Source organism: Zosterops lateralis (genome assembly GCF_965231275.1).
Source record: "Zosterops lateralis genome assembly, chromosome: 10".
NCBI lineage: Eukaryota > Metazoa > Chordata > Aves > Passeriformes > Zosteropidae > Zosterops > Zosterops lateralis.
This window is the reverse complement of record NC_139770.1, coordinates 1-108503: the sequence shown is the minus strand read 5'-3', so window position 1 is coordinate 108503 and position 108503 is coordinate 1. Positions and strand designations below refer to the sequence as shown.

Genomic DNA, 108503 nt, shown 5'->3' with positions numbered 1-108503 from the left:
GAGAGAGTCCTTGTGGGATGGACCCCTCAGGAGTAAAAACAGTGAGGGTGACACAAAGTGTCTGGAGCTGTCAAGTGATCCTGCAGCACTTTGACTTTTGTCCTGACTTTGTTTCAGATGCAGATGGATTACATCCATGGCAGAGCACCCCATCCTGTGTGAGGGGGCTCCCCTGAGAAGGTCAGTCACTGTTTGTGTTTGCAGGGGAGTGTAAATGGTGGCCATGTTACAGCACTGCTCTTTGTCTTTGTTTTTAGGAGGCAAAGCTGGGTCTCTGCAGTCAAGGTGAAGTGTACGAGGTGAGCAGTGATGGGTGGACAGAAGCAGTTACTATTGCTCAAGCCTCACTTGCTGGTGGAACGCTGAGCGTCCAGTGCTGTGTGTTTTAGGTGTTCCACTCACACGATGCCGAGCTCCCCTCACCAACCAGACAATGGGAGCATTACAGGACTCTATGGTGAAGCCTTGACCTTCTCCATTTGAAGGGGCCATCCAGGTGGGCTTTGGTAACAGCCGAGGAGTTGAGGTGTGTCAGGGAGGAGGAGGGAGGCTCTGCTCAAGTTTCAGCAGTGCCACATCACCTTGTCTGCTCTTAACCCAGGCACACCCCGCAGTGTTGGTGTCTGAGCAGAGCTGGAGCACAGGGCCTGAGGACCTGGGTGTGCTTAGGAGGTGGTGAGTAGCAGAATTGCTGGTTTTTGGCCAATGTGCTGCTGAGATCACACGGTCACGTTTCCTTTCCTTTATTGTAGCTGAGTGTGAGATAACAGCCCAGTGACAGCAGGAATTTCCCTGAGGGAGAGGTGGCCTTTTTTTGTACCTGACGTGGATTTGCATCTCCAGATGTCTGAGAGATAAGTGGAGGGCTGGGAGCCACAGAGGGGATGAAAGTGGGGTGTGGGTTCAGGGGTCACCAGGAGGGGTTTTTAAATCAGGTTTGGAGATGGGGATGTCCAAGATGTGACCCCTTAGGCTGTGTAAAGGGAAAAGTCTCATTTTTGATCCCAGTGCTGAGGTGTGCAGGGCAGAGCAGTCCCAGGGCAAGGTCGTGTCACTTGTCTGTTGTGCGCTCTGTGTCTGTTGTGTTATCCCTTTGAGGGATCTGTTAGAAACCCCAGGCATCGTTCTTAACATCTCCCTGTTCCTGGTGCTGATACCAGGCCAGGCATCAAACCCTTGACTCGGGTGCTCAGACACATCAGGATCCATCTCTCTTCACAACCATCCAGGCTGGTGCCTTATCCATCTCTCTTCACAACCATCCACTCTGATGCCTTTCCAGGTCTTGTTCTGAGCTGTATCCACAGCTGTGCACTGCTGTGATCCATTCTGGCAGATTAGGTCTTCTAAAAGTGCACAGCTGAGTGGAAGATTCTGACCATAGGATTCTCAGGCATCCATCCCTGCGTTTCTTGGGATTAGTGATCCCGTTGGCATCTTCTTCCTGCAGGGTTCTCTGAGCCTGGTCAGCTCCCCATCGGTCTGACCTCGGTCATCTCATTGCGAGTTTTCTCGGTTCTCAGGGTCGTTCTTCTTGCCCAGATATTTCTGTCCCTGTTGTGTCCCCCCTTTTGTCCTGTCCTGTGTCACGGGTGTTGGTGTGTTTGGCCTGGAGCTGCTCTGCCTTGTTGCTCAGTCTGGGTGTGGGGGGAATGGGACAAGTCCTGGGGGCTTGAAATTTGTCATGTGGGGTGTAGTTGGGCTGTAGAGGGTATTCCTGGATTGACACAAATTGTCTGCAGCTGTCAAGTTATCTTGCAGCACTTTGACTTTTGTCCTGACTTCCTTTCAGATGCAGATGGATTAAATCCATGGCAGAGTGCCCCATCCTGGGTGAGGGGGCTCCCCAGGGAAGGTCAGTCACTGTTGATGATGAGAGTCCCATATTTCACATTTATTGGTACTCCAGTGCAGGGCACCTGCATTTACAGCTCCAAACAAGTGAGTCCCTTGGTAACCCCCCCTGGGGAGCAGCTGGAGCCTGCTCTGGGCTGGGCTGGGGGACCAAACACTTGGGGCTGACACAGCTCCACACTGAGGGGGCTTGGGAAAATGCCTGGTTTTGTCCAGGATTTTGTTTTTAATCTTTCTACAAGGCTTTAGTTGTCAACTTGGTAAAAATAAATGCTAAGGACTTCAAACCATGAGGGGCTGGCAAGTTATGCACACCAGTGACAGCTTTTTTGTTTTGTTTTGTTTTTAAATAGCTGTGAGGCTTATGTCTTGATTTTCAGACTCTCTTTTTTTGGCTGACTTTTTGTTAAAAATCTTATTTTGAAGTGCCTCAACCAAGGACATCCTGTTTGAAACTTTATCCTTGTTGTTTTTCATCTTGCAGGTAGTTGGTAAAAAAGGATGGAGCCAGTAGGAAGCAAAGCCCCTGGAAGGCCTCATCCCAGTCCAGCTGTTGTTTTGTGTTCTTTAAAAGATTTTATATTTATTTTTAATTTTTAACTTTTTTTAACATTACTTTTAGATTTTTTTTTAGATTTTTATTTTATTTCCATGTTTTTATTTTTTGTATTTTAAATTTTTAAAAACTTTTTATTCAGTTTTTTTTAATTTTTATTTTTTCATGTTTTCTTTGTTCCTTTTTTAAATACTATTTCTTACCCAGAGTATGTGGAAGTTTGACCCTAAAGGAGAGAAAAACCAGGAAAAGACTGACATCAAAGAACACTAAATTCATTTGTGCCATGCTTTAATATGAAAGAGATAAAGGATAGCATGAAAAAAGACCAAGCATTCTCTGTTTTCCAGGAGACTCCCATTCTCTGAGCACTGACCACCCTTCCGGTGGACTTCTACACAGAAACCATTAACTTATGTTTTCTTTGGGGTTGTTTTTTGTTGTTTTTTTTTTTTTTTTCTCCATTCTCTTTCTTACCCTGAGTAGAAAAATGACCTCCATGTCCATTGGATGTCTGGATATAATTGAGAGTGCAGTTAGTAAAAAACCTCTGTATTTTCTGCAAAATTAAAAAACCTGAATGGAGAAAGCTGTGAACACTGTGGTGCCTTTTTTTCTTTTAGGTCTCATTCTCCCCATGCACAGTATTACCAGCAGTAACTTGACGTTGAGGTGTATTTCATTGTTCTTTGTCTTTATTTTTAGGAGATAACATATGATATTGGCACTCCAGGTGAAGCAGACAGGGTGAGTGTTGACTGGTGGATGGAAGCAGTTGTTGCTCAGGTCTCAATTTCTGGTGCAACTCTAAGCATACACTGTTGAGTTTTTTTGGGGTTTTTTTTTTTAGGTGGTCCACTTGCAAGGTGTTCCAGTCCTGGATCCCAGCAGCTTGGTGGGTACAAGTTTAAGATATACATGTTTCAGAGTTCTGTCAGACTGGAGCAATTGTGTTTTCACAGTAACTCAGCCTGCTTTTTGCCTTGTTTCTTTGTGGGAGCTGCTGCGGCCCTACGCATACCAGGGAAGAGGGGCAAGCAGGTGAGTTGACATTTTGACAGGATGACTCAGGTGAGCGGTGTGTAACAGCACGCTAAATGTGTGCCTTTTCCTTTTGCAGGTACCCTCCGGGCAGCCTCAGGAGTCAAATGGCGATCTGAGGTGAGCCGGGGTAGCGGTGCAGGGGAGGCCTGGGGATTACTTTTTCTGTCAGGCAATTGTCACATTTTCTGTTTTGTTGTCTTAGGTACCATGAGGTGCAGAGCCCAAGACTGGATATGGCAGCACTGAAGTGGATGTGTTCTTTTCCATTGAAGATGGATTTTTGTCCACTCATCTTGTGAAAGATAAGGGGAAAAAGCTTTGCAAAAGGAGGCAATTCAAAGTCAGCTTAGAGGAGAGGGCCCTAGTGGGACGGGCCCCTCGGAAGTAACGGGAGAGGGTTTCACCTCGGCCTCACCGGAGGCTTTGCCGGGCAGGGCAGTTCCGCGTCCTCACGTGTTTTGCGCCGTCATCTGTCTTTGAGTCTCAACATCCTCGTGGACGTTTTCACCCGAGGAGGTCGCCTTCGGGTCCAGAGCTATCGCCACGGTCCCCCGGCAGTCATCGCTTCCTTCTCTCGGCCTACCCAGCTTCTCGAGCATCGTATTAACAACTTAGGCGCTAGTTCTTGTAAGGAGTTCCGTTTCATCATCACGTGCTATTGCCTTAAAGCTTTCTTTCCTTTGGTGTCATCAGCCTGTGGCTCATCTTGTGCTAGGAGTCTTGGGTCCATAAGGTGAAGCTGCCTGGCAGTTTCAAGTTGTGTCTGCTGTGTTGTCTGCGTCTGCATTGTGTTGTTTGTGTCCCTTGTCTTCTGTGTGATAGGCCTTTGTTACATCCAGACGCTTTATCTGCATCATTCCGGCCCACATCGGCCGTATTCTCCTCGCGTACTTTCCCAGATCATCCTTATTCCGGCCTCGTTACATTTTGACTTTTTGAGGCCGGCACACGGACACTTGAGCGTTTTCATCCGTTTTCATTCTCAGCTTCGGTAGCGCCGCCTTTTCAGATGCCATTCTCTTGGACTTTTATAGGGAGGGTATTAGATTCCCCTCACGTGCCTGCAGTATCTTTCAGAGTTATCTGAAGTCAGCACTTGTATTCTACCTGTCTCTGCTCACGTTGTATGTGCCAATGTTGAATGCGCCAATATTGCGTCTCTCAGTGTCGGCTTATATTGTGTGTGCCTACATTGTATCTGAGTCTATTGCATCTCACTATGTTGGTTTATATTGTATGTGCCTACATTGTATCTGAATATGTTGTATGTGACTATGCTGGCTTATGCTGTATCCTATTGTATGTGTCTATGTTGTATCAGGCTATCTTATGCCACTTATGTGTGAGCTGCCCTGCCCTGGCACATAGTCTTAGTGAGGTAGAACAGTTGTAAAACTTCAGAGTTCACCTCTTTTCTGTGGAGTTTTGGGCATAGGAGATATGGGCCTGGAGTGGGGATAACTTGCTGTCAGATAAGCCCTTTTTGACCACCTCTTGTTGTCTTCCAGGTCCCTGAGGAGGATTAGCATCTCTGTGCTTGCTGATGCTACAAGTTTCCTGGAATCTACCATGTACGCTGAAGAGTGACTGTGTGTGTATGAGAGTTGTCCGTGTTTGCTTGTGTTTGCCTGTGTGTGTGTGTGCGCTGACTGGTTTGACTGGTTGTAACCTTGTGTGCGTGACTTTTGCCTTTCAGGTTTTTCAACACATTTTAAATTTAGAATAAAAAATCCCCAGCTGGGGGGGTTTTTTTAATTTTCCCCCCCCGGCTGGGTTTTTTTTCCTCGGTCCCGGCCGGTCTGCGAGGCGATGTTCATCGCCAAAGTTTGGGTGCTGACGGCCTAGGGACCGGGGTTTTCGTCAGGCAGGCCGGTTTGTGTTGAGGCTCCCGGGAACCACGTTCCCGAGGAGTGCTGCGAGTGTGTGTTGATGATTGGGGGTTGTTGGGAGGTGCTTTGAGGTGAGAGTGAGGGTGGGTTTGTGTGCAAGCTGAAGGAGGTGCGTGTGGTGGATGACTGTTCTATTTTACATGTGCTGCTTTTGTTTTGCATTTCCTGTACCAATAAAATGAGATATAATGGATGTTTCAGAAGCAGAAAAACTGTTCTATTGTCTCAATGTGTATTTGGCTTGCGGTTCCCTGTATTGTTCCGTATTTGCATTTGCTGCCGTGTTTCCATGTATTGCTGTGTACGAAGCTGTACTTTTATCAGCGTGTCTATGGGTTGTATCTGTACTTGCATTTGTATATGTTGTTTCCATGTGTTTTGCTGAAGTGTAAATAAAAATGGTCATTCAATAGTAGTTGAATCCACCTTAATTAAGATTCCCTCCCGCCCCCTCTGCCCCCCTTTGGCTCCTGTCTTTATTTGGTGTCATTGAGTCATTTTCTCTCGCTCTATTTCTTGCTTTCCTTCACTCTATTTCCCTACTTCCAGGTAAGTCTATTTATTTTCCTCTCTATATCTTCATGCTATTTCCTTTTCTCTCTCACTCTGCTTCTGTCTCTCTTAACTCTTTATTTTCCTCTGTTGTTCTATTTCTAGCTGTTTCTCTTTTGCTTTCATTCTGTGTTTCTCTCTAGCTCTGTTTCTCTTTCCCTGTGTTTCGCTGTAACTCTATTTCAGTGTAACTCTGTTTCTCTTTCAGTCTCTGTCTGTTTCTCTGTTTCTCTCACGCTCACTCTGTCTCAGTTTCGCTCTAATGCTGTTTCTCTTTTACTTCCACTCTAACAACTCTGTTTCTCTCCAAGTCTCTCTTTCGCTCTAACTCACTGTGTTTCTCTGTTGCTCTGACTCTTTTTTGCTTTGTTTCTCTGTCTGTTTCGCTCTCTCTCTCTGTTTTTTCTCTGTTTCTCTCTTTCTCTTTCTTTGTAATTTAAAGTTAGAAATAAAGTTTAACTTTATTTCTAACTCTGGTGCAGTGGTAGGAATTTTCATGCGGCCAAGGAACAAATATTAAAAAAAACTTTAAATAAATAAAAATATTTGGTCCCTGGCCGCATGAAAATTCCTACCACTGCACCAGACTTATTATTTTTATTCTTTTTAATTTATATATATACACCCTATAGCCCCCCCTATACACAGGGTATACATACTGTATGCCCCCCTAATTAGTCCTCCAGCTGGGAGCAGCTGATTATAGATGACTGCTTAATCACCACACCCCCCACTCCCACCTGGACCACTAATGACCCAATTAGCCAGTTGAATAATTAATCACCCTATGCAAATAACCTAATTAATTACCTACACATATGCAAATCGCTCAATTAATTATGCTGGTGATCTAATTAAATATTCAAACCACCCAATTAATTATGCAGGGTTACATTTACATATAGGGTTACATGTGGGGTTGATTTTAGGGTTCAGAATGCATTACGGTCAAAGGTCAGGGGGTCAGGGTCAAAGGCCGGGGGTCAGGGGGTCATAGGTTAAAGGTTGTAATTCAGGGGTTATAGTTCAAAGGTCATATGTCAGGGGTCGAAGGTCATAGGTCAAAGGTCAGGAGATATAGGTCATAGGTCAAAGGTCAGGGGGTCAAAGGTCAAAGGTCATGGGTCATAGGTCAAAGGTCAAGGGTCAGGGGTCATAGGTCAAAGGTCAAAGGTCAGGGGGGTCAAAGGTCATAGGTCATGGGTCAAAGGTCAGAGGTCAAAGGTCATAGGTCAAAGGTCATAGGTCAGGGGTCATAGGTCAAAGGTCAGAGGTCAAAGGTCATAGGTCAAAGGTCATAGGTCAAAGGTCAAAGGTCAGGGGTCATAGGTCAAAGGTCAGGGGTCAAAGGTCAAAGGTCATGGGTCATAGGTCAAAGGTCAAGGGTCAGGGGTCATAGGTCAAAGGTCAAGGGTCAAAGGTCAAAGGTCAGAGGTCATGGGTCAAAGGTCAGAGGTCAAAGGTCATAGGTCAAAGGTCATAGGTCAGGGGTCATAGGTCAAAGGTCAGAGGTCAAAGGTCATAGGTCAAAGGTCATAGGTCAAAGGTCAAAGGTCAGGGGTCATAGGTCAAAGGTCAGGGGTCAAAGGTCAAAGGTCAAGGGTCATAGGTCAAAGGTCAAGGGTCATAGGTCAAAGGTCATAGGTCAAGGGTCAAAGGTCATAGGTCAAAGGTCATAGGTCAAAGGTCAAAGGTCATAGGTCAAAGGTCATAGGTCATAGGTCAAAGGTCAAGGGTCATAGGTCATAGGTCAAAGGTCAAAGGTCAAAGGTCAAGGGTCATAGGTCATAGGTCAAAGGTCATAGGTCAGAGGTCAAAGGTCATAGGTCAAAGGTCATAGGTCAAAGGTCAAGGGTCATAGGTCAAAGGTCAAGGGTCATAGGTCAAAGGTCAAAGGTCAAGGGTCATAGGTCATAGGTCAAGGGTCAAAGGTCATAGGTCAAGGGTCAAAGGTCATAGGTCATAGGTCATAGGTCAAAGGTCAAAAGTCAAAGGTCATAGGTCAAAGGTCAAGAGGCCATAGGTCAGGGGTCAAGGTTCGGGGGTCAAAGGTCAGGGGCCAGGGGTCAGGAGTCAGGGGGTCAGGGGGTCAGGGGGTCAAGGGTCAGGGTAGCAGGTTAGGTGTTAGGGTTAGGGGTTAGGGGATAGCAATTAAACTAAGTAGACATTTTATTTAATAACTCTCTGAACCTCCTTGTTTATTACCCAAGAAATCTAAAACTAAGCAAACAAAAAAACCCCCAAAACAAAGCCCCCACAAACAATCCCCCCAAAAGCACGCAGAAAGAGAAAATTATTTCATTTTATATTATTATTTTTAAATTATTTTTATATTATTTATTAGAATGTATTTTTTTTTTAATAAAGATTAAGTGTTTACCCCTTAGAAAACCAGTCTTTCAATTCTAATTAACTCTGGTTTTGATCTGTTAGGTTAATGAAGTCATATAGTTTAAAATATCAAGAAATAAATGCTACCAAAAAAAATAAAAATACAAAAAAATAAATATATACATAACAAAAAGACAACTATAACATCTAAGAAAAATATCTTTAGTTACACTATTATTACATGTTCCATATATTATAGTAACAAATTTTAATAATATAAATAGGTAGATTATATAAATAGATAAATTATACTAGATAAATACATGAGATAATAGAAATATCTTAATAAGAAATAGAAGAAATATGGAAATATAGCATAAAATTAAGGCTATTTTTGTTTTGGCTTGGTTGATGGCAGGGTTCTCGTAGTTGTTGTGGTTGGGGGTCTTTTGGGGCCTTTATTTTCGGGGATGTTTGGAAGGGGAATTTTGGCCACGTTCTTTTCTGCCTCCTCTCCCTGCGGCAGCGCTGCCACCGTGTGGATACAGAGCGGTACTGCAGCCCCCCCTCCCTGGCACCGGGCTCTGAACTGTGAGGCAATGCTGCCATCGTGTGGACACAGAGCGGTACTGCAGCTCTCCCCCGTGCCCGTAGCAGCCCTGGGCTGTGAACTGTAAGGCAATGCTGCCATCTCGTGGATAAAAAGCGGTACTGCAGTTCTCCGCCGTAGCAGCCCCGGGCTGTGAGCTCACGGGCAGTTTTGCCGCCCGAGGACCGAAAGATCATGGCCAAAAAGGCGAGAAAAAATGCGAGGACCCCCGGACACGTGGCAGCCGGCTCCCTGCGCGCGACCTAGGCCACGGAGCCGCCCGGGAGCGATTTTTTCCGCGGCGTACGCAGGTGCGCGGGCACGGGATGGGGGCTGAGCGGCGCCACGGCAGTGTTCGGGCAGGCGATGTGGTCAGGCGCCTGTGCGAGCAGCCGAGGGGGACATTTGGGGGGGATGCCACAACCAAGATGGCGGCGCGACTCGCGGCGCTTGACCTTCTAAAGATGGCGGCCAAAAGGGCGGGAAACAGAGAGGACCTGTGGTGTGTCTATCTTAGTGCCTGCATAAAAATCCCCACCACGGCGCCGCCCGGGGACAATTTTCTGCGGCGTTTCCAGGTGTAGGGACATGCACTGTGGGTTCAGCCGCGCCGCGGGCGGGTTCAGGGTAGACATTTTAGTCAGGCGCCTGTTGTATACACTGATGGGGTCCTTAAGTTTGCCACAACCAAGATGGCGGCGCGGTTCGCTGCGCCTGACCTTTTCAAGATGGCGGCGGGGAGGGGTGAAAGTGACGTAAGTCGCGGCGTCACCGAACAGAGCCGGGGAGGGACGAAAATGACCGAGTGTTGCCGAACAGCCGAGAAGAGCCGACGGCTGACGGAAATCGCCGAACAGCCGAACCCAGCCGAGTTTCCCCGAACGTCGCCCCCCTCAGCCGAACCGAACGAGCCGGGGCCAGTTCCGGGGCGCTCCCGGCCGGTGTCCGCCGTCACTGCCGCTTCCTCGGCGGGCCATTCAAGGCGGTGTCGGGGCCGCTGCCGATCCCCCGGCCGGCGGGCGGGCGGGACACGCTGGCGCTGTGCCCGGAGCTGGAGCACTCGCTGTCGCCGCTGGAGCCGTGCCGGGCGCTCCCGGGGAAGGCAGCGAAGAGAAACCGGTAAATTAGAATTAATGTAGAGGGGACAGAGCAGGCACAGGTGCAGCTGGGATGGATAACGAGGGGCCGGTTCCAGCCGGGGGCGGTTTAAAAGGGGAGCATCAGCTCAATTCGATATCGAGCTGTGAAGAATGAGGAATTTATCCTGAGTTCTGGCCGTGGTTCATGACGAGGCTGCAGGAGCATTTGGGTTTGGAGCATTTCCTCGGGGGACGACAAGGGACAAACTTCTATGCTAAACAGATAAGCCACTTTGGGTTTATTGGGGGAATGTTTTTTTTCTTTTCAGCTTCGTCTCACCAATCCCTCCCCGGTGCTCCCAGAAGAAAAAGGAGTTATGGAGACAAAAGGAGTTCAAATTGATTGGAGAAACTCCTCTTCTGTTGTTGTCAGTGTCTGAAGTGGAGGAATTTTCTTTTCAGCTGGAATTTTAATAAATAATGATGTTTCTATGTGGCTTTTATTCAATATTATGTACTTAGGGGATATGTAGTATTTTGCGTGACTTTTTGGAGTATTATTTATTATACATAATCAGGTTTTTGAGTGAGGATAACTTTATGGGTGGGTTTGTTTGTATTTGAGGTAGAATTAATCTAAGTAGCTCTTCTTGAGAGACTTCTGAAATGTGTTATTGGGGTTTTGTGTGTTGTGTGGAGGGATTCAGGTTGGGTAGAGCTGGGTTTTTTCTGTTTGGTGGTTTTTAATGATTTATTGTGTGGCTTTATTCTGTTTGTAGACGGTGTGATGAGACATGTGGTGTATTTATTTCGTGTTTGGTTTCATAGTTCACATGGTCAGAGTATTTTTGAACTGAGTTTGGTTTTGAATTGTTTTTGGGGGATATTGTGTTTTTCCAGGGTTTGTTTTCTAAGGTTTACAGTGGTGTAATTGGCTGTGGTGTGAGGTATAGGGGAGGTTTTTATTTATTTAGTGGTGGCTTTTATCGTGGTGAGCATCTAGTGTTTGTTTTAGTGGGTTTGAGAGAGTGTGATGTAGTTCATTTTTTAGGGTTTCTTAATATTTATGATGACATTATTGTTTGTGGTGTTGTAGGGGTTTGTTTATTTAGCCTGCTTGATTAGAGTGTATGTTTTATAGTTTTGGATAATTTAGGAGATATTGTTTGTAGTCAAATGGATATTTTGGTTTTGTGTGTATTTATAGGTGGTCTGTTTGTTTTGATGGTTTTGAGGAATTATGGGTTTATTGAGTCAGGAATAACTGGTTTTGGTGCTGTTAATTTGAGTATATTTCTGCTGTTTTTATTTTTGTGGATTGATTTGTTTATTGTTGTGCTTCTCTGGGTTTTCCAGTCTGCAGCAGGTTTAAACAGTCAGAAGAAAAAGGGAAAAAGAAGTCTTTGCTTTAGCTGGCTAAAACTAACAAAGAGCAAAGGAGATCTGTGTGCTGCAGTCTGTCTGTGCTTGGGCTGAACACACTGGACAGGGAATGCACAGGAGTAAACACTGTTTTCTTAAAACGGGCTGTGTGCTTTTTCTTTCCTTGCTTTGCTCCCAAAATCAGTCTGGAATGTACAGAAGGCATTTCTGAAGTAGTTATTTTAAATATTTGAGGGGTTTTGGCATTTAAAATACTTATTTTGGAGGAAGTTTGTTTGAAGTTTTTGCTTACTTATAATGACATTATTTTATTTTTAATTAGGTGTTTTTATGGTTTTTTTTGTAGTTAAAAGTTGAGACTTTTTTGTTATTTTATTAATAGAAAATAGGATTTGTTTTTGTATATAGTGATGGATCGGTGTATATGGTGTTTACTAAGGATTAAAAATTCTGTGGTTTTGATGCATTAGGTTAATGAATTTATATAGTTTAAAAGATGTGGGGTTTATGCTTATTTGGTTAGAGGCAGGTCTTTAAGTTGGGGGGGTTTTGGGTGTATATTTTGGAAGTTTTTTGAGGGGAATGGAGATGGGGTTATTTTTATTATATTTGGAAAATGGACTAGCAGTAATAAGAGTTGGCTTTTTTTTGCTGCACATTTGTTTGTGTTTTCTACAATTCATATATTTGTGTCGTCAGGGCAGTGGTGTTTCTGGTGCAACTCTGAGCATCCCTTATTGTTTGTGTGTTTCAGATGGTCACTTGTCTCACACTGAGATCCTCTCACCCAACAGCCCTGCCGGCACCAGGAAATCGCCGCCGCCGTCCTCTCGTGCCCGGAGCCCCGGCAGGACGCCGCCTCAGCGCCGGCTGCGGGCGGAGCAGGAGCGGCTCCTGCCGCCCGCAGCGCTCCCGGTCCCGATCGCGACCGCAACGCCGCCGCGCCCTCAGCCCGGGCCCCGAACCCCCCGGCCCCGATCCGGCGGCCCTGGCGGGAGCGGGGACGTGAGGGGACAGCGGGGGGGGCTCGCCTGGCCGAGCTGGGATTGGCGGGGCCGGCGCTGCCTCCGCTTGTGATTGGTTGGGCTGACCTGGCCGGCGCTTCCTCAACAGGGATTGTCGGGGCCGGCGCTGCATCCGCTTGTGATTGGCTGAGCTGGCCGGCCCTGGGGCATAAATAGCAGCCTGAGGGGCCGGGGGCGTCAGTCCGGCGGCGGGACGGGGAGCGGCGTTTGGCGCTGTGCGGTCGATCGGCAGGAGCGCCGCTGCGCCGGGACGGGATGTCCGCAGCTGCCGGCCCGGGGAGCGAGGGTGAGCACGGACGCGACTCCCGCGTCCGCCTGCGCCAGTGTCTGGGGGCCGCCGGTGTCCTGGGGCAGTGGCGCCAGCCGTACCAAGGGAGGCCGGAGGCCTGGTGCGGGGCCTGGTGCGGCGCAGGAGGACCGGCTGCGGCTACCAGGGCCCGGCGAGAAGCGCTTGTGTAGTTTCTGGATTTAAAAGCAGTGTTTACAGGATCAGAAATAAAGCAGCAGTTTTTGCACTTTTTCTTATTTTATTTTGCTTTTATTAGAAGTAACTATGTTTTTCATATTTATTGCATCTTTTCATTATTTTGCTTGTTTCAATGCACTATTTTTGGCTCGTGGATTTTTTTTGGTTTTTTTTTTTTTTTTTTTTTTTTTTTTTGTTTTTTTTTTGTTTTTTTTTGTTTTTTTTTTGTTTTTTTTTTTCTTTCCTAAATATCTGATGTTAATTCAGTAAAGGTTGTAGGGCTAGGGCTGAAACAGCAGTTGTGAGCCCAGTAGAGACAGAAAGCCCCAGGATGTGGAATAAAGCCCTTGGCACTAGAGGCAGGCCCAAAACAGTGTGGAACAGTGGAAATGCTGGGGCTGGAGGGTTCTCCCCACGGGAGAAGGGGATGGAGCTGCAGCTCAGGGCCTGCAGGAGATGCCAGGGGGGGTTACCAGCCCTTGCCCCGTGGTACCCAGCAGAGGCTGAGGCTATGGGGGCTTGGAGGGCTCCAGGCCCCGAGAACCAACCCGTGGACACCTTTTGGGATGAGGGAGCAGGGGCCCAGTGGCTCTTTCCAGCCCCTGGTGCTGCCTGGGGGAGCTGGAGGGCTTTCGGACAAGTGCTGGCCTGAGACCCAGGGGAAGGGGGGAGATACATGTTGGCCTTCGGGCTTCAAGTGTCCCCAAGGTTGAGAACCCAGGAGGGTGGGTGATACAACTCCTAAAGACATTGAAGTGATGACAATGACTGACTTGTGGCCTTATCAACAGCCCCGGGCTGCAGTGAGAAGCAGTAGCAGTTTTAGCTGCAGGCAGTGGGAAGCTGAGGAGCTGGAGCTGAGACAGCAGAGCTGGAGGAGACACAAAGATGGTAGGCTTTGGGGTAAAACCCCTGGGGGGCTGCTCTGGGGAATATGGAGCCGGGACGGGAACTGCGGGCTGGAGCTGAAATCGCTGTAAGGGCTGGGGTAGGGACTGGAGAGCTGTTGCTGCAGTAAGGATTAGCAGGTTGAGGCTTGAATATGGGAACAGGAGCTGAGCTGAAACAACACAGAGCTAGAGCAAAAATAAAAAAATCATACTCTGAGAACCAGAAGCAGCATTTTGTGCCACTGCTGGGAAGATGTGGAGACAGAAGTGGAATAGAAGAGCTGGCAGTGAAATAAAGCTTGTGGGACTGAAGCTGAAATCACTGGGCACTGCAGTGCTGCAATTGCAGTCACTGTTCAAAGGGGATAGTGAATGTAGACCTGGGAAGCGACTGTGAAATGGGACATGTGCCCAGGGGTTGGTAATGGAATAAAGATTAATGGGATGGAGGTGGAATACCATTTCTAGAGCTAAAGCTGAAACCGCACAACTAGAGACAAAAAAAGGACCCTGTTGTCTCAACCTGCAGCAGCTACACCTGGCAGAGACAGGCAGAAAAACGCACGCAGAGCTGGAAGAACTGTGCTGGACTTGAAATAAAGCTTGCGGGTCGAGAGCTGAAATCACTGGGGCTGGGAAGGGGACTCTGCAGGGCTCCAGCTGAAATCGCTGCAGCGGTGGCATAGAGACTGCCAAGGCCATAGAAACTCCAGGGCTGACATAGAGCCTGTATCATTGCTGTGCTGAAATCATTGTAGGCCTGTGATATTGATGTTGGGGCTGGGTCTTGAGGCTGAAATTGGGAGGAGAGGGGTGTACAGATGAAAAGGGATTGCTCTAAGATGGCTCCTTAGAAGCTGGCGCTGCTGGGATATTGCCTGGCTCTGGGTGTGGCACTAAAGGGCTGGGGCTGAAATCACAGTGGGGCTGGGATATTGACTGCAGGGTGAGCATAGACACTGTAGGGCTCAGAGCTGAATTGTTACCGGGCTGGTGCCAAGATGAAGATCCTGCCTATTTAAAGCAGGACAAGATTCAGGCTGCGGAGGTGGAGAAACACACACGTAGGGCTGGATGAAGAAGAACCCAGCTGGCCGTGAAATAAAGCTTGTGGGTTAAGAGCTATAACCACTGGGGCTGGGAAGGGCTTTCTAGAACTCCACTTGAAATCACCAGAGGGTGGGATAGACATTGTTAATGGCATAGGAACTATAGGACGGGTGTAAAGACTGTAGGATTTGTGTGCTGAAATCTCTGTAGGCCTGTGATATTGATGTTTGCACTGCCTATTGTGACTGAAAATGGAACAGGATCACTAGACCTGAAAAGGGGAATGGAAGATTGCACCAGAAATCCCAGGCTTGCACAGATATTGTCTGGGCCTGTGATAGCCACTGTAGGGCTGCTGCTGAAATCACTGTGGGGCTGCAATTGTGAGTGGTAATGGAAAGAAACCGCAGAGCTGAGAAAGGAACTGAGAGGTGCATGGTGAAATGATGAAAGGGCTGGCATAGTGACTGTGGGGCAGGGATGGGGACTCTAGGGCTGCAGCTGAAAAGGACGGTGCGGCTGGGATATTGACTCTGGAGTGGACTTAGTGATGATATTCAAATCAGCTGAATTGTTGCAGAGCTGGAGCCGAGACAAAGATCTCTAGCAGTGTGCTTTTTGCATGGTGGAGCTGCTACCTAGAGCCCCATAAACATCTCCTGTGGAAAAGCCACTCGCGGAGGATTCGGGCTAAGCAGTCAGACTCACATCACACATGCCGTGGCTAGGCTCAGCAAAGAGAGGCAAGAAGGGACTGTTGTTATGATAAATTCCAGCAAGGTTTGTTCCAGCACACCAGAGGGTTCAGGGACAGAAAGACCTGGCCATGTGCTGTGCACGGGCCTAAATAGGGATCAGGAACCAATGGTCTAAGGGCACGGGGGTGGTCCAAAGAGCAGGGCAGGGGTCAGTGATCTAGAGAGGGGATGGGGGTTCCGGGGACTCCACGAGAGAGTAGAAGAGTTGTTGCTCTGTGGGCAAACAGGCCTCACATGATAAATTCTTGGCTCTCTCATGCACCCTCATTACCCTTCCTGCAAAGGCTATGTGTGAGCTCTGATGGCACTCAGGGGCTTAACCCCTACAGAGCTGCTGCTGCAACCCCTGCACTGACCTACATGCCCATAAATCTTACCGCAGGTGATGGGAGGGAGAGCTCACCTGTGCTTCCGCCACCAAAATACCCAAGCAGAGGCTGTGGCCACAAGAAGCAGCACCGCAATGGTGACGCTGATGGTAGGGGATGTGCTGTGCTTTGCTGGGACAGGGAGGGAAGAGGGCGACTGTGTGAGAGTGACAGCGCCCATCAGGTGCTGCCCCTCACAGGGCCAGTGGCTGTCATCTGCAGCCTGCACCCCATGTCTGAATGGAACCTACCCCACGGGATGAGAAGGCTGCGGGCGCCCAGGCTCTGGTGGCTCACACGGCTGACACAGCTGTGCCCAGCACGGGGGGCCATGGCCAGGACACTGCAGAGCTGGTGGGTGAGGTCAGCCTTGGGCAGGATGGGGCTGCTGTTAAACGCCGGGCCCGGAGGCACCTCTTGGCCGTCCCGCAGCCAGGCCACGCTGATGGGATTGGGGTGGAAGCCGCTGGCGTGGCAAACAGGCAGCAGCCGCTCTAGCCTGGGGCTGTGCGCAAAGACCGTGGCCACAGGCAGCTCTGGGGAATGAGAGCAATAGCGTGGGGCAAGTTCTGTGGGGCAGGGCTGGGCCCCAGCGTGGGGGTAGCTCTTGCAGGGTCACGGTGGGCTCACCTTGTCTCTCCAAAATTGCCATCCCATACCTCTTCAGCCTGAGGAAGTTGCTCTGCATATCCACATGGAGACAAAGTGCTCCATGAGCACTCTGACCTCTGCTTCTTGAGGCTCTTGCTGATCAGCTCTGCCACCTGTGATGGCTGCCATGACCCCCAGTGCTGTCTATCTACCTCAAAATCAGCGAGGTCTCTGCCACCCCAGCTGACATTCAGGAAGCCCTGCCTTGTATTGGGCTGCAGCACAGAACCTGCACAGAACTGCACCAGCAATGGCTCTGTCAAGGGAAAAGCCAGTGGAGAGGTCCCCTGAGTGTGTGGGACATGGATGGCATGAACTGGGGTCTGGCTGATGGCACATACAGGGATGGAGTGGAAAGCAGGGTGCAATGGCCAGCAGGGGGTCACGCCATGCTTCAGGAGACCCCAGACACCCTGCAAGCCTACAGAAGCCTCTTAAGAATAGAGTAGATACTGGTGTGCGGTGCTTCTTTAAAAAGAATTCTGTCCTCCAAAAGATTTGCCCTCAGTTTTCTCTTTCGTGATTCTGGCTGTGTCAATCCTGCAGTTCCAGGAAATTTGGTGGCAGCTTTCTGACACGCAGAGGGGTTCCTTGTGCCACATGGCAGGAGCTCTGAGGGGCATTTTTGGTCTGCTGCCCTGCCCAACCCTGCTAGTCATATGCCCCAGCAGCTGCAGGGTTTCAGGAGCTCTTACACCCGATGAGACATCAGATGCCATCCTGCTGAGGAGGAGGGCTCTGGCAGGGCTCCTTCCTCTACTCACACTGCTCTTCTGTCTGCTGAACTGTGGCGTGCACAAATTGGATGATATTGCACAAACCGATTTTGTACTGGGACGTGATCTTTTCCCCATCACCTTCAGCTGCAGCCTGGCTGGCCCGGGGCCAGTGGAAGCAGATGCTCCAGTGGGCAGGATGCACTGGTAAGATGCATATGTCCCCTACGAGTGCCACGCATGACACCTCAGCAGACCCAATGTTGGCAAAGAGGCCACTCAGGAGCTACTGGATAACCTGCAACTCTGCTAGGAGGGAGGATGGAGACAGGAAAGGGTGCAGGAAGGAGATGACTGGAGGTGCTAAAGGGGAAATGGCAAATGGAGGTGCTGGCAGGGGAACATGGGATTCAGATCAGATAGTAAGAAATTAATCTTCTGTGTGAGGGATAGATAAACACTGCCATATGTTACCCAAACGTATGGTGGAGCCCCATCCCTGGAAACGTTCAAGGCCAGGTTTTTTGGAGCTCTCAGCAGGGAAGGTGTCCCTGCCCATGGCAGAGGGCTTGGACTGAATGGCCTTTAAAGGTCCTTTTCACCCCAAAATCATTCTGTGCTTCTATGATTCTATGCTCTTCACCCTCCTCCGAGTTGCTTTCTTGTTTGACTTCACGCTCTTTTTGATTCTCTGTTTTACTTTCAACAATGGTTGTCTGCTGCAGATTTTAGCCATTTTATCCCCTCCCTCCCAGCTAGAGCTGCTGTCTGACTGCGAGAACAGCACCCTTGCTGCTTATTTGGGGTGATGGTTCCCCCCAGGAGAAGCACCTGTGCCAGGACCTGTGTCTGCCAAAGACCTGGACATGGTACGCAGGATAGAGGATGCTTGATAGGAAAGAGCATTTTTGTCCAGGCTTGGGGCTCCCTGATAGGGCCAGAACACCAGCCCAGCCCAGAGATCAATCCTGCCTTTCTGTGGCTGATGCTGCCTGCCCTGGAAGCATAAAGTCTCACGGGCTTGTGGTAAAAATCTCTGTGTGACAGCAGTGCCTGAAACACCGTTTAGCAGATGCAGCTCCCTAATAAATTAGGGGCTGCTCTAAGGGGCCCTCAGCACCCTGTGGATCTCAGATTTGCCTGGCACCCATGGGCTCCCTGCAGGGGGAGGACATCTTGCAGGCAAACTCAAGCCTCAAGGCCTCTTTTGGCACCACTCTTGTTTCTTCTACCCGTGTGCCCAAGGCTCTGTGTTGGAGCTGGTGGGACAGAAGTCCTGAGCTGGAGGCAGGAAGAGAGAGGGTGGGCAGGGACAAAGCATGCTTGGCTGGTGCATGGTGGGAGGTCACCCTCTGATGCTGGGAATTATCTGCTCCCCCATACGGCCCAGTGGCCTGGCCGTGCCTCCCCTGAGTGAACTTGTGGGGTCCTGTGACAGGGCGGGGGATGAGAACGGTTGAGGTGAGCCAGGGCTCCCACTTACCCTCTGGGTCTGCCCACATCCCAGGGAGGAGGATCGGGAGAAAGAGGAGGAGGAGGAGGAGATGGGGCTGCACGGTGCACGCGGCAAGGCTGAAGCAGCAGCAGCAGCAGCAGCAGCGACTGCGGGATCTCAAGCTTCAGGCCAGCGCAGCAGTCACTGCGGCGGCTCTCCACCAATTGGAGAATCGGTGTATGAGGGAGGGGCCCAGAGCTCCCAAGCTGAAGGCTGGAGATGTGTGGGAGGGACAAAAGCACCTCGCTCCTCACGGCCGGCCGCCGCCCGTCCCCGGTGCCCCCGGCTGAGGCGGAGAGCCCGGGCCCGCTGGAGCCCGGCCGGGCGGCGCCGCGGACACCGGCCCGTCGTGCGGCCCGCCGGAGGCGAGATGCCGCCGCCCTCCCGGGGTCGCGCCCGCCCGAGAGGCCTCCGGACGGCTCCGGCGCCCGCCGGCCCCGCCCGCCGGCCCCGCTCCGCTCCGCGCCCGCCGCTCCCGCCGCACACACCGAGCCCCTCGCCTGCGGCCGGGGCTGCGGAGCGAGCGGAGCCGAGCGCCGCTTGGCCGAGCGCGGCCGAACCGCGCCGGGTGGAGCCGAACCGAGGCGAGCCCGGCCCGAGCCCGCCGAGCCCGGCTGCAGGTAGGGAGGGGACCGTGGGCCGGGGCGCGCAGCTCCTCTCCTCTGAGGGGGAGCGGGGCAGGAAGGGCCGGGGGGGCTGCCGGGCTCGGCCGGGGCCGGGCCGCTGAGGTCTTTCCTTTTCCCGCAGCGTTCGTATCCAGGGACGGACGGAGCCTCCCTCGCCACCCACTCGGTGAGGTGAAGTCCAGTTCCTAGAAGCAGCTGCATGATGGTGCCCCTCAGCATCGGTAAAGACACGAGGCAGAGAATAATTCAGCAGCTGCGGAACCATTTTGGATTGATTTTCACTCTCTTTTTCTTTAAATGAAAAGCAGAATGAGCTTTGGGAGTCAGGAAGTAAATTGATGCATTGATTTCATGCACAAGAGGGAAATTGGTGAATACGGGGAAATGATGTTGAAGCAATCAGATAACACAGTGGAAAACAGCTTCACCAACAGCTCTGACCTTCACTGGTGATTCTGAGCCAGCTTTCTGGGGGCATCTCAGCAGGAAGGGCTGAATCCTGTTTGAGCAAATAGGAATCCTACTGCCCTCCTGCCAGATAAAGTGATCTCAAAGGCTGGAATTCAAATTTTTTTTTTTTTTAAGTGTCTTAGCAATTACAGTATCTCCAAGTCCTGGCTGCTTCTGAGGAGAATCTGCCAAGGCAGGGAAAGGTACTTGGGAATTCTGAATATTTATTTGTGCATGCTCCGAAAAATGTATTAAGTCAACTCGAGTGTAATACTTGAAAACCTGTGAATATTGCCAATGTGATAATTTAATGGTGTGGTTGTATTTTTATTTTAAAGAAAATGTTGTTTTTCTGTAATTTTTAGGGGATTATTATGAATTTTCTCTAGGCAGGTAGTACCACCTTGCTGTGCCTTGGTAAGAAACCCCTGGGTCCTTCAGCCAGTTCTGCTTTCATGGGCCTACTGTGTTAGAAAAACAATTTGTTTCTTTTCAATATTTGTCAGACCACCCACCCAAAACTTTTGCTTCCTTCTCCTGCTGTTATATATCTAGGTGTGACTTGTTTGAATCTCTTACAAACAACTTTTCTGGTTTAGCTTTCCTTTCTGCAGGATTTCTGTGGAGGAGAAAAGCCTCAGATGGGGAATGCTTGAAGATCTACCAGAAACATTTCAACACTGGGCAGAAGTTCTCAGAGAGAAGCTACTGTCGTCAAAGGCAGGCAGATGATTGCTGTAACTTCTGTCCGAGAGGTAAATTCATTCGGGTAAGGCTTTTCATTTCTTGTGTAGGTAATTTTTCAGTACGTAGCTGAAAAGACCAAGAAGTGTGCTGTTGTCTTAATCCATATCATAATCCATCAACAAAATACTAAAATATCTGCATCAGACAGGAGACAACTGCTTGGAAGAAGTTCGAAGTGAAACCGGACCTTTGCAAATATTTGTTCTTGTCCAATATACACTCCAGAAAGTGGATACATTCAAATCTTATTGTAGCGACAGGAGGGTCTTGTAATTTGCTGTATTCACAGGAGACATCAAAGCAATTACCAAATAGATTTTCTATACCTTTTCGTATTTGATAAAGGTCTGCGTTATATATGCAAGAATATAATTTTTAATGCCATTATGTATCACAATTCTTTTATTTTGAGGTGTAATTGATTAAAATTGTGATTTCTCAGGGGATTTACAGTCAGGAGCTGTAATTTAACCAAAAGTGTGGTAAATTACAGATAGACCCCAAACTGCACGTTATCGGCTTATGATTAGTTTCCTTTGAATAGCAGATTATGAGACATATTGGTTTGTTATATATTGCCATTCAAAATATCCTAAATAACATAGGAATGTGATTACGGCCCCTCCATGCTTGTGCAACTGTGGACATCATCAGACCTAAAATAAACGCAAAATTTCTGCTCCTATTCATTTATGTATTAAAAGCTGTGAAGTACTTGTGTCCCCTCTGGAATAAATCCCTGTGTCTCCTCGGAGCTGCTGCTTTGCAGTAGAGCTTGGACACATTTTGTTTCTTAATAACTAGAGATCCACCAGTGGATGATTCCCATAGATTCTCCTATTTTGTAGGAGCTGCACGGCGAGGTCAGCATTCTGAGGGAGGCAAAGCAGCTAAAGGCAAGGAACGTGGAGCATCCGGGGGCTTCTCCCACCCGAGTTTCTCCTGGAGCGTGCTGCATGTCACGCAGGATGTTTAACCCGGCTTTGGGGCGTTCTCCTGCGGTCCCGGCTCTAACTGCTGCCCCTGAGCCGAGGCCTTGCTGTGTCCCAGCACTAAACCCAGCAGGTGGGTCCTGCTTTTCCAGCCCTTTAATTCCACGGGCAATCCCAGATTCCCGGAGCTCCCCTGGGCCCAGCCTGGACTCGCTCCCTGGGAGCTGCACTTCAGTCTGCCTGAACCAAGGACCTCCTGTTTGAAACTTTATTCCTGCTGTTTTTCCTCTTGCAGGTAGTTGGCAAAAAAGGAGAGAGCCAGTAGGAAGTGAAGCCACAGGAAGGCCTTATCCCAGTGCAGGGTTCCCACTTTTCTCTCTGACTCCTGGAGAAATGCCTGAGCATGACCAGAGACTGTCCATTTGATTTCCTGCCCTTTCCAATAAATCGTTGCTTTCAGCTGGTTTGTGTTCCTGGTGTCATCCTCCTCCTCCTCCTCCTCCATGCATTTGTCAATGGAATTGCTGTCTTTTGCTGAGTTGCATTTTGTTTTTCCAGGAATTGTGGCTCTTTTGTTCCGCTGAAACTTCGCAACTCTGCTGAGAGTTTCAGCTGTCAAATCCAAGTAAGATTGGAGTTCCTTTGGATTGTTACTCCCATAAATGAGAGATCCTTTTTCGAATAGGAGTAAACAGGCATGTTTAACTCCCTCTTCCCTTGAAAATCAGAGCAGAGGAAGCAGATTTGAAATCCTCATTCCATGGGCTTCCACCGACTTCCTGACCGTTCCAAAAGTTTTCAGCGTTAGAAATTTCCGGGCTTGTTTTGCAGGCAAGCTGGGAGTTAGATATTATTCCTTCCTTTTATTTGATGTTTAGCCTCTCTCTGATTTTAGTAAGTCAGCATTTATTTTTTCCTATTTTCCATCCAAGTTGGAATTTTGCTACTTCTTAGGGGACATTTCCAAGGAAATTTACCCAATTAATGTTGGTAAATCCGGAATTGTTCAGCGCCATATCCACAGAATTCTGGGAATTCCCAGGAAAACTCGTTAAGTGTTTAATTGCCGTGATTCGTCTCTTTGTGAAGTTCAATTTGGTGCGTTTTTTATTATATAAGTTCCATTAAAACTTAAATCCCGGCCTAGTTGCTGTCCCTTGGACACAAGGGGGTGGTTCTTTCCTGCCTTGGCACATGTGGATGTTCATCCAAAGTGAACTTCCCGATAAAACAGAATTCGTTTCCAAGCAAAACTGGGATTTGTCTAGAAAACCTTATTTTCTGGGAGGCACTGGGTTTGTTTTCCCTATCCCTGCATAATCCAGGATGCTCCCAGAGCTGTGGTAGTCAGTGGCATAAAGGGGAAAGCTGTGTTTATTTAGTTTCATATTTTATTTTAATTATTATTTTCCTTTTTACTTTTTGATTTTTGTATTTTTTATGTTAAATATTGTATTGTGGTTAATGTTTTCATGGGGGTTTTTTTTGTTTTGTATTTTTAAAATGATTTGGGTTTATTTCTTTTATTTTTATATTTTTGTTCTGTTATTTACTTTTTAGTTTTTATTTTTCTTTATTACTATTTAAAATCCTAATTACTCTTAATTTTTTCATTTTTCAATTTATGGATATTTTAGATTTTACTTTCGTGATATTTTTTATTTTAAACAATTTATTATATTTTTAATTTATTTTAAATTTTATTTCTTTTTTACTCTTTTGAGGTTTTTTTTTTCAACTTTTATTTTATTTGTTTTATATTAATTTTTTTTTCATGTTTTCTTTATTCCGTTTTTTTTTTTATCCTACTCCTTTTTTCCCCTGAGCACGTGGAAAGTTGGCTGTGGGCAAGGAAGGAGTTGAGAAATGACCTCCCTCTCCGCTGGACGTCTGGATATAATCAAGAGCGCAGTTAGCAAAACTCCTCTGTATTTTCTGCTGAATTAAAAAACCTGAACGGAGAAGGCTGTGAACACCGTGGTGCCTTTCTTTTCCTTTCAAACCCTAAACAGGTCTCCTTCTCCCCGTGCACAGTATTGCCAGCAGTGACTCAATGCCGAGGTGTATTTCAGAGGCAGCGATAAAACTGTGCGGACATTTTATTTTGTAACTCTCCGAACCCCCTTGTTTATTAGCCAAGAAATCCAAAATTCAGAAAACAAACAAACAAACAAACAAACAAAAAAACAACCCCCCCCACAAACAACCCCCCCCCCCCACAAAGCACGCAGAAAGAGAAAATGTGCCCATAATATTTTAATAAAGATTAAATATTTACCCCTTAGAAAACCAGGGTCATTCAATTCTAATTAACTGTGGTTCTGATCTGTTAGGTTAATGAATATATATGTTTAAAATATCAAGAAGAAAACACACACAAAAAAATAAATACATATATATAAGCAAGAAAAGGAGAACTATAAAATATGAAAAGTAATATCAATAAATCCACTCTATATTTTTACATGTTTCCTATATTATAATATGTAAAATATACCTACTATAATGTACATATCATAGATAAATTGTAATGATTAATAGAAATATCAAAATAATAAATAGAAGAAATATTGAAGTGTAGCCTAAAATGAAGGCTTTTTTGGTTTTGGCTTGGTTGATGGCGGGGTTCTCGTAGTTGTTTTGGTTGGGGGTCTTTTGGGGCCTTTATTTTCGGGGATGTTTGGAAGGGGAATTTTGGCCACGTTCTTTTCTGTCTCCGCTCCCTACGGCGGCGCTGCCACCGTGTGGACACAGAGCGGTACTGCAGCTCTCCCCACCCGAGGCGTGTAGCAGCCCCGGGCTGTGATCTGTAAGGCAATGCTGCCATCCTGTGGATAAAAAGCGATACTGCAACGCTCCGCCGTGCCCGTCCCCGCGGGCCCGCAGCAGCCCCGAGCTGTGAGCTCACGGGCAGTGCTGCCGCCCGAGCGCCGAACGTTCACGGCCAAAAAGGTGGGAAAAAATGAGAGGACCCCGGGCGCGTGGCAGCCGGCTCCCTGCGCGCGACCTGGACCACGGAGACGCCCGGGAGCGATTTTTCCGCGGCGTACGCAGGTGCGCGGACACGGGATGGGGGCTGAGCGGCGCCACGGCAGTGTTCGGGCAGGCGATGTGGTCAGGGGCCTGTGCGAGCAGCCGAGGGGGACATTTGGGGGGGATGCCACAACCAAGATGGCGGCGCGGCTCGGGGCGCTTGACCTTCTAAAGATGGCGGCGAAAAGGGCGGGAAAATGAGAGGACCCTATGTGTGTCTAGTTGACTGCCTGCACAAAATCCCGACCACGGCGCCGCCCGGGGGAAATTTTCTGTGCTTTCTCCACATGTAGGGACACGTGCTGTGGGTTCAGCCGCGCAGCAGCCGGGTTAAGGTTAGTGGATTTAGTCAGGCGTCTATGTTAAACACCGGCGGGGGCCTTAAGCGTGCCACAACCAAGATGGCGTCTCGACCAGAATTGGCTTCAGCCACAACTAAGATGGCGGCAGGGAGGGGCGAAAGTGACGTAATGCTTCTCGCAACCGAAAAGAGCCCGAGGGGGTGACGAGAACGACCGAGTGTTGCCGAACAGCCGAGAAGAGCCGACGGCAGAGGGAAAGCGCCGAGTTTCCCCGAAGAGCCGAAGCCAGCCGAGTTGCCCCGAACGTCGCTCCCCAGGACCCTGATTTTGGAATGCTTTATGGAATTAGCCGAGCAGCTTTTACTTCTGAGGTTTCCATAGAGAGGAAATGAGCTGTTCCATAGATTTATTTTTCGCAATGCGTTTTGAAATTATACCAGAATCTCCGCTCTCCCGTCAGACCCCGTGTCCCCGAGTTTTGAGGTTTCTCGTAAAGATTTTTCTGCCTATGCTGGAAACAGATTCCCCGGCACCACGGGGAGCGGCAGGATTTGGGGGGTCCCGGGGCCGGCACGGGGGTTCCCCGCGGCCCGGCCCGGCCCTGCCGGCGCCAGGAAATCGCCGTCGCCGTCCTCTCGTGCCCGGAGCCCCGGCAGGACGCCGGCGCAGCGCCGGCTGCGGGCGGAGCAGGAGCGGCTCCTGCCGCCCGCAGCGCTCCCGGTCCCGATCGCGACCGCCCTGGCGGGAGCGGGGCCGTGAGGGGAAAGCGGGGGGGGGCTCGCGGAGCCGAGCTGGGATTGGCGGGGCCGGCGCTGCCTCCGCTTGTGATTGGTTGGGCTGACCTGGCCGGCGCTTCCTCAACAGGGATTGTCGGGGCCGGCGCTGCATCCGCTTGTGATTGGCTGAGCTGGCCGGCCCTGGGGCATAAGTAGCGCCCTGAGGGGACGGGGAGCGGCGTTTGGAGCTGCGCGGTTGGTCGATCGGTCGGAGCGCCGCTGCGCCGGGACGGGATGTCCGCAGCTGCCGGCCCGGGGAGCGAGGGTGAGCACGGACGCGACTCCCGCGTCCGCCTGCGCCAGTGTCTGGGGGCCGCCGGTGTCCTGGGGCAGTGGCGCCAGCCGTACCCAGGGCGGCCGGAGGCCTGGTGCGGCGCAGGAGGACCGGCTGTAGCTAGCAGGGGCCCGGCGAGAAGCGCTTGTGTAGTTTCTGGATTTAAAGCAGCGTTTAAAGGATCAGAAATAAAACCGCGTTTTTTGCATTTTTTGTTATTTTTTGCTTTTATTAGAAGTAACTATGTTTTTCATATTTATTGCATCTTTTCACTATTTTGCTTGTTTCAATGCACTATTTTTGGTTCAATTTTTTTTTTCCCTGTTTTTTTCCCCATGGCAGTAAAATTCTCTAAAGCACTAATCTGGCTGCATAATGGCATTTTATCGGACAAAGTAATGCTGCTTCTCCCAGCCAGCACTGCACCGTTCTTGGTGCAATTTTTCACTGTTTCCTGTAGCCCCAGAATCCGTGGCTGTCCCTCAGGGTTCTGAAGGAGTGCTGTATTTGGATTTTTCGTTTCAGGATCTAAACTGTGGCATCTGGGCTGTATTCTAGGAACCCTGGAAAAGCAAGTTCTTATTCGTGAGGACCCATTAACTCTTGACAGTCGAGCTGTCTTGCAAGAGGTGCTGCAAAGGGTGAGATATCTTTTTTTTGTAATCATCTCTGTGAAACCTTAATATGCTTAAACAGTTTCTGCGGAACAGATGATTTCACCCAGAGCATTTCAGAGCATTGTAACACGTACTGGACTGCTTCATGTAATCGGTATCTTTATTTTTCCCAATGCGTTTTGAAATGATACCAGGATCTCTCCTCTCCCCTCGGACCCGGCTCGGCTGAGCTGTGAGGGGCGGGGCCGGCCCAGGGAGAAGGGCGGGGCCGAGGGCGATGGTCCCGCCCCCATCCCGGGCAGGGCGGGCGCTGGGCGGGCTCGGGGCGGGGGCGGGGCCGGGCAGGGCCGGGGTTCTCGGTGTTTGGGTTTTGTCTGGGCTTGTCAGCCAAGTCATAAACAAGCCAACTCGGCTCCTGAACTCTCCAATGAATGTTTAAAATGCTTCCACAGAAGGACAAGTTAAGAGTGATTCCAAAGGAATGTTTGTAAATGAAGGGTAACGATTTCTGGGGAATTTCCTTGGGAATTATGAACCTCATGCATACGGACTTTCGGGGGTGGAATCCCAGTTCCAGCCTCGGGCACCTGCAGGAGAAGAGGGGTCCTTATCCACAGCAAGGGAAGCCCGGTGCCCCATCGTGTCAGGTGCAGACAATGAACCGTCCCGGGAATGAACAGCAAGTCCCCTCTGCCCTCAGCCTCGGAGTGGCAGCAGCTGCAGGTGAGAGATGCCACAGGATGGGGAGGGGAGAGAGGAGCCCCAGGTGTGAGCTGGGAACAGTGAGGGGGGACAGAGCAGGCACAGGTGGGGCTGTGATGGATAACGATGGGGCGGTTCCAGCCGGGAGCTGTTTAAAAGGGGAGCCTCAGCTCAGCTGAGTATCGAGCTGTGAGGAGTGAGGAGTTTATCCTGAGGTTCTGGGTGTGATTCATGGAGAGACTACAAGAGCATTTGGATTTGGAGCATTTCCTCGGGAAGCGCCGAGGGACAAACCTTTGTGCCAAACAGGTAAATAACCCAGTGCGGGTTTATTGGGGGGACTTTTTTCCTTTTCAGCCTCGTCTCACCAATCCCTCCCCGGTGCTCCCAGAAGAAAAAAGAGTTATGGAGACAAAAGGAGTTCAAATTGATGGAAGAAACTCCTTTTTTCTGTTGTTATCCGTGTTTAAAGTGGCGAGATTTTCTTTTCAGCTGAAATTTTAATTAATAGTGGCCCTTCTATGTGGCTTCTTTTCAATATGAGGTTCTTAGGTGGTGTGTCGTGTTTTGTCTGTCTTTTTTTGGTATTATTTATTGTGAGTAATTTGGGTTTTGAGTGAAGGTAACCTCATGTGAGTTTGTTTGTATTTGAGGTAGAACTAATTTAAGTAGCTTTTTTGAGAGACTTCTGAAATGTGTTATTGGGGTTTTGTGTGTTGTATGGAGGGATTCAGGTTGGGTAGGGCTGGTTTTTTTTCTGTTTGGTGGTTTTTAATGATTTATTGTGTAGCTTTATTCTCTTTGTAGGTGGTGTGATGACGGATATGTGGTGTATTTATTTCATGTTCGGTTTCATAGCTCACATGATCAGAGTATTTTTGAACTGAGTTTTGTTACTGAGTTGTTTTTGGGGGATATTGTGTTTTTCAAGAGTTTGTTTTCTAAGGTTTACAGTGGTGTAATAGGCTGTGGTGTGAGGTATAGGGGAGGTTTTTATTTATTTAGCGGTGGCTTTAATCATGGCAATGGTGTTGTGTTTGTTTTAGTGGGTTTGAGTCAGTGTGATGTAGTTCATTTTTTAGGGTTTCTTAATATTTATAATTAGATTATTGTTTTATGGGATTTGTTTATTTAGCATGCTTGACTACAGTGTATGTTTTATAGTTTTGGATAATTTAGGGGATATTGTTTGTAGCCAAATGGATCTTTTGGTTTTGTGTGTATTTATAGGTGATCTGTTTGTTTTGGTGGTTCTGAGGTATTATGGGTTCATTGAGTTAGGAATAATTGGTTTTGGTACTGTTAATTGAAGTATATTTGTGCTGTTTTTATTCTTGTGGGTTGATTTGTTTGTTGTTGTGGTTTAGGGTAAACCTGAGAGGAAACTTTTGAATAGGGTTTTTTTTAGAGAGTAAACCAAAATGGTCTCTCTTTTAAATTGGTTTGTGAAAGAATTTCTTTAGGAAGAAATGGAAAAAACTATTTATTTAACAAAGAAAGTGGTCATAAGCATAAAGAATAAATAACAAAAAATAATAAAACACTTTGTTTTTCTGAAAGGAGATGGTAAATTCAGCAAGTCCTTGCTGTGGGCTGTAGCTCAGCTCCTTTGGTCTCTTATCCGCTGTTCTGGTGTTGATAAAATGCTGAGGTCCAGGCCCCGTGGCTGCAGGTGCAGCTCTCGGTGCTTCTCTGGGTTTTTCAGTCTGCAGGAGGTTTAATGAACCCAAAGAAAAAGGGGAAATAATCAGTGCAGGGAACTTCTCTGCCCTAAAACTAACTAAGAGCGAAGGAGATCTGTGTGCTGCAGTCTGTCAGTGCTTGGGCTGAATACAGTGGACAGGGAATGCACAGGAGTGACCACTGTTTTCTTAAAACAGGCTGCGTGCTTTTTATTTCCTTGCTTTGCTCTCAAAATCAGTCTGAAAGGTACTGAAGGCGTTTCTGAAGTAGTTATTTTGAATTTTTGAGGGGTTTTGGTGTTTAAATTATTTATTTTGGAGGAAGTTTGTTTGAAGTTTTTGCTTAGTTATAATGAAATTATTTTATTTTTAATTAGAAGTTTTATTGCAGTTAAAGGTAGAGGCTTTTTTTGTTCTGTTAGTAATAGAAAATAGGCTTTGATTTGGTATGTAGTGATGGGATTGGTGTATACGGTCTACATGTGTGGACTAAGGATTTAAAAGTCTGTGGTTTTGACGTACTAGGTTAATAAATTTCTATAGGTCAAGGAATATAGGTTTTCTAGTTTTTATGTGGTTAGAGGCAGGTATTTCAGTTGGGGGTGTTCTGGGTGTATATTTCAGAGGTTTTTTGAGGAGAATGGAGATGGGGTTATTTTTATTATATTTGGAAAATGGACTAGGAATAATAAGAGTTGGCTTTTTTTTAATGGACTTTTGTTTGTGTTTTGTTTTCTAAAATGGATATATTTGTGTGGTCAGGGCAGTGGTGTTTCTGGTGCAACTCTGAGCATCCCTTATTGTTTGTGTGTTTCAGGTGGTCACTTGTCGCACACTGAGATCCTCTCACCCAACAGCCCTGCTGAGATCATCCGTGGATGTTTGGTTTTCTTTATGGCACCTGACTGAGACAGCAGGAATTTCCCTGAGGCAGAGACAGCCTTCCTTGGCCTCGATGTGGATTCTCATCCCTGGACATCCCAGAGATAAGTGAAGGGCTAAAAGCCACAGAGGGGGTGAAAGTGGGATGTGGGTTGGGAGTCACTGGGAGGGATTTTTGGGTCTGGTTTGGAGGTGGGGATGTCCAAGCTGTGACCCCTTTAGGGCACGTGAAGGGAAGGTCTCACAGTGCTGAGGTGTGCAGGGCAGAGCAGTCCCAGGGCACGTCGTGTCACTTGTCTGTTGTGCACTCTGTGTCTGTTGTGTGTTTTGTTTTGTGTGTCTTTTGCCTTAACCCTTCAAGGGGTCTTTTGGAGACCCCAGGCATCGTTCTTAATATCTCCCTGTTCCTTGGACAGGCACTGATATCATTGAACTTTGAATCAGGTGCTCAGACACACATCAGAATCCATCTCTCTTCACAACCTTCCAGACTGGTTCCTTTCCAGGTCTTGTTCTGAGCTGTATCAACAGCTGCGCATTGCCACCATCCATTCAGGCAGATTAGGTCTTCTAAAAGTGCACAGCTGAGTGAAGGATTCTGACTGTAGGATTCTCAGGCATCCGTCTCTGCATTTCTTGGGATCAGTGATCCCGTTGCCATCTTCTTCCTGCAGGGTTCTCTGAGCCTGGTCAGCTCCCCATGGGTCTTACTCGGTCATCTCATTGTGAGTTCTCTCGGTCTTCAGGGTCATTTTTCTTGCCCAGATATTTCTGTCCCTGTTGTGTTCCCCCTTTTGTCCTGTCCTGTGTCACGGGTGTTGGTGTGTTTGGCCTGGAGCTGCTCTGCCTTGTTGCTCAGTCTGGGTGTAGGGGGAATGGGACAAGTCCTGGGGACTTGAAATTTGTCATGTAGGGTGTAGTTGGGCTGTAGAGGGTATTCCTGGATTGGCACAAAGTGTCTGGAATTGTCAAGTTCTCCTTGGTAAAAATCAATGGTAAGGACTGAAAACATGAGAGACTGGCAAGTTATACATACCAGAGACATGTTTTTCTTTTTCTTTTTTTTTTTTTTTTTTTTTTTTTTTTTTTTAATAGCTGTGAGACTTACATCTTGATTTTGAGACTCTCTTTTTTGTCCAACTTTTTTGTTAAAAAATCTTATTTTGAAGTGCCTCAACCAAGGAGATCCTGTTTGAAACTTTATCCCTGTTGCTTTTCCTCTTGCAGGTAGTTGGCAAAAAAGGATGGAGCCAGTAGGAAGCAAAGCCCCTGGAAGGCCTCATCCCAGTCCAGCTGTTGTTTTGTGTTCTTGAAAAGATTTTATATTTATTTTTTATTTTTAACTTTTTTTTAATATTGCTTTTAGATTTTTTTTGATTTTTATTTTATTTCCATGTTTTTATTGTATTTTTAATTTTTAAGAACTTTTTATTAATTTTTATTCAATTTTTTTTTTTTTTTTTTTTTTTTCATGTTTTCTTTGTTCCTTTTTTAAATACTATTTCTTACCCGGAGTACGTGGAAGTTGGACCCTAAAGGAGAGAAAAACCAGGAAAAGACTGACATCAAAGAACACTAAATTCATTTGTGCCACGCTTTAATAGAAATAGGATACAGGATAGCATGAATAAAGACCAAGCATTCTCTGTTTTCCAGGAGACTCCCATTCTCTGAACACTGACCACCCTTCTGGTGGATTTCTACACAGAAACCATTAACTTGTTTATTGTATTTCTCCCTCTATGTATTTTAATGTGGGGTTTTTTTGTTTGGTTTTTTTTTAGTGGTTTGTTTTTTTTTTTGGTTTTTTTTTGTTTTGTTTTGTTTTTTTTGTTTTGTTTTGTTTTGGTTTTTTGTGGGTTTTTTTTTTTTTTAATTTTTTTTTTCCATACTCTTTCTTACCCTGTGTAGGTGGAAGTTTGGCTGTTGGTAAGAAAGAAGTTGAAAAATGACCTCCATGTCCATTGGAGGTCTGGATATAACTGAGAGTGCAGTTAGTGAAAAACCTCTGTATTTTCTGCTGAATTAAAACCTGAATGGAGAAAGCTGTGAACACTGTGGTGCCTTTTTTTCTTTTAGGTCTCATTTTCCCCATGCACAGTATTGCCAGCAGTAACTTGATGTCAAGGTGTATTTCAGAGACAGCAATAAAACTAAGTAGACATTTTAATTTGTAACTCTCTGAACTGCCTTGTTTATTAGCCAAGAAATCTAAAGCTAAGCAAACAAAAAAACCCCAAAACAAAGCCCCCCACAAACACCCCCCTCAAAAAGCAGGCAGAATGGGAAAATTATTTTATTATTTTATATTATTATTTTAAAATCATTTTTATTATTATTAATTACTATTTTAATAAAGATTAAATATTTACCCCTTAGAAAACCAGGGTCATTCAATTCTAATTAACTGTGGTTCTGGTGTCTTAGGTTAATCAATTCATATGGTTTAAAATATTGTTTAAAATATCAAGAAGTAAATAAAAAAAATACAAATACAAAAAAAAAAAAAGGAAAATATAAGTAACAAGAGAACTATAAAATATGAAAGATAATATCAATAGATACACTATATATTACCTGTTCCATATATTATAATATGTAATGTATACCTAATATAATGTGCATGATATAATAGGTAAATTATAATAATATAAATAGGTAGGTAATATAAATAGATAAATTATAGTAGATAAATACATGATATAATGGAAATATCATAATAAGAAATAGAAGAAATATTTAAATATGGCCTAAAATGAAGACTTTTTTGGTTTTGGCTTGGTTGATGGTGGTATTCTCGTACTTGTTGTGGTTGGGGGTCTTTTGGGGCTTTTATTTTCGGGGATGTTTGGAAGGGGAATTTTGGCCACATTCTTTTCTGCCTCCGGTCCCTGCGACAGTGGTGCCACCGTGTGGAGAAAGAGCGGTACTGCAGCTCCCCCTTCCTGGCACCGGGCTGTGATCTGTGAGGCAATGCTGCCATCTCGTGGATAAAAAGCGGTACTGCAGTTATCCCCCTTGCCCGTAGCAGCCCCGTTCTCTGAGCTCACGGGCAGTGCTGCCGCCCGAGGACAGAAAGATCACGGCCAAAAAAGGGGGAAAAAAAAATGAGGGGACGCAGGGCACGTGGCAGCCGGGTGCCTGCGCGCGACCCGGACCACGGAGCCACCCGGGAGCGATTTTTCCGCGGCATACGCAGGTGCGTGGACACGGGATGGGGGCTGAGCGGCGCCACGGCAGTGTTTGGGCAGTCGATGTTGTCAGGCGCTTGTGCGAGCAGCCGAGGGGGACATTTGGGGAGGGTGCCACAACCAAGATGGCGGCGCGGCTCGCGGCGCTTGACCTTCTCAAGATGGCGGCGACAAGGGCGGGAAAGAGAGAGGACCCTATGTGTGTCTAGTTGACTGCCTGCACTAAAATCCCGACCACGGCGCCGCCCGGAGACAATTTTCTGTGGCGTCTCCAGGTGTAGAGACACGGGCTGTGGGTTCAGCCGCGCTGCAGGCGGGTTGAAATTACTCGTTTTAGTCAGGCGCCTGTGTTAGACACCTATGGTGGGGCCTTAAGGGGCGCCACAACCAAGATGGCAACTCGGCTCGCTGCTCTTGACCTTTTAAAGATGGCGGCGGGGAGGGGCGAAAGTGACGTAATGCTGTCTGCCACCAAAAAAGGCGAGGTGTGACGAAAATGACCGAGAGTTGACGAACAGCCGAGAATAGCTGACGCCTGACGGAAATGACCGAGTTTATCCGAACAGCCGAAAATAGCCGACGGCTGACGGAAATCGCCGGGTTTCCCCGAACAGCCGAACCCAGCCGGGTCTCCCCGAACAGCCGAACACGTCCGACTTTCCCCGAACGTCGCCCCCCCTCAGCCGAACCGAACGCGCTGAGGGCAGTTCCAGGGTGGCCCCGGACCGGTGTCCGCCCTCACTGCCGCTTCCTCGGCGGGCCATTCAAGGCGGTGTCGGGGCCGCTGCCGATCCCCCGGCGGGCGGGACACGCTGGCGCTGTGCCCGGAGCTGGAGCACTCGCTGTCGGCGCTGGAGCCGAGCCCGGGGTTCCCGGGGAAGGTGGCAAGGATCAGCCAGTAAAACGCCCGGATTGCTCGTGTGGCCCTGAGAGCCCCCAGAACATTGATTTGGGGGGGTCTGTGCCAGCCGCTTATGCCCTAATGGAGAGGGATTTCTCACAAGGACACGCCGTGAGATGGACAAGGGGAAGGGCTTCATCAGGATGAAGGGAGGCTGAAACGACGCGGAAAGAACTCCACAACTAATCCGAGTTGTTAGAGCGGTTTGTATTTATTGACGTGGGGAATAATTTTATCAAAGACACGCATACCCCCCAGGGGATTTGCCCCCTTTCTTATTTTCTGAGGTTTTACATATTCATGATATCTTACAGACTTTCTTCATACATACTTATTTTTTGATCTTGCTTATTTTCCTTTGATATGGTAATCACTTTATGCTTTTCTGGGCACGCTCAGTGTTTAGTGGTGGTGGTCTCCAGGCCGTGGTGGGGGTCATTTTTTATTCATTTTTTCACCTTTATCTTTCTCACGTGTGCTTTGGCTTTTTTGGCACAATTTTAAGAGAATGTATTGTTTTAGAGTCTGTGTTGTTTTCTTTACTTGTGCTCTTAATGCTGTTATTCTGTTGTTTAGGTTAGTTCTTGTAGTTAATTTTCTGATTGTGCTGAAGGTTTCATATTTGTAATGTTTAAATATATGCAAAAAAGTAATAAGCACAGTATTACTAAATGCTGTCTTATATATTTTAAAATATTACTTGGAATATATTCTATTATACTGTATATGCTCTTTAATTTACTATAAAGGATTAGTTGTGATTTTTCAGTTTATGCCTCAGAGGCCGGTTTAGATTAAATATCAGGAAGGAATTGTTCCCTGTGAGGGCGGCGGGGCCCTGGCACAGGTTCCCCAGAGAAGCTGTGGCTGCCCCTGGATCTGGTGGAAGGTGTCCGTGCCCTGGGTGGGGCTGGAATGGGATGAGCTTTCCCTTCCACAATTCAGTGATTCTGGTGGTCTGGCTGAGCTCAGTCAGCCTGAGGAGCTGTTGCAAATTCAGGCTGGAAGTTGAGTGCTTGTAATTTACACAGTGTAAAACAAGAATGAGCGCTTAAAAAAATTCTACTGCATGATTTTTTTAATATAAAAAGCAGGGGGAGAGGTGCTTCCTTTTATTTTCTTCTGATTCAATTGTATTTCTCACTTACAGCACCGTAGAAACCCTGTTCTGTTTTGGCTGCTGAAGGACACTGCAGCATCTCCAGGTGCACCTGAAGGCATCTCGACACCGAGAGAGATTTGTTCTGTTTCCGCATTGACTCTGTTGAAAGGTAAACACAGAATGTCCACGGGTCACCCTGCCAGCTCCACTTGGCTCAGCAGGCATCGCAGGGAGGGCCCTCCTGTCATCTCTCTGGTGAGTCTGGAGGTGAGTTTTTCTGCTGCTCTGGGGCTGTGCTGGGACCCCTCAAATTCCAGTCAGAGGTGCTGGGCACTGCTGGGCCTTGGGGACACCACTGAGAGGCAGCTGCTTTGGTTCTTAATACCTAGAAATCCATGGATTGCTGGGTGATTTCCATAAGTTCTCCTATTTTGTGGGAGCTGCAGGGTGAGGTCAGTATTCTGAGGGAGGCCCTGGCAAAGCTGCCAAGGACAAGGAACATGGAGCATCCGGGGGCTTCTCCCACCTGAGTTTCTCCCGGAGCGGGCTGCGTGTCATGCTGGATGTTTAACCTGGCTTTGTGGTGTTCTCCTGCAGTCCCAGCTCCAACTGCTGCCCCTGAGCCGAGGCCTTGCTGTGTCCCAGCACTAAACCCGGCAGGTGGGTCCTGCTTTTCCAGCCCTTTAATCCCACGGGCAATCCCAGATTCCCGGAGCTCCCCTGGGCACAGCCTGGACTCGCTCCCTGGGAGCTGCACTTCAGTCTGCCTGAACCAAGGACCTCCTGTTTGAAACTTTATTCCTGCTGTTTTTCCTCTTGCAGGTAGTCGGCAAAAAAGGAGAGAGCCAGTGGGAAGTGGAGGCACTGGAAAGCCTTATCCCAGTGCAGGGTTCCCACTTTTCTCTCTGACTCCTGGAGAAATGCCTGATCAGAACCAGAGAGTGTCCATTTGATTTCCTGCCCTTTACAGTAGATCGTTGCTTTCAGCTGGTTTGTGTTCCTGGTGTCATCCTCCTCCTCCTCCTCCTCCATGCATTTGTCAATGGAATTGCTGTCTTTTGCTGAGTTGCATTTTGTTTTTCCAGGAATTGTGGCTCTTTGGTTCCACTGAAACTTCCCATCTCTGCTGGGAGTTTCATCTGTCAAATCCAAGTAAGATTGGAGTTTCTTTGGATTGTTACTCCCACAAACTGGAGATCATTCTGGAATAGGAGTAAATTGGCATGTTTAACTCCCTCTTCCCTTGAAAATCAGAGCAGAGGCAGCAGATTTGAAATCATCATTCCATGGACTTCCACAGACTTCCTGGCTGTTCCAAAAGTTTTCCATGTTAGAAATTCCTGAGCTTGTTTTCCAGGCAAGCTGGGAGTTGGATATTATTCCTTCCTTTTATTTGATGTTTAGCCTCTCTCTGATTTTAGTAAGGCTATATTTTTTTTCCTATTTTCTATCCTAATTGGAATTTTGCTAATTCTTAGGGGACATTTCCAAGGAAATTTCCCCAGTTAAGGTTGGTAAATCAAGAATGTGTCAGCACCATATCCACAGAATTCTGGGAATTCCCAGGAAAACTTGTAAGGTGTTTAATTGCCTTGATTCATCTCGTTTTCAAGTTCAGTTGAGTGTGTTTTTAATTACATAAGTTCCATTAAAACTTAAATCCTGGCCTAGTTGCTGTTCCTTGGACACAAGGGGGTGGTTCTTTCCTGCCTTGGCACATGTGGGTGTTCATCCCAAGTGAGCTTCCTGCTAAAACAGAATTTGTTTCCAAGAATTTTCTAGAAAACCTTTTTTTCTGGGAGGCACTGGGTTTGTTTTCCCTATCCCTGCCTAATCAAGAGAACTCCTGGGGCCTGTGTTAGGCAGTGGCATGAGGGAAGGGCTGTGTTTTTTTAATTTTGTATTTTATTTTACTTTTTTTTTTTTTTTTTGTATTTTATGTTAAATATTGTATTGTGGTTAATGTTTTAATATATTTTTTGTTTTGTCTTTTTAAAATGCTTTTGGTTTATTTCTTTAATTTTTATATTTTTAGTCTTTTATTTATTTTTAAAATTTAAAAATTTTTCTTTATTACTATTTAAAATCTTAATGACTTTTATTTTTTTTAAAATTTATGGATATTATTTCAGTTTTTACATTCATGTTATTTATTTTGTATTTTAAATTTTTAAATTATATTTTAAATTTATTTTAGATTTTATTAATTTCTTTTTTTCTTTTTAATAACTTTTGAGGTTTTTTAAAAATTTTAATTTTGTTTTATTTTATTTTATAATTTTTTTTTTCATGTTTTCATTGTTCCTTTTTTTTTTTCCTTACTCTTTTTTTTCCCCCGAGTATGTGGAAGTTTGTTCCCGCCCCCATCCCGGGCAGGATAGGGCGGGGGGCGGAGCGTGGGGCGGAGCGTGGGGCGGAGCGTGGGGCGGAGCGTGGGGCGGAGCGTGGGGCGGAGCCGGGGGGCGGAGCCGGGGGGGCGGAGCCGGGGGGGCGGAGCCGGGGGGGCGGAGCCGGGGGGGCGGAGCCGGGGGGGCGGAGCCGGGGGGGCGGAGCCGGGGGGCGGAGCCGGGGGGGCGGAGCCGGGGGGGCGGAGCCGGGGGGGCGGAGCCGGGGGGGCGGAGCCGGGGGGGCGGAGCCGGGGGGGCGGAGCCGGGGGGGCGGAGCCGGGGGGGCGGAGCCGGGGGGGCGGAGCCGGGGGGGCGGAGCCGGGGGGGCGGAGCCGGGGGGGCGGAGCCGGGGGGGCGGAGCCGGGGGGGCGGAGCCGGGGGGGCGGAGCCGGGGGGGCGGAGCCGGGGGGCGGAGCCGGGGGCGGAGCCGGGGGCGGAGCCGGGGGCGGAGCCGGGGGCGGAGCCGGGGGCGGAGCCGGGGGCGGAGCCGGGGGCGGAGCCGGGGGCGGAGCCGGGCAGCTCACGGGGCAGGGCCGGAGTTCTCGGTGTTTGGGTTTTGTCTGGGCTTGTCAGCCAAGTCATAAACGAGCCAATTCGGCTCCTGAACTCTCCAATGAATGTTTAAAACGCTTCCACAGAAGGACAAGTCAGGAGTGATTCTAAAGGAATATTTGTAAATGAAGGGTAACGATTTCTGGGGAATTTCCTTGGGAATTATGAACCTCAGGCATATGGATTTTCGGGGGTGGAATCCCAGTTCCAGCCTCGGGCACCTGCAGGAGAAGAGGGGTCCTTATCCACAGCAAGGGAAGCCCGGTGCCCCATCGTGTCAGGTGCAGACAATGAACCGTCTCGGGAATGAACAGCAAGTCCCCTCTGCCTCACCCTCGGGCTGGCCGCAGCTGCAGGTGAGAGATGCCACAGGATGGGGAGGGGAGAGAGCAGCCCCAGGTGGAGCTGTGATGGATAATGATGGGGCGGTTCCAGGTTAAGAGGGCAGCCCCAGCTCATTCTGGTATCCAGCCGTGGGGAGTGAGGAGCTCACGCTGAGGTCCTGGCTTTGGGTCATGGGGAGCACGTGGGTTTGGAGCGTTACTTGGGAGGCGATGGGGATCAAACCTTTACACTGAGCAACAGCACACGGTCAACCAGTGTGGGTTTATAGAGGGGACTTTTTTTTCCTTTTCAGCTTCATCTTAATAAACCCTCCCCGGTGCTCCCAGACGATAAAGGAGTTATGGAGACAAAAGGAGTTCAAATTGATTGAAGAAACTCCTTTTTTCTGTTGCTGTCTGTGTTTAAAGTGGAGGGATTTTCTTTTCACCTGGAATTTAAATGAATAGTGGCACTTCTATGTGGCTTTTATTCAATATGATGTTCTTAGGTGGTGCGTAGTGTTTTGTGTGACTTTTTTTGGTATTATTTGTTATATATAATTTGATTTTTGAGCAAAGGTAACTTTATGTGTGGGTTTGTTTGTATTTGAGGTAGAACTAATTTAAGTAGCTTTTTTGAGAGACTTCTGAAATGTGTTATTGGGGTTTTGTGTGTTGTATGGAGGGATCCAGGTTGGGTAGAGCTGGTTTTTTCTGTTTGGTGGTTTTTAGTGATTTATTGTGTAGTTTTATTCTGTTTGTAGGTGGTGTGACGAGGGATATGTGGTGTATTTAATTCATGTTTGGTTTCATAGTTCACGTTGGTCAGAGTATTTTTGAACTGAGTTTTGTTGTTGAATTATTTTTGGGGGATATTGTGTTTTTCCAGGGTTTATTGTCTAAGGTTTACAGTGGTGTAATTGGCTGTGGTGTGAGGTGTAGGGGAGGCTTTTATTTATTTAGTGGTGGCTTTTATCATAGGGAGCATCTAGTGTTTGTTTTAGTGGGTTTGAGATGGTGTGATGTAGTTCATTTTTTAGGGTTTCTTAATATTTACAATTAAATGATTTTTTATTGTGTTATAGGGGTTTGTTTATTTAGCATGCTTGACTACAGTATACATTTTATAGTTTTGGATAATTTAGGAGATATTGTTTGTAGTCAAACAGATCTTTTGGTTTTGTGTGTATTTATAGGTGGTTTGTTTGTTTTGATGGTTTTGAGGAATTAAGAGTTCATTGAGTTAGGAATAATTGTTTTTGGTGCTGTTAATTTAAGTATATTTGTGCTACTTTTATTTCTATGGATTGAATTGTTTGTTGTTGTGGTTTAGGATAAACCTGAGAGGAAACTTTTGAATGGGGTTTTTTTAGAGAGTAAACTAAAATGGTCTCTCTTTTAAATTGGTTTGGGAAAGAACTTCTTTGGAGAAAAATGGGAAAAACTATTTATTTAACAAAGTGCTCACAAGCATAAAGAGTGAATGACATAAAATAATAAAACTTTCTGTTATTTTGTGGCGAGATGGTAAATTCAGAATGTCCTTGCTGTGGGTTGTAGCTCCTTTGGTCTCTTGTCAGCTCTTTCAGCATTGATAAAATGCCGAGGTCCAGGCCTCCAGGGCTGCAGGTGCAGCTCTCGGTGCTTCTCTGGGTTTTTCAGTCTGCAGCAGGTTTAATGAGCCTGGAGAAAAAGGGAAAAAAAATCAGTGCAGGGAACTTCTCTGCCCTAAAACTAACAACTAACAAAGAGCCATCAGATCTGTGTGCTGCAGTCTGTCTGTGTCTCAGCTGAATACACTGGAGAGAGGGAATGCAGAGGGGTGACCACTGTTCTCTTAAAACAAGCTGTGTGCTTTTTCTTTCCTTGCTTTGCTCTCCAAATCAATCTGAAAGGTACAGAAGGCATTTTTGAAGGAGTTATTTTAACTATTTGATGGTTTTTGGCACTTCAAGTACTTGTTTTGGAGTGTTTGGGGTTTTGAGTTAGTTATAATGGGATAATTTTACTTCTAATTAGGTGTTTTTAGGTTTTATTGCAGTTAAAAGTTGTGACTTTCTTGTTTTGTTAGTAGAAATAGAAAATAGGTTTTGATTTTGTATATAGTGATGGGATTGGTGTATATGGTGTATAAGTGTGGACTAAGGATTTAAAATTCTGTGGTTTTGATGTGTTAGCTTAATGAATTTATAGTTTAAAAGACGTGGGGTTTATGGTTCTTACTTGGTTAGAGGCAGATCTTTAAATTGGGGGGGTTCTGGGTGTGTATTTTGGAGGTTTTTTGAGGGGAATGGACATGGGGTTATTTTTATTATATTTGGAAAATGGACTACGAGTAATAAGAGTTGGTTTTTTTTTTGCTGGACTTTTGTTTGCAATTCCTAAAATTGATATATTTGTGTGGTCAGGGTCGTGGTGTTTCTGGTGTAACTCTAAGCCTCCATTATTGTTTGTGTGTTTCAGGTGGTCCAGTTGTCTCACACTGAGATGTCCTCACTGACCAGCCAACAGCCCTGCTGAGATCATCCCTGGATGTTTGGTTTTCTTCATGGCACCTGACTAAGAGACAACAGCCCGGTAACAGCAGGAATTTCCCCGAGGGAGAGGTGGCCTTCTTTGGCACGTGATGTGGATTCTCATCCCTGGACATCCCAGAGATAAGTGAAGGGCTAAAAGCCACAGAGGGGATGAAAGTGGGGTGTGGGGTCATGGGTCACCGTGAGGGATTTTTGAGTCGGGTTTGGAGATGGGGATGTCCAAGATGTGACCCCTTTAGGGCACGTGAAGGGAAGGTCTCACAGTGCTGAGGTGTGCAGGGCAGAGCAGTCCCAGGGCACGTCCTGTCACTTGTCTGTTGTGCACTCTGTGTCTTTGTGTGTTTTGTTTTGTGTGTCTTTTGCCTTAACCCTTCAAGGGGTCTTTTGGAGATGGTTTTCCCCTATGTTTCTTAACATCTCCCTTTTCCTGGTGCTGATACCAGGCCAGGCATCAAACCCTTGACTCAGGAGCTCAGAGGCCCCTCAGAATCCATCTCTCTTCACAAGTGTCCAGGCTGGTGCCTTTCCAGGTCTTGTTCTGAGCTGTATCCACAGCTGTGCACTGCCACCATCCATTCTGGTGGATTAGGTCTTGTCAGAATGCAGAGACAGGTACAGGATTCTGACTGTAGGATTCTCGGGCATCCATCTCTGCTTTTCTTGGGATCAGTGATCCCGTTGGCATCTTCTTCCTGCCGGGTTCTCTGAGCCCGGTCAGCTCCCCATGAGTCTTACCTCGGTCATCTCATTGCGAGTTCTCTCGGTCCTCAGGGTCATTCTTCTTGCTGAGATATTTCTGTCCCTGTTGTGTCTCCCCTTTTGTCCTGTCCTGTGTCACGGGTGTTGGTGTATTTGGCCTGGAGCTGCTCTGCCTTGTTGCTCAGTCTGAGTGTAGGGGGAATGGGAGAAGTCCTGGGGACTTGAAATTTGTCATGTGGGGTGTAGTTGGCCTGGAGAGGGTATCCCTAGATGGACACAAAGTGTCTGCAGCTGTCAAGTTCTCCTGCAGCACTTTGACTTTTGTCCTGACTTTGTTTCAGGTGCAGATGGATTAAATCCATGGCAGAGTGCCCCATCCTGGGTGTGGGGGCTCCCCTGAGACGGTCAGTCACTGTTGGTGTTTGCAGGGGAGTGTAAATGGTGGCCATGTTACAGCACTGCTCTTTGTCTTTGTTTTTAGGAGGCAAAGTTGGATCTGTGCAGTCAAGGTGAAGTGGACAAGGTGAGCAGTGATGGGTGGACAGAAGCAGTTGCTGTTGCTCAAGTCTCACTTGCTGGTTCTACTCTAAGCATTCTCTGTTCTGTTTTATTTTATTTTAGGTGGTCCCTTTGGCAGATGTGCTGGCCCAGGATGCCAGAGGAGGGTAGATGGGTGCAACATTAAGGTTCACTTGTGCTGCGCTTCAGTCAGAGCGGGGATGTTGCTGTTTCACAGGAACTCAGTATGATTTTTCCTTTTTTGTTTCTTTGCAGGTGCTGCTGCTGCCCCAGGTGTGCCAAGGAATAGAGGGAGGGGGTGAGTTGGCACTTGGGCAGGTGGCCCAGAGGTGAGTGCTGTGCTCAGTGTGTCCCTTTTCCTTTTGCTGGGTTCACTCTGGGCAGCCTCTGGAGTGGGGGGAGATCTGAGGGGGAGCCGGGACAGGGGTGCAGAGGAGCCCTGGGGGTGACTCTTCTGGAGGGGAATAGTCACATTTTCTGTTCTGTGGTCCCAGGTAGTGTGAGGAGGTGCACAGCTGGAGTTTGGATATGGCAGCACCGAGGTGGGAGCAGAGAACATCTTCAAATCCACGGAGCCAACACGTTCATTTCTGTCGAGGAGGGATTTTGTCTGCTCGTATTCTAAAAGCTGAGTGTTGGGACTGGTGGTTGGGAGAAGGGGAAAAACCTTTTCAGTCCCCGGAGGCAATTTAAAGTTACCTTAGAGAGGAGAGGGCCCCAGTGGGATGGACCCCTCAGGAGTAAAAAGAGAGAGGGTGACACAAAGTGTCTGGAGCTGTTGAGTTCTCCTGCAGCACTTTGACTTTTGTCCTGACTTTCTTTCAGATGCAGATGGATTCAATCCATGGCAGAGTGCCCCATCCCGGGTGAGGGGGCTCCCCTGAGAAGGTCAGTCACTGTTTGTGTTTGCAGGGGAGTGTAAATGGTGGCCATGTTACAGCACTGTTCTTTGTTTTTAGGAGGTAAGGCTGGATCTCTGCAGTCAAGGTGAAGTGGACGAGGTGAGCAGTGATGGGTGGCCAGAAGCAGTTGCTTCTGCTGGAGTTTCACTTGCTGGTGCAACCCTAAGCCTCCTTTATTGTGTGTTTTAGGCAATCCACTTGCACTGCACTGAACTCCCCTCTCACCAACTGGACTGCTGTCCCAGTCTGCCTCATTCATGAGCCCTTGGGGAGCATTACAGGACTCTGTGGTGAAGCCTTGACCTTCTCCATTTGAAGGGGCCATCCAGGTGGGCTTTGGTAACAGCCGAGGAGTTGAGGTGTGTCAGGGAGGAGGAGGGAGGCTCTGCTCAAGTTTCAGCAGTGCCACATCACCTTGTCTGCTCTTAACCCAGGCACACCCCGCAGTGTTGGTGTCTGAGCAGAGCTGGAGCACAGGGCCCGAGGACCTGGGTGTGCTTAGGAGGTGGTGAGTAGCAGAATTGCTGGTTTTTGGCCCATGTGCTGCTGAGATCACACGGTCACATTTGCTTTTCTTTATTGTAGCTGACGGAGAGACACCAGCCCAGTGACAGCAGGAATTTCCCCGAGGGAGAGGCACCTTCTTTGGCTTTTGACATGGATTGGCATCCCCAGATGTCCCAGAGATAAGTGGAGGGCTGGGAGCCACAGAGGGGATGAAAGTGGGATGTGGGGTCAGGGGTCACCAGGAGGATGTTTTAAATCAGGTTTGGAGATGGGGATGTGCAAGATGTGACCCCTTTAGGGCACATAGAGGGAAGGTCTCACAGTGCTGAGGTGTGCAGGGCAGAGCAGTCCCAGGGCATGTCCTGTCACTTGTCTGTTGTGCACTCTGTGTCTTTGTGTGTTTTGTTTTGTGTGTCTTTTGCCTTAACCCTTCAAGGGGTCTTTTGGAGAGCCCAGGCATTGTTCTTAAAATCTCGCTTTTCCTGGTGCTGATACCAGGCCAGGCATCAAACCCTTGACTCGGGAGCTCAGAGGCCCCTCAGAATCCATCTCTCTTCACAAGTGTCCAGGCTGGTGCCTTTCCAGGTCTTGTTCTGAGCTGTATCAACAGCTGTGCACTGCCACCATCCATTCTGGTGGATTAGGTCTTGTCAGAATGCAGAGACAGGTACAGGATTCTGACCATAGGATTCTCGGGCATCCATCTCTGCTTTTCTTGGGATCAGTGATCCCGTTGGCATCTTCTTCCTGCAGGGTTCTCTGAGCCTGGTCAGCTCCCCATGGGTCTTACCTCGGTTATCTCATTGCGAGTTCTCTCGGTCCTCAGGGTCATTCTTCTTGCTGAGATATTTCTGTCCCTGTTGTGTTCCCCCTTTTGTCCTGTCCTGTGTCACGTTTGTTGGTGTGTTTGGCTCAGAGCTGCTCTGCCTTGTTGCTTGTCTGAGTGTAGGGGGAATGGGACAAATCCTGGGATCTTGGAATTTGTCATGTGGGGTGTAGTTGGCCTGTAGAGGGTATCCCTAGATGGACACAAAGTGTCTGGAGCTGTCAAGTTCTCCTGCAGCACTTTGACTGTTGTCCTGACTTTGTTTCAGATGCAGATGGATTAAATCCACCCTCTTGTTTCCCCCGAGTACGTGGTAGGTTGTCTGTCAGCAAGGAAGAAGTTGAAAATTGACCTCGCTGTTTGCTGGACGTGTGGATAGAATTGAGAGTGCAGTTAGCCAAAATCCTCTGTATTTTCTGCTAAATTAAAAAACCTGTGAACACCGTGGTGCCTGTTTTTTCCTTTCAGGTCTCATTCTCCCCATGCTCAGTATTACCAGCAGTAACTTCATGTCGAGGTGTATTTCAGAGGCAGAGATAAAATAATATAGACGTTTTATTTTGTAACTCTTTGAACCTCCTTGTTTATTAGCAAAGACATCCAAAACTAAGGAAACAAAAAAAACCCCAAAACAAACCCCCCCCCAAACAACCTTCCTTCCCCAAAAGCACACAGAAAGAGAAAATATGCCCCTATTATTTTAAAAAAGATTAAATATTTACCCCTTAGAAAACCAGGGTCATTCAATTCTAAATAACTGTGGTTCTGATGTGTTAGGTTAATGGATTCATATAGTTTAAAATATCGGTAAAAATGTCAAGAAGTAAATACGAATTGAAAAAATACAAATACAAAAAAATAAGAAAAATATAAGTAACAAAAATAGAACTATAAAATATGATAGATAATAGCAATATATACACTATTAATACAGTATATTATTGTTCCATATATTATAATATGTAAAATATAGTTAATATAATGTACATGATATAATAGATAAATTGTAATGGTTATTAGATATATCACAATAAGAAATAGAAGAAATTTTGAAGTACAGCCTAAACTGAAGGCTTTTTTGGTTTTTGCTTGGTTGGTGGCTGGGTTCTCGTAGTTGTTGTGGTTGGGGGTCTTTTGGGGCATTTATTTTCGGGGATGTTTGGAAGGGGAATTTTGGCCACGTTCTTTTTTGCCTCCGCTCCCTGCGGCAGTGCAGCCACCATGTAGACACAGAGCGGTACTGCAGCTCTCCCCCGAGCCGATTTGTAAGGCAATGCTGCCATCCTGTGGATAAAGATCGGTACTGCAACTCTCCCCCGTGCCCGTCCCGAGAGCTGTGCGGCAGTGCTGCCATCCTGTGGACATACAGCGGTACTGCAATTCTCCCCCGTGCCGGCACCCGAGGTGAGCAGCAGCCCCGTTCTCTGAGCTCACGGGCAGTGCTGCCGCCCGAGGACAGAAAGATCACGGCCAAAAGGGCGGGAAAAAAAAAGAGGGGACCCAGGGCACGTGGCAGCCGGCTGCCTGCGCGCAACCTGGACCAGGGAGCGGCCCGGGAGCGGTTTTTCCGCGGCATACGCAGGTGCGTGGACACGGGATGGGGGCTGAGCGGCGCCACGGCAGTGTTTGGGCAGGCGATGTTGTCAGGGGCTTGTGCGAGCAGCCAAGGGGGACATTTGTGGAGGGTGCACAACCAAGATGGCGGCGCGACTCGGGGTGCTTGACCTTCTAAAGATGGCGGCGAAAAGGGCGGGAAAAAATGAGGACCACTATGTGTGTTTATCAGACTGCCTGCACAAAAATCCCGACCACGGCGCCGCCCGAGGACAATTTTCTGTGACGTCTCCAGGTGTAGAGACACGGGCTGTGGGTTCAGCCACGCCGCCGGCGGATTCGGGTTACTCATTTTAGTCAGGCGCCTGTGTTAGACACCTATGGGGGGGTCCTTAAGGGGCGCCACAACCAAGATGGCGGCTCGGCTCGCTGCTCTTGACCTTCTAAAGATGGCGGCGGGGAGGGGCGAAAGTGACGTAATGCTCTCTGCCACCAAAAAAGGCGAGGTGTGACGAAAATGACCGAGAGTTGCCGAACAGCCGAAAAGAGCCGACTGCTGACGGAAATCGCCGGGTTTCCCCGAACAGCCGAGAATAGCCGACGGCTGACGGAAATCGCCGGGTTTCTCCGAACAGCCGAGAATAGCCGACTACTGACGGAAATCGCCGGGTTTCCCCGAACAGCCGAGCCCAGCCGAGTTTCCCCGAACGTCGCCCCCCTCAGCCGAACCGAACGAGCCGGGGCCAGTTCCGGGGCGGCCCCGGCCGGTGTCCGCCCTCACTGCCGCTTCCTCGGCGGGCGGTTCAAGGCGGTGTCGGGGCCGCTGCCGATCCCCCGGCGGGCGGGCGGGCGGGACACGCTGGCGCTGTGCCCGGAGCTGGAGCCGAGCCGGGGGTTCCCAGGGAAGGCGGCAGGAGAAGCCGGTAAAGGGCCCGGAGTGCTCGTGTGGCCCCGAGGGCCCCCGGAACATCGATTTGGGGGGGTCTGTGCCAGCCGCTTATGGCCTCATGGAGAGGGATTTCTCACAAGGACACGCAGTGATGGACAAGGGGAACGGCTTCATCAGGATGAAGGGAGGCCGGTTTAGATTAAATATCAGGAAGGAATTGTTCCCTGTGAGGGCGGCGGGGCCCTGGCACAGGTTACCCAGAGAAGCTGTGGCTGCCCCTGGATCTGGTGGAAGGTGTCCGTGCTCTGGGTGGGGCTGGAATGGGATGAGCTTTCCCTTCCACAATTCAGTGATTCTGGTGGTCTTACTGAGATCAGTCAGCCTGTGGGGCTGTTGCAAATTCAAGCTGGAAGTTGAGTGCTTGTAATTTACACAGCGTAAAGCAAGAATGAACGGTTAAAAAAATTCTGATGCATGACTTTTTTAATATAAAAAGCAGGGGGAGAGGTGCTTCCTTTTATTTTCTTCTGATTCAATTGTATTTCTCACTTACAGCACAGTAGAAACCCTGTTCTGCTCTGGCTGCTGAAGGACACTGCAGCATCTCCAGGTGCACCTGAAGGGATCTCGACACCGAGAGAGATTTGTTCTGTTTCCGCATTGACTCTGTTGAAAGGTGAACACAGAACGTCCACGGGTCACCCTGCCAGCTCCACTTGGCTCAGCAGGCATCGCAGGGAGGGCCCTCCTGTCATCTCTCTGGTGAGTCTGGAGGTGGGTTTTTCTGCTGCTCTGGGGCTGTGCTGGGACCCCTCAAATTCCAGTCAGAGGTGCTGGGCACTGCTGGGCCTTGGGGACACCACTGAGAGGCGGCTGCTTTGGTTCTTAATAATTGGAAATCCATGGATTGCTGGGTGATTTCCATAAGTTCTCCTATTTTTTAGGAGCTGCAGGGTGAGGTCAGCATTCTGAGGGAGGCCCTGGCAAAGCTGCTGAGGAGAAGGAACACGGAGCATCTGGGGGCCTCTCCCACCTGAGTTTCTCCCGGAGCGGGCTGCGTGTCATGCTGGATGTTTGACCTGGCTTTGGGGTGTTCTCCTGCAGTCCCAGCTCCAACTGCTGCCCCTGAGCCGAGGCCTTGCTGTGTCCCAGCACTAAACCCGGCAGGTGGGTCCTGCTTTTCCAGCCCTTTAATCCCACGGGCAATCCCAGATTCCTGGAGCTCCCCTGGGCACAGCCTGGACTCGCTCCCTGGGAGCTGCACTTCAGTCTGCCTGAACCAAGGACCTCCTGTTTGAAACTTTATTCCTGCTGTTTTTCCTCTTGCAGGTAGTTGGCAAAAAAGGAGAGAGCCAGTGGGAAGTGGAGGCACTGGAAGGCCTTATCCCAGTCCAAGGTTCCCACTTTTCCCTCTGACTTCTGGAGAAATGCCTGAGCATAACCAGAGACTGTCAGTTTGATTTCCTGCCCTTTACTGTAAATCGTTGCTTTCAGCTGGTTTGTGTTCCTGGTGTCATCCTCCTCCTCCTCCTCCATGGATTTGTAAATAGAATTCCTGACTTTTGCTGAGTTGAATTTTGTTATTCCAGGATTTGTGGCTCTTTGGTTCCACTGAAACTTCCCATCTCTGCTGGGAGTTTCAGCTGTCAAATCCAAGTAAGATTGGAGTTTCTTTGGATTGTTACTCCCACAAATGAGAGATCCTTCTGGAATAGGAGTAAATTGGCATGTTTAACTCCCTCTTCCCTTGAAAATCAGGGCAGAGGAAGCAGATTTGAAATCATCATTCCATAGACTTCCTGGCTGTTCCAAAAGTTTTCCATGTTAGAAATTCCTGAGCTTTTTCCAGGCAAGCTGGGAGTTGGATATTATTCCTTCCTTTTATTTGATGTTTTTCCTCTCTCTGATTTTAGTAAGGCTATATTTTTTTTTTCCTATTTTCTATCCTAATTGGAATTTTGCTAATTCTTAGGGGACATTTCCAAGGAAATTTCCCCAGTTAAGGTTGGTAAATCAGGAATGTGTCAGCACCATATCCACAGAATTCTGGGAATTCCCAGGAAAACTTGTAAAGTGTTTAATTGCCTTGATTCATCTCGTTTTCAAGTTCAACTGAGTGTGTTTTTAATTACATAAGTTCCATTAAAACTTAAATCCTGGCCTAGTTGCTGTTCCTTGGACACAATGGGGTGGTTCTTTCCTGCCTTGGCACATGTGGGTGTTCATCCCAAGTGAGCTTCCTGCTAAAACAGAATTTGTTTCCAAGAATTGTCTAGAAAACCTTATTTTCTGGGAGGCACTGGGTTTATTTTCCCTATCCCTGCCTAATCAAGAAAACTCCTGGGGCCTGTATTAGGCAGTGGCATGAGGGGAGGGCTGTGTTTATTTAATTTCGTATTTTATTTTACTTATTGTTTATTTTTTTTTTAATTTTTGATTTTTGTATTTTATGTTAAATATTGTATTGTGGTTAATGTTTTAATATATTTTTTGTTTTGTCTTTTTAAAATGCTTTTGGTTTATTTCTTTAATTTTTATATTTTTAGTCTCTTATTTATTTTTAAAATTTAATATTTTTTCTTTATTGCTGTTTAAAATCTTAGTGACTTTTATTTTTTTTAAATTTATGGATATTATTTCAGTTTTTACATTCATGGTATTTATTTAGTATTTTAAATTTTTAAATTATATTTAAAATTTATTTTAGATTTTATTTATATTTTTTTCTTTTTTAATAACTTTTGAGTTTTTTTAAAAATTTTTATTTTGTTTTGTTTTATTTTATAATAAATTTTTTCATGTTTTCATTGTTCCTTTTTTTTTTTCCTTACTCTTTTTTTTCCCCCGAGTATGTGGAAGTTTGGTCCCGCCCCCATCCCGGGCAGGGCAGGGCGTGGGGCGGAGCCGGGGGCGGAGCCGGGGGCGGAGCCGGGGGCGGAGCCGGGGGCGGAGCCGGGGGCAGGGCCGGGCAGGGCCGGAGTTCTCGGTGTTTGGGTTTTGTCTGGGCTTGTCAGCCAAGTCATAAACGAGCCAACTCGGCTCCTGAGCTCTCCAATGAACGTTTGAAACGCTTCCACAGAAGGACAAGTCAGGAGTGATTCCAAAGGAATATTTGTAAATGAAGGGTAACGATTTCTGGGGAATTTCCTTGGGAATTATGAACCTCAGGCATATGGACTTTCGGGGGTGGAATCCCAGTTCCAGCCTCGGGCACCTGCAGGAGAAGAGGGGTCCTTATCCACAGCAAGGGAAGCCCGGTGCCCCATCGTGTCAGGTGCAGACAATGAACCGTCCCGGGAATGAACAGCAAGTCCCCTCTGCCTCACCCTCGGGCTGGCCGCAGCTGCAGGTGAGAGATGCCACAGGATGGGGAGGGGAGAGAGCAGCCCCAGGTGGAGCTATGATGGATAATGATGGGGCGGTTCCAGGTGAAGAGGGCAGCCCCAGCTCATTCTGGTATCCAGCCGTGGGGAGTGAGGAGCTCACGCTGAGGTCCTGGCTGTGGTTCATGAGGAGCACGTGGGTTTGGAGCGTTACTTGGGAGGCGATGGGGATCAAACCTTTATACTGAGCAACAGCACAAGGTCAACCAGTGTGGGTTTATAGAGGGGACTTTTTTTTCCTTTTCAGCTTCATCTTAATAAACCCTCCCCGGTGCTCCCAGACGAAAAAGGAGTTATGGAGACAAAAGGAATTCAAATTGATTGAAGAAACTCCTTTTTTCTGTTGCTGTCTGTGTTTAAAGTGGAGGGATTTTCTTTTCACCTGGAATTTAAATGAATAGTGGCACTTCTATGTGGCTTTTATTCAATATGATGTTCTTAGGTGGTGCGTAGTGTTTTGTGTGACTTTTTTTGGTATTATTTGTTATATATAATTTGGTTTTTGAGCAAAGGTAACTTTATGGATGGGTTTGTTTGTATTTGAGGTAGAACTAATTTAAGTAGCTTTTTTGAGAGACTTCTGAAATGTGTTGTTGGGGTTTTGTGTGTTGTATGGAGGGATCCAGGTTGGGTAGAGCTGGTTTTTTGGGTTTGGTGGTTTTTAGTGATTTATTGTGTAGCTTTATTCTGTTTGTAGGTGGTGTATGGTGAGGGATATGTGGTGTATTTAATTCATGTTTGGTTTCATAGTTCACGTTGGTCAGAGTATTTTTGAACTGAGTTTTGTTGTTGAATTATTTTTGGGGGATATTGTGTTTTTCCAGGGTTTATTGTCTAAGGTTTACAGTGGTGTAATTGGCTGTGGTGTGAGGTGTAGGGGAGGCTTTTATTTATTTAGTGGTGGCTTTTATCATAGGGAGCATCTAGTGTTTGTTTTAGTGGGTTTGAGACGGTGTGATGTAGTTCATTTTTTAGGGTTTCTTAATATTTACAATTAAATGATTTTTTATTGTGTTATAGGGGTTTGTTTATTTAGCATGCTTGACTACAGTATACATTTTATAGTTTTGGATAATTTAGGAGATATTGTTTGTAGTCAAACAGATCTTTTGGTTTTGTGTGTATTTATAGGTGGTTTGTTTGTTTTGATGGTTTTGAGGAATTAAGAGTTCATTGAGTTAGGAATAATTGGTTTTGGTGCTGTTAATTTAAGTATATTTGTGCTACTTTTATTTCTATGGATTGAATTGTTTGTTGTTGTGCTTTAGGGTAAACCTGAGAGGAAACTTTTGGATGGATTTTTTTTTTAGAGAGTAAACTAAAATGGTCTTTCTTTTAAATTGGTTTGGGAAAGAACTTCTTTGGAGAAAAATGGGAAAAACTATTTATTTAACAAAGTGCTCACAAGCATAAAGAGTGAATGACATAAAATAATAAAACTTTCTGTTATTCTGTGGCGAGATGGTAGATTCAGAAAGTCCTTGCTGTGGGTTGTAGCTCCTTTGGTCTCTTGTCAGCTCTTTCAGCATTGATAAAATGCCGAGGTCCAGGCCTCCTGGGCTGCAGGTGCAGCTCTCGGTGCTTCTCTGGGTTTTTCAGTCTGCAGCAGGTTTAATGAGCCTGGAGAAAAAGGGAAAAAAAATCAGTGCAGGGAACTTCTCTGCCCTAAAACTAACAACTAACAAAGAGCCATCAGATCTGTGTGCTGCAGTCTGTCTGTGTCTCAGCTGAATACACTGGAGAGGGAATGCAGAGGGGTGACCACTGTTCTCTTAAAACAAGCTGTGTGCTTTTTCTTTCCTTGCTTTGCTCTCAAAATCAGTCTGAAAGGTACAGAAGGCATTTGTGAAGGAGTTATTTTAACTATTTGATGGTTTTTGGCACTTCAAGTACTTGTTTTGGAGTGTTTGGGGTTTTGAGTTAGTTATAATGGGATAATTTTACTTCTAATTAGGTGTTTTTAGGTTTTATTGCAGTTAAAAGTTGTGACTTTCTTGTTTTGTTAGTAGAAATAGAAAATAGGTTTTGATTTTGTATATAGTGATGGGATTGGTGTATTAGTGTGGACTAAGGATTTAAAATTCTGTGGTTTTGATGTGTTAGCTTAATGAATTTATAGTTTAAAAGACGTGGGGTTTATGGTTCTTACTTGGTTAGAGGCAGGTCTTTAAATTGGGGGGGTTCTGGGTGTGTATTTTGGAGGTTTTTTGAAGGGAATGGACATGGGGTTATTTTTATTATATTTGGAAAATGGACTACGAGTAATAAGAGTTGGCTTTTTTTTTGCTGGACTTTTGTTTGCAATTCCTAAAATTGATATATTTGTGTGGTCAGGGTCATGGTGTTTCTGGTGCAACTCTAAGCCTCCATTATTGTTTGTGTGTTTCAGGTGGTCCAGTTGTCTCACACTGAGATGTCCTCACTGACCAGCCAACAGCCCTGCTGAGATCATCCCTGGATGTTTGGTTTTCTTTATGGCACCTGACTGAGAGACAACAGCCCGGTGACAGCAGGAATTTCCCAGAGGCAGAGACAGCCTTCCTTGGCACCTGATGTGGATTCTCATCCCTGGACATCCCAGAGATAAGTGAAGGACTCAAAGCCACAGAGGGGGTGAAAGTGGGGTGTGGGTTGGGAGTCACCGGGAGGGATTTTTGGGTCAGGTTTGGAGATGGGGATGTCCAAGATGTGACCCCTTTAGGGCACGTAAAGGGAAGGTCTCACAGTGCTGAGGTGAACAGGGCAGAGCAGTCCCAGGGCACGTTGTGTCACTTGTCTGTTGTGCACTCTGTGTCTTTTGTGTGTCCTGTGTGGTGTGTCTTTTTCCTCAACCCTTCAAGGGGTCTTTTGGAGACCCCAGGCATCGTTCTTAACATCTCCCTGTTCCTTGGCCAGGCACTGATACCATTGAACTTTGACTCAGGTGCTCAGACACACATCAGAATCCATCTCTCTTCACAACCATCCAGGCTGATGCCTTTCCAGGTCTTGTTCTGAGCTGTATCCACAGCTGTGCACTGCTGTGATCCATTCAGGTGGATTAGGTCTTGTCAGAATGCAGAGACAGGTACAGGATTCTGACCGTAGGATTCTCAGGCATCCATCTCTGCTTTTCTTGGGATCAGTGATCCCGTTGGCATCTTCTTCCTGCAGGGTTCTCTGAGCCTGGTCAGCTCCCCATGGGTCTCACCTCGGTCATCTCATTGCGAGTTCTCTCGGTCCTCAGGGTCATTCTTCTTGCCCAGATATTTCTGTCCCTGTTGTGTCCCCCCTTTTGTCCTGTCCTGTGTCACGGGTGTTGGTGTGTTTGGCTTGGAGCTGCTCTGCCTTGTTGCTCAGTCTGAGTGTAGGGGGAATGGGACAAGTCCTGGGGAGTTGAAATTTGTCATGTAGGGTGTAGTTGGACTGTAGAGGGTATCCCTGGATTGACACAAAGTGTCTGGAGCTGTCGAGTTCTCCTGCAGCACTTTGACTCTTGTCCTGACTTTCTTTCAGGTGCAGATGGATTAAATCCATGGCAGAGTGCCCCATCCCGGATGAGGGGGCTCCCCTGAGAAGCTCAGTCACTGTTTGTGTTTGCAGGGGAATGTAAATGGTGGCCATGTTACAGCACTGCTCTTTGTCTTTATTTTTAGGAGGCCAAGCTGGGTCTCTGCAGTCAAGGTGAAGTGGACGAGGTGAGCAGTGATGAGTGGACAGAAGCAGTTGCTACTGCTGGAGTCTCACTTGCTGGTGCAACTCTAAGCATTCACGGTTTTTTTTTTTTTTTAATTTATTTTGGGTGGTCCCCTTGGCAGATGTGCTGGCCCAGGACGCCAGAGGAGGGTGGATGGGTGGAACATTAAGGTTCACTTGTGCTGTGCTTCAGTCAGAGCAGGGAGGTTGCTGTTTCACAGGAACTCACCATGATTTTTTCCTTTTTTGTTTCTTTGCAGGTGCTGCTGCTGCCCCAGGGTGTGCCAAGGAATAGAGGGAGGGGGTGAGTTGGCCCTTGGGCAGGTGGCCCAGAGGTGAGTGCTGTGCTCAGTGTGTCCCTTTTCCTTTTGCTGGGTTCACTCTGGGCAGCCTCTGGAGTGGGGGGAGATCTGAGGGGGAGCCGGGACAGGGGTGCAGAGGAGCCCTGGGGGTGACTCTTCTGGAGGGGAATAGTCACATTTTCTGTTCTGTGGTCCCAGGTAGTGTGAGGAGGTGCACAGCTGGAGTTTGGATATGGCAGCACCGAGGGAACGTCTCCAAATCCACGGAGCAAACACGTTCATTTCTGTCGAGGAGGGATTTTGTCTGCTCGTATTCCAAATGCTGAGTGTTGGGGCTGGTGGATGGGAGAAGGGGAAAAACCTTTTCAGTCCCAGGAGGCAATTTAAAGTTACCTTAGAGAGGAGAGGGCCCCAGTGGGATGGACCTCTCTGGAGTAAAAAGAGAGAGGATGACACAAAGTGTCTGGAGCTGTTGAGTTCTCCTGCAGCACTTTGACTCTTGTCCTGACTTTGTTTCAGGTGCAGATGGATTCAATCCATGGCAGAGTGCCCCATCCTGGGTGAGGGGGCTCCCCTGAGAAGGTCAGTCAGTGTTTGTGTTTGCAGGGGAGTGTAAATGGTGGCCATGTCACAGCACTGCTCTTTGTCTTTATTTTTAGGAGGCAAAGCTGGATATCAGCAGTCAAGGTGAAGTGGACGAGGTGAGCAGTGATGGGTGGACAGAAGCAGTTACTATTGCTCCAGCCTCACTTGCTGGTGGAACTCTGAGCATCCAGTGCTGTGTGTTTTAGGTGTTCCACTCACACGATGCCGAGCTCCCCTCACCAGCTGGACCCTGGGAACATTACAGGACTGTGTGGTGAAGCCTTGACCTTCTCCATTTGAAGGGGCCATCCAGGTGGGCTTTGGTAACAGCCGAGGAGTTGAGGTGTGTCAGGGAGGAGGAGGGAGGCTCTGCTCAAGTTTCAGCAGTGCCACATCACCTTGTCTGCTCTTAACCCAGGCACACCCCGCAATGTTGGTGTCTGAGCAGAGCTGGAGCACAGGGCCCGAGGACCTGGGTGTGCTCAGGAGGTGTTGAGTAGCAGAATTGCTGGTTTTTGGCCCATGTGCTGCTGAGATCACACGGTCACATTTGCTTTTCTTTATTGTAGCTGACTGAGAGACACCAGCCCAGTGGCAGCAGGAATTTCCCCGAGGGAGAGGCACCTTCTTTGGCTTTTGACATGGATTGGCATCCCCAGATGTCCCAGAGATAAGTGGAGGGCTGGGAGCCACAGAGGGGATGAAAGTGGGGTGTGGGGTCAGGGGTGACCAGGAGGGGTTTTTAAATCAGGTTTGGAGATGGGGATGTGCAAGATGTGACCCCTTTAGGGCACATAGAGGGAAGGTCTCACAGTGCTGAGGTGTGCAGGGCAGAGCAGTCCCAGGGCACGTTGTGTCACTTGTCTGTTGTGTACTCTGCATCTTTTGTGTGTTTAGTTTTGTGTGTCTTTTGCCTTAACCCTTCAAGGGGTCTTTTGGAGACCCCAGGCATCGTTCTTAACATCTCCCTATTCCTAGTGCTGATACCAGGCCAGGCATCAAACCTTTGACGCGGGAGCTCAGAGGCTCCTCAGAATCCATCTCTCTTCACAACCATCCAGGCTGATGCCTTTCCAGGTCTTGTTCTGAGCTGTGTCCACAGCTGTGCACTGCTGTGATCCATTCAGGTGGATTAGGTCTTGTCAGAATGCAGAGACAGGTACAGGATTCTGACCATAGGATTCTCGGGCATCCATCTCTGCTTTTCTTGGGATCAGTGATCCCGTTGGCATCTTCTTCCTGCAGGGTTCTCTGAGCCTGGTCAGCTCCACATGGGTCTTACCTCGGTCATCTCATTGCGAGTTGAGGACCTCATCTCGGTCCTCAGGGTCATTCTTCTTGCCCAGATATTTCTGTCCCTGTTGTGTTCCCCCTTTTGTCCTGTCCTGTGTCACGGGTGTTGGTGTGTTTGGCCTGGAGCTGCTCTGCCTTGTTGCTTAGTCTGGGTGTAGGGGGAATGGGACAAGTCCTGGGGAGTTGAAATTTGTCATGTAGGGTGTAGTTGGACTGTAGAGGGTATCCCTAGATGGACACAAAGTGTCTGGAGCTGTCAAGTTCTCCTGCAGCACTTTGAATTTTTTCCTGACTTTCTTTCAGATGCAGGGGGATAAAATCCACCCTTTTGTTTCCCCCGAGTATGTGGGAGGTTGGCTCTCAGCAAGGAAAAAGTTGAGAAATGACCTCCCTGTCTGCTGGACGTCTGGATATAATTGAGAGTGCAGTTACTAAAAATTCTCTGTATTTTCTACTAAATTAATAAACCTGAACCGAGAAAGCTGTGATCACCGTGGTGCCTGTTTTTTCCTTTCAGGTCTCATTCTACCCATGTACAGTGTTACCAGCAGGAGCTTGATGTCGAAGTGTATTTCAGAGGCAGAGATAAAATAATATGGACATTTTATTTTGTAGCTCTTTGAACCTCCTTGTTTATTAGCCAAGAAATCCAAAACAAACCCCCTCTCCCCAAAAGCACACAGAAAGAGAAAATATGCCCATATTATTTTAATAACGATTAAATATTTATCTCTTAGAAAACCAGGCTCATTCAATTCTAATTAACTGTGGTTCTGATGTGTTAGGTCAATGAATTCATATACTTTAAAATATCAGTAAAATTGGAAAGAAGTAAATACGAATTGAAAATAATACAAAAAAATAAAAATCTAAGTAACAGAATGAGAACTATAAAATATGAAAGATACTAGGAATAGATACACTATTGATACACTATATTATTACTTGTTCTATTTATTATAATATGTAAAATATACTTAATATAATGTACATGATATAATAGATAAATTTGTAATGGTTATTAGATATATCAAAGTAAGAAATAGAAGTTATTTTGAAATGCAGCCTAAACTGAAGGCTTTTTTGGATTAGGTATGGTTGATGGCAGGCGATCTGTAAGGCAATGCTGCCATCCTGTGGATAAAGATCGGTACTGCAACTGTCCCCCGTGCCGGTCCCGAGAGCTGTGCGGCAGTGCTGCCATCCTGTGGACATACAGCGGTACTGCAATTCTCTCCCGTGCCGGTACCCGAGGTGAGCAGCAGCCCCGGTCTCTGAGCTCACGGGCAGTTTTGCCGCCCGAGGACCGAAAAATCACGGCCAAAAAGGCGAGAAAAAAAAAGAGGGGACCCAGGGCACGTGGCAGCCGGCTGCCTGCGCGCGACCTGGACCAGGGAGCGGCCCGGGAGCTGTTTTAGCGGCCCACGCAGGTGACGGACACGGGATGGGGGCTGAGCGGCGCCACGGCAGTGTTTGGGCAGGCGATGTTGTCAGGCGCTTGTGCGAGCAGCCGAGGGGGACATTTGGGGAGGGTGCCACAACCAAGATGGCGGCGCGACTCGGGGCACCTGACCTTCTAAAGATGGCGGCGAAAAGGGCGGGAAAAAATGAGGACCCCTCCATGTGTGTTTATCAGACTGCCTGCACAAAAATCCCGACCACGGCGCCGCCCGGGAACAATTTTCTGTTGCGTCGCCAGGTGTAGGGACACGGGCTGTGGGTTCAGCTGCGCCGCAGGCGGGTTCGGGTTACTCACTTTAGTCAGGCGCCTGTGTTAGACACCTATGGGAGGGCCTTAAGGGGCGCCACAACCAAGATGGCGGCTCGGCTCGCTGCTCTTGACCTTCTAAAGATGGCGGCGGGGAGGGGCGAAAGTGACGTAATGCTCTCTGCCACCAAAAAAGGCGAGGTGTGACGAAAATGACCGAGAGTTGCCGAACAGCCGAAGAGCCGACGGCTGACGGAAATGACCGAGTTTCTCCGAACAGCCGAGCCCAGCCGGGTTTCCCTGAACAGCCGAGCCCAGCCGAGTTTCTCCGAACGAGCCGCGCCCGCCCGAGCCGGGGGCAGTTCCCGGGCGGCCCCGGGTTGGTGTCCGCCGTCACTGCCGCTTCCTCGGCGGGCCATTCAAGGCGGTGTCGGGGCCGCTGCCGATCCCCCGGCGGGCGGGCGGGACACGCTGGCGCTGTGCCCGGAGCTGGAGCACTCGCTGTCGGCGCTGGAGCCGTGCCGGGGGTTCCCGGGGAAGGCGGCAGGAGAAGCCGGTAAAACGCCCGGAGTGCTCGTGTGGCCCCGGGAGCCCCCAGAACATTGATTTGGGGGGGGTCTGTGCCAGCCGCTTATGCCCTAATGGAGAGGGATTTCTCACAAGGACACGCAGTGATGGACAAGCGGAAGGGCTTCATCAGGATGAAGGGAGGCCGGTTTAGATTAAATATCAGGAAGGAATTGTTCCCTGTGAGGGCGGCGGGGCCCTGGCACGGGTTCCCCAGAGAAGCTGTGGCTGCCCCTGGATCTGGTGGAAGGTGTCCGTGCCCTGGGTGGGGCTGGAATGGGATGAGCTTTCCCTTCCACAATTCAGTGATTCTGGTGGTCTGGCTGAGCTCAGTCAGCCTGAGGGGCTGTTGCAATTTCAGGCTGGAAGTTGAGTCCTCATAACTTACACTTGCATAAAAGCAAGTGTAAAAATTCTAGTGCATGATTTTTTTTTAATATAAAAATACAAGGAGAGATGCTTCCTTTTATTTTCTTCTGATTAAATTGTATTTCTCACTTACAGCACAGTAGAAACCCTGTTCTGCTCTGGCTGCTGAAGGACACTGCAGCATCTCCAGGTGCACCTGAAGGGATCTCGACGCCGAGAGAGATTTGTTCTGTTTCCGCATTGACTCTGTTGAAAGGTGAACGCAGAATGTCCATGGGTCACCCTGCCAGCTCCACTTGGCTCAGCAGGCATCGCAGGGAGGGCCCTCCTGTCATCTCTCTGGGGAGTCTGGAGGTGGGTTTTTCTGCTGCTCTGTCCCAGAGGGGTTTTCTATATTGCTGCTGTTGGCATCGTAGTGCTGAGTTGTGAGGAACATCACCTGTGTAGGGCAAATCCTACAAAAAACCCAAACAAAACTGCCTTTTGTATGAGAAATTGCATTTTGTCCAGGAAAATCTCACCGGGCTCAGGGCACAGGAGGATTTTTTCCCATCTGATCAGGAGAATACACAAAGCAAACTCATAAAGGGCCTGGCTGGAGCCTGTTGGGGTCAGCCTTAGCAGCAGGAAGGGTGGCCAGAGGGGCTCAGGCAGGGCTTGGGGTGGGTCTGACCTGCACTGGCCACGTCTGCTCTGTCCTTGCTGAGGAGGGCAAAGGCAAATCTGACGACTGAGTGTGTGCTTGAGACTCTCACTCAGCAGTCTGAGGATCTGTCTAGAAAATGGAAGCGGGCTTGGGTTTAGTTTGGCGTACAGCACTTAAAAGTGGTCTTCAGATATTCTTCAGTAACTTTATCCTGAATTAAGGCTCCACGCCAGAGTTCTTTGGTGCAAGCATTGTTCTAATAGACGGCTTTTCATTGGGGCTGGTTTTAATGTCTCTATTTTTTTTCTGAAGTCTCTATTTATTTTGATGTCTTATTGTGGATGTTCAGCCTCAGACTCTGGACAGTGGTTTGGGGATTTTTTCCCTTCTTTCCCCAGCTATAATACCTTTTTTTTTTTTTTCCCTCCCCCATGGCAGTAAAATTCTCTAAAGCACTAAACCGGCTGCAGAATGGCATTTTCTCAGAGAGTAATGCTGCTTCTCCCAGCCAGCACTGCACTGTTCTTGGTGCCATTTTTCACTGTTTCCTGTAGCCCCAGAATCCGTGGCTGTCCCTCAGGGTTCTGAAGGAGCACTGTATTTGGATTTTTGGCTTCAGGATCTCAACGGTGGCATCTGGGCTCTATTCTAGGAACCCTGGAAAAGCAAGCTCTTATTCGTGAGGAACCATTAACTCTTGAAAGTCGAGCTGTCTTGCAAGAGGTGCTGCAAAGGGTGAGATTTAACCTCATATCATTTTTTTTAATCATCTCTGTGAAACCTTAATGTGCTTCAGCAGTTTCTGCGGAACAGATGATTTCGCCCCGAGCATTTCAGTGCATTGTAACACGTACTGCACTGCTTCATGTAATTGCTATCTTGTGTCATGGAAGATCTTCAGCAAGTTTTCCTTCAGTTTTCATGGTAATCAGCATTTTGTGTTTATCCAGCACAGCATCAGGTTCCTATTTGTGTCTCAATAATTTGACAGGTTGTTTTTGGTTAGTTCTGATTCACTTCTCCAGATCTTGACTTAACTTTGAGTCACGTCTCTTCTGCCTTTTGTGCAAATGGACTTAATGTTTTTGCTGTCACTTTGTATTGAAATATCGAGCAGCTTTTACTTCTGGGGTTTCCATAGTCTGCTCTTGGCAGGTCCAGCCTGTGCTTCAACCTGGAGCCCTCAGTCCGCAGGGAAATGGACCTTTGGGAAGTTCTTACAGCTCTATTTAATGCTTTGTGGATGATGCTGATTTTCTGGAGGTAGGCTGTCCATTCTGACCCATTTTCTTCTCTCTCCTTGCAGGCTGGACCTGCTGAAAGGCTGAGGCGAGACCAGGATCTGCAAAATCTCTGAGTCTGTCTTGCTGAGGCTGAAGCCACGTTTGCTGTCAACGGTGACATTGTGGAAGATGTTAAAGACTGAAAACTTTGGGGTTTTTCCCCTGAGTCACCAGACTCTGTCTGCGGCTGTGCCCTGTATGTCTCTTAAAAGAGTTTCTGGGTTTAGAAAGGTTTTTTACATTCTGCAATATTAATCTATAACTCAATTGAAAAGAATCATACTCTCTCAGTGTGGTGTTAATTGCTCTGAGTTGGTTAATTAAAATTATTGGTAAGGGGTTTTAGCAACCGTTGGATGGCCCCTGGAGCTGGCAGCTCTTGTTCAATTTGTCTTCATTCCTTTCATGTTTTTCAAATATTTCTTAAGCAATTACTGCAATTAGGATATAATTTTTGCCTTGTTGGATTGGGAAATCCAAGCCGAGGTCCTTGGAGAGACTGAGGGGATGGGGAGCTGAGCCTCAGGCTGGGTTTTGACAGTGGGAGTTTGGTGAGGAAGAAAAGAGAGATCCCCCAAAAGTGATTAAGGCCAGTTCTGCTGGCTTTGGGTGCTGCTATCCCCAGAAAATCATTCTGGTTAAACGGGACTTGGAGAAGCAGGGGGATGTGCCGGGGGTCCTGTGCTGGGACCCCCAAACCCTGGTCAGGGCTGCTGGGAAGTGTCAACTCCAGAGGAGGAACACTCCAGAGGGGCTGTGCTGGGACCCCTCAAATTCCAGCCAGAAGTGCTGGGCACTGCTGGGCCTTGGGGACACCACTGAGGGGCTCCGCTGCCTGATCCAGGGAGTTCTCCCATTATTTTCTGTCGTGCTTAGACTCTGGCAGGTCATTGCAGCTCCACAGGCTGAAAATGCCATCAGAGCAGTTGGAGTCACAGACGATCACACAGAAGCCAATCTGGGAGAGGAAATGAGCTGTTCCATAGATTTATTTTTCCCAATGCGTTTTGAAATTATACCAGAATCTTTCCTCTCCCCTCGGACCCGGCTCGGCTGAGCTGTGAGGGGCGGGGCCGGCCCAGGGAGAAGGGCGGGGCCGCGGGCGATGGTCCCGCCCCTACCTCGCTGGGCGGGGCCGGGGGCGGGGCGGGGGCGGGGCCGGGGCCGGGCGTTCCAGGGGGCGGGGCCGGGCCGGCGTTCTTGGTGTTTGGGTTTTGTCTGGGCTTGTCAGCCAAGTCATAAACAAGCCAACTCGGCTCCTGAACTCTCCAATGTATGTTTGAAACGCTTCCACAGAAGGACAGGTCAGGAGTGATTCCAAAGGAATATTTGTAAATGAAGGGTAACGATTTCTGGGGAATTTCCTTGGGAATTATGAACCTCAGGCATACGGACTTTCGGAGGTGGAATCCCCGTTGCAGCCTCGGGCACCTGCAGGAGAAGAGGGGTCCTTATCCACAGCAAGGGAAGCCCGGTGCCCCATCGTGTCAGGTGCAGACAATGAACCGTCTCGGGAATGAACAGCAAGTCCCCTCTGCCCTCAGCCTCGGAGTGGCAGCAGCTGCAGGTGAGAGATGCCACAGGATGGGGAGGGGAGAGAGCAGCCCCGGGTGTGAGCTGTGAACAGTGAGGGGGGACGGAGCAGGCACAGGTGGGAGCTATGTTGGATAATGAGGGGACGGTTCCAGTTTAAGAGGGGAACCTCAGATCAGTTTAGCATGGAGCTGTGAGGAGCTCACGCTAGCACGTGGGTTTGGAGCGTTACTTGGGAGGCGATGGGGATCAAACCTTTATACTGAGCAGCAGCACAAGGTAAACCAGTGTGGGATTATAGAGGGGACTTTTTTTTCCTTTTCGGCTTCATCTTAATAAACCCTCCCCGGTGTTCCCAGAAGAAAAAGGAGTTATGGAGACAAAAGGAGTTCAAATTGATTGAAGAAATCCCTTTTCTGTTGTTGTCTGTTTTTAAAGTGAAGGGGTTTTCTTTTCAGCTGGAATTTTAATGAATAGTGGTACTTTCATGTAGTTTTTATTCAATGTTATGTTCTTAGATGGTGTGTAGTGTTTTGTGTGCCTTTTTTGGTATTATTTGTAATATATAATTTGGTTTTTGAGATAAGGTAACTTTATGGTTGGGTTTGTTTGTATTTGAGGTAGAATTAATTTAAGTAGCTCTTTTTGAGGGACTTCTGAAATGTGTTATTGGGGTTTTGTGTGTTGTGTGGAGGAATTCAGGTTGGGTAGGGCTGGTTTTTTCTGTTTGGTGGTTTTTAGTGATTTATTGTGTGGCTTTATTCTGTTTGTAGGTGGTGTATGATGAGAGATATGTGGTGTATTTATTTCATGTTTGGTTTCATAGTTCCCATGGTCAGAGTATTTTTGAACTCAGTTTCATTGTTGAATTATTTTTGGGGGATATTGTGTTTTTCCAGGATTTGTTTTCTAAGGTTTACAGTGGTGTAATTGGCTGTGGTGTGAGGTATAGGGGAGGTTTTTATTTATTTAGTGGTGGCTTTTATCATAGGGAGCATCTAGTGTTTGTTTTAGTGGGTTTGGGACAGTGTGAGGTAGTTAATTTTTTAGGGTTTCTTAATATTAATAATTAGATTATTGTTTGTTGTTTTGTAGGGGTTTGTTTATTTAGCCTGCTTGACTATGGTATATGTTTTATAGTTTTGGATAATTTAGGAGATATTGTTTGTAGTCAAATGGATCTTTTGGTTTTGTGTGTATTTATAGGTGTCTGTTTGTTTTGATGGTTTTGAGGAATTATGGGTTTATTGAGTTAGGAGTAATTGTTTTTGGTGCTGCTAATTTGAGTATATTTGTGCTGGTTTTATTTTTGTGGATTGATTTGTTTATTCTTGTGCTTCTCTGGGTTTTTCAGTCTGCAGCAGGTTTAAACAGTCTGAAGAAAAAGGGAAAAAAAAAGTCTTTGCTTTAGCTGGCTAAAACTAACTAAGAGCAAAGGAGATCTGTGTGCTGCAGTCTGTCTGTGCTTGGGCTGAATACACTGGACAGGGAATGCACAGGAGTGAACGCTGTTTTCTTAAAACAGGCTGTGTGCTTTTCTTTCCTTGCTTTGCTCCCAAAATCAGTCTGGAATGTACAGAAGGCATTTCTGAAGGAGTTATTTTAAATGTTTGAGATTTTTTGACGCTTAAAACATTTGTTTTGGAGGAAGTTTGTTTGAAGTTTTGGCTTAGTTATAATGAGATTATTTTATTTTTAATTCGGTGTTTTTATGGTTTTTTTGTAGTTAAAAGTTGAGACTTTTTTGTTATTTTATTAATAGAAAAGAGGATTTGTTTTTGTATATAGTGATGGGATTGGTGTGTATGGTGTTGACTAAGGATTTAAAATTCTGTGGTTTTGATGCATTAGGTTAATGAATTTATATAGTTTAAAAGATGTGGGGTTTACGCTTATTTGATTAGAGGCAGGTCTTTAAATTGGGGGTATACCCAGATATATAAGATATGCATCTTGGAGGTTTTTTGAGGGGAATGGACATGGGGTTATTTTTATTACATATTATATTATGCTATACGTTTTTATATTATATATTATATAATATATAATATATTATATGTTATTATATATATTATAGTATACATCATTATATTGTATTATTGTATTATATTGTATTATTGTATTGTATTGTATTATTGTATTGTATTAGGTAGTTTGACTATCAGTAATAAGAGTTGGGGTTTTTTTTGCTGGACTTTGGTTTGTGTTTCCTACAATTGATATATTTGTGTGGTCAGGGCAGTGGTGTTTCTGGTGCAACTCTGAGCATCCCTTATTGTTTGTGTGTTTCAGGTGGTCACTTGTCTCACACTGAGATCCTCTCACCCAACAGCCCTGCTGAGATCATCCGTGGATGTTTGGTTTTCTTTATGGCACCTGACTGAGACAGCAGGAATTTCCCTGAGGCAGAGACAGCCTTCCTTGGCATCTGATGTGGATTCTCATCCCTGGACATCCCAGAGATAAGTGAAGGGCTCAAAGCCCTAGAGGGGATGAAAGTGGGGTGTGGGTTGGGAGTCACCGGGAGGGATTTTTGGGTCAGGTTTGGAGATGGGGATGTCCAAGCTGTGACCCCTTTAGGGCACGTGAAGGGAAGGTCTCACAGTGCTGAGGTGTGCAGGGCAGAGCAGTCCCAAGGCATGTTGTGTCACTTGTCTGTTGTGCCCTCAGTGTCTGTTGTGTGTTTTGTTTTGTGTGTCTTTTGCCTTAACCCTTCAAGGGGTCTTTTGGAGACCCGAGGCATCGTTCTTAACATCTCCCTGTTCCTTGGACAGGCACTGATATCATTGAACTTTGACTCAGGTGTTCAGACACACATCAGAATCCATCTCTCTTCACAACCATCCAGGCTGGTGCCTTTCCAAGTCTTGTTCTGAGCTGTATCCACAGCTGTGCACTGCTGTGATCCATTCTGGCAGATTAGGTCTTCTAAAAGTGCACAGCCGAGTGGAGGATTCTGACCGTAGGATTCTCGGGCATCCATCCCTGCGTTTCTTGGGATCAGTGATCCCGTTGGCATCTTCTTCCTGCAGGCTTCTCTGAGCCTGGTCAGCTCCCCATGGGTCTCACCTCGGTCATCTCATTGCGAGTTCTCTCGGTCCTCAGGGTCATTCTTCTTGCTGAGATATTTCTGTCCCTGTTGTGTCCCCCCTTTTGTCCTGTCCTGTGTCACGGGTGTTGGTGTGTTTGGCCTGGAGCTGCTCTGCCTTGTTGCTCAGTCTGGGTGTGGGGGGAATGGGACAAGTCCTGGGGAGTTGAAATTTGTCCTGTGGGGTGTAGTTGGGCTGTAGAGGGTATTCCTGGATTGGCACAAAGTGTCTGGAATTGTCAAGTTCTCCTTGCTAAAAATCAATTTAAGGACTGAAAACATGAGGGGCTGGCAGGTTATACACACCAGAGACAGCTTTTTATTTTTTTTTTTTTAATATCTGTGAGACTTATATCCTGATTTTGAGACTCTCTTTTTTGGCCAACTTTTTTTTTGTTAAAAATCTTATTTTGAAGTGCCTCAACCAAGGAGATCCTGTTTGAAACTTTATCCCTGTTGTTTTTCCTCTTGCAGGTAGTTGGCAAAAAAGGATGGAGCCAGTAGGAAGTGAAGCCACTGGAAGGCCTCATCCCAGTCCAGCTGTTGTTGTGTGTTCTTTAAAAGATTTTATATTTAGTTTTAACTTTATTTTATATTACTTTTAGGTTTTTTTTACTTTTTATTTTATATTACTTTATTATTTTTATTTTAGTTTTTTATTTTATATTACTTTTATATTTTTATTTTATTTTAATTTTTTATTTCCATGTTTTTATTTTTTGTATTTTTAATTTTTTAAAAACTTTTTATTAATTTTTATTCAATTTTTTAATTTTTTATATTTTCATGTTTTCTTTGTTCCTTTTTTAAATACTATTTCTTACCCAGAGTACGTGGAAATTTGACCCTGAAGGAGAGAAAAACCAGGAAAAGACTGACATCAAAGAACATTAAATTCATTTGTGCCACACTTTAATATAAAAAGAATAAAGGATAACATGAAAAAAGACCAAGCATTCTCTGTTTTCCAGGCGACTCCCATTCTCTGAGCACTGACCACCCTTCTGGTGGACTTGGACACAGAAACCTTTAACTTGTTAATCCTATTTTTCCCTCCACATATTTTTTATGTTTTCTTTGTTCTTTTTTTTTTTTTTTTTTTTTTTCCTCCGTTCTCTTTCTTACCCTGAGTAGGTGGAAGTTTGGCTGTTGGCAAGAAAGAAGTTGAAAAATTACCTCAATGTCTATTGGGTGTCTGGATATAATTGAGAGTGCAGTTAGGGAAAAACCGCTGTATTTTCTGCTGAATTAAAAAACCTGAACGGAGAAAGCTGTGAACACTGTGGTGCCTTTTTTTCCTTTCAGGTCTCATTCTACCCATGCACAGTATAGCCAGCAGGAACTTGATGTCGAGGTGTATTTCAGAGGCAATAAAACAATTCAGACATTTTATTTTGTAACTCTTTGCACCTCCTTGTTTATTAGCCAAGAAATCTAAAATTAAGCAAAAAAAAAGAAACCCCAAAACAAACCCTGAAGAAACAACCCCCTCCCCAAAAGGATGGAGCACAAGAAAATAATTTTAATTATTAAAATATTTTTAGATTATTTTTATTATTAATTATTATTTTAATAAAGATTAAATAGTTACCCTTTAGGAAACCAGGGTCATTCAATTTTAATTAAGTGTGGTTCTGAATTCTTAGGTTAATGAATTCATATTGTTTAAAATATCAAGAAGTAAATAAAAAAAAAATACAAGTACAAAAATATGTAAGTAACAAAAAGGGAACTGTAAAATATGAAAAATAATATCAGTAGATACACTATATTCTTATTATGTGTTGCATGTATTATAATCTGTAAAATATACCTGATATAATGTACATGATATAATAGGTAAATTATAATAATAGAAATAGGCAGATAATATAAATAGATAAATTATCATAGATAAATACATGATATAATAGAAATATCATAATAAGAAATAGAAGAAATATTTAAATATAGCCTAAAATGAAGGCTCTTTTGGTTTTGGCTTGGTTGATGGTGGGATTTTCGTAGTATTTGTGGTTGGGGGTCTTTTGGGGCCTTTATTTCCGGGGATGTTTGGAAGGGGAATTTTGGCCACGTTCTTTTCTGCCTCCTTTCCCTGCGGCAGTGCTGCCACCGTGTGGACACAGAGCGGTACTGCAGCTCCCCCTGCCTGGCACCGGGCTGTGAACTGTAAGGCAATGCTGCCATCTCGTGGATAAAAAGCGGTACTGCAGCTCTCCGCCGTAGCAGCCCCAGGCTCTGAGCTCACGGGCAGTGTTGCCGCCCGAGCGCCGAAAGATCACGGCCAAAAAGGCGAGAAAAAAGAGGGGACCCCGGACACGTGGCAGCCGGCTCCCTGCGCGCGACCTGGATCACGGAGCCGCCCGGGAACGATTTTTCCGTGGCGTACGCAGGTGCACGGACAAGGGATGGTGGCTGAGCGGCGCCACGGCAGTGTTCGGGCAGGCGATGTGGTCAGGCGCCTGTGCGAGCAGCCGAGGGGGACATTTGGGGGGATGCCACAACCAAGATGGCGGCGCGGCTCGCGGCGCTTGACCTTCTAAAGATGGCGGCCAAAAGGGCGGGAAAAAATGAGGACCCCCCCATGTGTGTCTAGTTGACTGCCTGCACAAAAATCCCGACCACGGCGCCGCTCGGGGACAATTTTCTGTTGCGTCTCCAGGTGTAGGGACATGGGCTGTGGGTTCCGCCACGCCGCAGCCGGGTTCGGCTTAAGCAATTTAGTCAGGCGCCTGTGTTAGACACCGATGAGGTCCTTAAGTTTGCCACAACCAAGGTGGCGGCGCGGCTCGCAGTGCTCGACCTTCCAAAGGAGGCGGTGGGGAGGGGCGAAAGTGATGTAAGGCGTGACGTCACCGTAAAGAGCCGGAGAGTGACGAAAATGACCGAGTGTTGCCGAACAGCCGAGAAGAGCCGACGGCTGACGGATATCGCCGAGTTTCCCCGAACAGCCGAGAGTAGCCGACGGCTGACGGAAATCGCCGAACAGGCGAACCCAGCCGAGTCTCCCTGAACGTCGCCCCCTCAGCCGAACCGAACGAGCCCAGGGCAGTTCCGGGCCGGATTTGCCGCCTTTCTTATTTTCTGAGGTTTTACATATGCATAATGTCTTACAGACTTTCTTCATACATATTTATTTTTTGATCTTGGTTATTTTTGTTTGGAATAGTAATTACTTTATGCTTTTCTGGGCAAGCTCAGTTTTTAGTGGTGGTGGTCTCCAGGCCGTGGGGGGGGGGTCTTGTTTTATTCATTTTTTCACCTTTATCTTTCTCATGTGTGCTTTGGCTTTTTTGGCACAATTTTAAGAGAAAGTATTTTTTTAGAGTCTGTGTTCATTTCTTTATTTGTGCTCTTAATGTTGTTATTCTGTTGTTTAGGTTAGTTCTTCTAGTTCATTGTCTGATTATTTGAAGGTTTCTTATTTGTAATGTTTAAATATATGCAAAAAAGTAATAAGCACAGTGTTACTAAATATATTAATATATATAATAATATACATAATACATATTATATATATGTAGTATATAATAATAAATTTATATATTTTAAAATACTACTTGGAATGTATTCTAATATACTATATTGTATACTATATTTTATACTATATACTATACTATATACTATTCTATACTAATATACATAATGTATATGGTCTTTAATTTACTATAAAGGATTAGTTGTGATTTTTCAGTTTATGCCTCAGAGGCCGGTTTAGATTAAATATCAGGAAGGAATTGTTCCCTGTGAGGGCGGCGGGGCCCTGGCACAGGTTACCCAGAGAAGCTGTGGCTGCCTCTGGATCTGGTGGAAGGTGTCCGTGCCCTGGGTGGGGCTGGAATGGGATGAGCTTTCCCTTCCACAATTCAGTGATTCTGGTGGTCTGGCTGAGCTCAGTCAGCCTGAGGGGCTGTTGCAATTTCAGGCTGGAAGTTGAGTGCTCATAACTTACACTTGCATAAAAGCAAGAATGAACACTTAAAAAAATTCTAGTGCATGATTTTTTTTTAATATAAAAATACAAGGAGAGATGCTTCCTTTTATTTTCTTCTGATTAAATTGTATTTCTCACTTACAGCACAGTAGAAACCCTGTTCTGCTCTGGCTGCTGAAGGACACTGCAGCATCTCCAGGTGCACCTGAAGGGATCTCGACACCGAGAGAGATTTGTTCTGTTTCCGCATTGACTCTGTTGAAGGGTGAACACAGAATGTCCATGGGTCACCCTGCCAGCTCCACTTGGCTCAGCAGGCATCGCACGGAGGGCCCTCCTGTCATCTCTCTGGTGAGTCTGGAGGTGGGTTTTTCTGCTGCTCTGTCCCAGAGGGGTTTTCTGTATTGCTGCTGTTGGCATCGTAGTGCTGAGTTGTGAGGAACATCACCTGTGTAGGGCAAATCCTAAAAAAAAACCCAAACAAAACAACCGTGTCTGCCTTTTGTATGAGAAATTGCATTTTGTCCAGGAAAATCTCACCGGGCCCAGGGCACAGGAGGGTTCCCTCCCATTAGATCAGGAGAGTGCACAAAGCAAACTCCTAAAGGGCCTGGCTGGAGCCTGTTGGGGTCAGCCTTAGCAGGGGGAAGGGTGGCCAGAGGGGCTCAGGCAGGGCTTGGGGTGGGTCTGACCTGCACTGGCCACGTCTGCTCTGTCCTTGCTGAGGAGGGCAAAGGCAAATCTGACAACTGAGTGTGTGCTTGAGCCTCTCACTCAGCTGTCAGAGAATCTGTCTAGAAAAAGGAAGCGAGCTTGGGTTTAGTTTGGTGTACAGCACTTAAAAGTGGTCTTCAGTTATTCCTCAGTAACTGTATCCTGAATTAAGGCTCCACGCCAGAGTTCTTTGGTGAGAGCATTGTTCTAATGGAGGATGGTTGTTCATCTGAACTGGATTTAATGTCTCTGTTATTTTCTGAAGTTCTCATTTATTTTGCTGTGTTGTTGGGGATGTTCACCCTCGTACTCTGGACAGTGGTTTGGGGATTTTTTTCATTCCACAGCTATATTACCTTTTTTTTTTTTTTTTTTTCCCATGGCAGTAAAATTCTCTAAAGCACTAAACCGGCTGCAGAATGGCATTTTCTCGGACAGAGTAATGCTGCTTCTCCCAGCCAGCACTGCACTGATCTTGGTGCCATTTTTCACTGTTTCCTGTAGCCCCAGAATCCATGGCTGTCCCTCAGGGTTCTGAAGGAGTGCTGTATTTGGATTTTTGGCTTCAGGATCTGAACTGTGGCATCTGGGCTCTATTCTAGGAACTCTGGAAAAGCAAGCTCTTATTTATGAGGAACCATTAACTCTTGAAAGTCGAGCTCTCTTGCAAGAGGTGCTGCAAAGAGTGAGATTTAACCTTATATCATTTTTGTTTAATCATCTCTGTGAAACCTTAATATGCTTCAACAGTTTCTGCGGAACAGATGATTTCACCCCGAGCATTTCAGTGCATTGTAACACGTACTGCACTGCTTCATGTAATTGCTGTCTTGTGTTATGGAAGATCTTCAGCAACTTTTCCTTCAGTTTTCATGGTAATCAGCATTTTGTGTTTATCCAGCACAGCATTAGGTTCCTGTTTGTGTCTCAATAATTTGATAGGTTGATTTTAGTTAGTTGTGATTCACTTCCCCAGATCTTGACTTAACTTTGAGTCACGTCTCTTCTGCCTTTTGTGCAAATGGACTTAATGTTGTTGCTGTCACTTTGTATTGAAATATCGAGCAGCTTTTACTTCTGGGGTTCCCAAAGTCTGCTCTTGGCAGGTGCAGCCTGTGCTTCAACCTGGAGCCCTCAGTCCACAGAGAAATGGACCTTTGGGAAGTTCTTACAGCTCTATTTAATGCTTTGTGGATGATGCTGATTTTCTGGAGGTAGGCTGTCCATTCTGACTCATTTTCTTCTCTCTCCTTGCAGGCTGGACCTGCTGAAAAGCTGAGGCGAGACCAGGATCTGCAAAATCTCTGAGTCTGTCTTGCTGAGGCTGAAGCCACGTTTGCTGTCAACGGTGACATTGTGGAAGATGTTAAAGACTGAAAACTTTGGGGTTTTTCCCCTGAGTCACCAGATTCTGTCTGCGGCTGTGCCCTGTATATCTCTTAAAAGAGTTTCTGGGTTTAGAAAGGTTTTAAATACTTCAATATTTTTCTATAACTCAATTATAAAGGATCATGCTGTATCATTGTGGTGTTAATTACTCCATTTGAGTTGGTTAATTAAAGCAAATTATTGGTTTGAGGGTTTTGAGCAACCCTTGGGATGGCCCCTGGAGCTGGCAGCTCTTGTTTAATTTCCCTTCATTCCTTTAATGTCTTTCAATTATTTCTTAAGCAATTACTGCAATTAGGATATACAATGAGGACAGCAGAATTTCTGCCTTATTGGATTGGGAAATCCAAGCCGAGGTCCTTGGAGAGACTGAGGGGATGGGGAGCTGAGCCTCAGGCTGGGTTTTGACAGTGGGAGTTTGGTGAGGAAGAAAAGAGAGATCCCCCAAAAAGTGATTAAGGCCAGTTCTGCTGGCTTTGGGTGCTCCTACCCCAAAAATTCATTCTGGTTAAATGGGACTTGAAGAAGGCGGGGCGCTGGGCGGACTCGGGGTGGAGCCGGGGCACTGTGGGGCGGGGCCAAGAGGCGGCCGGGGGCGGGGCCGGGCAGTGCCGGGGGCGGGGCCAAGAGTCGGCCAGGGGCGGGGCCGGGCAGTGCCGGGGGCGGGGCCCAGAGGCAGCCGGGGGCGGGGCCGGGCAGTGCCGGGGGCGGGGCCAAGAGGCGGCCAGGGGCGGGGCCGGGCAGTGCCGGGGGCGGGGCCCAGAGGCAGCCGGGGGCGGGGCCGGGCAGTGCCGGGGGCGGGGCCCAGAGGCAGCCAGGGGCGGGGCCGGGCAGTGCCGGGGGCGGGGCTCCACGGGCGCGGGGCGGGTCCCAGGTGCCAGGACCCCGGACCCCACCGGAGAGTTCCACACCGAGCTCATGGAGCATCGGCATTTTCCGGCACCGATTTGAATCCCCGCCCGGCTCCCAATTGGCGGGCTCGCTGAGGCATCGGCAGCGCTGATTGGACAGCGGGTCCCGGGAACCGCCCCCGGCTCCGCCCCGCGCTCAGCACCGACCCCGATCCCCCCCGGCCCCGATCCCCCGGCACCCACAGGTGAAGCTGTAATGGATAACGAGGGGACACACCAGGCACAGGTGGGAGTTGTAATGGATAACGAGGGGGCGGTTTAAGAGGGGGAGCCTCAGCTCAGTTCGGTATCCAGCTGAGAGCAGTGAGTGCTCGGGTCCTGGCTGTGGCTCTTGGAGTGAAGGCAGGAGCACGTGGGTTTGGAGCGTCACTTCTGGAGGCCACGAGGGACAAACCTTTATACCCAGCAGCAGCAGAAGGTAAGCCAGTGTGGGTTTATAGGGGGGACTTTTTTTTCTTTTTCAGCTTCGTCTCACCAATCCCTCCCCGGTGCTCCCAGAAGAAAAAGGAGTTATGGAGACAAAAGGAGTTCAAGTTGATTGAAGAAATTCTTCTTCTGATGCTGTCTGTGTTTAAACTGGAGAGATTTTCTTTTCTCCTGGAATTTTAATTAATAGTGGCCCTTCTTTGTGGCTTCTTTTCAATATGATGTTCTTAGGTGGTGTGTAGTGTTTTGTGTGACTTTTTTGGTGTTATTTATTGTGAGTAATTTGGTTTTTGAGTGAAGGTAACTTTATGTGGGTTTGTTTGTATTTGAGGTAGAATTAATTTAAGTAGCTCTTTTTGAGAGACTTCTGAAATGTGTTATTGGGGTTTTGTGTGTTGTGTGGAGGGATTCAGGTTGGGTAGAGCTGGTTTTTCTGTTTGGTGGTTTTTAGTGATTTATTGTGTGGCTTTATTCTGTTTGTAGGTGGTGTGATGAGGGATATGTGGTGTATTTATTTCATGTTAGAATTCGTAGTTCACATGGTCAGAGTATTTTTTAACTGAGTTTTGTTGTTGAATTATTTTTGGGGTATATTGTGTTTTCCGAATAATTGTTTTTTAAGGTTTATAATGGTGTAGTTGGCTGTGGTGTGAGGTGTAGGGGAGGGTTTTATTTATTTAGTGGTGGCTTTTATCATGGTGAGTGTGTTCTGTTTGTTTTAGTGGGTTTGAGACAGTGTGATGTAGTTAATTTTTTACAGGTTTTTTAATATTTATAATTAGATAATTGTTTGTTTTATTATTGGGGTTTGTTTATTTAGCCTGCTTGACTACAGTGTATGTTTCATATTTTTGCATAATTTAGGAGATATTGTTTGTAGTCAAATGGATCTTTTGGTTTTGTGTGTATTTATAGGTAGTCAGTTTGTTTTGATGGTTTTGAGGAATTATGGGTTTATTGAGTCAGGAATAATTGTTTTTGGTGCTGTTAATTTGAGTATATTTGTGCTGTTTTTATTTTTGTGGATTGATTTGTTTATTGTTCGGTGCTTCTCTGGGTTTTTCAGTCTGCAGCAGGTTTAAACAGTCAGAAGAAAAAGGAAAAAAAAAATCTTTGCTTTAGCTGGCTGAAACTAACAGAGAGCAAAGGAGATCTGTGTGCTGCAGTCTGTCTGTCCTTGGGCTGAACACACTGGACAGGTGTTGGAGTCCAGGGCATCCCTCTGGGCGCCCTGGGAAGTCACAGACCTCGGTAGAGAGGCCTGGGACCCAAGAAAGAGGGTCTGGGGTCTGTGCAGGGGGGTTTGCCTGGCACAGAGCCCAGGAAGACACAGTCTTTGATCTTGGTCCATGAGAAAAACATCTAACACAGAGAAGAATTGCAAGTCACAAAGGTGTTACTGAGAGTAGTGTAGTTATCACTGTGCAGAAGATTTTGTAGTTTTGGATTTTTAGAATGTAGATGCAAAGGGACAAGATGGTGGTTTTAGGGCGGTGCCCTGGGTTCTTCTTCTTCTCCCTTGGCATCCATCTTCTGCAGTGACATGGGCACAAAATAGTTTCAGTGGATTGGATCAAAGTAGAAATGACCGTGTTAGTATAGGTGATAGACATTGGCACAGAATTGTAAACAATGGGTACGTAGTTATCTGTATAAGAGGTAGCGACCTCCCATCACACGGGGGAGTCGCCTTGTGTCCGAGCTGCTGTGAACACCATGGCCGGACACAGAGAATTGTAAGATAAGAACTAATAAACAACGCGAGAAACCAGAAAACCAAGACCTTGAGACTCCTCATCATTCTCGCTCTGAACACCGAGCACCGAGCTCAGCACAGAACACAGAGACACAGAGTCAGACAGCAGACCCTAAATCCTTCAGAGGTCAAGAGGGAAAATCACTCCCTTCGTGCCCACACGAACCACCAGCCAGCTTTGGAATCTCGGGTGAGGAAACAACTGGATTGAAACCCCGAGAATTGGCGTCCCTGGGTGGGCACACGAGTGGGCACATGGATGGGCATGAACGGGCACGAATGGACACCAGTGTGGGCAGAATCGGTGCTTTCCAGTGGACACAGCAAAACCTCTTAAGGAAAGAAGACAAGCTGAGAAGACAGGGGAAGAAATCTCTAACCAGAGACGGCAGCTGATTGCAAATTCACCTCGGACGGACGAGTTCCAAGGGCCCAGGACTCGTCTCCTGAAATCTGCAGGTCGGTGATCAGGCAACCTCCGAACTGAATTTGAGAACACCTGCACTGCATTCTTCGATTTTGGTAAGAACAGTTAAATTTAGAACACGGGAGGAGACCCTCTCCCGGGAAAAATAAGGGAAAAACTTTCTCCGTGCAGCAGCAGTAGTGTAGTGGGGAGGGAGGAAAGAAACACCTTACCCGCTGGCCTCCAGCCAGCACCGGCTTTGTCTGTTGCCAGCAGCAAGCAGCGGTTTCTTTTGCTGGCCGGCAGCCAAGCAGGTTCTTTCGTCTGTTATCAGCAGACGGGTCTCATACACCTCTTACAGGAGGTGGGGAAGGGGAGAGCCATCAGCCTCCTCTGGGTTTTAATAGGAAAGGAGAGATACCAGCACCCTCAGGATTACCGCAGGGAGGTAAAAAAACCCTCGAGACAGGAGAGTCAGCAGATCTCCTTGAGTTTAGCACAGGGGAGACACCAACTTTCCTTGTGTTTGCCACAGTCCTCAGGAATTCAGTCCCAGAAATTCGTCTCGGGAAAGTCAAAACTTCTAATCCATCCCAAGATAAGAACATGCTTGTTTTCGAGGCATGTTCCGTGAGCACGGGACACTTGCCGCAGCAGTGGGGGAGGGAGAAGTGAGACAAAGTGCATCCAGGAGTCTTTTAAGCCCTCCTCAGACACAGCGCGTTCAGACACAGCCTGAAAGTTTTCCACTGCCCTTTCCCCTTCAGCGCAGGGACAGACAGAGAGAGGGGGGAAGGGGGAGTGGAGGAGACACCAGGAAAACAGGGAAAACAAGCCCAGATCGCGTCAGTGGTGAGAGATAACACTGCGGCGTGTGCGCGCGAAAGCGATCGCGATGGGGGCGGCCGGGGAGTGCCCCGTGTCGGGACAGCGCGGGCTGCGGGGGCGGCGCGGGCGGAGCAGGGCCTGTGTTGCGGAGCGCGAGTGAGGAGCCGGAACAGGCAGAGTTGGAAACTACAAACCCCAGAAAGCTTTGCGGTTGGCGCATGTGCAGACACAGAGCCAAGATGGACGGCGCAAGTGCAAAGCAGGAAACTACAAATCCCAGAAAGCCTTGCGGCAGGCAGGGAGCAAGTAGGATGCAGCTCGAGGATCACGATCGCTCCAGGCGGGACAAACCCCGACAGAGAGCGAGACGCGGGCAGCGCCGGGGCGGCACAAGCAGAGCCGAGGCAGGCGGTGCCGGCACAGGCAGGACCGGGACAGGCAAAGGCAGAGCAAGCAGAAGAGGCGTGGCCAGGGCGGAGAGTTTCTCTGGGGTGCCACCCCCTCAGAGCAAGTGCTGCAGAGCCTGACCCCGCCCACAAGCGGCACTTCGATATTGTCAGTCCAGTTCCCTCAACTTTTCCTTTCAGCAAAAGGTAGCCAGGTTTTCCTTAAATTCACTGCACACATCCTTTCTTCATTTATCCTTCGGCTACATGCTGGGTTTACCCTTTTCTTAAGAGTTTTAAGGTTCCCACTCCTCATCCAGGAGAGGAAGGGTTTTTCTTAAGCAGTGCTGCACAGGGATTATGTGCAGCAACAAGAGTTTTAAGGTTCCCACTCCTCATCCAGGAGAGGGAGGGATGCCAGGGATGGCAGTAACCCTCGGGGTTAGGAGGGGCTGCATTCAGGCAAAATAATAATTCAATTAAAGTTACAGGTTTTATGAATTCAGAAGCAGAGATCCGGAAATCATTGGATGTTTGCAAAGCAGCTGCATGATCAGGAGCAAAAGACTTATTGTCATGACATGGAAAAGGATTTTTGATTATAGTATTGATGTATTTGGATCCAAGTTGATTTGTGTTTTAGTATTGTATTGACATTAGAAGTGATTTCTATGTGGTTTTAAGTTCAAGATTTGTTAAGTAAGTAAAGTTGAATTTAAGATAAGGATTGATAAAGTTTAAGTGATAGATTTATATTTTATAAATTTAAAGTTTTATTGTATGTAGGTTTTAAATGTATTTTATGTTAAGATAAGTTAAATAAGTTAAGTATATTAAGTTATAAGATAGATAAGATAAATAAGTTAAGAGAATAAGTTTTAAGAGAATAAGTTAAGTTTTAAGTTAAGTAAGTTAAAGTTAAGATAATAAATAAGTTAAAATAATAAGGTAATAAGTAAGATAAGTTGGTAAAATAAGATAAGTTTAAGATAATAAGTTTTAAGTAATAAGTACTGTGAATTGTATCATGATATACTTCAGGATCCTTCTTTATGTTCTTTAGTTGCTTAAGCATTTCATAATTGTTGTTGTTAAGAGCTTTGTTCCAAAAATGTATTAAAGGATATTACTTTGATAAGGTCAGGGTTTTGGCCACACCTTGACTTTAACTAGAGGAGAGATGTGTTCATCAACAAGCACAGATGTTGCATGTGAAACTTTTCCTGATGGATTTCAGGTTTGAACAAGAGTTGTGCATTTTCCATCAAAGTACAGTTTTAACTAACCTATGGCAAAGAAGCAGCTTTTGTTTCTGCAGATACAGAGCACAAGTGAATTTCTGCAAAGAATGTGGAAATCATGTCAAGCGCAGAAGCTCTGACGGCTTCAAGAGTGGAAAAGAAAGCATGCAGATGTGAACCAGTGTCAAGACTGCAGACATCTTTCATTCTGCGTGCAAGGACTTATATCTTGGGTTTTCTTTTCATTCTGTATTGCATGAATTTGTCAGATGGTTCAGAATCGATTCATGGAAGCATAGAGCAGTTGGGAAATGGAGTGAACAAACTCGGAGAAGAAACCGGATCATGGATGAATGGCATGTTTGATTTCTTCAACCTTTCACGGTTGTGGAAGAAAATTTTGAAAACAATTGTATATATTTTATCGAGACTTGTAATTCTTCTCATGATCGAGTCGTGTTTGCTTTAATGCATATGGCAAAGCAGCCAAAGAGGTGTTTTTTGTGAAAACAAAGGGGGGAGATGTTGGAGTCCAGGGCATCCCTCTGGGCGCCCTGGGAAGTCACAGACCTCGGTAGAGAGGCCTGGGACCCAAGAAAGAGGGTCTGGGGTCTGTGCAGGGGGGTTTGCCTGGCACAGAGCCCAGGAAGACACAGTCTTTGATCTTGGTCCATGAGAAAAACATCTAACACAGAGAAGAATTGCAAGTCACAAAGGTGTTACTGAGAGTAGTGTAGTTATCACTGTGCAGAAGATTTTGTAGTTTTGGATTTTTAGAATGTAGATGCAAAGGGACAAGATGGTGGTTTTAGGGCGGTGCCCTGGGTTCTTCTTCTTCTCCCTTGGCATCCATCTTCTGCAGTGACATGGGCACAAAATAGTTTCAGTGGATTGGATCAAAGTAGAAATGACCGTGTTAGTATAGGTGATAGACATTGGCACAGAATTGTAAACAATGGGTACGTAGTTATCTGTATAAGAGGTAGCGACCTCCCATCACACGGGGGAGTCGCCTTGTGTCCGAGCTGCTGTGAGCACCATGGCCGGACACAGGAGGGGAGTCGCCTTGTGTCCGAGCTGCTGTGAACACCATGGCCGGACACAGGAGGGGAGTCACCTCGTGTCCAGGCTGCTGTGAACACCATGGCCGGACACAGAGAATTGTAAGATAAGAACTAATAAACAACGCGAGAAACCAGAAAACCAAGACCTTGAGACTCCTCATCATTCTCGCTCTGAACACCGAGCACCGAGCTCAGCACAGAACACAGAGACACAGAGTCAGACAGCAGACCCTAAATCCTTCAGAGGTCAAGAGGGAAAATCACTCCCTTCGTGCCTACACGAACCACCAGCCAGCTTTGGAATCTCGGGTGAGGAAACAACCGGATTGAAACCCCGAGAGACAGGGAATGCACAGGAGTGAACACTGTTTTCTTAAAACAGGCTGCGTGCTTTTTCTTTCCTTGCTTTGCTCTCAAAATCAGTCTGGAAGGTACAGAAGGCATTTTTGAAGGAGTTATTTTAAATTTTTGAGGTTTTTTGGTGTTTAAAATATTTATTTTGGAGGTGGTGTGTTTGAAGTTTTGGCTTAGTTATAATGAGATTATTTTATTTTTAATTCGGTGTTTTTATGGTTTTTTTGTAGTTAAAAGTTGAGACTTTTTTGTTATTTTATTAAAAGAAAATAGGATTTGTTTTTGTATACAGTGATGGGATTGGTGTATATGGTGTTGACTAAGGATTAAAAATTCTGTGGTTTTGATGTGTTAGGTTAATGAATTTATATAGTTTAAAAGATGTGGGTTTTATGCTTATTTAGTTAGAGGCAGGTCTTTAAGTTGGGGGTATGCCCAGATATATAATATATGCATCTTGGAGGTTTTTTGAGGGGAATGGACATGGGGTATTTTTATTATATATTATATTATGCTATACATTATTATATTATATGTTACATAATATATATTATATTATATATTATATTATATATTATAATATACATCATTATATTGTATTATATTGTATTATTGTATTATATTGTATTATTGTATTATATTGTATTAGGTAGTTTGGCTATCAGTAATAAGAATTGGCTTTTTTTTTTGCTGGACTTTTGTTTGTGTTTCCTACAATTGATATATTTGTGTGGTCAGGGCAGTGGTGTTTCTGGTGCAACTCTGAGCATCCCTTATTGTTTGTATGTTTCAGGTGGTCACTTGTCTCACACTGAGATCCTCTCACCCAACAGCCCTGCTGAGATCATCCGTGGATGTTTGGTTTTCTTTATGGCACCTGACTGAGACAGCAGGAATTTCCCTGAGGCAGAGACAGCCTTCCTTGGCACCTGATGTGGATTCTCATCCCTGAACATCCCAGAGATAAGTGAAGGGCTCAAAGCCACAGAGGGGATGAAAGTGGGGTGTGGGTTGGGAGTCACCGGGAGGGATTTTTGGGTCAGGTTTGGAGATGGGGATGTCCAAGCTGTGACCCCTTTAGGGCACGTGAAGGGAAGGTCTCACAGTGCTGAGGTGTGCAGGGCAGAGCAGTCCCAGGGCACGTTGTGTCACTTGTCTGTTGTGTACTCTGCATCTTTTGTGTGTTTAGTTTTGTGTGTCTTTTGCCTTAACCCTTCAAGGGGTCTTTTGGAGACCCCAGGCATCGTTCTTAACATCTCCCTGTTCCTTGGACAGGCACTGATATCATTGAACTTTGACTCAGGTGTTCAGACACACATCAGAATCCATCTCTCTTCACAACCATCCAGGCTGGTGCCTTTCCAGGTCTTGTTCTGAGCTGTATCCACAGCTGTGCACTGCTGTGATCCATTCTGGCAGATTAGGTCTTCTAAAAGTGCACAGCTGAGTGGAGGATTCTGACCTTGGGATTCTCAGGCATCCATCCCTGCGTTTCTTGGGATCAGTGATCCCGTTGGCATCTTCTTCCTGCAGGCTTCTCTGAGCCTGGTCAGCTCCCCATGGGTCTTACCTTGGTCATCTCATTGCGAGTTCTCTCGGTCCTCAGGGTCATTCTTCTTGCTGAGATGTTTCTGTCCCTGTTGTGTCCCCCCTTTTGTCCTGTCCTGTGTCACGGGTGTTGGTGTGTTTGGCCTGGAGCTGCTCTGCCTTGTTGCTCAGTCTGGATGTGGGGGGAATGGGACAAGTCCTGGGGAGTTGAAATTTGTCATGTGGGGTGTAGTTGGGCTGTAGAGGGTATTCCTGGATTGACACAAAGTGTCTGGAGCTGTCGAGTTCTCCTGCAGCACTTTGACTCTTGTCCTGACTTTGTTTCAGGTGCAGATGGATTAAATCCATGGCAGAGTGCCCCATCCCGGGTGAGGGGGCTCCCCTGAGAAGGTCAGTCACTGTTTGTGTTTGCAAGGGAGTGTAAATGGTGGCCATGTCACAGCACTGCTCTTTGTCTGTATTTTTAGGAGGCAAAGCTGGGTCTCTGCAGTCAAGGTGAAGTGGACGAGGTGAGCAGTGATGAGTGGACAGAAGCAGTTACTATTGCTGAAGCCTCACTTGCTGGTGGAACTCTGAGCATCCAGTGCTGTGTGTTTTAGGTGTTCCACTCACACGATGCCGAGCTCCCCTCACCAGCCAGACAGTGGGAGCATTACAGGACTCTGTGGGGAGGCCTTGACCTTCTCCATTTGAAGGGGCCATCCAGGTGGGCTTTGGTAACAGCCGAGGAGTTGAGGTGTGTCAGGGAGGAGGAGGGAGGCTCTGCTCAAGTTTCAGCAGTGCCACATCACCTTGTCTGCTCTTAACCCAGGCACACCCCGCACTGTTGGTGTCTGAGCACAGCTGGAGCACAGGGCCCGAGGACCTGGGTGTGCTCAGGAGGTGGTGAGTAGCAGAATTGCTGGTTTTTGGCCCATGTGCTGCTGAGATCACACGGTCACGTTTGCTTTTCTTTATTGTAGCTGACTGAGAGACACTAGCCCAGTGACAGCAGGAATTTCCCCGAGGGAGAGGTGGCCTTTTTTTGTACCTGACATGGATTTGCATCTCCAGATGTCCCAGAGATAAGTGGAGGGCTGGGAGCCACAGAGGGGATGAAAGTGGGGTGTGGGGTCAGGGGTGACCAGGAGGGGTTTTTAAATCAGGTTTGGAGATGGGGATGTCCAAGCTGTGACCCCTTAGGCTGTGTAAAGGGAAAAGTCTCATTTTTGATCCCAGTGCTGAGGTGTGCAGGGCAGAGCAGTCCCAGGGCACGTTGTGTCACTCGTCTGTTGTGTACTCTGCATCTTTTGTGTGTTTAGTTTTGTGTGTCTTTTGCCTTAACCCTTCAAGGGGTCTTTTGGAGACCCCAGGCATCGTTCTTAACATCTCCCTGTTCCTTGGACAGGCACTGATATCATTGAACTTTGATTTAGGAGCTCAGACACACATCAGAATCCATCTCTCTTCACAACCATCCAGTCTGGTGCCTTTCCAGGTCTTGTTCTGAGCTGTATCCACAGCTGTGCACTGCTGTGATCCATTCTGGCAGATTAGGTCTTCTAAAAGTGCACAGCTGAGTGGAGGATTCTGACCGTAGGATTCTCAGGCATCCATCTCTGCGTTTCTTGGGATCAGTGATCCCGTTGGCATCTTCTTCCTGCAGGGTTCTCTGAGCCTGGTCAGCTCCCCATCGGTCTGACCTCGGTCATCTCATTGCGAGTTCTCTCGGTCCTCAGGGTCGTTCTTCTTGCTGAGATATTTCTGTCCCTGTTGTGTCCCCCCTTTTGTCCTGTCCTGTGTCACGGGTGTTGGTGTGTTTGGCTCAGAGCTGCTCTGCCTCGTTGCTCAGTCTGGGTGTGGGGGGAATGGGACAAGTCCTGGGGAGTTGAAATGTGTCATGTGGGGTGTAGTTGGGCTGTAGAGGGTATTTCCAGATTGAGAAAAAGTGTCTGGAGTTTTCAAGTTCTCCTGCAGCACTTTGACTTTTGTCCTGACTTTGTTTCAGGTGCAGATGGATTAAATCCATGGCAGAGTGCCCCATCCCGGGTGAGGAGGCTTCCCTGAGAAGGTCAGTCACTGTCGATGATGAGAGTCACATATTTCACATTTATTGGCACTCCAGTGCAGGGCACCTGCATTTACAGCTCCAAACAAGTGAGTCCCTTGGTAACCCCCCCTGGGGAGCAGCTGGAGCCTGCTCTGGGCTGGGGGACCAAACACTTGGGGCTGACACAGCTCCACACTGAGGGGGCTTGGTAAAATGCCTTCCTATGTCCTGTGGTTGTTTATTTATTTATTCATTTATTTATTTATTTTTATTTTTTTAAGCTTTCTACAAGGCTTTAACCATCAACCTGGTAAAAATAAACTGTAATGACTGAAGACATGAGGGGCTGGCAGGTTGTACACACCAGAGACAGCTTTTTTTTTTTTTTTTTTTTTTTTTTTTGTTTTTTTGTTTTGTTTTTTGTTTTTGTTTTGTTTTTGTTTAATAGCTGTGAGACTTACATCTTGATTGTCAGACTCTTTTATGGCCAACATTTGTTAAAAACCTTATTTTGAGATATGCTGCTTCAATAACCAATTTATTGTAAAAATACCTTTAATGTCAGAAGATTAAGGCACTAACACCAACATGCCACCGCCTTAATGTTTAGCAGCAAAACTTGATCTTTACTGAAGTTAAAACTTCATTTTTTTTTCTGCTAGTAAAAGTTAATGAAGGTGTTTATCAGCTTTTGCTGGCCTTTGGTCATACTCAAGGTCATTAAAAAATTGCTCTACTGCTCTAAAATAATTACAGATTTAAGACCTCCCTCATTTTCTCCAGACTAGAAACATGTGAATTGATTTTTTATCTCCTTCCTTTTGGTTTGTGTGGGTTTTAAGCTGCATGGAGAAGGTGTCAGTGGACACGGCACCCAGGGCATGGTGCTGGGGAGGGCAGGAGGGGAAGGAACTGCTCAGAAATCCAGGAGCAGCAGTGGATTGGGAGCTGGTGATCCTGCCTCAGTCGCACTCTCCTGGACAGTCTGTGCAATGATAATATTCCTATTTCCCCTCCTGAACATGGAGTTGGAGGAGAACAGAAGTCTTCGCATTGGTGGGAAGGGGAACACCAGGGAACAACTGCTGTTTGTGTCCTCAGAGAGCAGTGGGGAGAGCCTGAGAGAAACACTGGCTGGCTGAGGGATAGTTGTGTCCCCTCTGGAATAAATCCCTGTGTCTCCTCAGAGCTGCTGGTTTGCAGTAGAGTTTGGGCACATTTTGCTGCAGCTTTGGTTCCTTAATAACTGGAGATCTATGGATTGCTGGGTGCTTCCCATAAGTTCTCCTATTTTGTAGGAGCTGCAGGGTGAGGTCAGTATTCTGAGGGAGGCCCTGGCAAAGCTGCCGAGGGCAAGGAACACGGAGCATCCGGGGGCTTCTCCCACCTGAGTTTCTCCTGGAGCGTGCTGCGTGTCATGCTGGATGTTTAACCTGGCTTTGGGGTGTTCTCCTGCGGTCCCAGCTCCAACTGCTGCCCCTGAGCCGAGGCCTTGCTGTGTTCCAGCACTAAACTCGGCAGGTGGGTCCTGCTTTTCCAGCCCTTGAATCCCATGGGCAATCCCAGATTCCCGGAGCTCCCCTGGGCACAGCCTGGACTCGCTCCCTGGGAGCTGCACTTCAGTCTGCCTGAACCAAGGACCTCCTGTTTGAAACTTTATTCCTGTTGTTTTTCCTCTTGCAGGTATTTCGCAAAAAAGGAGAGAGCCAGTGGGAAGTGGAGCTACTGGAAGGACTTTTCTCTCTGACTCCTGCATAATTCTTTGACCATAACCAGAGCCTCGGTTTCATTTCCTGTCTTTTCCAATAAATCATTGCTTTCAGCTGGAATGTGTTCCTGGTGTCCTCCTCCTCCATGGATTTGTAAATAGAATTCCTGATTTTTCCTAAGTGGAATTTTGTTATTCCAGCAGTTGTGGCTCTTTTCTTCCACTGAAACTTCCCAACTCTGCTGAGAGTTTCTGCTGCCAAATAAAAATAAGATTGGAGGGTTTTTTTGATTGTTACTCCCACAAATGCAGATAATTCTTGGATAGGAGTAACTAGACCTGTTGAATTCCCACTTCCCTTTAAAATCAGAGCAGAGGCAGCAGATTTGAAATCATCGTTCCGTGACCTTCCACCAAAAGTTTTCAATGTTAGAAATTCCTGAGCTTGTTTTCCAGGCAAGCTGGGATTTAGATATTATTCCTTCCTTTTATTTGATGCTTTTCCTCTCTCTGATTTTAGTGAGGGAATATTTATTTTTTCCAATTTTCCATTCTAATTGGAATTTTGGTACTTCTTAGGGGACATTTCCAAGGAAATTTACCAAAATAAGGATGGTCAATCAGGAATTGTTCAGCACCATATCCACAGAATTCTGGGAATTCCCAGGAGAACTTGCTAAGTTTTAATTGCCATGATTCATACCTTTGTAAAGTTAAATTTACTGCATTGTTAATTACATAAATCCCATTAAAACTTAAATACTGGCCTAGTTGTTGTTCCTTGGACACAATGGGGTGGTTCTTTCCTGCCTTGGCACGTGTGGCTGCTCATCCCAAGTGAGCTTCCCCATAAAACAGAATTTGTTTCCAAGCAAAACTGGGAATTGTCTACTAAACCTTATTTTCTGGGAGGCACTGGGTTTGTTTTTCCAATCACTGCATAATCAAGGAAACTCCTGGAGCTGTGTTAGGCAGTGGCATGAGGGGAGATCTGCATTTATTTATTTTCTTCTTTTTATTATTTTTTTTTATTTTTGTATTTTTTATGCTCTTTTATTTTATTGTGGTTTTTATGGGGTTTTTTGTTTGTTTTGTATTCTTTCAAAAAATTATATTTTTTCTTCTATTTTTTAATTTTTAAATTTTAAATTACTTTTAGATTTTTATTTGATTATTTATATTTTTATTTTCATGTTTTATTTAGCATTTTTAATTTGTATTTATTTTAATTTTTTATTAACTTTTATTCAATTTTATTTATTTTTATTTTATTTTTTCTTGTTTTCTTTTTTTCCCATACTCTTTCTTACCCAGAGTATGTGGAAGTTTGGCTGTAAGGAAGAAAGAAGTTGAAAAATAACCTCAATGTCCACTGGATGTCTGGATACAATTGAGAGTGCAGTTAGCAAAAACCCTCTATTTTCTGCTAAATTATAAAACCTGAACGGAGAAAGGTGTCAACACTGTGCTGCCTTTTTTTTTCCTTTCAGGTCTCATTCTCCCCACGTACAGTATTACCAGGAATAACTTGATGTCAAAATGTTTTTCAGAGGTAGCAATAAAACTAAGTAGACATTTTATTTTGTTACTCTCTGAATGTCCTTATTTATTAACAAAGAAATTCAAAACAAAGCAAACAAACCCCACCAAAAGCCCCCATGAACAACCCCCCCCCCAGAAAACACAGAAAGAGAAAATATGCCAATATTATTCTAATGAAAATTAAACCTTTTCCCCTTAGAAAACCAGGCTAATTTAATTCCACTTAATTGTGGTTGTGATGTGTTAAGTTAATGAATTTATATAGTTTAAAATATAATTTAAACAAACAGGAATTAAAAAATAAATTCAAACAAAAATACAAGTAATAAAGACAAAAATATATGAAAAATATCAATAAAATAAATTATTCCGTGTTATGTATAATATATAAAAGAGATATTAATATAAAAGATAATTTGTAATGATAAATATAGATATCAAAATTATAAATATAAAAAAAATTGAAATATAGCCTAAAATCAAGGCTTTTTTGGTTTCAGTTTGGTTGATGGCAGGGTTCTTGGCGTTGTGGCTGGGCGTCTTTTGGGACATTTATTTTAGAGGATGTTTGGAAGGGCATTTTTGGCCACCTTTTTTGCCTCCGCTCTGCCTGTCCCCTTGGCCCGAGGTGAGCGGCAGTGCTGCCACCCTGTGGGCACCGAGCGGTACTGCAGCTCAGCCCCGGGCAGAGGAGAGCGGCAGTGCTGCCACCCTGTGGGCACAGAGCGGTACTGCAGCTCAGCCCCAGGCAGAGGAGAGCGGCAGTGCTGCCACCCTGTGGGCACAGAGCGGTACTGCAGCTCTCCCCCGTGCCTGTCCCTAATGTGTGCAGCAGCCCTGGGCTGAGGTGAGCGGCAGTGCTGCCACCCTGTGGGCAAAGAGCGGTACTGCAGCTGTTCCTCGTGCTGTTCCTAGCAGCCAGAGCAACCAGGACGTGGCTGCTCTCTTTGCCAGGAGGTGAGGGGTGCGGAGCAGGGTGCCTGGTTTGCCCCGCTGCATTATGTTGCGGTGCTGCTGCATCACAGGAGGAAAGAGCTTGAGGTGCAAAGGTCTGAGCGGCATGGTGGGAAATGGGAGGTGAGGAAGGGTCGTGCTAAGGATGGAGTTAGTCAAGGAAGAGACATTTCTCGTCCAAACTAAAGATCTGTAAAATCCTAGCACTGCCTCGTGTTTAATGTGTTTTTACTTCATATTTATGTCATCACAAAAAGCAAGGAATGTAGATGTGACTGGTTCCCACTCTTGCAATGTGAAGATGTAAAAGCCTGTTGTGGTTTGAAAGCAAAGTGAGTGAGAGCCTCCAAGTCAAAAATACAATTTAACAGGTAGAAAGGTAAAAAAGTAAAATAAAATAAATGCAATAATACCAAAGACCACTGACAGAGTCAGAATACAACCTGAGCAGGATGGTGGAACAGTCCAGATGAGGTGGTCTGTGATCCTGTAGAAAGGTCTGGTATCTCTGCTCCTCTGGGAATCCAGTGGGTCGGGGCTGCTTGTACTGTCCCAAATCCCAGATTATATCCAGGTGAGAAGGCTTAGCTCCTCCCCCTGGGTGGAGCATCTCACCAAGGGATGATGAGTCATGAAGTGGGTCCTTGATGGCCCATTAAACAGAGAGAGCTCCTGGAGGGAGTTCCCTGTGAGTCCTGGGCAAGGCATTGATGGGCCATGAGCAGAAGAGCGCAAAGGAGGGGCCTGGGAAAACACTGCCCCACCTGGTTCCAACAGCTCATGAAGATGGTGATGGAATAAATACTTTTGTACATCTTACACTACAACCCGGGACAGAGCCTGAATGAGAGAGAGGGGACTCCAGGCGGCTCTTTAAAGGTGCTGTTTATTTCATAGATTGAAGTCACAGCAGTCATGGGTCGTGGGTAAGAGAGCCAAGCCTATAGCTGTCAGCATCAGCTTATAGGCAAACCTGAAGCCACTTTAGCTCCGGTTACAATGCATTATGTAGTTTTCTTTATTGAGCATCTTAATACATAAAATCCAATCAGCATTGTACACAATACCTTTAAATTTATAGCCTATCACAACTACTATTATTACCGTATTATGGTTAGTACTATCCAATCACATTGAGTTAGCATGTTACATTTTAAGCTTAAAGTTGTTTTTTCTCTTTTCTTGCAGTGGAAAATTCTTTGACTTTTTTTTACTTGGTAAAAACATGGTTTTGTTCGGCTGGGTTTCTCTATTTACTTGGTAAAAGCATGTTATTTTTTGTAGATGCCTTATCCTTTGATCTCAACCATAAATGTTTTCTTCCAACTCATCCTAACCTTTGTTCAGTAACAACAAACTCAGCAATCCCTAACTTAAACATTTTTTTTATTCTCCTGTATCCAAACTTGCTTTTATTTCTATTCTGCTTTCAGGTTCTACATTCAGAGAGCTTCTGCTAAGCATTCATATCTGTAAAACTCTACCTGCAAACCTTCATTGTTCCCAACATGAAGGTTTTTTACAGGCTCATGTATTACTCTGTCTTTTACTGCTTCAAGCTTGGCTTTTCCCTGGTTTTTCGATATCTGTGGCATCGGGTGTCACAAGGGGTTCCTCAGCAGGGGTTTTAGGAGTCGGTGCTCATTCTGCTTTTTCTGAAGGTGTGTGAAGGTGTGCTACCCCAATGGCTATTTTTTCCAGTGAAAAGTTTTCCACCTACGACCACCAAGGCATGCACGCGTTTTAATCTTGTAGCCAGCTGTACTAAGGTTTTTAATTTCTAATCCAACACCCGTAGCAGATTTCTGTTTGGATTGTGTCTGCGAGAGTTGGGATTTGTGCTGGAGAGGTGCCATTGGGAAGAAAAGATGGAGCAAATCCTGAGTTACAGGGAAGAGGCCTATGTATGAACTCTATTAATATTTCCCTGTAATTCTGGGTATTAGGATTTGGCCTGGGCTGTCAGGACGAGTCTCAAACAATCAAACCGAGCCCCTGAACCCGAGCGTCTGCCGCTGTTTTTGGGAGGCTGCACCCACCATGGAAGCCAAAGCCTTTGAAGACCACAGGTAAGGGTAACAACTGTGCCTTTTTTTATCTTCTCCAGGTCTCTGGCAAGTGTCAGACAAGAAGGAACCAAAACTCCTCGGGGCCCTGAGAAAGAGACAAGCAGAAGATCCAGACGTCGGGAGAGTTTCTGCGAGTGCCTGTTGGTGAGTCTCGTTCGGTGCCATCCCTCAGTCAGCTCCAGAGGCGCTCCCGGAGCACATTCGAGCCGTGCCACGTCCGCACCCAGCCGGGTGTGGGCGTTTGCCCCTCACCAGCCCCGGCAGTTGAGAGCCGCAGGTGCCCCTCTGGTGGCAGAGGAGGCATCAGACCTGGCACGGTCTGAGACTCCTGGTCTGGGAAAAGAGAAACAAGAGAAGGAAGGATGAGAACCTAATGAACCTGGGAGGCAAAGAGATTAATAACCTACAGGATAGCAAAGAAGTAAGGACTCTGTAACTTGGGACCAAGGAGCACAGAACCAATGCTTTTCTCTGGGTAATTTTGACTGCACCAGTCTGTGAAAAAGCCAGTAAAAATCCTGCGTGATGGAATGACTTTCTCTGTACGAGCCAGGCAACGTAATGATAAAATGATTCCCGTTGCACGTCCTGGCTAGAAAGAAATCACGCCTTGATTCTCTAAGCCCCAAAAAATTGTTGTTTCAATTCCCGAGTTTTTGCTTTTCCTGCAGTTTCTGTGACACGAGCCAGAGATCATGTGCATTGACTCGAACGGTGCGGTGTAAATTTTCTTTCAGAATCTCTGTAAAAAAAATGAAATGCAGTCCCATGAAACTGGGTTAGGCCAGGCTTAGACACCAGGCCACAGCTCACGGGCCAGCGATAATGTCCAGGTTTTAAGGTAAGAGTTTAGGGCCAGAGGACAAGGCAAAGCTATAGCCAAAGTGACTGATGTTCTGCAGGGTGCTGGAAGAGACACTTTCCAGAGCCACACTTAAAGCCAATTTGCCTTCCAAGGTAGTTCAGCCACTGGATTTCCTCTTCCCACTCGGATGGCAAGGCTCGGCATACCCACAGTGGAGAGGAAACTGAGTTTAGCCTGGTGGGGTCTCCTCTTTAGCAGAGAACAGAGCGTGCTCAGGGCAGCCACGCTCACCTTCCTGACGGTGTACCAGGGACCCAAAAAGCTACAAAGCAAAAAGACTCCTTCAAGTGACTCACTTTCCATCATAACTGAGGAGTAAGTAAAGAGCTTTCCAAAGGAGGTGAGTACACATGGTACCAGAAAGGGAGTGTCTGAGGTAAAAAGAGGACATACATTCCTGGGGGTAGAATATATAAACAGTATGCTGAAATAAAGAATTGATAAGGGGAAAGAGAGAAATAGTAAGTAAAAACAGATCAGCTCTTTATGTAAATCATAAAAATCTGCGGGTTTGACTGGTATTCTGTGTCTTTGAATTCAAATTTTGTGGTAGGAAAATTGACGATGAGAACTTTGGAACAGCAACAAAACCTTTAAAGGACGGCCCAGCGCTCGTCCAAAACCTATCGGACCTGCGCGTAAAGCTTTCTTCCTACGGTATCGTACCCACATTGCATAATCTCATATTCAAATATGAAATGAAATAGGAGCTAAGTCATTTTAAACCCTCCCACTGACACACCAGTGATTGCGGAAGCCCAACAAGCTACAAAATGCCAACTCTACTGCTTTAATACCACATTAAAAGAAAGGTGTAATTATAATGTACTTTGCCACTATTACCTCCTCATGTTCCATGCTCTCATGTTGTCAGTGATAACACTTAATCAAATGGAAAAAAAAGATAGTCTATAAGATAAACCTCTGAGCATCTTCCTTAAGGAAGGCTAAACACTGTACCAGCTCTTAATGGAAACTCTTTTGCTCAGAGAATTGTAAAACTATTTGCTAAAAAAGAAAAAAATTAATGGATTTTAGCTAAAGAAAAGAGTAGATTTTTTTAAGCCTACAACTCCATCTTGGAGGAAACCTCCACCCTCTGTGCTGCCTGTACTGTTACCGCCCCAGTCATCCTCACCAAATTAGAACTTTAACTTTTACAAGTACATGGATGCTCAATAACGTGTCACTGCTTTATTGCATGCCTGCTCTGAGTCTTTTATTTATACTTGAGAGGACTTTTCTCTGCACTCATACTCAGCTGTCACTCTGAGTGTAGCCCAGGGGCTGCAGGGGAGCAGGACACGCACCCTGGAGCACAGTACAAAGCTGGGGATGCTCTGAGCGGGACACAGGTTAGCCGTGACCCCCCAGCACACACTGACATGGGTCCTTAGCCCATCCCAGGGGTGCCAGGAGCTGGGTTCCCTGGAAATGACACCTAGGACAAGTATTCAGCCGCTGTCTGATCAGGCTGGAAGGGACTGACACTGACCCTGTGGGACTGCACAGCTGTGAGCACATCACCCACCAAAGACAAATAGAGGAGTTCCTGACAGGTACCACCCCCCAGGCAGCCCACAGCGCTCCAGGGACCAGCACTTGTCCTGGGACACCTGGACAAAGCACCTGTGCAGCACAGGCCAGGTCACCTGCACAAACCAGGTGTGTGTTTTACAGCTGGAGCAGGGAGAGGCTTGCTTTTTATTTCTGACTTTTTAGTTTTCAGAGGATGAGGGTTTTTCGAGTTCCTAATGTTTACCGTTTTGTTCCACAGCAACACCTCGGTGATGCATTCCAGGTAACAATCGGTGCCTGTCCGGGAAAGCCTTGGTCGGTAGGGCCAGGTAGCGCTACCCAAGATGTACGTCAGCTTTATGCTGAGAAGTGGGAAATTCAGAAGAATACAGCCAGGTTCTTTTTGCTGATGACACCCGTATAGATGTGTCTTGTGTTCCCTTGTTCTGTGTGCTCCCCCTCCCACTTCCTTTCACTCTGTCTTGTTCTTCTTTTTCTTGTAAGGAACGAATCCTCAATATTTATTTAATAAATGTTGCTCAATCCCTCTCCCTGTTCTGTCCTGCTTTTTGTCTCCCTCCCTCACTCCCCACATCTTTGTCTTTCCTTTTTCATTCCTCTTTTCCCTTTGTCCCTCACTGTGACTCTTTCTTTGTCCCTCTCGTCATCCTTTTGCCCGTACCCGTCCGCACCTGTCGCCCAGTCCTTTGCACTTATTGTACCCTTCTCTCCATAAGCCTCCCCCCTTTCAGCCACACCTCTCCGTCTCCATCCCTGCGCTGTGCCTTGCCCGTCTTCCCCCCACCAGCACCTGCCGTGGTCGTTTCCTCTCCGGTTCCTCGTTTCCCTCTTTGTCGCCATATGCATCTGTCCTTGCCATGTGTCTGGCACTCTGTCTTTTTCTCTGTCTTTTTCCATGCCTCACTCCCATTCCTTTTTTTATTCTCTGTGGCTCTGTGGTGCTCCTTGTGCCACTTTCCCACAGGAAATCTGGGATCCTGGTGTCCCATTTGCTATTTCTGTTCTTTTTAAATCCCTCTATGCTCTGCTGGCCATCTCAGGTTTTTTGTTTGGTGTTTTTTGTTTTTTTTTTTTTTTAAAGTTTCATCCTGCACCCTGATCTTAATTTCCCCCCCCCACCCCCATCTTCTCTGCTGCCAATCCTTTGTGTCTCTTGCCTGTGACTGCAGGGGTAAGGAGGGACCGCAACCCTTCTGGGGGCTGTTCCCCTTTCTTGTTGCAGCAAAGTCCCTTTTTGGGGGGATGTACACTCGGAAAGGGCTGGAATAAAGCACCGTGCTGCTGTCCAGGGCAGTTTGACTCATTCTCTGCCTTCTTTGGGGGTGAGGAAAAAAAGCTGAGGGGGAGGAGGTGGAGACTTGGGGGCTCTGATGTCATTTGGGGCACTATTTGGGACCAAGAGGAAGCCACCTGGCAGTGGAGGAGCAGGTGAGTGAGGAATGAGGAGGGGTCATGCTGGGTGCCCTCCCCCGGATGATCCCAAAGCTGCCAGAAAATTCACAGGCACGGGTGGTTGTAGAATACTAAAACCTGTTAAATTTTTGTTTTTATAGATATTGTCAAAAACAGGAGCTTGTCTCTAAATTCTTTTGGAAAGAAACCCTCTCTCTATCCACTCTATTGTACACAGGAATGTAGGAAACTCTGACCAGGGATGGGTAATAGTTTTGAAAATAATGCCTATTGGTTTTGTGTAGGAATGATCCAATCAAGTGCTTTGAAACCATCAGAACAGATGCTGAGGCTGAAGGGAATAAAACAGGCTCTCCGGCAAATTTTGTCTCCGTTCTCCACCCGCCCCCAAAGCTCGCCGCAGTCCCCGGCCGACCTCAGCGGCAGTTTCGCCCCCTCATGGACAGAGAGCGGTACTGCTGCCCCCCGACTCAGAACCAGTTTTAGTTCCGCTTGTGAAATCGCAGTGCTCGTCTGACATCAGCCGTTCTAGGAAGTTAAGGGGTAGGTGGCCTTGGCATCCCTTCAGCCCTCTCGTCAACTTACTGTGAAACATTCGGGTGCCAGTTATTCTAGCTCTTGAACAGAGGTACCTTTTCCTTACAGGTGGCATAGTTTGGATTCTGCTTCCTAAAATTTCTAGTGTTTCAGGTTTTACCACAGAGACCATCTGCCAGGATGTAGCTCTTTGTGAATCACGGCAGTCCCGGGTGTATATTTTGAACTCCTTCCGAATGTCAGGTTTGAAGTATTTCTTACCTCAGGAAAACAGCAGTCTTTTGCATCTACGTATCAGGTGTTGAACTTTTGCATTTCTTGAATTGTGCACGTCACAGAATTCCTCCCGGATGACAGCTGCCAGCAACTATGGCTCTGCTCGGTCACGGAGTTCAGGGGCTGTCTCCAAAGCCACCTACAGACACCGGAATGGAAATCTTTATTTACTGTGTAAAAGAATCACTCTGATGCATCAGCCAGGGTCTAAATTCTACCTTTCAAAAATACCAACGTTACATGAGTTCTTTCAGATTAAAGCTTCTGCGGAGTCAGGTCTGCCCAGCCCTCGAGCGTCACGCACTTCCCACGAACCGGTCTCGCCAGGACGGCTCGCTGACTTTTCCATCATGGGGAAAGAAGCTCCCATTTGGAGTCAGAAGCCTCGTGTGTCCTGTGGGGTTCCCCTCCTAAAACTGCAAATTTTGCAGGATTTCTTATAGTAGAAGTTTCCTGGGAGCTATGTCTCTGGCTGGATTTGGGCTCCTGCGACCGTCACGTGAAGCGACCTCGAGACCCCAGGGTGTGTGGATTTCCTTACCATTGAAAGGACTTATCGTTCGCATCCGGGAGCCACGGTGTGAAAGCGGGTGTCACCTCTTAAATTTGCAAATATCACAAGAGTTTTTCTAAATGAATGGTGCTGAGAACACAAGCTCCAGGCTGCTTTGGCCTTAGAGTTGCCTCCTCTAAATGGCTCTTTAGACACTAGGTTGGAAAGTTCCTAAATATGCCAAATAGCCCTTGTTTACAGCCAGGAGCCCAGATCTGACCTTGGGATTACACGTCTTAAAGTTCAGATCATCAGAGGATTTCTCCCAGGTGAAGCCTGCTAGGGACAGCTTTCTCGCTGGCCTTAGGTATTCGGAAGGCTACTTCAAACCCCATAAAGATCCAATCAGAAATCTTTCCTACCTGTGGAATCCAGCCACTTTTCTACGCAGGTGCTATTGTAGAAAACCAGGAATGCGCTTATCAAAATTGCAAATGTCAGACAATTTTTACCGGACCGGGACTGGCAGATGGTACACCGCCGTTGTCGAGACAGCCACAACACCCCGAGTGCTTCTTTAAAACCTCAGAAGGCTTCAGGCATCAGCACCTTGTTATCTAGAAGTCTTTCATATCTCTTCTATGTAGCCTCCCATGAGCAGATCCACACAGCTCTGGCTCTTTCTCTTTCTTCTCTCGTCCTTCTGCAGTTCCAGCTCGCTCCTTCCCGTCCCTAGCACGGCCACCTAACCCCGTCCGTCCCTCACGTGCCCTCCAGTCCCCTCCTCCTCGTGGCACGGCCGGCAGACTCCAACTGTCCGTCTACCAGGTAAGTCACTCTTTTATTGCACCCATAGCTGTGAGGGCAAGGCTGGTCTCACTCTTGACTAATTAACATAGCTGCAATATATGAGAGGCAAGACTGCCTTTACCCTGTCTCTATCTGTATCCCCACAGTACACCTCCGGGTGGCCTCAGATTCTCATTTCCTCTCTATCCCTGAGCCCCCGAGGGGCTCACAACATCAATTTATCAGGAGAGTCCACGAGGCACATTATGTTACAACTCATGCGCCTGGCAGGGGAGTAATTTTCTGTTTAGAATCATCCCTATCCCAGCAGACCAGAACATTCGGTGCTCCATTAAGTCTTGGCAAAGTTTCAGGGACCTCATGACCTCCAGGGATACCATAGATGTCATCAGGTCCCTCTAGCAGGCCATCAGAGGTTTCTGAGTGGTATTCCAGGGCCTAGGAGGACTTAGGAGGTCCTACAAACTTTTCAGGGGCCTCTAGAAGCCCCCAAATCCACAGTCACCTTCTTTAAATCCTGACCGGCCTGATTCAGAACACCTAAACTATTTCCACCAGCTCCTAAAAAGCTTAAGCATCCCAGACCTGGTCCTAAAACCACTGAAATTATCCCAGCAACTGCATGTCCTTCCCAAATCTTTCTAAATCACCCCTGGACCCAAGGGACAGCTGTTTTCCATGGTGTGGACACCCCAGAGCCCTCAAGCTTCAGAGGCAGACACCAGGCTGTGCAGCGAAGCCAATGACCTCCAGGACTTTTCTTTACCTCTCCCTACCCATCCAAGTTCAAGCAGTTCCAGGTGTGACTTGCAAGGATTACAAGGCACCGGGTCCCCCAGGGGTCATTTTTAAGGGGTTACCTCTGCCTGCCCGCACAGGGAACCAGTAGGTGAGAGGGACTTCTGCTCTCCAGCTAACTCTTTTCTGTCCCTAGCACACCTGCCTATCCCCTTCTGTCCCTAGTACTGTAGCTTATGTCATTTTTCCCTCGACAGACCTCCCGTCCTCTCCTCCACACAGCACGGCTAGCAGACTCCAACTGACCCCCCTCCCAGCTAACTCACTCTCTATCACACCCATAACTGGGAGGGCTAGACTGTTCCCACTCTTTGATAATTAACACAGCTGCAGTGTAGCAGAGCTAGGATTGCCTTTAGCATTACTCCTAGTTATCTTCCCACAGGAAAACTCCTCTTTTGCCAATATTTTAGGGGACTAAAGCAAAGGGGAGAAGCCTTTTATCACCCATTGTGTCAGTTTAAGGGGGGCATCTCCCCCATTTCCTCAGTTTAATGGGTTCAGTTAGAGGAAGGTGTCCCTTTTCAGCATTTTAAAACAGCATTTCAGGGCACTTTTACCCACAGCCCGGTCCCAAATATCTCAGATGGGAGCGAGTCCAGCACATAACGGTGCCTGGGAGTCTGTTATTATTTCTTATTTTTTTCTATAATGTAGATACAACTAAGGGGACCCTAATTAAAAGTCCTAATGAGATTTATACCATTCTTATCAGCATTAATCTTCTCCCTCCTATTTAGTCACATGTGGAGTACCACTTAGTAATCACTTAGGAATAATAACACAAGTCAGCAACAAGTTATCCAATTTATCTAGCTACCTTACCAAAACACAAAGCTTTCTTTTTCACCCATTTTCTGCCCTTTTGCTCAAAGTTGTTCCAGCAAAAAAGAAAGCACTATTATTTCTCTGAAGAGTTTATCACTACATGGGGCCCTTTACTCACCTGGAATTTAAGTCAGAGGAGCCAAACAACAACAGCCTTTCCCAAGGCTTTTATACCCGGTGGGATTTGTCTCCTCCCTTTTCTCAGGGACTTGTGGGAAAGGGAGGCGGCCCCCCAACAGGGGTATATAAACCCCAGCTTTTGCTAAGGGCTTCATTCCCTCCTGGGGATCAGCTGGGATAAGAGCTCTCTTCTCTTTTCAGTGAAGGGGCTCTTTCAGTTTGTCTCAGCTTCTTTTCAGTAGGTGCTTTTGGGCACCTGCAAGTAAGGGAGGCTTTGAAGACTCCGTGAAGAAGACACCATTGAATACAGGGAGTATTTAAGTTTAGGGGTTTGGGTTGTGTGTTCAGGGGTGGTAAGGTGCTTTTGTAATTTCTGGGTTTGTTTTTTTTTTTTTTTTTAGGAGGAGTGCAGCTCCTGAAATTCCAGGTTGTGTCAAGTATGATACTTCAGATTCTTTCAGCAGATTCATTACCACAAAAGGGTTTGTGTCAAAGGTGATGTTTGTGATCAAGGCTTCTAAGAGGTAAGTCAAAGATTGTGAGCTGGGTACCTGGTTAGGAATTACAGTTCGGGGATTTTGAAGACCACAAAGTGAGAAAGGGTGTTCACTTGAGGGGCTCCCCCAAGGCTTTTTCACAAGAAACAGCAGGTTTGTTGATGTGTCTTACAGCACATCCACCATGTTCAGAGAAGTGCTGTGCAATTTTGCCCTTCACTAACCTGGGTATCAAACATTCTAACAGCCCTCGCCTTCAAAGTGGGGTGAAACCACAGACTCAAGGGCCCAGGCACACTTAGCAGAGGGCAAGTAGCCACCTCACTGGGGTTTGGCCCACATGCCACTAAATTTGTACATTGATCTTCGCTTTCTTTTTTGTAGCCGGTTGAGGCTAACCGGCGAGCGCGGGGTCTTCTGAGGCAGACTCATTTCAGGTCCAAAGTGGGTTCACCTCAAAGATAAGTCAGGGGCCACAGCCTGGAGATATAATGATAGGACCACATTGTGGTGTAAGTCTAACAATTTATTGTCATTTGTGTGTCTTAGGTGGTCCAATCCTATTACACTGAGACCCCCCTCATCAACCGGCCAACAGACCCAGTTGGCTTCTCTCATGACCCCTCTGAAAGCGTTCAGGGACTGTCTGAAGAAGCCTTATTCTTTCCCTTTTGAAGGTGTCATTTGGGTAGACTTTGGTAACAGCCAAGGCATTGGGGTGAGTCGGGGAGGTAGGGAGGAGGAGCGAGGGTCCTCTCAAGTTTCAGCAATGCCACATTACCTTGTCTGCTCTTAAACCCAGGTATACCTTGTGACCTTGGTGTCAGCCTCTGAACTCAGCTGAAGTGTGTGGCCTGAGGACCTGGGTGTTCTTAGGAGATGGTGAGTGGTGGAATTGCTGGGTTTTGGGCAATGTGGTGCTAAGAGCATGCAGTGATGTTTGGTTTTATTTATTGTAGCTGACTAAGGGAGAGCAGCCTGGTGATAGCAGGAATTTCCCAGAGGGAGAAGCAGCCTTCTTTTGCACTGGATGGGAGTTTGCATCACCAGCTGTCTAAGAGATAAGTAGTGGGCTAATGAGCCACAGAGGGGATGGGAGCAGGGTGCTGAGTTGGCTTCTGGCCAAGAGGGGTTTTTGAGTGGGCTTTGGAGACGGGGCTGTCCAAGAAGTGGCCCCTTTAGGCTGCATAAAGGGAAAGTCTCACTTTTGATGTCAATGCTGAGGTGTGCAGGGCAGAGCAGTCCTGGTGGTTGTCACGTCACTTGTTTGTTGTGCACCCAGTGTTTCATGTCATTTCCCTTAGCCCTTCAAGGGGTGCGTCAAAAACCCTGACATCATTCTGAGCATCTTCGGTCCCTCCTTTTCTTGACCAAGTGCCGATACCATTGAACAGTTTACTTGAGAGCTCAGGTGGGCATGGGGATTGTATCTCTTCAGAAGCATCCAGACCGATGCCTTTCCAGGTGTTGTTCAGAGCTGTATCGACAGCCATGCACCGCAACAATCCATTCCGGCGGATTAGGTCTTGCAAGACTGCAAAGTGAGGTAGAAGATTCCAACTGGAGTGTTCTCGGGCGTCCATCTTTGCGATTTTTGGGACAAGTCATCCCGTCGGCTTCATCTTCTTCCTGCAGGGCTTTCTGAGCCTGGTCAGCTTGCCATCGTTCTTACCTCGGTCATCTCATTCTGAGTTCTCATGGTCATTCTTCTGGCTCAGAGTTTTTTGTCCCTGTTGTGTCTCCTTGTTTGTTGTCTCTTGTGTCACAGGTGTTGCTGGTATTTGGCCCTGAGCTGCTCTGCCCTGCCACACAGCTGGGTGTAGGGGTAATAGGACAAGGCCTGGGGACTTGAAATTTGAGTTGTAGGGTCCATTGGATTCTAGGTGCTATCTGTAGATTGACAGAAGATGCCTGGAGCTGTCAAGTTATCCTGCAGCACTTTGAGTTTCATCCTAACTTTCTTTCAGGTGCAGATGGCTTAAATCAGATGAATTGAAAACAGATCTCTCTGTATTGGTGGAGTCCATAGCTCTGAGAGGGTGAGTCTTAGTTGGTGTTTGCAGAGGAGGTGTAAATGATGGCTATGTTACAGCACTGGTCTTTGTTTTTGTTTTTAGGAGGTAAAGCAGGATGTTGCCAGTCAATCTGAGGAGGGCAAGGTGAGCGGTGACCAGTGGATGGGAGCAGTTGTTATTGCGGTGGTGTCAATTTCTGGTGCCACTCTAAGCCTCTATTATTGTGTGTTTTAGGCAGTCCACTCTCATTGTGCTGAACTCCCCTGACCAATGAGAGGATGGACCTGGGTGTGAGCCCTCTGGAAGCAATACAGGATGCTGTGCTGAAGCCTTGATCTTCTCCATTTGAAGGTGCTTTTCCGGGTAGGCTTTGCTAACAGCTGAGGAGTTGGGGAGGTAGGGAGGAGGAACGAAGGTCCTCTCAAGTTTCAGCAATGCCACGTTACCTTGTCTGCTTTTACAACCAGGTATACCCTGTGACCTCGGTGTCAGCTTCTGAACCTGGCTGAAGTGTGTGCCCTGAGGACCTGGGTGTTCTTAGGAGATGGTGAGTAGCAGAATTGTTGGGTTTTGTGCAATGTGGTGCTAAGAGCATGCAGTGATGTTTGGTTTTATTTATTGTAGCTGACTAAGGGAGAGCAGCATGGTGATAGCAGGAATTTCCCAGAGGGAGAAGCAGCCTTCTTTTGCACTGGATGGGACTTTGCATCTCCAGCTGTCTCAGAGATAAGTAGAGGGCTAATGAGCCACGGAGGGGATGGGAGCAGGGTGCTGGGTTGGCTTCTGGCTGAGAGGGCTTTTTGACTTGGCTTTGGAGATGGGGCTGTCCAAGAACTGGCCCTTTAGGCTGCATAAAGGGAAAGTTTCACTTTTGATGTCAATGCTGAGGTGTACAGGGCAGAGCAGTCCCGGTGGTTGTCGTGTCACTTGTTTGTTGTGCACTCAGTGTTTCATGTCATTTCCCTTAGCCCTTCAAGGGGTGTGTCAAAAACCCTGACATCATTCTTTGCATCTCTGGTCCCTCCTTTCCTTGGGCAAGTGCCCATGCCACTGAACAGTTTACTTGAGAGCTCAGGTGGCATGGGAATTGTATCTCTCTTCAGAAGCATCCAGACTGATGCCTTTCCAGGTCTTGTTCTGAGCTGTATCGACAGCCGTGCACCGCAACGATCCCTTCTGGCGGATTTTGTTTTGCAAGACTGCAAAGTGTGGTAGAAGATTCCAACTGGAGTGTTCTCGGGCGTCCATCTTTGCGATTTTTGGGACAAGTCATCCCGTCGGCTTCATCTTCTTCCTGCAGGGCTTTCTGAGCCTGGTCAGCTCTCCATTAGTCTTTACATCAGTCGTCTCATTCTGAGTTCTCATGGTCATTCTTCTGGCTCAGAGATTTTTGTCCCTGTTGTGTCTCCTTGTTTGTTGTCTCTTGTGTCACAGGTGTTGGTGGTATTTGGCCCGGAGCTGCTCTGCCCTGCCGCACAGCTGGGTGTAGGGGTAGTAGAACAAGGCCTGGGGACTTGAAATTTGAGTTGTAGGGTCCATTGGATTCTAGGTGCTATCTGTAGATTGACAGAAGATGCCTGGAGCTGTCAAGTTATCCTGCAGCACTTTGACTTTTGTCCTAACTTTCTTTCAGGTGCAGATGGCTTAAATCAGATGAATTAAAAACAGATCACTCTGTATTGGTGGAGTCCGTAGCTCTGAGAGCGTGAGTGTTAGTTGGCCTTTGCAGGGGAGGTGTAAATGGTGGCTATGTTACAGCACTGGTCTTTGTTTTTGTTTTTAGGAGGTAAAGCAGGATGTTGCCAGTCAATCTGAGGAGGGCAAGGTGAGCGGTGACCAGTGGATGGGAGCAGTTGTTATTGCGGTGGTGTCAATTTCTGGTGCCACTCTAAGCCTCTATTATTGTGTGTTTTAGGCAGTCCACTCTCATTGTGCTGAACTCCCCTGACCAATGAGAGGATGGACCTGGGTGTGAGCCGTCTGGAAGCATTACAGGACTCTGTGATGAAGCCTTGATCTTCTCCATTTGAAGGTGCTTTTCCGGGTAGGCTTTGCTAACAGCTGAGGAGTTGGGGAGGTAGGGAGGAGGAACGAGGGCCCTCTCAAGTTTCAGCAATGCCACATTACCTTGTCTGCTTTTAAACCCAGGTATACCCTGTGACCTTGGTGTTGGCCTCTGAACCTGGCTGAAGTGTGTAGTCTGAGGACCTGGATGTTCTTAGGAGACAGTGAGTAGCAGAATTGTTGGGTTTTGAGAAAGAAATTGTTGGGTTTTGCTCATAAGATCATGCAGTGATGTTTGGTTTTGTTTGATTGGCAGAAGATTCCTGGAGTTGTCAAGTTACCTTGCAGCTGACTAAGGGAGAGCAGCCTGGTGATAGCAGGAATTTCCCAGAGGGAGAAGCAGCCTTCCTTTGCGGTGGATGGGACTTAGCATCTCCAGCTGTCTGAGAGATAAGTAGCGGGCTAATGAGCCACAGAGGGGATGGACGCAGGGTGCTGGGTTGGCTTCTGGCCGAGAGGGATTTTTGAGTCAGCTTGGGAGACGAGGCTGTCCAAGAAGTGGCCCCTTAGGCTGCATAAAGGGGAAGTCTCAGTTTTGATGTCAATGCTGAGGTGTGCAGGGCAGAGCAGTCCCGGTGGTTGTCGTGTCACTTGTTTGTTGTGCACTCAGTGTTTCATGTCATTTCCCTTAGCCCTTCAAGGGGTGTGTCAAAAACCCTGACATCATTCTGAGCATCTCCGGTCCCTCCTTTCCTCGGCCAGTTGCCGATGCCATTAAACAGTTTACTTGAGAGCTCAGGTGGGCATGGGAATTGTATCTCTCTTCAGAAGCATCCAGACTGATGCCTTTCCAGATCTTGTTCTGAGCTGTATCAACAGCCGTGCACCGCAACGATCCATTCCGGCGGATTAGGTCTTGCAAGACTGCAGAGCTTGGTAGAGGATTTTGACCAGAGCACTGTCAGGCATCCATCTTTCCAGTCCTTCGGATAAGTCATCCTGTTGGCTTCATCTTATTCCTACAGGGCTCTCTGAGCCTGATCAGCTTGCCATCGTTCTTACCTCGGTCATCTCATTCTGAGTTCTCATGGTCATTCTTCTGGCTCAGAGTTTTTGTCCCTGTCTTGTCTCTTTTTTTGTTTGTCTCTTGTGTCACAGGTGTTGGTGGTATTTGGCCCTGAGCTGCTCTGCCCTGCCGCACAGCTGGGTGTAGGGGTAATAGAACAAGGCCTGGGGGATTTACTATTTGAGTTGTAGGGTCCATTGGATTCTAGGTGCTATCTGTAGATTGACAGAAGATGCCTGGAGCTGTCAAGTTATCCTGCAGCACTTTGACTTTTGTCCTAACATTCTTTCAGGTGCAGATGGCTTAAATCAGATGAATTGAAAACAGATCTCTCTGTATTGGTGGAGTCCGTAGCTCTGAGAGGGTGAGTGTTAGTTGGCCTTTGCAGGGGAGGTGTAAATGGTGGCTATGTTACAGCACTGCTTTGTTTTTCTTTTAGGAGGTAAAGCAGGATGTTGCCAGTCAATCTGAGGAGGGCGAGGTGAGCGGTGACCAGTGGATGGGAGCAGTTGTTATTGCAGTGGTGTCAATTTCTGGTGCCACTCTAAGCCTCTATTATTGTGTGTTTTAGGCAGTCCACTCTCATTGTGCTGAACTCCCCTGACCAATGAGAGGATGGACCTGGGTGTGAGCCGTCTGGAAGCATTACAGGACTCTGTGATGAAGCCTTGATCTTCTCCATTTGAAGGTGCTTTTCCGGGTAGGCTTTGCTAACAGCTGAGGAGTTGGGGAGGTAGGGAGGAGGAACGAGGGTCCTCTCAAGTTTCAGCAATGCCACATTACCTTGTCTGCTTTTAAACCCAGATATACCCTGTGACCTTGGTGTCGGCCTCTGAACCTGGCTGAAGTGTGTGCCCTGAGGACCTGGGTGTTCTTAGGAGATGGTGAGTAGCAGAACTGTTGGGTTTTGTGCAATGTGGTGCTAAGAGCATGCAGTGATGTTTGGTTTTATTTATTGTAGCTGACTAAGGGAGAGCAGCCTGGTTATAGCAGGAATTTCCCAGAGGGAGAAGCAGCCTTCTTTTGCACCGGATGGGAGTTTGCATCTCCAGCTGTCTCAGAGATAAGTAGAGGGCTAATGAGCCACTGAGGGGATGGGAGCAGGGTGCTGGGTTGGCTTCTGGCTGAGAGGGCTTTTTGACTTGGCTTTGGAGATGGGGCTGTCCAAGAACTGGTCCTTTAGGCTGCATAAAGGGAAAGTCTCAGTTTTGATGTCAATGCTGAGGTGTGCAGGGCAGAGCAGTCCCGGTGGTTGTCGTGTCACTTGTTTGTTGTGCACTCAGTGTTTCATGTCATTTCCCTTAGCCCTTCAAGGGGTGTGTCAAAAACCCTGACATCATTCTTTGCATCTCTGGTCCCGCCTTTCCTCGGCCGAGTGCCGATACCATTGAACAGTTTACTTGAGAGCTCAGGTGGGCATGGGGATTGTATCTCTCTTCAGAAGCATCCAGAGTGATGCCTTTCCAGCTCTTGTTCTGAGCTGTATCGACAGCTGTGCACCGCAACGATCCATTCCGGCGGATCAGGTCTTGCAAGACTGCAAAGTGAGGTAGAAGATTCCAACTGGAGTGTTCTCGGGCGTCCATCTTTGCGATTTTTGGGACAAGTCATCCCGTCAGCTTCATCTTCTTCCTGCAGGGCTTTCTGAGCCTGGTCAGCTCTCCATTAATCTTTACATCAGTCGTCTCATTCTGAGTTCTCATGGTCATTCTTCTGGCTCAGAGATTTTTGTCCCTGTTGTGTCTCCATGTTTGTTGTCTCTTGTGTCACAGCTGTTGGTGGTATTTGGCCCGGAGCTGCTCTGCCCTGCCGCACAGCTGGGTGTAGGGGACTTGAAATTTGAGTTGTAGGGTCCATTGGATTCTAGGTGCTATCTGTAGGTTGACAGAAGATGCCTGGAGCTGTCAAGTTATCCTGCAGCACTTTGACTTTTGTCCTAACTTTCTTTCAGTTGCTGATGGATCAAGTCAGATGGATTAAAAGTGGAGCACTCTGTATTGGTGGAGTCCATAGCTCTGAGAGGGTGAGTGTTATTTGGTCTTTGCAGGGGAGGTGTAAATGGTGGCTATGTTTCAGAACTGCTCTTTGTCTTTATTTTTAGGAGGTAAAGCGTGATGTCGCCAGTCAATGTGAGGAGCGCAAGGTGAGGCAGTGCATGGGAGTAGCTGTTATTGCTGTGGTGTCAATTTCTGGTGCAGTTCTAATCATCCCCTCTTGTTTTTTTTGTTTCAGCTGGTTCATGTGTGAGGTGTCCTGGTTCTTGATGCTAGTGCCCAGGTGGGTGTGAGTTTAAGTCAGTCCTTGTTTGTCTCTGCAGTGGCAGTGTACATGGTACCTGTGTTACAGCATTGTTCTTTGTCTTTATTTTTAGGAGGTAAGATGGGATACTGGCAGTCCAGGTGAAGCAGACAAGGTGAGTGTTGACTGGTGGATGGAAGCAGTTGTTGCTTAGGTCTCAATTTCTGGTGCAACTCTAAGCATACACTGTTGATGATTTTTTTTTTTTTTTTTTTTTTTTTTAGGTGGTCCACTTGCAAGGTGTTCCAGTCCTGGATCCCAGCAGCTTGGTGGGTACAAGTTTAAGATATACATGTTTCAGAGTTTTGTCAGCCTGGAGCAGTTGTGTTTTCACAGTAACTCAGTCTGCTTTTTGCTTTGTTTCTTTGTAGGAGCTGCTGCGGCCCTACGCATACCAGGGAAGAGAGGCAAGCAGGTGAGTTGACATTTTGGCAGGATGACTCAGGTGAGCGGTGTCTAACAGCACGCTAAATGTGTACCTTTTCCTTTTGCAGGTACCCTCCGGGCAGCCTCAGGAGTCAAATGGTTATCTGAGGTGAGCCGGGGTAGCGGTGCAGTGGAGGCCTGGGGATTATGTTTTCTGTCAGGCAATTGTCACATTTTCTGTTTTGTTGTCTTAGGTACCATGAGGTGCGGAGCCCAAGACTGGATATGGCAGCACTGAAGCGGATGTGTTCTTTTCCATTGAAGATGGATTTTTGTGCGCTCATCTTGTGAAAGATAAGTGTTTGGGCTGGTGTTTGGGTGAAGGGGAAAAAGCTTTGCAAAAGGAGGCAATTCAGAGTTAGCTTAGAGGAGAGGGCCCTAGTGGGAAGTAACGGGAGAGGGTTTCACCTCGGCCTCACCGGAGGCTTTGCCGGGCAGGGCAGTTCCGCGTCCTCGCGTGTTTTGCGCCGTCATCCATATTCAAGTCTCAACAGCCTCGTGGACGTTTTCACCCGAGGAGGTCGCCTTCGCGTCCAGAGCTATCGCCACGGTCACCCGGCAGTCATCGCTTCCTTCTCTCGGCCTACCCAGCTTCTCAAGCATCCTATTAACAACTTAGGCACTAGTTCTTGTAAGGAGTTCCGTTTCATCATCACGTGCTATTGCCTTAAAGCTTTCTTTCCCTTGGCATCATCAGCCTGTGGCTCATCTTGTGCTAGGAGTCTCGGGTCCATAAGGTGAAGCTGCCTGGCAGTTTCAAGTCGCGTCTGCTGTGTTGTCTGCGTCTGCATTGTGTTGTTTGTGTCCCTTGTCTTCTGTGTGATAGGCCTTTGTTACATCCAGGCGCTTTATCCGCATCCTTCCGGCCCACGTCGGCCGTACTCTCCTCACGTACTTTCCCGGATCATCCTTATTCCGGCCTCGTTACATTTTGACTTTTCGAGGCCGGCACACGGACACTCGAGTGTTCTCATCCATTTTCATTCTCAGCTTCGGTAGCGCCGCCTTTTCAGATGCCATTCTCTTGGACTTTTATAGGGAGGGTATTAGATTCCCCTCACGTGCATGCAGTATCTTCCAGAGTCATCTGAAGTCAGCACTTGTATTCTCTGTCTCTCGGCTCACATCGTATGTGCCAACGTTGAATGTGCCAATATTGCGTCTCTCAGTGTCGGCTTATATTGTGTGTGCCTATATTGTATCTGAGTCTATTGCATCTCACTATGTTGGTTTATATTGTATGTGCCTACACTGTATCTGAATATGTTGTATGTGACTATGCTGGCTTATGTTGTATTGTACTGTATGGGACTATGCTGTATCATACTATGCTGGTTTATGCTGTATCGTATTGTATGTGACTATGTTGTATCCTATTATATGTGACTATGCTGCCTTATGCTGTATCCTATTGTATGTGACTATATTGTATCATACTATGGTGTATCCTATTGTATGTGACTATGGTGTATCCTATTGTATGTGACTATGGTGTATCATACTATGCTGGCTTATGCTGTATCCTATTGTATGTGACTATATTGTATCATACTATGCTGGCTTATGCTGTATGCTATTGTATGTGACTATGCTGTATCCTATTGTATGTGTCTATGTTGTATCAGGCTATCTTATGCCACTTATGTATGAGCTGCCCTGCCCTGGCACATAGTCTTAGTGAGGTAGAACAGTTGTAAAACTTCACAGTTCACCTCTTTTCTGTGGGGTTTTGGGCATAAGAGATGTGGGCCTGGAGTGGGGATAACTTGCTGTCAGATAAGCCTTTGTTGACCACCTCTTGTTGTCTTCCAGGTCCCTGAGGAGGATTAGCATCTCTGTGCTTGCTGATGCTACAAGTTTCCTGGAATCTACCACGTATGCTGAAGAGTGACTGTGTGTGTATGAGAGTTGTCTGTGTTTGCTTGTGTTTGCCTGTGTGTGTGTGTGCGCTGACTGGTTTGACTGGTTGTAACCTTGTGTGCGTGACTTTTGCCTTTCAGGTTTTTCAACACATTTTAAATTTAGAATAAAAAATCCCCAGCTGGGGGGGTTTTTTTTAATTTTCCCCCCCGGCTGGGTTTTTTTTTCCTCGGTCCCGGCCGGTCTGCGAGGCGATGTTCATCGCCAAAGTTTGGGTGCCGACGGCCTAGGGACCGGGGTTTTCGTCAGGCAGGCCGGTTTGTGTGGAGGCTCCCGGGAACCACGTTCCCGAGGAGTGCCGCGAGTGCGTGTCAATGGTTGGGGGTCGTTGGGAGGTGCTTTGAGGTGAGAGTGAGGGTGGGTTTGTTTGTAAGCTGAAGGAGGTGCATGTGTTGACTGGTTGTAACCTTGTGTATGTGACTTTTGCCTTTCAGGCTTTTCAACACATTTTAAATTTAGAATAAAAAATCCCCAGCTGGGGGGGTTTTTTTAATTTTCCCCCCCGGCTGGGTTTTTTTTTCCTCGGTCCCGGCCGGTCTGCGAGGCGATGTTCATCGCCAAAGTTTGGGTGCCGACGGCCTAGGGACCGGGGTTTTCGTCAGGCAGGCCGGTTTGTGTCGAGGCTCCCGGGAACCACGTTCCCGAGGAGTGCCGCGAGTGCGTGTCGATGGTTGGGGGTCGTTGGGAGGTGCTTTGAGGTGAGAGCGAGAGTGGGTTTGTGTGTAAGCTGAAGGAGGTGCGTGTGGTGGATGACCGTTCTATTTTACGTGTGCTGCTTTTGTTTTGCATTTCCTGTACCAATAAAATGAGATCTAATGGATGTTTCAGAAGTAGAAAAACTGTTCTATTGTCTCAATATGTATTTGGCTCGCGGTTCCCCGTATTGTTCCGTATTTGCATTTGCTGCCGTATTTCCACGTATCGCTCTGTACGAAGCTGTACTTTTATCAGCGTGTCTACGGGTTGTATCTGTACATGTATTTGTATATGTTGTTTCCATGTGTTTTGCTGAAGTGTAAATAAAAATGCTCGTTCAATAAAAGTTGAATCCACCCCAATAAAGATTCCCCCCCACCCTGCCCCCCCTTTGGCTCCTGTCTTTATTTGGTGTCATTGAGTCATTTTCTCTTGCTCTATTTCTTGCTTTCCTTCACTCTATTTCCCTACTTCCAGGTAAGTCTATTTATTCTCCTCTCTATGTCTTCACGCTATTTCCTTTTCTCTCTCACTCTGCTTCTTTCTCTCTTAACTCTTTATTTTCCTCTGTTGTTCTATTTCTAGCTGTTTCTCTTTTACTTTCATTCTGTGTTTCTGTCTAGCTCTGTTTCTCTTTCCCTGTGTTTCATTGTAACTCTGTTTTTGTCTAAGTCTGTTTCTCTTTCTTTCTCAGTCTGTTTCTCTGTTTCTCTCTCACGCTCACTCTGTCTCAGTTTCACTCTAATGGTGTTTCTCTTTTATGTTCACTCTAACAGCTGTTTCTCTCTTTCGCTCTGACTCTTTTGCTCTCTCACTCTGTTTCTCTGTTGCTATCTCTTTTGCTTTGTTTCTGTCTGTTTTTGTCTTTCTCTCACTTTGTTTTTCTGTTTCTCTCTCTCTTTGTCTCACTTTGTTTTTCTGTTTCTCTCTCTTTCTCTCACTTTGTTTTTCTGTTTCTCTTTTTCTCACTTTGTCTTTCTGTTTCTCTTTCACTTTGTCTTTCTCGGTTTCTCTCACTTTGTTTTTCTCTGTTTCTCTTTCTCTCACTTTGTCTTTCTCTGTTTCTCTCACTTTGTCTTTCTCTGTTTCTCTTTCTCTCACTTTGTTTTTCTCTGTTTCTCTTTCTCTCACTTTGTTTTTCTCTGTTTCTCTTTCTCTCACTTTGTCTTTCTCTGTTTCTCTTTCTCTCACTTTGTCTTTCTCTGTTTCTCTTTCTCTCACTTTGTTTTTCTCTGTTTCTCTTTCTCTCACTTTGTTTTTCTCTGTTTCTCTTTCTCTCACTTTGTCTTTCTCTGTTTCTCTCACTTTGTCTTTCTCTGTTTCTCTTTCTCTCACTTTGTCTTTCTCTGTTTCTCTTTCTCTCACTTTGTTTTTCTCTGTTTCTCTGTTTCTCTCACTTTGTCTTTCTCTGTTTCTCTTTCTCTCACTTTGTTTTTCTCTGTTCTCTCTTTCACTTTGTCTTTCTCTCTTTCTCAGTTTTTCTTCTTTTGTAATTTAAAGTTAGAAATAAAAGTTTAACTTTAGTTCTAACTCTGGTGCAGTGGTAGGAATTTTCATGCGGCCAGGGAATAAATATTAAAAAAAACTTTAAATAAATAACAAT

The 108503-nt window shown here is 46.9% G+C and overlaps 2 long non-coding RNA genes and 1 pseudogene across 3 annotated transcripts; 2 read left to right on the top strand and 1 right to left on the bottom strand.

Moving 5' to 3' along the window:
* The first annotated feature begins 387 nt into the window (after positions 1-387).
* Positions 388-864, top strand: LOC310913370. The gene is made up of 3 exons (XR_014590807.1): positions 388-496; positions 602-675; positions 753-864. It is a non-coding gene; the product is annotated as an uncharacterized lncRNA (long non-coding RNA).
* Positions 865-15825: 14961 nt separating this feature from the next.
* Positions 15826-17443, bottom strand: LOC310913415 (T-cell surface glycoprotein CD1a-like; annotated as a pseudogene). The gene is made up of 4 exons: positions 17431-17443; positions 16465-16741; positions 16086-16370; positions 15826-15966 (listed from the first exon to the last, which is right to left on the bottom strand). The product of its transcript is annotated as a T-cell surface glycoprotein CD1a-like (transcript).
* Positions 17444-42897: 25454 nt separating this feature from the next.
* Positions 42898-43337, top strand: LOC310913393. The gene is made up of 3 exons (XR_014590810.1): positions 42898-42931; positions 43022-43161; positions 43267-43337. It is a non-coding gene; the product is annotated as an uncharacterized lncRNA (long non-coding RNA).
* The last annotated feature ends 65166 nt before the right edge of the window (positions 43338-108503 follow it).